General features: G+C 46.0%; 3 protein-coding genes and 2 non-coding genes across 5 annotated transcripts; 1 reads left to right on the top strand and 4 right to left on the bottom strand.

Moving 5' to 3' along the window:
* The first annotated feature begins 23,376 nt into the window (after positions 1–23,376).
* Positions 23,377–29,659, top strand: SERPINH1 (serpin family H member 1). The gene is made up of 5 exons (XM_027744664.2): positions 23,377–23,472; positions 26,060–26,667; positions 26,885–26,983; positions 27,357–27,589; positions 27,745–29,659. Exons 2-5 carry the CDS (start codon positions 26,085–26,087, stop codon positions 28,045–28,047), a joined length of 1,218 nt encoding a protein of 405 aa, XP_027600465.1. The 5' UTR covers positions 23,377–23,472; positions 26,060–26,084; the 3' UTR covers positions 28,048–29,659.
* Positions 29,660–31,017: 1,358 nt separating this feature from the next.
* On the bottom strand, positions 31,018–36,293 carry RPS3 (ribosomal protein S3). The gene is made up of 7 exons (XM_027744665.2): positions 36,204–36,293; positions 35,223–35,353; positions 34,929–35,022; positions 33,671–33,765; positions 32,868–33,055; positions 31,709–31,904; positions 31,018–31,089 (listed from the first exon to the last, which is right to left on the bottom strand). Exons 1-6 carry the CDS (start codon positions 36,231–36,233, stop codon positions 31,711–31,713), a joined length of 732 nt encoding a protein of 243 aa, XP_027600466.1. The 5' UTR covers positions 36,234–36,293; the 3' UTR covers positions 31,018–31,089; positions 31,709–31,710.
* On the bottom strand, positions 32,205–32,352 carry LOC114000383. Its single transcript, XR_003545197.1, has one exon. It is a non-coding gene; the product is annotated as a small nucleolar RNA SNORD15 (small nucleolar RNA).
* On the bottom strand, positions 33,347–33,493 carry LOC114000384. Its single transcript, XR_003545198.1, has one exon. It is a non-coding gene; the product is annotated as a small nucleolar RNA SNORD15 (small nucleolar RNA).
* Positions 36,294–52,378: 16,085 nt separating the features above from the next.
* Positions 52,379–140,827, bottom strand: FCHSD2 (FCH and double SH3 domains 2; the record flags this gene model as incomplete). The annotated part of the gene is made up of 19 exons (XM_027744666.2): positions 52,379–54,208; positions 55,870–55,952; positions 56,162–56,291; positions 57,996–58,216; positions 58,848–59,025; positions 59,153–59,236; positions 59,526–59,660; positions 63,667–63,828; positions 73,885–73,989; positions 75,067–75,183; positions 80,783–80,854; positions 81,859–81,954; positions 85,695–85,817; positions 100,727–100,855; positions 101,553–101,607; positions 103,519–103,652; positions 105,655–105,799; positions 107,042–107,118; positions 140,782–140,827. Coding segments are annotated over 19 exons (2,176 nt in total), but the record flags the coding sequence as incomplete, so codon positions are not given.
* Between the last annotated feature and the right edge of the window lie 2,721 nt (positions 140,828–143,548).

Below are 143,548 nucleotides of genomic sequence, written 5' to 3'. Positions count from 1 at the left end.
GGCATTTACAGGGACAATTCACGGAGCTATTTTGCTGTTATATCCTCTGCATTTCAACCTCTCTCTCACCTTTTTTTTCCCTCCCCAATCTGCCCCAACAAGCCTCTGCAAGGTCTCCACCCCTGCAGCAGGAGCAGGGTGAGTTTGTGAGCCCTGCAGAGCCCTTTGAGGGGGAATCTGTGGATGTTTGGTGTTACCCAGCAACTAGAAACGAAGATACTGTTTGTCCACCACGTCAGGAAACACGTTGGCTGTTTGCACAATCCCTGTGTTTGCCTTGCCTGTGGTGGTTTAACCAGCAGCCCCACAAGCCTTTCAGGAGACAAGGTGGATGGGGGTAAACAGGAGGAAAATCCCTGCCATGGATTGTTGGGGCAGGTAAATCAGGTCCCAGCCAACCCTCAGCCTTCCCTGATCGCCGCACTAAAGTCTTTCAGAAAATGGGATGGTTCAAACAGTCATAAAAATAATCAATGGATAAATAAATAAATAAATAGATAAATAAATAAAAGGGCTCATTTTGTCCTGGCACAGTCTGGAAGACAGAGAACTGCAAATAAAACACTTTGTGATGTGTCATCAGTCCAACATCAGCCCTGAGCGCATCAACACCCTTAGATCGAGGGGCTGGAAGTCATGACAAAGTCAACTGAGGAGACAAACATGCATTTATTTTTCTTTTTTTAACTTTTAGGAGAAATTATTTGGACAAAGTGATAAAGAGAAGCAGAAGTCCCCACTTGGTGTCTTTGTTGCAAACGAGGTGCTCCTTGGTGTGTAACTCCAGGCTGGGTCACATCCATAAAAGCAGAATGTGACCTGAGGTGTTTTGTCAGCTCTGTCACACGAGGTATCTCCTCTCCTTTCCTACAGAGGGACAGAGACTGGGTGTCAAGAGATGAGAAGGTCTGGAGGAGCCAGGAGGAGTCTTTGTGGTGCTGGTGATCCACTGGCAGGGTGAGGAATGTCTGTCTCCCTCGAGGTTTCTCAGGATGAAGAGCCCCCCGTGCCCTCCTTTCCCTCTGAAGGATGTTGTTTCCATCTGAAGGACATTTGTCTTATGCAAACAGCTTCTGGAGTGGCCCCACAGCCCTTCAAAGGGCTTGGCTGGAGAAATATGGTCTGATCAGTCTGTGCAGAACCCTCTGGATGGAGGTGAGGTGGGAAGTGGTGCAGGACCTGGTGCATTCCCATCCACAGCTGAGCTGCTGCCAAGTCCCATTCCTGCACCCCAAGCTTGTGACCTTTCATTTGCTGGCATTTTCCCCCCCATTCCATACACCACTGGAAGTAATGAAGCCATCCAGAACCTCCAGCTCTCAGCAGGAAGCTCAGGATAAATACAAGTCTGGGGAGAAAAAAAATAGGTGTAGTAAAAACATCCCATTTCGCCTCCCATGTCAACCCACATTACCAGAGGTCCTCAAGTTCTGAAGACATTCAGTTAGTGGAGCAGTAGAATAAAAATCTGGCTGTAAATCTGGGGTAGTGGCTCCCTCCCAGCCCAGCTGAGGGACAGGGAGCTGTCCCCCCATCCAGCTGTGCTCTGCAGCTGGCCTGGCTCCTGGAACATGTACACTGTGGCCAGTTGGGAGCAGAAACACATCTGGGGCCCTCCTGAGGGCTGGAGGGTCAGGAGATGCAGCCAGACCACTCCAAGCTGTTTATATACCCCATCTTATATGAAAAGAGATGAATTCAGATCACATTGCAGCTCTCCACTCCTGGAAGGGACCATCTCAGCACCACCAAGAATCCTTCTCCTCCCTCTTTGAAAGCCAGGAAAGCAGCACCCTCCTCACTTTGTGATGATTCTTGAAGGAAGGTAGTTTAAGGGAGGAAAATCCAGTCCTGAATATGTAATTTGTAGCAAATGAGATCATTTCAGGCCTGCAGCTCCTGTCTCAAAACATGCATTTAGCTGTAGGTGGGAATGTCTCTCCACCCACTGCCAGGCTGTGGTTACACAGGACAGGGGGGAAATGACCTCAAGCTGTGCCAGGGGAGGGTCAGGTTGGATATCAGGAAAAATTGCTTCACTGAAAGAGTGGTTAAGCATTGGAACAGGCTGGAAGTGTTCCAGAAAACGAGCAGCTGTGGCACTTCCCAACACGGTTCAGTGAGGATGGTGGGATCTGGGAGAATGTTGGACTTGATGATCTTGGGGGTCTTTTCCAACCTTAGTGATTCCATTATTCTAAATGTATTGGGAGAACTTCAGGACATGTAGCTAAAGCCATTCCTGAAGTAATGAGTCACAATTACTGTGTCTGACAGCATTTTCTAGATCCTAGAGAAGATCCACTTAACAAACAAACAAGGATGAAACAGCAAGGAAAGAAATATGTTTTTAAACGTGATGCAAGATTTCCCTGCTCCTGGGAGAAGGATCTTTACCAAAAATGCTTCTGATATCACCTGACCAGAAGAGTTGGAGAGGATGAGTCTGAAGGGCAAACCTTCCTTGCACCAAAATCACAGTTTTGCTGGAGGAGCTCCCATCCCATCCATCCTGGAAAGCAAATCCCAGCATTCTGCCGTGCAAACAGGGCTGCTTTGTTCCCTTCTGCTCCCTGCCCACCCTTTTCCCTTAACTCAAACATTAATCAGAGGCTTTTGGATGAGGCCTTTGTTCTGTGCCTGCACCTCACCAGGCACGGGAAGCTCTGGGCTCAGGGATCACATTCCTGGTGCCAGCAGGGGATGAGCTGTGTTGACAAAGCCCAGCATCGATCCAGCTCCCTCCAGGAGGACTTTCACCTGCTCCAGCCACCTTCACGTGGCTCTGGGGGTGATGTTTGTGTCTAAACACAGCCAGGCCACACACAGTCACACCTTTCCCAGGGCTTCCCTGCTCCAGGGAATATTAAACACCTCTGGTGATCTCTCTCCCTTTCTCCAGGCCGAGGGGAACCTGCCACATTCCTCTCAGAGATTCTTTGCAGGCAGCTGAAATAAAATCCCTTGCAAGCAGCTCTGCCCCAGCCCTGAGCTGGATCCCTGAACAAAGCCTCTCTTATTCAGGAGGCAAAGGGGAACATCAGTTTTCTGATCATCTCCATCCTGGAGTTTGCAGTTCAAAACCTCACTGTCTGAAGATTGTTGCATGAATCCCTTTTCCCCCTCTTTCTAATAAAGCAGCAGCACATTTTCTTCCTGTGACAATATAATTTCCTTCTACACGAGGCTGTTCCAGTGGATTATATTCATTTCATCTGTAAATTGCTTTTTGCTGGGTGAAATAACAGCATCTGCAGTCAGTTGGCCAAGCATCAGTAACCAAGCACAGACTAAAGTCAGAGTGGCATTTTGGGGCATATTTGGCCCCTGAGGGATTTAAGATCTTGGAAAGAGGAGTCCTCCTGGCAGAACACCACCCGTGCTGCCCAGAATTTGGGGGAGCACCTTCCAGTGCCATCGATTCCCAGGTTCATGGAATATGCTGAGTTGGGAGGCACCCACAAGGATCAGCGAGTCCAGCTCTGAAGTGGATGAGTCAAAGGGCAGAGCTGCCTGTGCTGCCCATCCTGCCCTGGAGCAGCTCAGGATCTGCCTGGCTGAGGAGAGCAAGGACTGTCCCCACCCTGTGGGCAGAGCAGGGCTGGGCAGAGCAGCACCAGAGCATCCCACATTCCTGGGATGGGAGCACGGGCTGCACCCCTGGCTGCAGGGACAGGCCAGTGGCTGGGGATGGGTTTTGCTGGCCTCAGAGATGGAAGGAATTTTGCCTTCATCCCCTGGACTGCAAAATCCACACTGGGATGCTTCGTGGCAGCCCCAGTGGGAAGGAGGCAGCAGCACCCACTCCAAGCAGCTCATCTGGAGATGCCATGGCTGGTAAGGCCCCCACAAAAATCCCTCCTTAAACCAGGATTGGGAAAGCCCCTCAAGTGTTCGTTTGGGCCCATTTCAGCTCAGCTCAGCACCTCATTCCTGGGCAGAGGGTGGATCCCAGGGCAGGAATGTGCTGCCATCCCAGAGGCTCTCGCAGCCCAGGCACCAGAGAACCTGTTGGTCCCGTCTCACTTCCAGCTTCCTGCTCAGCCAGCCAAGAGCTGATCCCAGGGGGAGGCATCTCAGCCAGCAGCCTCCTCACCTGCTGGAATCATGGGGAGAGCAGAGAATCGTTCAGCCTTTCCTCCTGGGACCACACCTGCCCTGGCTCCTGCTGGTTTCATCCTGAGTCTCCTCTCCTCTTCCTGGCCTCGGAGGCTTTTCCCTGCTCCGAATCTCTCTGAGGTTTCTGCTGCTGTAAACACACCTCTCCATCCTCTTGCTGCCTAAAAGTGGTTGCATTTTCCTGCCAGACACCTCAAACCCCACATGGGGTCAGCAACCACCCCAGAAATCATCACATCCTCCTACACCACGGTCCACATCCCCTCATTTCCAGCAGATGGGGAGCAAGGGAATCTCCACTCCTGGGGGCAGATTTCCCCTCCTGGTTTGCAGGACAGGTTGGAGAGGCCATGAGATATTTGCTTTGACCATGAGGTAACGTCTGGGGTGGAAAGGTGGAAGGGTGGAAAGCAACAAAGATGCTTCCAGGATTTCTGTTCCCGGGAGCAGCAGCCACCCCAAGCTGCGCTGGGCCCCAGAGCTGGAACAGGGAATGCAAATATTATCTTATATAGGGTCAGGAGCTGCTGGGCTTTTAAATGCTGAGCCCATCCAGAGAAAAAAGCCTCCTTGAATAGCTGGGATTCCTCCCACCAGCACAGGGATGAGAGGAATAATATTTGGGAGAGGAACACGCCCCAGTAAGAGTCTGTGTGCTGGGTGGGAAGCAGGGAGCAGCCGGATCTCCCGGCCACAGATGGTTCCCATCAAGATGATTTTTTCCTTGTTAATCCCAAAACAAGCTTGAGATGTATTTTTATTTCAGTGTTAAGTGAAGAAGAAAAGGAACTCTGACATGACCCCCTGTTTTCTGGCCTCATTCCCTGCTTGGCCCCTGCTCTGAGCAAGCACAGAAAATTGAGTTCATGTTAAAGACTGAGACCAGAAAATCCTGGGGTGGTTCTTCCAGCTCTTCTTGACCTGGAAATGTATCCCATTGGAGCTGTAAGTGGAGGTGAAGATGTAAAGGCAGGATGTGTGTTTGAAGCATCCTCTGGTGTGCTCTGGGCTGCTCATCAAGGGATGGATGATATTCCAGTGTCTGGGGGGTGTCACCAAGGGTGTCCATCACAGAGGACCTGCCTGTGCTGCCACTGCCACCTTTCAAGCCTGCTTTGAGCAGCAGGGATGAACTCCTGAGCTAATCCAGGCCTGAAGCCCCCACATGTGCTCAGCAGCACCTTGAGCTGAAAAAAACCACCCCAAAATGGTGATACAAACTGCATCAGTGGGAGGACTGGGAATGAATTGTACTCAAAAGACATCCCAAAAGCCCTGCTTTGTGGGATTGCCAGTCATTCCTGCATGGCCTCCCTGACACCTTGGATGCTGTGGTTCCCCAGACTTGCTGTGATGGAGCTACCAAGAGACAGCCCTTGGCACATCCCAGGACAGCTTTCCAAGGAGAGCCAGGGCTTAGGGATGTGACATCTCTCCACAATGATCAGCTTGGGGCCATCAGCTGGAGGCAAGGCCAGGAAATCCCATGATTAAGGTGTCTTTGCACCCCCAAGGAGCTCCTTTACCCCAGTGGGACCGGCCCCGACACATTTCAGGGAGATGTTCCCCATCCCAGGTTTCCCCATGGCCAGGGCTGTATCCGGTTCATGTCCATCCCACTGGAATGGTCTGGAATGTGTCCATCACCCTCCTCCTCCTCCAGGACCCACTCCAGGTTTCCCTGTGTTTAACCATCCTTTCAGCAGCATCCCTGCACCATTTTTCCTCCACTGGGGGTTTGGCAACTCTTTGTTTTAGAAATCCTCAGACTATTTTAGAGTGGGGGATGCTCTGGGCACATATGGTGGCCCTGCTAGAAGCCCCACGAGGTGGTGACCTGTCCTTGACAGCTCCGTGGGTCTCCTTAGGAGGAATTTTCTTTCAGATGGATCTCCCTGGGACATTTACACCCCCTGCATGAGGCTGGGCATCCCCCCCTCCTCTCTGGCAACTCCCTGGAGTGATTCAGGACGTGCAAACACTGACTCATCACAATCTCCCACAAGGGTTGAACTTCCCACACGCTCCAAGACGGGGTGGTGGGAGGAGGGAAACGCTCCATTTCACCTCCCCTGAGCCTCCAGGACACGTCAGAGGGGATTGCAGACACATCAGCAGGGTGGGGAAGCCAGGGCAGGCTGGGACAGCACAAGGATCTTCTCCCGGAGAGGGATGTCCAGAGATAAGGGGATCTGGTCTGGGAGGTGCTGCCCAGCACGGGAATGGATTGGGAGCTGCCCTTCTGGCTGAGGAGCAGGGCCAGGGACAAGCTTGGAAAGAAGGATTTGCAGAGGTGAGGGAGAGGATGGGTAAAGCCAGGGTGGGTTCCTTGTTTGGGGTTTGCAAAGGGGGGCAACACAGGGAAAAGTCAGGGAGCTTGGCTGCCCCAATCCTGGATGGCAGCACAGACATCAGGACAGGATTATTCCACACAGGCATCAAAAGAAGTGGTTTGTGCAGCAAACAGCACCTCTGCAAAGGCTGCCAAGCTCTGTGAGCACCCACTGCAAATCCTGCCGGAAAATCATGGAGGAACCAGAATTCCCTCCCCAGGGGTGAGGGGACAGCTCTGCTGGAGAGCTGGGATTTAAAGGGTCATCCACACATGTAACTGGTCATCCTAAGAAAGATCTTCCCTCGTGCCACTGCACATTGTCAGCTGTTCCCTTCCAGACCACAAACAGGCTTTGGGAAGCACTCCAGGTGTTCCACCCAGAAGATCCCATGGCTCAGGTGTCTTTGCATCCCCAAGGAGCTCTTTTTCCCCAGTGGGACCGGCCCTGACACATCTCAGGGAGATGTTCCCCATCCTGGGTTTCCCCATGGCCAAGGCCGTACCTGGTTCATGTCCATCCCACTGGGATGGTCTGGAAGTCCTGGGGTCAGGGAGCAGCTGCAGAGATGTGTCCATCACCCTCCTCCTCCTCCAGGACCCACTCCAGGTTTCCCTGTGTTTAACCATCCTTTCAGCAGCATCCCTGCACCATTTTTCTTCCACTAGGGGTTTAGTAACTCTTTGTTTTAGAAATCCTCAGACTGTTTTAGAGTGAGGGATGCTCTGGGCACGTGGTACAACTGAGTCAAACCCTGTGGCCATGGAGGTTTGATGCCATGTGGATTCTCTTGTGTCTCATAAAGGATTTGTTCTCACATTCCCAATGACTCCCCATGGGTTATTTAAAACTTCCCCCTTCCTGCCCAGTGCCACCAGTGCCTTCCCAAAGCCACTGCCCACCAAGAGTGCCTCAAATTGCCTCCAAAAACGAGCTGGGTGGGACAGAGTAGCAGAAAGTGAGGCCTCCTGAGCCTTGTCCTCCCTTCAGAGCAGAAGGGATGTGCAGTGCAGAGCCCAGGCCCAGTGCTGCCCATTAAAGATTACACTCCATCCAGAGCAGGAGGATTGTAGGGGTCAATCCCGTTTAAGCCTTTCTATTTAAAGGAATAAACTACCCAGGGAAAAGCAGCCTAAGATTAGAAACTCGCAGGATTTCCTCAAATTCCAGCCCTCAGCCAGGGGTTCAGCCTGGAGTGGGTGGTTTGTGATCCTCCCAGAGCACGAATGCTGCACCCCAGCAAAGTTCAGCCTGGGTTGTGCTGTGCAGCTCCAGCACAGGACCAAAAGCCATGCTCAGAGCTGGCTGTCTGGGAGAAGAGACCAACCCCCAGCTGGCAGCACCCTCCTGTCAGGTAGAAATGATTTGTTCAGTGAGGAAAACAAAGGATGAGACATCGCTGTCTGTAAATATGGAGGGAGTGTGGAGAGGGAAGGGGGGGGAAACAACACTGGAGAGAGAAAAATATGATCTTGATACAACTTTAGGCCTGGGTGATGTCTCTGAGCATCAGAAGGTCCCGTTGGTGGCAGTCAGGATCTCCTCTGCCTCCCAGAGTGGGGCCCTGAGGAATGCTCAGGAGCTCAAGGAGGAGCCCAGCAGTGTCTGGGGGAGGATCCGTCCCCTGGTGCCACTGAGGGCTGCACCCACTTCTCCAAATTCCTGTTGAGCCCTAAATGAAGGATAGAGAAATTTCTTTTGATGTCCAGCCCTTCCACTCTGGGATGGGGCAGCTCTCCCCAGGATTTGAGACTCCCCTCCTCTCCCAGACACAGATTTGGCAGCTGGGAGGGAGTGGGGACCTCGGGGGCCTCTCAGACACAGCTGCTGCCAGCTGGGCCAGGGACACCTCTGCTCCTGGGCTGGCCCTTCCCCTGGCACTCCTCCCTGCTGCCTCCTGAGCCAGGGACACCTCTGCTCCTGGGCTGGCCCTTCCCCTGGCACTCCTCCCTGCTGCCTCCTGAGGGGTGGCTGAAAGTCTCCAGGTGGAGAGAGGGGCTGGAGCTCTCCCACGGAGGGGATGGGGTGAGATGGAAATTCCTGCCAGGAATGAGTCACACTCCACGTGCTCCCTGTGCCTGGAAAAAGCAGCCAGTGGCCACTGCTCCCATCCTGCTGTGGTGCTGGGGGAGAAGGGCTCACCCATTCCTTCGGGATCACATTTTTTTCCGGCTCGCTTTTTGGGATTCTGGGATTGTTTTTGCCCCAGCATCGCACCAAAGTGCCCGCTGGTGTTTGCACTGTGGGAATGGGGGAAGGGAAGAGGGAAAGGGTGTGTTTGGGGGAGCCAGGCTGGGGTAGGAGTGACTCCAAGTGGGCACCCACGGGGAGCCTCAGCCCCTCCAGCCCCTGGTTCAGGGAGCAGGCTGGGGGTGGGCTATGCTGTGGGAAGCACTTCCAGCCTCCAGACATTTCTAACCTAAGCACAGAATTCATGGAATCACAGGATGGTTTGGGTTGGAAGGCATCTTAAAGCCCATCCAGTGCCACCCCCTGCCATGGGCAGGGACACCTTCCACCAGCCCAGGTTGCTCCAACCTGGCCCTGGACACTTCCAGGGATCCAGGGGCAGCCACAGCTTCTATGGGCAACCTGTGCCAGGGCCTCACCACCCTCCCAGGGGAGAATTTCATCCCAATATCTCATCCAAATCCACCCTCTTTTGGTTTATAACCACCACCCCTCATCCTGTCACTGCTCACCCTGGCAGGGAGTGCAGCAGTTGGGACACTGGTGTGGCAGAGATGTGCCCACCCCTCCCAGGGTGCTTTTCCCACACCAGTCATTCCAAACACACCAGTTCACCTTTTTTTTCCCCCACACGATGAACATCAGTGGAAAATGATTCCTTGGCTGAGTGTGCTGGGCTGGATCAGCTGCCTGGGGTGGCCTCAGCAAATCTCGTGGTCCCACAGCTCCAAATGTGCAGTGCCTGCCTCAGCCTTTCCATTTAGAGGACAGAGAGGGGACTGAGAGGCTGGAAATAAACTGTTGGAAAGCAAAAGGCAGAACAGGGGAAACAGGCTGGGGGAGCAGAGGGTGGGTAGCAGGGATGGATCCTGGCATGGAGTGGAGCTGATTGACCATCATTAACTGATTAGTGTTCTGTGCAGAGCTCAGGGAAGGGCTCTGCTGTCCACTGAGCTCTGGGCACCACAGAAGAGCACTGGGGTTCCTTTAATTTTTTTTTCCATTAAGGCAAAACCCCAGCGGGATTAGGACCTGCCTTCCAGGTTTGGGATCAGTGTTGGAGCGCTCGCTGGAAGTGTGGAACCATCTCCCTGCCCCTGCCTGGCCCATCCCTCCAGCCCCTCATCTCTGCACCCCGTGGCACAGGAGCCGAAATCCAGCTCTGGAATCAATCCCAGCTGTCTCCCAGCCAGGGAGCAGCTCTGCCTTTCCCTGGGCCAGCTGCCATGCCATGAGAGAGCAGAGCCTCCCTCCACGGCCAGAGCCGGAGCTGCTGCTCCCCGGGAAGGCAGCCTGGGGACGAGCTGTGCCAGGGAATAACATATGCCTGCAATTCCCCCTCCATTCAGCACATCCCCGCGGGAGGCAGCGTGACCTCGAGGAGGGCAGCGGGAGGCAGCTGGAGATGTGTGCACAGGCACTCAGAGGGCTGCTAAATCACCCCAGACAGGCTGGAAGGATCCTGACAGGTTCTAATTGCCCTGTCCTGGATATATATGGGATAAATGTGCTTGTTCCAGGGCTGTTAGAGCAGGTCTGAATGACTCTGCTGGGATTTTCCTGACTGCCAGCCATTGCAGAGTCAGGAGAGGAAAGGATCTGAGCAGGGACTGCTCCTGAGCTTTCATCCCAAGCATGAATGTTCCCTGTCAGATCTGTGGGGGATTTTCGGGTCCATCAGTGGGGTTTGCTGGCATTTGCAGCAGCACTGCTGGGGCTGTCAGCTCCAATCACCCAGGGCACAGCTCAGGGCACAGCTCAGGGCTGGCTGGCACTGGGAAATGTTTGGTCTCCATCCAGTTCAGATTGAGTTAATTAAAGAAAATAAAACACTTCCCCACAAGCCAAAGCCCCCCTCCTGGGTGCTGCTGGATGTGAGGCTGCACTTCTGGCTCAGTGGGACACCATGAGGGTGTCACTGCAAACCCCTCTGATGGCTCCAGCCTTTTGTTTTCCCAGTTGCCAGCACCCTGTAGGAAGCCAGCCAGCTCTTCCCATCCCTGCTAAAGGCATTGTTTGTTCCTTGGGTTGGGCTGTGCATCCTGGGACACCTGGATGTGCCCCAGAAGCAGAGCTGGCACCTCATGGCACCTCATGGCACAGTGATGAACACCTACAGCAAGGGAGGGCATCACATCCCCCTCCTCAGCACAGCCACTGATGAAGACACCTGGACCTTGAGTTTTCCACCCAAAAGGATCAACAATACAGAAGAGGGGAAAATTGTTGCACAGCAGATACTCCCAACACCCTCATCCTGACATCTGGGCTGACCCTGCATGTCCCCTCAGGCCCCTGGGACACAGGACATGGGTGGTTCTGTCCCCAGGGACCCGACACAAAGCCTCTGGGGGTTTGGTAACAGTCCAGCACCCGGGAAATTAGTGAAGTTCCCCTTCAGGGCCAGGTTGGATGGGGCTTGGAGCAACCTGGGCTAGTGGAAGGTGTCCCTGCCTGTGGCAGGGGGTGGGATTGGATGGGCTTTAAGGTCCCTTCCCAGCCAAACCAGCCTGTGACTTTATGGTTCCCTGATTTTCTGTGGCAGAGCTGCTCTCAGTCCCTCCTGTCCCTACAGTCCTTATGCCAGGATTCTCCCGTGGATCCATTCCCTGCATGGGAAAGAGGCAACAGGTTCAGACAGTCCCCGTGGCAGTTGGGATTTGGGCAGCCTGGGGAACCCTCTTCAGGAGAAAAGGATCCTGCAGGTGTCTCCAAGAGAAGGAGAAGGACTCCCCCTCCCTGCTTCCTGGCGGAATAGCATCCTTTAAACGGGAACCGGGAAAGGCGAAGGATATCCCGGCACCAATCCAGCGCTGTCACAATTTGGGGTCCTCATCACCAGGGAGGGTCGCTGGGGGGGTTTAGGGGGAGCCGGTGCTGCCAGAGGGGACATGGTGGGGCTGGGGGGGGGCCCTGTGGGGCTCTGCCCAGTGGGGGCACGGGCAGCCAGGGCTTGGGGGGACTCTGTGCATGGGGGGAGCCCTGCCCAGGGCCCGCTGGAATGGGAGCAGGGTCTAAATTAATCCTGCCCTGGGCTAATTTGATCCGTGTGCTCCCACCTCTCTGGAGCTGCTGGATCTCACCCAGCCCCGCTCTGTCCCTGCTATTTTTAAATCCATCTCTTCCCGCTGCCTCCCTCTTGCTCCGGTGCAGCCTTTTCCACGCCGACACTTTCAGCCCGGGAATGCTCCCAGACATCCTCGTTCTCCCAAGTGTCTCAGCACTGGGGGGCAGAGGGAGCTCACGGACAGCAGCGCTGGGCTCGGACTGGGCTCTGGGGGTTTCTGGCACTTTTTGGAGCCTGGGAAACTTGGCCACAGCCACACACAGCCGGGAGTGTATTCCCAGGGCAGGATTCAGGGCGTGGGATTGGAGCTGGGGCAGGAGAGAGGAGCCCTGGTGGCTGTCAGGGCTGGGGGAGCTTTTTCCCCCTGATCTTTCCCCCCCCCCCCCCAAGGACACTGATCCTGCTGCCCTGGGGGTGCCAGCAAGGCACACAATTCTCGATTTCTCTGGAGCACATGGTGCCAGGATACCCAGAGCTTCTGGATTTATCTTCCCTGACTCCACATCGGCCCTGTGGTGCCCAAATGGTTCCTGCAGGGCTTTTGGGGTGTCTCCCCATCCTTCTGCCAGTGACCCACCTGCCCTTTCAGAGTCCCTTCCCTGCAAGCCCCAGGGCACAACCTGCCCTCAGGAACAAACTTCCTGCCCTCAGGAACAAACTTCCTGCCCTCAAGAAAGCTCCAGACAGCAGCAAATTCCCGGATTTGTGGTGAATCAGTGACAGAGCCCAGAGTGGATTCATTCTGCATCCCACATTTGCCTCCAGCACATCCAGTTATTCTGTTAGCTGGGACTGGGGAGAAAAATCACAGTTAAATAGTTAATTCCTCAAGACTGGCATCGCCACAGAGGTTGAAGGTATTTCTGAACTTGGGGTGTGTTTGGAAAATGAAGACAAAAATGGGGGGAACCCAACTAAGTAGTTTGTTCTGATGCCTTTAATTTGTTTCCATTTTCTTTGTCTGAAAATTATATTTGGGGGCTACATTAGTGTTTCACTTAATGGTGAAACAATAAAAGAATAAGAAACAAAACATTTTCTTCCAATTAAATGTTGTGGATTTCTCTCTTGGATACAAAATTTCCCCCTCCTGACTTGATTTGTCCCAAATGAAAAATGAATTTGATCTCCTGGAGGGACCCTTGGGACAAAAACTCCAAAAGCTGTGCCTTTAAGGTCAGAGAGGGTTTGTGCCTCTTCTCCACCATCAACAGAGCACTGTTTCCAGCAGGGAATTCCTCCCACCATGGGCACCTAAGAAACACCTGATGCTTCATTTTGAAAGCCATGGGAGTTGTGGAAGGTCATCCCATGGCAGAGGAAAACCACATTCCAGCCTGGAGGTGGATTAGCAGCTGGACATCAAGCCTAGAAAGAGGGTCTATATGTGCTCTAACATGACACATGATCCCATGGGCTCCTCCCTGACCCAAAGAAGAAATCAGGCTGGTTTCCACAATGTCCAAATTCCAGTTTCCCCATGATTTTGTGCGTCCAGAACCCAGCTCTGCCATTAGAAACTGCAGGTAACAATAACCACAGGTTGATATTCCATATTCAACAGATAACTGAGGTGCTGTGGCCTTGGAAGTTTAGGATTGGAGTGTTCCCCTTTCACTAAACCCTCGATTTGTGTCCTGAACTTGATTTGTGTCCTGAAACCTTGATTTGTGTCCTGTGTCCTCTCTGCTGCTTCTCCACATTCAGGCAGCAAATGAGCTTGAAATAATTCCCAGCTGGATGGGGCTGAGCCAGATCCATGCAGGACAGGAGGAGGGTAGCTTTGATTCACACTGTGTCCTTCTATCCACAGCATCCCCTGGGTACCAAACCAGGAGTGATCCCAGGGGAATCCAGGTCCTGACGTCAGAGCTGACAGAGTCCGGAGAGCAAATGATTTCCCAGACTGAATCCAGGCTGGTTGTGCAGGGCTGGGAAACCTCCAGCATCCCCCTGAATGGAATCAGGAGGGAAACAACCTTCCCATTCATCCAACCCTCCTGCCCCACCTCTCCTCCACCGCCCAACCACCTCTACACGGAACAAGAGACCTTCTGTGCAAGCCCAAATTCTCCACCCGGGCCTCCTGCAGCGCTGGGAGCAGCCTCAGACCCGGGGGCTGTGCAGGAGATGTTTGATGATGTTTGATGTGCTGAGTGCTGGGCCAGGAGCAGGGGTTGGACAGGATTTTTTAAATCTAAACTCCAGCAGCTTTGCCTTTTCACCCTTCAAATGCCCCGGAGACCGACCCTGTTTTCCTGGATGAGGAAGTCTGATTTTCTAAGCCGCTTTGAGCTGGCGCAGGATTTCTGCTTTCCAGGATCATCCGTGGCTGAGGGAGGCAGGGATGCCCAGAGCCAGCACAGAGGAGGGTTTGTGCCTCTTCTCCACCATCTCCAGCAGGGAATTCCTCCCACCACGGGCACCTAATGCTTCATTTTGAAAGGCATCCCAAAGGTGCTGCCTTTGGGATATACCCAGAGAGGCAGCTCCTGCTGCAGGAAGCAAAGAGCTCCTTCCTGAGAGCAACATTTGGGAATCCATGTTGGAGAAGGGGTGTCCTCGTGGTCCCACCAGTGCAGAAACACAAAGGAAGAGCCTGTCCCCTGGTTTAGGCCAGACTGAGCAGGAGCAGGGAGAGAAGACAAGGATGCCCAGGGCTGCTCTGGGGCTGGGAGGGCCAGGTAGCAGCCTGGCTGGGAGATCCATCTCTGCTGGATGGGATTTGAGCTGGGATAATCCCAGGGGCTCTGCTCCATTTAGGACCAGCTGCACGGAGCAGCTCCACATCCAGGGGCCCTCGGCAGATGGTCCAGGGAGGGAGGAGCTGCCTCTGGGACTCTCTGGAAAGTCCTCAGCATCCTTTTGGAGAAGGAAAGCCCCAAAGGGCAGTGGGGCAGGATCCTGGCTCTGATTGTGCCCCAAACTTGTTTTCTGTGCCTCGGTTTCCCCAACTCCTAAATCAGGACAATCAGTCTTGGCCTAATCCAGAAAATCCTTGGACATGTGCAGCTGCAGATGTGATGTGATGAGTCAGATCCTCCCCTCTGTGACTCAGCTGGCAGATGTTGAGCCCTCCCTCTCCCCTGGAATAGCTGTGGATCTTCCCCTGCTCCAGGATCCATATTTTCTGTTCTTGCTGCCACAGAAATCTCCTGAGTGCCGGAATATTCCCACAACTGAACACTCCTGGGAGTTTCTAGATCCATTTGGGAAGAGCAGGAAAAACCTTTCCAGAATAAACACTTTTGTTACAATACAGGGTCACCACAGCATTTTCCTTGGCATATTGTAAATATTTATATGTATTTATGTCTATTTAATACATATGAATGTTTTAATATATTTACGTGTATTTCTAAAATATGAATATATTTTATAACTATCCATAAATGCTTGCAACAGCTTGATGTATTTGCTGTGCTTTCAGTGCAGAAAGCAGGAGCTGTGGCTCCTTCTGAAAGGGGAAATAGAGAAAAGTTCACAACATTCCTCCCTGCAAGTTATAGAAGAAGGAAAACTGACGACTTAAGAGTGGCTTTTGCCTCTAAAATTAACATAATTCTCCCTGACACACGAACATGGCTCTGCAACAGCAGCAGCACAACCCCTGGAGCTTGGGCAGGACAGAGACCTGACCCTGGAAAAGCCTTGAATGTGTGGATACAACCCTTTGGCAGCTGGAATTCCATGGCAGTGGCTCCTCCCGGGGCTCCCACGAGCGGCTGTTCCTCTGCAAGAGTGACCAGGGTTGCATCATGTGGGCTCCTTGAATATTCCAGAAATCCTGCCACCTCTCTCCTGCCAGGTTTTCGCTGGGAATCTCCACAGTAGCCAGGAAAGACGCACTGCAATTTTCTGCTGGCTATTTAACTATGATTTTCTTCCTATTTTAAGCAGGCAGGAGTATCCAGGCTAAGCAGCTTGGATGTGTGGGGACACAGGGAAAATGTCTCTTTTTCATAAGGGTCCTGCGGGGAGAACCAGGATTCTGGGATATGAGAAGCTTCAGACAGAGGGAAACACCTGGTTAAGTGCATTAAAAATCAAATGTGACACTGTGTGTCTGTCACACACTGAGAAACCACGTGAGAAGTGGCATTACAGTTGCACAAAGCACTAAAAAGCCTGGAAAGGCCAAATTAAGTTAATCTGGGTAACTTTAACTTGAGCTTAGTTTATGACACAGAGAGACCCTGTGGTCCCCTGGAAACCTGGGAAGGATGAAGCCCCTTCTCCTGCTTGGTTTTAAACTAAAAGAGGAGAGATTTAGACGAGATAGTGGGAAGAAATTATTTCCTCAGAGGATGGGGAGGCCCTGGCCCAGGTTGCCCAGAGAAGCTGTGGCTGCCCCATCCCTGGAAGTGTCCAAGGCCAGGTTGGAGCAACCTGGGCTAGTGGAAGGTGTCCCTGCCCATGGCAGGGAGTGAGACCTGGATGGTTTCAAGGTCCCTCCCATTCCGGGATTCTGGGACTCCTGTTATATCTCTCTGGGCAGCTTTTCTGCCGCCTCTGGAAGAGCAGGGAAGACGCAGAGGCTGCCGGGCCCCTTCCCGAGGATCCCTTCGCTTCCAGCTCCCCGGCACGTGGGCGAGCAGAACCCTTTGTTCCCGGTTGGCTCCCTGCCCGGAGCAGGGGGGGAGGGATGGCCGAGCCCAGCGTGTCTTTCCTGGGATTCATCCCTCCCCTCCTCCTTTCCTGCCTCAAAACTGCCGCACCAACCCCCCTGAGAGCCCCAGCCTTGTCCTGCCCTCAGCCCCCCCATCCCAGCGGCACCACCGGTGGGAGTTTTGGGGCCGGGCTCGGTGGGAGCTTCATTTCCAACGCCCGGGCGGCTCTGGGGGGCAGCGGGAGGATTTGGGGGCTGCCCGACTCGCGTTACCACGCGGCACAGGCTGAGCCCACCCCTGCCCGCCCCCGAGCAGCGCTGCGCTGGAAGGAGAAGATTGGCTGGCTGAGGATCCCTCTCCAAGCCACGGGCGGGTTTAGGGGCGTTTCTTTGCCCTAAACCGGCTCCAGAAGAAACGGTTTCCTTTTCCATCCCGCTTTCCTCAGAGGATGCTGCGGGGGGAGCACGTGGGGCTGAGCCTGCCCCGAGCTCCGACCACATGGAAAGGGGAGGCAGAGCTCCGACCCTTTGAGTTCCCACATGCTCCTGGAAAACAGGCAGCCGGGAAGAGACGAGGAAGAGCTTTAGGATCGCGGGGGATGCAAACTCGGCTGTTCAGGAGACACCAGAGATTCCCCATCCTAGCTCCATTCCGGGCGTGTCTGAGCAGATCCACCGCCCCGTTCCCGGGCTTCTCTGCTTCTGGTCTGTGATAAAGGATCAAAACCTGCAATTAGCACATTCCTGGTTCGAGGCTCTGTGCAGCGAGGAGGCTGAAGCTGCAGCCTCCCAAATCCCTGCTGCTCTCCCAGCCTGCCCTGGAGATGGCCCCGGAATCTGTGGGGCTGACGTGGCTGAGGAACAAACCACTTGCTTTTCCTTTGGGGTGGATCCAGACAAGTCCCAGCACCACGAGGCAGAAGGGAGGGAGGGGAGTGATTATCACCACTCCAAGGCAGGAAAAGATTGGAAAAGACCTCTGAGATCATAGAGTCCAACTATAACCTGACACTCCAGCCAGCCTGGAAAGGGTCTCCTGGAGTCCTGACTCCTCTTGGATTGCCATGACCCCAAAAATTAGTGTAGAAAGAGCCTTGTGTGTCATCCCAGCTCCCTGCCCAGGGATGGCAAACTCCTGCCACATCCCTAGGGACTCCATCTCCTCTCCCCATATCCTGGCTCCCAGGAAAGTCTGGGATACAGGGGCTTGCAATCTGACCTGCTCTCACCCTGCTGGACCTGAGGCTGCACAGATGCCATTTTTTCCATCCTAAAGCACCAGAGGAATTCCCTCCCCCCTCCCCTTGCCTCGATATGTTGGCTGGAAACCCTGTGGATTCTGAACTTTTCTCTGGGAGTATTAAACAGGGATTACAACCTGGGATCAAGGGAGTCTCTCTCCTCTGTTCCCTGTGAGAAAGCTGCAGCTGTGCCCCTCCAGCCTGTCCTTCCTTGGCGCATCATGGCACACCTGAGTGATGCCAGGGATGGGCACTTTGCCCCCCTCCCTGGAAATCAGATGTTTTTGCTCTTCCTTTTTCTCCTCTACCACTTCTGTAAGCTGCTCAGTGCTTTTCAGAGGATCCACAGGCTGAATTTGCACCTTTAGTGTGGATAAACCCAGGCTGTGACCTCCCAGAAAGCCAGGGGCTGGCATCCCCAGGGGCTGGCATCCCCAGGGGCTGGCATTCCCAGGGGCTGGCATCCCCAGGGGCTGGCATTCCCACGGGCTGGCATGCCAGGCTGGCACACAGGAGTTTGGCTCAGCACTGCTGCAGAGCAGACAGATCCAGGGAACACAGGCTTTCAGCTCCACTGCCACCCTTTGTGTGCTCAGACAAAGCTGGGCCTTCCCAGCTCCAGCCAAAGCAGGGCCTGGGCTGCAAAACACGGAGGGGGGAAAGGGCTGGGATTGCAGCCCTGCCAGCAAAGCCACTGCTCCGTGATTCCTCCAGACCTGAGGGCCACAGCAGGATGGTGCAGGGGGCAAATTAAAGTGCCAGCCCTGGGCTTGTGCCTGAGCTGAGCCAAGAAGCAGAATCTCCCCAGATCCTTGGAGTGTGTAAACCTGGAGAAGCAGGTCTGGATGGGGAACCCCTCACCCAGCACGGGCTTGGTTTGCCTGGAGGGGAGGACACAGTGTTGGAATGCTGCTGGGAACTCCCCTGAGGCTGGAATCAGCCTCCTGCTGCCACCCCTGGCTTCCATGGCTCCTCCCATGGATCTGGGATGGTAAGAGAGCAAGGGAGGGGATTCTGCCCCTCTGCTCTGCCCTCCTGAGACCCCACCTCGACTGCATCCAGCTCTGGGGTCCTCAGCACAGGAAAGATGTGGAGCTGTTGGAGTGAGTCCAGAGGAGGCCACGGAGATGGGATATTGGGATGAAATTCCTCCCTGGGAGGGTGGGGAGGCCCTGGCACAGGTTGCCCAGAGAAGCTGTGGCTGCCCCTGGATCCCTGGAAGTGTCCAAGGCCGGGTTGGAAGGGGCTTGGAGCAACCTGGGCTAGTGGGAGGTGTCCCTGCCCATGGCAGGGGTGGCACAGGATGAGCTTTAAGGTCCCTTCCAACCCAAACCATTCCATGACTCTGTGACCTCAGGCTGGATCCCCTACAGCTGCTTCCAGGCTCCATCCAGCCCCGTTTGCTCTGCTCTGGGGAGAGATCTGGCTGAGGAGCACAAGTTCCTCAGCAATTCCAGAGGAATCGGTGCCAGCTCTGCTCCTGGGGCTGCCCTGGGAATCTCTGAGGGTTGAAGTGATTCCAGAAGGTTTGAGCTGACCCCAGGAGGGTTTATTTAAGGCTGGGTCACCTCCCCTGCCCGTTCCTGCCCACGAGGTGAGGAAGGTGCCCAGCAGCTGCAGGGCAACATTCCCATCAGTGTGTCTCATCCTGAGACAACTCTGTCACTGGGACGGGGGACAGGAAGATTTGGGAATTCTTATCAGGGATTCTCCCAGGCTTGTTGCATCCTCTGCAGCCAGACCAGATGTGTTCCAGGGGGAGGCTGCAAGGAGGAGCAGCATCACCTTTGTGCCCACCATGATCTGTGCAGGTCCCAGGGGTTTCAGTGCTCCAGGACCTAATCCTGCCACATGCTGTGCTCCCTCCAGGAGATGTTGCACACTGGGATGGCTCCTCAGTTGCTCCTCTGTGCTGGCTCTGGGCATCCCTGCCTTCCCTCAGCCACGGATGATCCTGGAAAGCAGAAATCCTGCGCCAGCTCAAAGCAGCTTAGAAAATCAGACTTCCTCATCCAGGAAAACAGGGTCGGTCTCCGGGGCATTTGAAGGGTGAAAAGGCAAAGCTGCTGGAGTTTATATTTGAAAAGTCCTGTCCAAAGAACACTCAGGAAAAAAAAAAAAAAAAAAAAAGGAAAGAAAATGGTCTTTTAATAAATAATCAAGTGAATTAGTAAAACACTACTTTAACTAAGACAAGCCAAGCAACCAGGGCAGCACCAATCCGGGTGGGTCGTTTATCCCAGAGCTGGGTGTAAGACTCCCAGGATCAGCTGGATTTCACATCACCCCCATGCCAGGTGCTGCAACAACGGGATATGTAAATCTCCCTCTGTTTTTTTGGGGGAGAGTGTAGGATCAGACCCCTGTCGCAAAACCTTTGGGTGCTTTATCTAAAAGAGCAGTAAAAGTTAATTTAAAATGAGTAGATCCACGCTGCCCTAAAGCCCGAGGCTCCCCGGGGGGCAAAACCACGCTGGAAATAACTCCAGACAAAAGGAATCCGAGCCTTGCCCTGCGCGGAACTCGGAGGGAGGAGTTGGGCTGCACTTGGATTCGTGTCTTGGCAGCCGGGGCCGCTCGTTAGAGGAGCAGCGAAGACGGAAAACGGCACCTCCCAGCTCGGCTCCCCCTTCCCAGCCCTCTCCCCATCCCACCCCGGCTCCTACGTGGCACTGTGGGGGCTGGGAGCGCCTGCACAGCCCGATCCCGCTTGGAAATCCCTGGATAGCGGCAGGAATCTCCCCCGGATCCGCCACGATTCCCAGAGCTTTTGCCTCGGGGAAAAAAAAAAAAAAAGCTCGCTGTCAAGACGAAGCTGACATTTTGGTAGAATTGACTCGTTTTCTGCACGTTCACATCCTAGAGCAGATTTTTTTGGGGTTTTTTTGTGGCTCTTCCAGAGTTGTGTTGTCTGGGCAGTCAGAGACAGCAGGGATAGGTTGAAATATGCGCTTAAAAATCAGGCAAAAAAATTGAAATACACGCTTAAAAATCAGGCGGAAATGTGAGACACACACTCAGAAACCAGGTAAAAATTGGAAGTGTCTTCCTACCGGGCTGCCAGTCCCCAAACACAAGGAATGATTTTTAATTCTGCTCCGAATTCCTGTGACTGAGGCAAAGCCATTTCAAAGGCCTGAAGCACAGAGTGTCAGTGGGGTTTGGCGCTGGGAGGCACTGAGAGAGGTGAAGATTAAAAGTTTCAGGGCTTATTTTAAATTTCACTAGGAAGCAAAAAAAAAAAAAAAAGGGAAGTAATTACACGGAAGGGTTTGAAGGTGGAGCAATGCAGAGCTTGGCAGAGAAAACCAGCTGACAGTGGGAGTTTAAAGGAGCTTTTCTCATTTCTCAGCTGGCTGGTACAGATCAGGAATATTTCACCTCTGGTTTGATATCAGCAAATTGATTTATTTTTTTTTTTTACTATGGCAACGTGGTAATAAAGCCAAAATTGTGCTATTAAAACCCATTGGGGTTATTTATGCACACACAAAGCAAAGCCAGACGCTTCAAATGTACATTAGTGAACAAAAATGTGCTGTTTAAGGTATTTCAATGCTCCTTTTGCCACTGAATCCCTTCCTGAAGGGAGCTGATCTCTAAACATCATTGATGTGAGGACAGCAAGACCCTTTGGACTTACTGGCATTAAAGGTAGTTTAATATAGACCTGTTTAAATGCAAAATGCCTGGGGAAGATGTAGCTGGAAATGTGCTCTCTTCAGGTATTTTCCCACACACACAAATCACTGAAAAAAAGATTAAAAAAAAAAATTAAACCAATCCCCCAAAACTGGGAGCCTTCAGGCACCTGCAATGATGCTGAGCACCCAAAAACATCCCCCTGAGACCCTCTGGCACTATCCCCCTGTAACAGGTTTTGTGCAGGTGACACCTCATGGATCAGCTCCTGGGAATGGGTGGATGGGACAATATTTTTCCCAGCCAGAAGGAAAAACCCAGGGAGCAGAACAAACCTCCTGAGATCTGCCCCAGTTTTATCAAAGCCTCATTGCAAACCCCGGGAGAGAAATCATCCCAGAAACACCCGTTTTGTTTTGCTGTTGGGAGTTCTGGGGAGCTGGTCTGGGGGAGACTTTTGTCCAGGGAGGGCTCAAAGATCTCCCTTTGTTTGAGGTGTGGAATATTTATTCCTGTGGCATCACCTGGCTGGTTCAGACAGAAGAAAAATGTCATTTTTTGATGCCACCTTCTAGAATCAGTGGTCTGTGAAGAGGAGTGGAATGAGGTGAGTATTCCACACTAAGGGGCTTGCAGGACAACAACAGGAATATTCAAAGCCAGAAGACAAAATCAGATGCTGTTTTTCTACTAAAGAAACAACTTGTCTTTAGAGGGAAGAGGGAAAACTTGCAGGGCCAAAAACAGGGGCAAAAATGAAATTACAGGGGGCTTAGAAGGAAGGGGAGACATAAACATGCTAATGAAACCATCAATGAGGTGCTGAATGACTGGGGGGTACCTGGAATATCCCTGTATCCCAGCATGCCATGAAAACAATCCCATGCTGGTTTAAAACCTGGATGTGAGTTGTATTTAGTTCTTGTGACTCAGCGCAGAAACCTCTCCAGGGCACATATTTTGCAGCAAGAACTCTCAGCCACCTGGCACGGAGTGACAGGAGCATTTAACTCCTTCTACAGGCCTTTGGGGCTGGCAGTGTTGGCCTTTCTAAACTGCATTCACTTTGCCAGGCGTGAGGATTTTGCCACTGGGTTGCACCGTGATGAAGGGCAGAGCCCAGGAGAGCAGGGGGAAATTTGGGAATGTGGAAGGGGGGATTTGTAAGGAGTTCACAGCTCCATCAGGCCCAGCTGGTGGAGAAAAGGAGAGGTGAGTGTGAGTGCAGGTGGGGAGAGGGATGGAAAAGTAGCCTTTGAGGGATATAGGGATAGGAGGGAGCTCTCCAGGTGCCTCTCCTTTGGCCCTCAGGTCCCTGGGAAGCCAATGCAGGTTGTCTCCACAGAATAATTGAGTCCCAGAATGGTTTGGGCTGGGAAGGACTTTAATGATTATCCAGTCCCACCCCCTGCTGTGGGCAGGGACACCTTCCACTAACCCAGGTTGCTCCAGCCTGGCCTTGGACACTTCCAGGGATGGGGCAGCCACAGCTTCTCTGGGCAACCTGTGCCAGGGCCTCACCACCCTCATAGGTAAGAATTCCCTCCCAATATCCCATCTATCCCTGCCCTCTGGCAGTGGGAAGCCATTCCCTGTGTCCTGTCCCTCCAGCCCTTGTCCCAAGTCCCTCTCCAGCTCTCCTGGAACCCCTTTAGGCCCTGGAAGGGGCTCTCAGGTCTCCCTGGACCCTCTTCTCTCTCGGGTGTCACCAATGAGAGGGACACTTCAGAAGGCAGGATGTGGCTTGAGCCAGGGACAGATGTTAAACATTCAGTGCCTGTCACTGCTCTGCTCGTGGCTGAAGCCCTTTGCATCACCCCTGACTTCGTGGGTGATGACAACCCCAAAAAACTATTCAATATATCCCCACCTTCAGTGCCAGCAACGATGCAGCTGCAGGAGATGCCAGGGGGAGGGAAATAAGAGGGACCAGAGCCCCGTAAAAACGCAAGAGCACCGTTTTGGCAGGGAACAACTTCCCAAATCCCTGCTGCGGGGCCTGGACGGGGACGGGCAGGGGCAGAGCAGGGCCGGCGCATCCCCCCCATCCCTGCGGACCCCCCTTCGGCGGCCGCGGGGCCGGCGCTCCCTCGCCATTGGCGGCGGGTCGGGAGAGCCGGGACGGATCCTCCCCTTCCTCTCCCTCCCGAGCTTTTTTTGAGAGGGTTTAACCAACTTTCCAGAAGTTTCCTCCCGGCCCCTTATATACCCCCTCCGCCGGCCCGGGAGGTGCACAGGGGAGCCGAGAGAAACCGCGTCCCGACCCCAAAGGTAAGCGGGGGGGACCGGGGGACCCCGGGCTGGCAGGCGGGGATTGCAGCAGGATGGGGGGGGATTTTTGGGGTCCTGCATCCTCCTGGTTGGCCCCATCGGGGAAAAAAATCGGGAGGAGGGGGGGGGTATTGCATGGGAAAAGGGGGTGCATGGGAGAACGGGGTGCATGGGGGGTAGAGGTTGCACTGGGATGAAGGGGGGATAGTGGAGGGTACAGACTCTCCCGTGAGCTGGCTCGGGCTTTTTGAGAGATATAAAATATGTTATAAATTCCCCCCCCCCCCTCCCGTCACCTCCAGTTTGCCAGAGGTGCTTCCAGCGGAGCTGCACCCCTGGTTTGTGCAGCCGGGAGAAACTTTCAGGGCGTGGCAAAAGGGAAGAGGGGGATAAAGGGAAGCTTTAGTTCGGTGGGATGGTGCTGGAGGAGCGTCCAGCCCCTGCTCCTGCTCAGCCTGGGAGCCTGCGGGACCCTGGGCACCGGCCCAGCCTGGGAAGGAGCGCTCTGCCTGCAGCCTCTCCGCGGGACGGACTAAGCCTGGCCTTGGCCAAGTGTCACATCCCTGCGGTGACACGGGAACGGCCTTTCTTTGTGTGCCTTTGTCCTGCTCGCGGGGCAAACGGGGCGGGTGCCTCTGGCCGTTCATCCCGGGCGATGGCACCTCCCAGTCCTGCGGGACGGGGGGTGCCCACGGCGGTCCCTGGAATGCCACGGGAGGTCTCTGCGATGCCACGCTGGCACTGGGCGTCCCCCCGGGGCTGGGCTGTGCGAGCAGGAGAGAGGATGTCGCTGGCTGTGCATTCCCCAGATTCCCTCGGTTTTCACCCTGGGTTGTGAATTCCCCAATAATCTCCAAGAATGGGCAAAATCTCTCTTGTCTTGGCACCGCGGGGCCGCGTCACTGGGCACAGCCCAGAGCTCGGAGCCAAATTTGTCGCCCGTCTCTGAAGTAACGAAGCTTTTTTTTAAGCTGAGGATGGGCCGCCCTTTGCTCACAAGAGAACTACTCCGTGTATCTGTTTTCTTTCAGAATGAAAAAGGCAAACGTTGACCTCACTATGAAAGAGTTTCAAGGTATCTTTAGAAATCAAAGGGAAATAAAAAGCCGAAGGTTTTAGATGTGTTTGCACTTTCAAAGCGTGTCAGGGGCAGTTTGGAGCCTGTTGCACGACTCTTTGCCGGGATGGCTGTTCCCTGTAAGAGAGGGCTTGCTCCCAAGGGGATTTTAGGCTAGGAACCGCCTCCCTCTCCGAGGCCAAGTAATTCCCACTCTGGCAGAGGGTCCCCGGTGCAGCTGCGCACTCTGTGCCCGGGGCTGTGCTGCGTGTTTCCTTCCATGTGGAATCCCAGCGGGCCCTTCGCTTCCTGCTCTGGAGCCTTTAACCCTGGAGCTGCTCCTCTGCAGCCCTTCCCTGTGTCCCCACACCAGGAGCTGGCCGGGAGCAGGGTGGGAGGAGAGGAACACCAAGAAAAGAAACTTCACCGTAACCTTGGGCACGGCACAGCCTGTCCTCGCCCAAAAGCTGAAGGTGGTGGAATTTAAGCCCCGAGGAGCTGCCATCAGGAAGGTTTGCTGAAGCAGCAGGAGGGAGGGAAGGTATGGGGACACGTTATAGCCCTGCAGGCAGGTGGGATGAGCTCCAAAGAGCTTTCAGACATTTAGGGCTGGGCAGGCTACAGATTTAGCAAAGCTGGTGGCTCGGAGCCCTTGCTCATCCCCTACATTGGGATGAGATGCCTCTACTTGAGGCATGAACTCTGGTGTGGAAAATGAGGGTCCACCACCTCCCTCTGCCCTGGGACCTCCCTGGCAGGGCTGTACAGGCAAAACTAAAACCACCAGAGCTGAGCAGGCAATGTTGGATCTTCTCTAAGGAACTCCTCTGACTTGGCCTGGTGGAAGCTCATGTGCTCCATCTAGTGCCAAGGAAGCTGAGGACTTGGGGACCAGCTGGTCCAAGAGAGGACAGTCCCTGTCGCTGGTTGCAATACCCCTGGATCAAGGGGCAACTCTGCTGTGTGACCCCTGAGCGGCAGAAACATCCTGCTTCCAGCTTTCCCTGACCAGGGCAGAGATTTCCATGGGCAGGGACACCTCCCACTGTCCCAGGTTGCTCCAGCTTGGCCTTGGACACTTCCAAGGATGGCGCAGCCACAGCTTCTCTGGGCAACCAGTGCCAGGGCCTCCCCACCCTCCCAGCCAGGAATTCCTTCCCAACATCCCATCTAAACCTGCCTTCTTCCAGTTTAAAGCCATTCCCCCTTGTCCTATTGGAATCACCTCAGAAATACCTGTTGTTCCCATTCTCTGGCCCCTCTTTCAGTCCTTTAAGGTGCATGAATAGTAATACAGTCAAATTCCTTGGTAAGGAAGCTCCCATTCCAAATGCACAGGCTCGGAATAGCTGGTCTCCCGAGGATTCATCGTTGCACAGAGGAAATCCCACTGTGGACTTGGGATTGCTGCAGCCCAAGGGGAGCCTTGGTGCTGTGCCCGTCGCTGGACCCAGGGAGTGGGTTTCTCTGGGATCTCTGAGTGCTCCAGGCAGGGTTGGGACGGTGCTGACGGTGAGTTGTTCTTGCCAGGCAGGCGCTGGGAGCGGCTGGAGCCATGTGGATGGTGCTGGGGCTGGCCCTGTGCGGCCTGGCCGCGGCCGTGCCCTCGGAGGACAGGAAGCTGAGCGACAAGGCCACCACGCTGGCCGAGCGCAGCACCACGCTGGCCTTCAACCTCTACCACGCCATGGCCAAGGACAAGGACATGGAGAACATCCTGCTGTCCCCCGTGGTCGTGGCCTCCTCCCTGGGCCTCGTGTCCCTCGGGGGCAAGGCGGGCACGGCGTCGCAGGCCAAGGCGGTGCTGAGCGCGGACAAGCTGAACGACGAGTACGTGCACAGCGGGCTGTCCGAGCTCCTCAACGACGTCAGCAACAGCACCGCCCGCAACGTCACCTGGAAGATCGGGAGCCGCCTCTACGGCCCCGCCTCCATCAACTTCGCTGACGACTTTGTGAAGAACAGCAAGAAGCACTACAACTACGAGCACTCCAAGATCAACTTCCGCGACAAGAGGAGCGCCCTGAAGTCCATCAACGAGTGGGCGGCGCAGACCACGGATGGGAAACTGCCCGAGGTCACCAAGGACGTGGAGAAGACGGACGGGGCCCTCATTGTCAACGCCATGTTCTTCAAGCGTAAGTTCTGCCTTTGGGTCTTGGTACGAGAGGCCCAAAACCCACCCTGAGCCAACAAAGAGCCTTAGAAGAAGGGTTTGGGTTGGAAGGGGCCTTAAAGATCATCCAGCAGCCCAAAGGGAAGGTGGGCAAATCCTGGGTGCACTGGAGGCTCTTTGTCAGAGCATGAAATTACCCCCCATTCCCTTTTCTTACTGGATTTCTCTCTCTCCTGCAGCTCACTGGGATGAGAAGTTCCATCATAAGATGGTGGACAACCGTGGGTTCATGGTGACCCGTTCCTACACCGTGGGAGTGCCCATGATGCACCGCACAGGTGAGTGCAAACCTGCCCCACACCAAAACCCACCAGAGTTACACTCGTTGCTGCTCCGTTGCCCAGTTCTCCAACTGCTTCCAAGATTTTCTGGCCCCATGGGAATAAGTCAGAACAAAGCAGGATGTGTTTGTTCTGCAGATTCCATCTCCCTGTGAGCAGAGAATCCATGTTTACTATTGGCTGTGGGGAACAAATCCTGGCTCATCGCGCCAGTGAGAGTCACAGCCAACTCTAATAATGCTGGGCCAGTTCCCAAAATGGTCCAGACTCACTTCCCTTGCTGGTCAGGGAAAGTCCAGGGTGAACTCACAAGGTTTATGTAGCTTCGCCTCTGCTCCACATCTCACCATTTCCTCCTCCTGGTTTCCAGGTCTCTACAATTACTATGATGATGAGACAGAGAAGCTCCAGGTGGTGGAGATGCCCCTTGCTCACAAGCTCTCCAGCATGATCTTCATCATGCCAAACCACGTGGAGCCTCTGGAGAGGGTCGAGAAACTGCTGAACAAGGAGCAGCTGAAGACTTGGGCTGGCAAGATGAAGAAGAGATCAGTGGCCATCTCGCTGCCAAAAGTTGTCCTGGAAGTCAGCCATGACCTTCAGGTAAGGGGGGTCCTTAAGGAGAGCAGTTCTTTGGGATAGTGGGGAAGACAGCGGGACGGGTTGTCTGTGCCTGATCCTCCTCCCAGCAGCCGTGGCTGGGAAGGGTTGTGCCGCGTCACCTCCAGGAGGGTCGCTCAGCCCTCTTCTCTTCCTAGAAACACTTGGGTGGCCTGGGCCTGACAGAAGCCATTGACAAGACCAAGGCTGACCTGTCCAAGATCTCTGGCAAGAAGGACCTTTACCTGTCCAACGTGTTCCACGCGGCCGCCCTAGAGTGGGACACGGACGGGAACCCCTATGACGCCGACATCTACGGGCGTGAGGAGATGAGGAACCCCAAGCTGTTCTACGCCGACCACCCCTTCATCTTCATGATCAAGGACACTAAAACCAACTCCATCCTCTTCATCGGCCGGCTCGTGAGGCCCAAGGGTGACAAGATGCGCGATGAGTTGTAGCTGGTTGGTGGGTTTGGTGGGTTTTTTGTTTTCTCCCAGAGCTTTGGTTTGTGTGTTTTTAGTGGGCGATTTCGAACAAGGGGCAACACTCTTTTGTATCCTTCTCGAACCATGGGTGCTATTCAGACCAGGGTGCATTGTGATGAGGAACCAGCAGACACTTTACCTCACCCCCCCAAATCCTTGCTGCACAAACCCACCTCCGGAGAGGATCAGGGGAGCCTGGCACAAGAGGGTCACCGGCAGTGGAAGGGAACTGGCATCCTCAGGGAGATGTCCAGGTTGAAGCCCAGCTCCTCCCTGCACTAGTTAAGCCTCCTGCTGCGACCACCTTCCCTCCCAAACACTTCCGTGTCCCCGCCACTCGCTTTTCTCCTGCTTGGATGCCCCGTGGCACCGCTCCAGAGCTGCTCTGGTCGCTTTGCTGTTGTTTCTTGCTTCTCTCCTCTCTCCTCAGTGGTTTGCAGCAGAGCACCGAGGGCCAGTTGTGCAGTCCAGCCCCTCCAGGGCCCTGGGAGCAGAGCAGGGCTGGGACAGCTGGAGAAGGGAGGTTTCATGGAGTTGTGCCCTTCTGTCCTGCCTAACCCAGGCTGGGGGAGTGCTGGATGCTGCACCCACAGCGGGTCATCCTTGGGTAGGACACCAAAGCCAGTTTGGATCAACACTTCCTGGAGAGGCCCAAGGGCAGGTTGGACTCCTAGAAAATAAACCTGAGGTCCCTTCAATACTCCACCTCTCTGGGGATCACCCCTGGCATTGAACACCCTGTACAGGCCCAGAACTCCACATCTGTTGGTGCTCCTGCATCAGCAGGTAGGGCTGGGAGAGTTCCCACGGTGAGGGCGATCCCAGTTCGGAGCAGGGTTGAGCCAAAGCCCTCCGGGCTGGCTTTTCCTTGTTTAAACACAAAGCTTGAGAGCTGCTCTTGCCTGACTTCCCAAGGCTCCTCTGCTGCAGCTCCGTGGTGTTTTAGCTCCCTGTTTGCTGGCCTGGGTGAGGGCAGGCTCAACCCCAAACGTATTTATATTATATTTATGGCTGATAATTAGCCTAAAGTGTCACAGCCTGAGCCAGCCTAGACTTGGAGGCTATTCCTGACTTCTTTTTAAGGGATATTGTAATATCCCACCGGCATTCCAGGTAAGCCTGGCCATGACCTCACACACCTCACGTGGCAAATAAGATTATTGGAAGGAGGGAACTCAGTGCATCCCAAGGGCAGTGCCAGTTCTTTGGAAGCACCACGGACCGACCACATGGCTTTGCTTGATTTTTATTTCCCTGCTAATTTCCTTGCTGTCTTAGAAGCCCAGTACTGCATATTCCCAGCTTTCCCCACTGTGGTGGGAGGCAGGAGGCAATCCCAGGGATGCATCCAATGCCCAGGAAGCCTGGACACTTCCCGGTGAGTCAGCACTGACCCCACACGCTGCAGAAGGTTCTGGAGGATGGGGAGGGGGGGTAAGAGGGGTGGGCAAGGCAGGAACACACCGTGGGATGTTGGGAATTATTTGCATCGTGTGGATGCAGGTGTGTGAAGGCTTTTATTGTCTGGTCTTGTGCCACACAGTGACATAAATGTGTAATTTTGCAATAAAACTTTTTCAATGAATCTCTGGCAGTTTTAAAATAAACTTGGGGAGGTTCCTTGCCATACCTGGACAAAAATTACCCTCAATGCACAGCAAGAGGTGAATTCCCATGACAGGACAATCCTGAAGAAAGAACACTTCTAGCAGGTCACCTTTGCACTGCACTGGGAATTTTTTTTTGCTTCTGAAACCCCAAGTATCCAACATCTTTGGATCCAACATCCACCCTGGAATAGCAATACTGAAAAGAAACTAAAAGTTTCCCTGAGCTCATCTGACCCCCAGCTCACCTTCCAAGCAACTTTAAATCCTCAGGGATTTCTGTCCTAGGGAAAACATCACCTTGACCATTATGGGATAATTTCCAGCAGATTGGGGTGTTTAAGAATTTAGAGACAACATGCAAAGCTGTGTCACTCTTTATTGCTTCAGCTCTCCCAGCTTTCACACATTTCCTGCTCCTCCAAAGTGACAAAGCTCATCTGTGACCTTTAATATTTCCAGATTTTTTTTCCAAATTCAGGTTTTAAAAAAATCAATAATTAATGTTGGTATTACTTACTACTAAATATTTCAAGCTTTCCACTGAGAGGTGTGCAAAAAAAACCTGAGATGAGACTCACTCACACCCTGAGAAGACACATCTTGTTTCTGCCACACAGCCCAGTTCCTGACACCAGCAGAATTCCAGTTCCTAAGTTCCTGTAGAGAAACCTCCTGAAAATGGAAATCTGGCTGTGAAAGCAACAAAAGTTTGTGGTACAAGTTTTGTTAATGCAACAACCAGGCTCTGAATTCCTCAAAATCTAAACATACATCACCTCTTGTGATGGGTCCCTTCCCATTCCTGCCCCAGACTTCTACCAGATATTCCCATCTCAAATTACCTGACCCTAAAAGGAGCTGCATCTGTTCCTGGAAGGAATAGAAATGATCCTATAATGGGGAAGTCACATCCCAAACATCTTTCCAGTGACAGGGGCCATGGATACAGAGGTGATAAAAGCATTAAGTAGAATATAATAATAGTTCAACTGAAGCCAGAAAGGTACAAACTACAGCAATTCCCTTGGATATTCCTAAAAAAGCTCCCCCTTCTGGAAACCTTGGGTAAGGCACTGGAATGGAAGGGAAGAGCCCCCAGTACAGTACTCCAGTTCATGGAATGTTTGTGACTCATGACCCTCTAAACACCAATTGCTGCTCCAGCTCTGCCTAGAAATCAGCATTTTATCCCCACTTTGGATCAGGAGCTGGTGAAGTTCATCCCATAAGGAACAAGCTGGAAGAAATGCAACACAATTCCTTCCACACCAGAAGTGGGAGCAAAGTTTTCCTGGAGCGTATCTTGCACAAAAAGAAAAAGCACCTTCACAAACACTGTCTTTTGTGATTTTATTAAGAGATGTTTTCAGGACAGCCAAGCTTCTGGTTCCACATGGGACAAACCCTACAACAAAGAACAAAGCAGAGTGAGCTGGTGCCAAACTTCTCCATAACTATTGTCCTACCTCAAACATGGAACAAACAAACAGGCTCCAAGTTTCCACATTAAATGGAATTTCTCCCTTTCTGCACTTTGGCCAGTGATCCCACTTTTCCCACTGAGGCAGATCTTGCCAGTCAGATTCCTTAAACAGGATTTCAAACTGGGATTATTTCCTTACAAAACCAGCCTACACATTGTGCTTGATGGTTCCCAAGACTATCCCAAACTAGATCCCAGGGAAGGGGGGCTATTTGGGGGGTATAACACATCCAAGGCACCAAACCCTTCTCAAACATGTATGTCCCAAGTCACTCCAACTGAGACCCAAGATTCCCAAATCCATGCTGCACGGAACACGGAACAGGGCACTTGGACAGGGATATTCCCTTTCAGGTTCATCATCTCCTCCTCCCTGAAGCTGCTCTGCCACATGCCTTAAACCACATCCTCTTCATCCAGGGCACTGCTCAAACCCAACCCAGCCTGCCTTCCCAGAATCCCAGCTGCCTGACAGCAGTTTCTGGTGGCAGGGCACCTTTCCCACATGGATTCTCCCTCCCCCAGGCCTGCAGGCACTTACCCTCAGGCAGTGGGCACAGGCTGAGGCATGGCTGGCTGCTCTGGTTTGCCCCCTTTCTGCTCTGAGATGGGGGTGGTGGGCAGGATCTCCTCTTTGGGTTCCACGATGCTGACGTGGTCTGGCAGAGGCTTTTTGGGGCCAATCTTTCCACTTGGGTCCCAAGGCAACATAATCTTTACTTTGATTCCCAGTACTCCTGCAGAGAGGGACAGGACAAGACATTGACACGGAGGAGCACCAAGGTCAGAAAGTATCTCCTGCCAACACTGTAACACAGCCATGCTATAGCTTAAAAATCTTATTATTGGCAATTTACATCAGCAGTACTATGAGGAATTTAAACACAGGCAAGATCCAAAGTTATCCAACCCCTTGCCTTTCAGCTTGGAACTGCAGCTGTACCCCCAGCTCAGCCTCACCCTGGTTCTAAACTCTGTGCTCTTCCAGGGATAACTCAGCTCGTTTTCCCAGGCAATTCCACCGGGTTTTTTCCATCCCTTCTCAGACAAATGCCTCTAAATCATCCAATGAGCAGGACACCCTGGCCAAGGCAGCCTCAGCACAGCCCCACAGAACGTGGCACTGACAGGGCTGCAGTGACACAGGGTTGTCCCTTCTGACTCGTCATCGTATCATCACCGAAGGGAAGGTGGGAAACATTCCTGGCTGAGCTCCATCCCTACCCCAGGAATTCTGCAATTAAATACCCCAGAGCCAGTTAAGATGCACAAGCCATTTGTGTTTTACCATGGGGAAGAGCAAGAGGAGGCAGGTTTAGCTGGGAAGACTTGCCAGGCCACAGCTATGGGGGAGAACTGGCTGGCATTCGCCCTTTTTGCAGCATCCACTTTCTCTCTGCCCATCCCGAAGAACCAGGAAAGCCAGGATGCAAACTGCCAACAGCTCTTAATCCCAGTATTATAAGTGTTTAATTTATAAGTTGATTTCTTACCTACCTCAGAGGCCCCAGGGCTCAAGTGAGAGTATCTGGAAAATCTACGGCCACATTCTCAGCTGGAAACATTCAAACCCCACCACCAGAGAAGTGGATGCCCTGGGATGACCACCCGAAATTCCACTGGCTGCTGAAGGCCCCTTCATTGCCCATTCCCAAAAGCAGTTTGGGAAGGAAGCCCATGGAGCTGGCAGTGGCACTCACCCTGCCGGAGGAGGACGTGACGCACGGCTGTGTCCACGTAGTAGTTCACGGGGTCTCCACTGTGGATCATCAGGCCATCCACAAACTTCATGGACTTGGCCCTCTGCCCTCGGAGCTTCCCAGACACCACCACCTCACAGCCCTTGGCCCCGCTCTCCATGATGAAGCGCAGGACTCCGTAGCAGGCTCTGCAGGGACAGGGAACAGCCACGCCGTGAGCCCACTGCCCAGATCCACAGGGATCTGGGACCACAATTCCAAGCACTGCCCATCCCACTTCAACTTCTGCTTGTAAAAAGCCTTCTGAAGGCACAGCTCTGCAGCCAAAGCTCTGTCAGTGCTGGGCAAAGCAGCAAAAATCTCCACGCCATTTTAGTACCGTGAAGCCCAGCTCGAGTAAACTGTTGTGACTTCGTAAGACTGTGGGGACAGTGACACAGAAACGGCTCCATAGCTGAGGGTGGACAATCCACCCCGTCCCTTCTCAGACAAATGCCTCCAGATCATCCACTGGTGACAGGAGGCTCCTGCTGAAGGCCCTCATGCAGCGTCACAGAACGTGACCCCACAGAGGTACCTCAGGCAGAGCCACCCGCATCTGACTCGTCATCGGCTCATCACCGAAGGGAGCTGAGAGCAGGGCCACTGTCACCTGAGCCCCCGCCTCGCTCCTCCACAAAGGGATACATGCAAGCTTTAAGGCAGGCAGACAACCTGCAATCTCATCTACTCCAAGCCTGCAACTTTCATGCCAGAAAGAGGTAATTGCTACGAGAAGTAAGCGTGTAAGCTGCTGCACTCACCGTCGCACGGCCAGACCTCCCAGGAGCTTGTAGCGCAGGGACTCGGCCTGGGCGATGGCACACAGGCCTCTGGTGGCCACCTTCTCTGCATAGAGCTGCGGGGACAGAGAGCTCAGGGCAGGCTGCGGTTGAGGCACCACATCACAGAACCACAGCATGGCTTGGCTTGAGTTGGGAGGCACCTTAAAGACCCTTTCACTCCAACCCCTGCCATGGGCAGGGACACCTTCCACTAGCCCAGGTTGCTCCAAGCCCCGTCCAACCTGGCCTGGGACACTTCTACATTAACACAGGAGCTTCATTCTACTCCCTGCCCCATCCTCCACCCCAGGGCAGTCAGTCCTGCCACATTTCCAGACAGAAGCTTCACCCTGGGACACTCCACTCCCGGAATCCCTTGCTGTCTGTCTCCTACTCCTGGCAGGGCTGAGACACTCCATGGGAAGCCAGAAGACTATTCCAACATCCATGGTGCAGCGTTAAAGAGCTGCTGCTCCAAACAGCCCCAAAACAGAAGGGATCACTGGGTTTCCTTTGTTTAACACATCACCCAAGGAAGTCTGCTTAAGGATTAAAACCAAAGCCCTTTGATTCTGGAAAGCTGGGAGAGAGAGATGTATCAAATCCAAAATCTCAAAGAGACCAAGGTCTGACCAACGTGATGTGTGGGGAATAACAAATTCTCTATGTTTAAGCATTTGCTGGAGACAATCAGCAAACTTCCCTGTATAATGTGATCCAGCAACACTGGCCAAGCAGGAATACATGTGAGCACCACCCCAGAATACACATTTCCCCTCCCTCCCTAATTTGTTTTAGAGCAGCAGATTTATGGAATGAAATCACAGCATAGTTTGGGTTGCAAAGGACCTTTAAAGGACAACTAGTCCAACCCCTCTAAAATAAGCAGGGAATCATCTCAAACATTAAGAGAAATTACTTTCTATTTTTCAAAGATCCTTCTGCACAGTTTCTTTGTAAGGACAGAAGCATTATAATTTGATAAGGGTAACAGCAATGAAGAAATACACTACAGGTTTAGCCTTCTCACCTCAATATTGGGACAACACTCTCTACAAAATATTTACAGGTGCATTTACAAAGTTTTATCTGCATCCTCCTTGTTGGGAAAGCAGAGAAAAGCAGCTGAAGTGACAACATTAAAAATGCCCCAAGTTTTCTGAGTTAAACACCATCCTGTCCTTACAAATCCAACTGCAGGACCCCCTTCCTGCTGTTCCAACCCAGACAGTTTTACCTCAACGCTTCCCTCAGGGAATCCAAACCTCTTCTGCACCACCGCCGTCAGCTCCCGGATCCGGCGCCCCTTCTCCCCCAGGACATTCTGAGTCCTGGGAAAAAACAACGGCACAACTGAGAGAACTGTCCCCAGGTGAGCCTGGAACCAGCCCAAAGGGTTCCAGACCATCTCGGTTCAGTGAGCGAGCTACAGTGTTGCATCACTGAACATCACTTCAGGATCTTTTTCCTGTAGCAACATTTCCTACTTCAAGTTTCGGCCCCTGTGAGGCAGCAGCAGCAGCTCAGTTACCTGGTGGCAAGGATGATAATCTCAGTCCTGGTGGGAGTGACCCGGACTTCCACGCCAGAGTATCCATCCTCAGCCAGTTCCCTCGTCAGGAACTCGTTGAGCTCGGCTTTGAAGATCCCGTCAGCGACAAACTGAGACACAAACGGACAAAGTCAAGCTCTCTGCACCCCCAGGACCATCCTGCTGCCTGGCAGTGGATGGAACTTCAGAACTTATTCCTGAAGTTCCCAGGGATAATGCACTCCTAGAAGGGGTGGCTGGTATAGGTCAGAGGTGTCCCTGCCCATGGCAGGGGTGGAATGCGATGATCTTTAAGGTCCCTCCCAAACCAAACCATCCTGGGATTCCTGGAGAACAGCACAGGATCCTCTGACAGGCAGGGTGGGTATAACCCCGGGGTGAACTATCAGTGATCTGTTATATTCCATTCGCTGTTGATTCTCGTGGTCGTTTACATCGGGCTTAGAGCCCATTTAGCCCTGGCTTAGGGTACCCACCGGAGCCTGGCAGGGCGGGAGCACCAACCCTCTCCAAAGCCACCCTCCACGTTGGGACCGCAGCTCGCTGCTGCCCCGTGGCAGTGCTTTAATTCGTCCATAGATTAAGGAATTAGCGGGGCTACATCCCTTTCCCAGCCCCACAGGGACCCTCCTGACAGCCCAAAGCTCGCTCCCTCCCTCCCCAGGACAGGCCCCCCCGACCCACGGAACCACCAACCCCAAACTCTCCCCACTGAAAAGGGGAAAACAAGCAGGTCCGTGGTGTCCCAGCCCCATCCCGGGCCGTGTGGAAGCGCCCCCTCACACCCCGCCGCCATGTTCCCGCCGGGGCCGCCGCGGCGCATCCGCCGCCATCCCCGCGCATCCGCCGCCATCCTGCCGAACCCGCCGCCGTGCCCCCGCCCCGCCGGCCCCGCGAGCCTCCCCCGGCGCTGCGGCAGCGCCCTGAAAGGGTCGGGGCGGGCGCGGCGGACGCGCTCACCTTGCGCTTCTTGGAGATCTGCACCGCCATCTTGAGCCGGGCCCGGCCGAAAGGGGGGACCGCTCCCGCCCCCCGGGCTATATCCGCCCTCCGCCGCACACCATTGGTCGGCCACGGTCACGTGGGGAAGAGCGGAGGGTGATGGGAATTGTAGTCTTTGCCGCGCCGCCATGTTGGGGAGGTGCGCCCGCCCTGCCAGGTTCGGCTGAGCGCGTTAAACCGGGGTTAAACGGGGTCTAAACCCGGTGCGAACGGACACGAGAGTCAGCAGTGAATACATTATAATATAATATAATATAATATAATATAATATAATATAATATAATATAATATAATATAATATAATATAATATAATATAATATAATATAATATAATATAATATATAACAATATATTATATAATAATATATAATATAATATAATTAATATAATTAATATAATATAATATAATATATAATCACACATCACATAACATCACATAACATCATATATTATCACCCGGGTTTATACCCACTCTGCCCCGATCGTTGCTGTCAGAGGATGCTGTGCTGTTACCCAGGAATCACAGGATGCTTTGGGTTGGGAGGGACATTAAAGCTCATCCAGTCCCACCTCTGCCATGGGCAGGGACACCTCCCGCTGTCCCAGGTTGCTCCAACCTACCTTGGACACTTCCAGGGATCCAGGGGCAGCCACGGCTTCTCTGGGCAACCTGTGCCAGGGCCTCCCTGCCCTTACAGCCAAGAATTCCTACCCAATATCCCATCTAAACTCATCTTCTTTTAGTTTAAAGTCATTCCCCCTTCTCCTGTCCCAACAGATTTTTTTTATTGGTTTAGGGGTTTGGGGGGATTACATAAGTAATAATAATGATTGGAGTTGATGCATGGTAGGAAGTAGGGATTTAAACTGCATTTTATCACGGATGTTACAGTTTACAGTTGGACTTGATCTTAACAGTCTTTTCCAACATGAATGATTCCATGAAAATGCCCGAAACATTTTCGGGCATAAATGCGTTTGGGAAGAGGCAGCAAAGGAAGCCCTGCTCTTGCAAAGCTCCCAGGAGGGAGCCAGAAATATAAGGCGATAAGCCAGGGAATAAGGGCCAAAATATGTTGAAATGAGCTGCTTGGCTTTCTGGAAGGCTCCTCTTGGAAAGATGTGTACCCAGGCAAACAGAATCCCAGAATCACTGAGGCTGGAAAAGCCCTCCCAGCCCATGGATCCACCCTGTGCCCGATGCCCACCTTGTCCCCCAGCCCAGAGCACTGAGTGCCACGGCCAGGCTTTCCTTGGGCACCTCCAGGGATGGGGACTCCACCACCTCCCTGGGCAGCCCCTTCCAGTGTTTAGCAACACCTTCCATGAAGAAATTCCTCCTCATGTCCAACCTGAGCCTCCCCTGGCACAGCTGGAGGCTATGACCATGCAGGGAATACCAGTATGACCAGTATGACCAGTACAACGCACACACACACCCCAGCACAGCCCGTGGGGAGCAGTGGGGGCATCAGCCAGAGGATCCCGCTCTTCTCTTTTCCAGGAAAAAGCTTGGTTTGCCACTAGATGTCAGTGGAGACGGCTTCCAGGGCGGGAAAAGCTTCGTGTTTCTCCTCTCTCTCTCTCTCTCCTCCCTCTTCCCCAGGGATTCATTTGTCCAGGATTTGAAGGATGGCAGAGCAGCCCACGGCCCACTTTGCAAAGACAGGGAGGACCTGTGTCCCCTCACCAAACACCTTTCTCTCACTTCCAATGCGTCCAAACATCCTGCTCGTCCCTCAACCAGCTCCCTCTGCTCTCCCTGTCCTGCCCAAGCGTGGCTGTCCCACACAGAACCTCTCCCACCCTCTCCAGGGAGAAGGGACACCACAGGACCCCCGTCCCTCGTCCCTGCTCCAGCTGTGCCTGCTGTCCTCTGCTCCCACTCTCTTCCCTCTCTCCTGGGCTGCCAGAACACACTGACACACTCCTTCTGTCTCCCTGCTCCCCAAGGCATTATCTATGGAGTCCATGTCTCAACAGACACTTCCTCTTGGCCAAAATTAGGAACTACACCTCCATCCATCTCTTCCCAGTCTTCAGGGACTAAGGCTGTGGCCAAGCTGAAGCCAGGTGGACCATGGGTGGATTTGAGGGGCAGTGATGTCCCAGGACTCAGCCTGGGCATTCCATGAGCTCCTGGCACTGTCCTCCACCAACACCCCTGGACACAGTGACACAAAGCCAGCTCGTGTCCAGGTGGCAGAGGAGGAGCTGGTCCCTTCCTGGTGCTGTGGGAACCACCATCAACACTTGATCCAGGCCTGGGTCTGCCACAGATTGGCCTGGGTGTGACACCCTGATCTCTGTCCCCTCCCTGCTCCCAGATCCGACCCCTCAGAGGGACATACGGAGCTTCACCCTCTGGAAGGGCTGTTGGGCTGCAGGAGCTGTGGCAGAGCTGCAGATGCCCAGGATTTACAGCAGGAAAAGGGCTTATGGGAAGATCCTAAAGTCAATGGGTCAGAGATGTCCCTCAACCATCCCTAATCCCTGGGGATGGAGCAGAGCACCAACAAACAACATTTCTCCACTGGACACAGTGTGTGAGTGCACATATGGCCTTCTCCCAGCACATTCCCAAGATGAACAGGAGAAATCTGAGGAGAGCTTTCCTTTCCCCCCTTCCAGCATGCTGCACTATCCTATTTTCCCTGGCAGCAAAGAGGCTTAGAGGAGCTTCCCTCTCTCCACCCTCACCCCTGCCCCTTCCTTCCCCCTCTCTGGCCCATCCTGCTGTTTCTGGAGCCCGGCTGTCAACCAGCTCCCAGAAAGGATCCAACACAAACACAGACATATTTTGGAGGGGGTTATTTAAAGTCCTGCTCGTTTTCCTGCTCCAGCCTGTGAGCACCAAGGAGAGGGCAGCAAATTGTGGCAGGGAAAGAAGATGGGGCCAGGCAGGAATATGGCACTCAAAAGCCCACAAAGGTGTCCAGTGATCCACCTGGGGATCCCACTGTCCCAGCACTGTGCCACGTTGAGGGGACACCTGACTCCTCACCCCAGGGGAACACCAGAATAACAGATTTGGGAGAAATGTCCGGCAGCTGGGGATGTCTCTGTGCAGGGATTTGAGCCCAAGATCCTATTAACCAGGCTCTCAAATAATTTTCAAGGAAAGACCCTCCCAGCGTGCACAAACCCCACTCTGCTGCTCTCCAAGTGGGGACCACACCACTTGCAGAGCAAACAGCATCATCTCTTTTATTTTTTAGGCTGAGTTTACCCAGGAGAAGCTCAACCAATGTATTTCTGGATCACGGGAAGACAGGGAAAGGCACAACATGAGGGACGAGCCCGGCCCTGTCGTGTGTCGCCTTGTCCATGCCCTAGTAAGGACAAACTATGTGTTGTGTCAGCATTTGAGGGCCAGCATGGAGGAGCAGGGCCAGGCTCAGGCCCCTGGGACAAAGCAGGGCCTTGGTGATCTTCAGCACCAGGGGAATGTCCCCTCTCCCCCCAGACAAGGCCCAGTCGAGCCAGAGGGATCCAAGCCCTGGCCTTCCCAGCCGGGAACGTTTCGGTCCCTTCCACAAATAGCAAGGTGAGATTCCTCCCTCCTACATCCATCCCCTGCCCCAGGCAGCCAGGGAGGCTCCCAGGGACATGCAGGGATGCTCCCAGGTGCTGTTTGCAGCCAAACGGGGATAAATTCTGGGCTGGTTGGAGGTGTCCCTGCTCGTGGCAGGGGGCGTGGATTAGATGACCCTCAAAGGTCTCTTCCAACCCAAACCATTCCGTGACTCTGTGATTTCATCCCTGCTCCACCTCTGCTGGAATCGAGGCTGGCAACATTCCAGAAAAGCTGTGATGTGCCTGCACCCCTCTCCTTGGAGAGCTCAAATCTTCTCCAGCTGCTCCCAGTGGCTTCCCAGCCCCAGCGAGGCCTGGATGTGCAGCAGGCCTGGGAACATCCCTGGCAGGCACGAGTGACACTCGGGTGTCCGGGACAGGGCAGGGGAAGGGCTGGGCCACCCTCAGGAACTGCAGCCCCGCTGTCCCACATCTCCCAGGGTTGTGTGGAGCCAGCCTGGGAGGGCAGAGGCTGCCTGGCCACAGGGACAGGAGCTCCCTTTGTCTCTTTGCCCAGGGGGACGGAAGAAACCTCTGGGGTCCCCAGAGCATCGCCCCTGACGGGCCTCATGGCTCCCTCATTCTCTGGGAGAACCCTGGGATGAACTGGGGTAGTCAGGAACGTGCCAGTGATCCCAGCTCTGCTGCACAACCTCACTCCACTGCCCAGGACTTGGAATTTGTCTCCATAGGCTGCCGTAAGGATACAGCCACCAGCTCCAGCTCCAGTCATGACCCTCTGCCTGGAGGGCACAGAATGGGCACCCCTGACATCCCACCTGCCCCCAGCTGGCATTAAAACCTCCGCTGCATCCCCCACTCTGGCATCTCGGATCTCCCCTTGGAGTTCACAGCCACAGCCGGGCACAAAAGCAGGGATGCACAGGAGGGATGTTCCCCTGGGCATGGCCCTTGGCAGCAGCAGGGAACCCCCTGTGCCCCCAGGGAGGGCCCCTTGCAGGTGCCAGGGGGTTAGTGACAGGTTTCCTCGCTGTGGGGGATGCCAGCTTGGAGCAGGTCTGGGAATCGGGAGCTGTCCTGCCTCCCCCCAGCTCCATTCACAGCCCAGACAGCGACATGCTTTATGGCCCTGAAGGCCATTGCACAGGCTCAATTAAGCCTGAATCCCAGGGTTTTCTCCCCAGGAACCTGGCTCCTGTTCAGAGCAGGCAGGAGGGGCTGGCAGCCCTTCACACTGATGGGGCCAGGGCAGCCAGCGGCTTTCCCAGCTGGATTTTGGGATGCCCAGTGCTTTCTGTGGGCATGGGGAGCAACTGTCCTGCTCGGGGAAGTCTCCAGCTGCCTTTGCTGCTGCTGCTTTCACAGGGAAAAATAAGGGAGGTTCTGCAGGCACCAAGGACTGGCTGGATCTGCACAGGAAGGATTAGGGAACGGCCTTGGGGGCATCAAAAATGCCCCTGGACAAAGGGGTACAGGGGGAAGCACAGGGTCTCCCCATTCCCACTGTGCCCAGCAGGGGAGCATTTTTCCTGGGATCTGTGTGGAGCAGGAGATGCAGCTGGCGCCAAAGGAGAGGTTGGCTGCTCCAAAGGATCTGTCTGGATATAAATCTAAGGCCTGAGGCTGAGAGATGGTCTCTAACAGGGCTTGGGACCAGCTGATCCCCACAGGATGGGCTCCCACAATCCCCTAGGGTTGGGGCAGAGGCTCCTGGACCTGTGGGCTGAGGACCAGTTTGGGGCTCACCAGATCCCAGTCACCTGCAGGCCTGAGGAATGGCAAAGAGAAGCTATGGGAGACCCACGTGGTCTCTGCAAGGAGAGAACTGCCTCCAGCACCAAGAAATCCAGTGGTCACCACTGCAGGAATAACCAAACCACATAAAGGAGGAATAAAAATGCATCATTCCCCTGAAGAAGAGTAATCTGAGCACAAACAATCCAAAATGCTTGTTTCCATCAGTTCTGCTCAGCCAGGATGAGATCCGGGGGACAGGACAGGGCACGAGACCCAACCTTGTGCCTGCAGGATGCTGATGTCGCCACATGGCCTCTGAGGGCTCCCAAAACTGGGTCACCACCATGCTCAGAGGGACGGGCTGCCTGTCCCACGTGCCCAAGAGCTGAACCCTCACCCAAAGCTCCTGCTGGCACACCAGGAAACAAGACCAAGGTCAATCCTCCAAGTTAAGTCCATGTTCCACCACCTTTCTGTGCAGGGGCCAGTGGCCCAGAGAAGAAAACCACCCAAATCCCCTTCCCTACAAGCAGCAATTCCACCAGAGGCACCGCAGAGCTAATGAGCTTTCCCAGAGAGAAGCTGTGGAAAATGAAACCCGGGGCAGAGATGGACAAGAAGAGATGGTTTGCATTAAATGAATGGTAGGTAGTCCAAGCAGAGGAGTGATGGATTGCAAGCTGTAAAGCATTTGTAAAGTCTGACTCAGGCAGGATTTTTACAGCAAGAGCCCCAATATTTACAGTTTATTGCTGCAGTTGGAGCAGCTGCTGTTGTACAAACCCCCCTCACTGAGTTACTCACCACTCTCTGGCAGCTCTGGAAAACTTCCTGAGAAATCATGGAGGCCAAGCCCTGTCCAGTGAGTTCCTTCCCACGTGGAGCAGCCCGAGGAAGTGGTGGGAGATGGAGTGGGAACGTGGCCTGGAGGAGCAGGAGTCAGGGCCACATTTACAGGCCCTTTGTAAACATTTCACACTCAGGAGGATTTACTGTTTCTTGGCTTGGCAAGAACACGGGGGACTGAGTCCTGCAAACCTTCCAGCAGCAGGGGAAGGTGCCTTTCCAGGCACAGATGGCTTTCAGCTGCCCCAATCCCACCTCCTTCCCAGGAGCAGGATTGAAACTGGGGCAGCAACAGCTCTGTGCTAGGGAAAGGTGTGTGTGAATCTCTGGGAGGAGAATTCCTCCCTGGGAGAACACAGTTAAAGCCTGAAAATCAACATCTCTGGGCAAAGTAGAAGCTCTGCACTGGATATTCTCTGGATTTAATCCAGGGATTGCAGCACTCACTGAAGCCCCAGCCAAACTCCATTGTAATCCCAGTTACCTCCATTCCATCTGATAAATTGTTGGCAGCGGTTCAGTGGCTGCTCAACGAACGGGTCCATCACTCCAACACTTCCCTTTGGGCATCTGCCCAGTAAACAAGATTTTGCTTCGCTGCCTGGATTCACTTAAAGGCCTTTAAGCACATTAGTAAATAATTTATACTTCCTTTAAAAACAGGAAATGAAATAAGGGCGCTGGCTGTGCCATTTAGCTGGGAATTGTCGGGCTCGTTATTATTTAATGAACCGAGTGGCTGCTCACAGAGGTCGTTCCAGCAGCTCACACCCTGTCCCTGTGGCTCTGGGAGAGGGATGGAAATTGAAACCTTAATGGGCATTTCCAGGAGAGCACTTTGCCCTGATGGTGTCACCTGAAACTCAGCATCTTAAGCAAGTGATTCTTAATCAGCTTTTAAGGAAAAAAAAACAGAGGGCAGGAGGAGGCTGCTCTGGCCCTTACACCACATTTTGTGATGATTTATGGGTGCACTGGGATAAGGCTGGGGGCAAAAGCCACTCCCTGCTCTTCCACATACTCCCTGGAATGACAGTTCATGGTGGAACTGCTCCCATGGCACAGGAGGACGGGACAGGACAAGGGGGAATAGCTTCCTACTGCCAGAGGGAAGAGATAAATGGGATATTAGGAAGGAATTCCTGGCTGGGAGGGTGGGGAGGCCCTGGCACATGTTGCCCAGAGAAGCTGTGGCTTCCCCATCCCTGCAGAAGAGCTTTTCCTCCACCCATCAAACGTTCCCGAGGGATCCAGAGGCCCAGACATCACAGTGGGATCTCTGGGTGTTGGACACATCTCTGGTGGACACACAGGGCTCTGCCCTGCCTCAGAGTTGTTCTCCACACCTCCCTGGGCACGTGGCCATCCCTACAATGGAACTGTCACCTGTTTTCCTGTGGAAAGGGGACAGGGAGGGAAGGGCACAGCCGGAGCTACGGTGGCTCAGTGGAGGAGAGGACTTCGGAGCCTTGTCTTGTTCCCCACACCACATGCACCTGGGAACAACCAGCTCATCCCGTGTTATTCCCCAACAGGAGTCATGCTCCCGTTATTCCCAACCCCCAGCAGCCACACGGTGTCACACAGCCCCCTGTCTCTACTGTTCTCCACCCAAAGCCGCGAAGGGATCAGGAAGAGGAAGGGAAACAGCGCAGGGTTATAAACACCCCTTTCAGATTCCTTCCCCCAGCCGTGCTTCTGGGAAACGCCAGCTCTGACAGGAAAATCCAGGACAGCCTCTGGCATCCCACGCTGGCTGGGATGTCACGAGCATGGTCACAAGCCCTGCCCAGAGCCAGGCCCAGTGTGTGGCACCGGCGGGCACGGGGTGTCTGTGCCAACCGCTCCCGCTGTTCCCTGAATCCCACTGCTCCCACCGGCATTGGGAGCACGAACAGCAGGTTTGGAGTGCTTTAACCTGCCTCTTGTCTCCCTCTTTTTAGGGTAGAGCAGCTGGCACAGCTCTGCAGAGCTGCTTCTCCGAGGAGTGCAGGATCCAGAAGGTTCCTTCACCCTCCTTGGTGGCAGTGAGGGAACCCCGGATCACACTGTGCTGGTGCTGTGGGTGTTCCAGTCATCCCCTCCCTCACCTGCTGCAGCCTCCATGGGGAGCCCAGCTCAGCCAGCAGCTCCTCCAGCAGCTCCCAGGGCAGGGCTGTGCATCAGGACCATGTTGCTCTCACACCTGGAACATCCTTATTTTCACACTCCCGTGGCACGCTGACAAAGCTCTGGATAAAACCACAGCCGGAGTGTAATGAGGCCATCAAACACCACACACTGAGGCTGGTGACACCAAACACCACACACTGAGGCTGGTGACACCAAACACCACGCACTGAGGCTGGTGACACTAAGTTGGCCACACTCAAACAATTTAACCACCAGTTTGGTCCCCGTGAATGTGGATCCCCCATGCTCAGCACTGTCCCCGTCACTGGGGCAGCACCTGCCAGAGAATAGGAGATCTGTCATGCTGCAGAGTGATGGAGGTTGTTGGGTTTCTGTGGGATTTGGAGGATGGAGGATTTTCCCTCCTCAGGGGGATGAGAGAGGAGCAGTGCCCATCCCAGCCTGGCTGCGACAGGGCGGATGAAAGCAAGACCGATGGTGGAAGATTCCAGGTGGGGAGGGAGAATGCACAAGGCTGGAAAGGGACAGAAAATCAGCAGCACTTGCCATATTTCTGAGATGCTGCACTTCTCCTGGAGCTGTGGGTGACACCTCCAGAACAGCTGAAGAGCACTGGAGGCAAGAACTGGTGAGGGATCTGCTGAGCTGCAACGCTGGGCTCAGCTCTCAATGCCCAAACCTTTGATCCCAGAGCTGAGCTCCCAAAATTTCAGCTGGGCCACCTCCCTGTTTGGGCAAAGGGAAGCAAACCCACTTTGCTGTTGGTCCCTGAGCAGCCTGGGATAACCAGCTCCCTGCTTTCCCCCTGCTCCCAGCACTTCTCCACCCCCGAGACACAGCGGGAACACAGCAGGGATAAACCGGCTGCTGGTCCCAGCACAAGGTTATTTTCTAGCACATTAAGCAGAGTCTTCAGCTTGCAAGAGACCCATGAAGAGCGAGAAGACACCTGACCAGACTGCAAAAGCAGAGCTGCAAACTTAACACCTTTTTTTTTTGTCCCTTATCTTTTAAAAATAGCTTCAGAGAGGGGGGGAGCTCGGGGCAGCCTGAGCAGCACGAGTGGTGTTTGCAGTTTCAGCAGAAATATCCCATGGCCACCATCCATAAAGCTCTGCTTTTCATCTCAAATGAAACCTTCAAGCTGCTTCTGCTTTGCAGAGGCTAATGAAGAAATGAAAAGTCTTTACCAAGCTTGTTTTTTTCTGTGGCAATAACACCCCTCGCATCCCAGAAAAATCTCCATCTACGTCTGGCCAGGACTTCAAATCAATAAATTGTCTCCTCACCCTCGGATTAGCTCAGTCAGGTGTTTTCCAAAGCAGCAGCAGCTCCCTGCTGTGCACTGAGCAGCTCTGCCAGCTGAATTAACACGAGATCCCTCGTTATCCCACAGGAATCCCACTCCAGCATCCCTGGTAATAATTTGCACTGACCTCAACAATACTTTGTGGCAGTCTGGGAATGGGGAATGCTGAGGGTTTCCTTTCCAAGAATATTTACTGCCTGGAATTATTCTCCTCCCAGCCAGGGATGTGGGCTCACTGGATCTCAGGGAAAGGTTCTTCCCCCAGAGGGTGGTGGGACACTGAACAGGCTCCCCAGAGCAGTGGGCACTTCCAAACCTGCCAGAGCTCCAGGAGCGTTTGGACAACGCTCTTGGGAACAGGGTGGGATTTTGGGGTGTCCTGTGCAGGGCCAGGGGTTGGACTCAATGATCCTTGTGGGATATTCTCTGATTCTGTGAAACGTGGTGTTTCTGTTTGGCTCAGGAATCTTAACCCCTCCAAAATCCCTGTTTATTAAATTTAATATTTGGGTTCGTATTTGGAATTAAATTTGGTGGGGGGAAAAAAAACAAAACAGGAAAAAAAAAAAAAGCCCCAAACCCCCTCACTTTTTTCTCTGGAAAAATAAATTTTAAAAAAACCCAAATTTTTTGGCAAAACTAGAAGCAGATACTGTGAATCCTGGATGCTGGGACCCAAAAGAGGGTTCCAGTGGTGGGGAAGCCCAAGGAGGCATCAGGGCGTTCCTGGCTCTGTCTCCATGCTGTTCATGGACTGCCAGCTCCACTTGGGCAGTCTGCAGGTCTGCAGTTGAGATATTCCTTGATCCTGGTGGGAATTATTATCTTCCCTGAAAGAGGAGTCTCCGAGGGGACTCGAGGGTTTGGGAGCCTCAGATCTGTGGGGAGACACCCCCTTCCAGCAGGGTTTGGGAGAACCCTCTCCCAGTGTCCAGGCAGTTTTGCCAAACCACCATTCCCTGAGGAAATCTGCTCCATTAGAAAAAACCACAACATTTTGGTTTCCCTTCCTGCCGCTTCCCAGGGGTTCCTTCCTGCCTCAGCCTCAGCTCTGCTGCCCCAAGATCCTTTCCCTGAAGTTCCTGGGAAATCTAAGCACTCCCCGCTTCCCTCTCTCTTCTAAAGCTCTGCCAAAAGGAGCTTCCCTCTGCAGGGTCCTGTCCCATGGTTTGTCATCTCCCACCATCACACGTGGCCTTCAGTGACAGCCCCTCTTTGTCACTTTTGCAGCCTTTCCTCCTTTTTAAGGAGCAGCAATAATTTCTGCCATCTAATTCCCAAGAAAAATGCCAGTTCTTCTGTTTTAAAACCCAGGGAGCATGAACAGAAGCCCACACTGTGCGGTGGATCAGAGCTCACTTCCCAGAAACCAAGATGCTCTCATGAGGGAGGACGTGGGATTAATAATGGACCATCCCTTTATTTGAATCCTTATTTTAAACGATCAGCGTCTCACGTCTCTTCAAGCAAGTTTATTCCAGGAGTTAATCTGAGGTTGTTGCTGTTTTCCATCCACACTTGACTCCTCCATCCCTTCCCTCTGCTAAGGAAGAAGGAGGCCCCAGTCTCAGGGAAATTAATTAGTGCAGTAATTTGCCCGGGACACGGAGGTGAAGCTGAATTCGTCCCACTCTGCAGGACTCAGCTGAGTAAAAAAGACAAATAGCTGTGCTGTGGGATTTCAAAAAGCTGCTGTCAGCATTCCCAAAGCAGCCAGACCTGGAAATTCATTCGTCTTTCAATAAACAATGGGAAAAGGAGAGGCAATTACAGTAGACAAAACTAATTACAGCAGAGCTGGAGCACGGCTCGCAGCAATGAATCTGCATTCAAGGAGAAAAATCTAACCCTAAACCACTCCACCAAAAAAAAAGGGGGAAATATGGGAGTGGAATGAAGGCAATTGCAAAACAGAAATCCTGAAACCACTTCAGCACAGCACAGATTGGCCTAAAAGATCACCCTTCTGCTGCCAGTGCTCTGCCAACAGGACACAGGAGGATTTGTGCAGTGGGGACCCAGAATGAGCTCCCAGCTCCTGGATCCAGTGTTTCAATGGAACCATCTCCTCTCCAGGTGGCCCAGTTCATGTTCACCTCACTAAGGCCACAGCCACAGCCAGTTTTGAGTTGCTGGGAAATGCTCCTCCTTTAGCCCAGCCTCTTCCTTCCCAGCATCTTCATTTTGCCTCTGGCCACACTGCAAATCCAGAATGCCATAAAAAATCTTCTCCAGCAGGAAAATCCCCCAGGCTGGATCACAGTTGTATATTCCCTGAGCCATTCTCAGCTGTGTTTTGGGAATCCTGGCCTCAACAGCCCCAGCACCACAATCCTTCCCAGAAAACCCTCATGAGAGGACCTGGAAGCTTCTCCACCTGCAGGAATCCACATTCCCAGTGTGTTTTGGGTGGGATGGATTAAGCTGCTTGGAAGAACTGGGAGGAGCTGGTGGAACCATGTGTGGAGCTCAACTTGCAGACCCGAGGCTGAACAGCTTCTCCTTCCATAATAAAGCTCTACAAAGCCAAGCTTATCCCTGGCTCCTCACTGCAAATCCAGGCTTATCCCTGTCTCCTGTTCCTCACAGCCATCCCAGCCTGACCCAGGAGAACACTCCAGGGATATTCACACAGTGGCAGGATTTTGGGTGGAATGATGCAAGTGCCTTCTGTAAAGCCCATTTAATGCCTGGGAAGGGGCAGGTTCTGTGGGAGGCAAAGCCTGATCCCCAGAGCTGGATGGAGCACTGGGCCCCGTTCCTGCTCCGTGGCCCCTTTGGATACCGGCTGTGAAATCCAGGAGACAGCAAAGGGGCTTTAAACAAAGCAGTGGAAGCACCACAGCTTGACACACTCCAGACAGGCCAATGGGCTGGAAAACTCACTGCAGCGGGAAAACCTGGAACGGGAAGAGCAGGAGGAATGGGATTGGGCTGCCAATGGACTTGGCAGACCCCACGTGCCTCGTTCCCTGGTGCTGTGGGCTGGATTTGGGATTTGAAAGCCCCCACGAGCCATTCCCAACGTACAGAGCTGCCATTTGTTGTTTGTTGCTATTGGCATGTTATTTCTTCTATTTAGCACGTGTTTTATTCCAAAGTGTTTCTGGGAACAGTAACAAGGCCATGGCTCAGTGTTGCTTTTCCAGGGACCCTTAAGGAGGTTCGGACTGAAGCCTCAATTCTGGAATCCCATTTTGGAGTCTCCGTGACAACCCCGGCCTAAGGTGCAGTTCCACACAGAGGTTCTGTGTGTCATAGAATCATTTGGGTTGGAAAAGCCCTCCAAGAGTGAGTCCAAGCATTCCCCAGCACTGCCAAGGCCACCACTAACCCCTGTCCCCAAGTGCCACATCCACAGGGTTGTTAAACCCCTCCAGGGATGGGGACTGGGCAGCTTCTTCCAATGTCTGACCACCCCTTCCACGAAGAATTTTTCCCCAATATCCAACCTACACCTCACCTGGGGCAACCTGAGGATTCCCCCTGTCCTGGGGATTCTCTTCCACCATTCCCTAAGTTTTCAGCCCGGAGAAGGCTCAGCGGGGGTCTCATCAATCCTTGGGGGATTATCCAAGAGGCAAAGCTGGGCTCTTCCCAGCACTCCCCTGTGCCAGGAGCAGAGAAGATGCACTTGCACTTCATCAGCCCCATTTCCCCCTCCCCTCCACGCTGGGGATGTTCCTCCCATGTCACACACGTGTAACTCCCGTGTCCACCTCTGGAAAACAATCCCAGGCATTTTCCTGCCTGCTCCATTCCGGCCCCGCTCTCACTGCAGTGCTTTCATCCCTTGGATGGAATGACCTGCAATGCAGAGGCTGCACTGATCCTTCTGCCAGATCTGGAATCCTCAGTCCCCCTGGGGACTGCCTGGAGTAGGAAACCACTTGGCACAGCAAGCACGTCGGCATTTCCCTGCCTGCATTTTTATTGTCTCCTTCGCTGCATCCCCTGACTCCTGTTAAGTTTTCTCTCCTTTTATCCCTTTCTCCAGCCTCTCCCTGTGCCCTAAACTCTCAATATCCCTGAGCTTGGAGAGAGCTGGCCAGGTGTAGGACAGAAGGGAGCAGCACATTTACTCCCATTGCTCCCAGCAATCTTTTGTGGGGCAACGGAGCTGCAAATGGGAAAAATACAGGGAGACAGAACTCTTCCCACAGCAGCAGCATCTCCCCTCCTTCCTGGGAGGCTCAGGAAAGACTGACTGAGGTGGATTTCCTGCTGCTCCTGCCCCTGCCATGCTGAGATTTGCAGGTTATTAATTTCAGGGAGCTTGCTGGAAAAGCAGACAGGGAAAAAGTGTCGGCTGTGGAACAGTCAGGCTTGCAAGGAGCAAAAGATGCTTTATTTAGAGAAGAGGTTGGGGGTTTGTTTTTCCTTTTTAATTACTATTACCAGTGAGAGAACCTTGTGCTATATGGGAAAGAGAACCCCAAAAAAAACCCAGCACAGTTTGTAGTAAAGGGACATTATGATATTTACCCCCATCTCTTCTGCCCAATCCCAGTCCCATTATCCTTTCCGAAAATCACACAATCCCAGACTGCTTTGGCTTGGAAGGGACCTTAAAATCATCCAGTGCCACCCCCTGCCATGGGCAGGGACACCTTCCACTAGCCCAGGTTGCTCCAACCTGGCCTTGGACACTTCCAGGGATCCAGGGGCAGCCACAGCTTCTCTGGGCAACCTGTGCCAGGGCCTCCCCACCCTCCCAGCCAGGAATTCCTTCCCAATATCCCATCTATATCTACATTTAAAGCCAAAATCTGGGAACCAGAGCCATGAGAGAAACCTCCAGCTCTAACAGGTTGTGCTGCCAACTTCCAGGGATAAACATTTCAGCCTAAGTTCCCCAGATTCCTCCTCTTTAACGATCCCAAGCAGAAAACAGAACCTTTGGAGCGTTTGGTTTTCCTCAGCACCTCTTTTTGCCTCTAAGTGGTCACTCTGTGCTGCCCAAACCGTGTCCAACTTCCAGGGAAATGGCAGCAATGGGAGCTGGAGCTGGGAAAACACTTCAGGGGAAAAGAGGTTTTCGGGGATAACAGGTTAATGGCTGGAATGTTGTGATTACAGAATTCTCTGTTTTGGGACAGCACAGCTTTTGGGGAAGGGGAAGGAGAAAAAAGCAGAGGCCTGTTAAAAATGGAGGGAAGGAAAAGTGGCTCTGCTGGTGGATTTGAGGAGTAACATCATTCCTAAGGATAGTGATGGTGAAAAGAAGCCCAAGCTGAGAGATGCAGGAAGAAAAGGAGGGATGCCACGAGCAAGAAGCTGAAAGGAAAGGAGAGAGTGGTCAAAGCAGCAAGGCAGGACAAGAATTTGTGGAGGAGCACCATGAATGCACATAAAAAGCAGGAGAAGATGGGAATTCTCAAAGGAAGAGGCTGCAGGAGCTCAGGGGAAAAAAAAAAGAAAGCTTGTGTGAAGAGTAGAAGATTAAAGATCCAACCCCATCCTGCACGAATGTCTGGCTGGGCTCAGTCAGGGAAAAGAGTCTTAGCTCCAAAACCAGGGAGGGAATTGGCACATGGAGCTCATGGATAAGCAATATTTGGGAAAGCAGGATCAGCCCAGCACGGAGCTGCTCACCACAGGTGGCTTCCAAGGAAGGAAAATCCCCCACGGAAGGGATCCTAATCCACAGAGCCATCCTAAAGCTGCAGAGGCTTGGGATGCACTGGGAATACTCCCGGCACAATTAGGCAAATCGAGGCCATTAAGGGACAATCACACTGAAGGGCTGTTATCAATCACTCTCCCTGCTTTCTTTACCCAATTACCCTAATTGCATCAAGGCTATTAAGCAATTATTTTGATAACAGCAGCTTTGTTCTGGCTCTTCGTTTCTGGCACCGTTTTGTTCCTCTTAGATACCACCTTAAAACCAGGTTTAACGCTGGCTTTAAGCAGGTGCACAAGTGTTTTCCCGAGCAGAAAACTCAAATCTCGGTGTAAAAACCCAAACCACAAAAAGCCCACTTCACAAAACAGTCGAGTTTTATCCCCAGCCCTCAGGTTCTCCCTCAATCCCACCCAAGAAAACGTCGAGTTTTATCCCCATCCTTCAGCTTGTCCCTCAATCCCCCCCCCAAATCTCCACAGCACCCAGGATTTAGTTCCACTTTTTTATTATTCAACTTTTTATACATAATAAATACAAACTTTTTACAGCCAATATAAAGAAAGCAACTGATGCTTTCAGTGTACTGACACTGTACACGATGCGATGGCCGATACATGCCCTGTATGAAGAAATCATAGTTAAAAAGGAGGCATCTTTCTGCATCTTTTTACAGCTTTTCTTCTTTTTTTTTTTTTTTTACTTTTTTTTTTGTAGCTTTTTTCACTTTTGTATTTTAAATAAAATTAGCAGCTCTTACAGAAAATATTTTAAAATACAACTAAAGAGACTTTTAAATAAAACTTTCTGAATTTTTTTTTCCCAAAGTCCGGGTATGAAGGACACAGAAAAAACTGGCCAAAGGAATTAAAAATGAAGGTTTATGGCAACACTTGGTTTTCTTCTGCGTTGTGAAGATCTCAAAATATTTGCAGTTAAATCTTCTTTTTTAAAAACTTTTCTTTTTTAAACTTAAGAATAAGTTTGATAAACACATAAAAAGACCTCGAACAGATCAACAGGACAAGAGGTGCAAAAGAAAGGAAAAAATATGGAAAAAAAGACTTCATTGGACAGTCCCTGATTTCAGAACTGATCCATGAGTTGTTGTCTTCAAACAGCCCCACTCTTGGTTAAGGATCCCACTGGGAAAGGAGACTGGAAAGCACAGATGTCTCAGAGACCCAGCTTGGGTTGGGATTTACAGGTATGTGCAAAGTTTATGAAAGAATCTCCTAAGATGAGTTGTTTTTTGTGGTTTTTTTTCTTTTTTATTTTTGTAAATGCAGCCTCAAAAAATAGCCCTTGTTAGTAAACTAAAGGTAGAAAACTCACTGGCTTTGAACAAAAACCCATGAAGACACAAGAGAACCCACAGAAACAGCTCAAAACCCAACCTGGGGATGCCTCTGATCCTCCCTCTGATGGAGATTGCTGACAATAATTCAGCCAGGACCCAAAAAAACCCCTGTTCTCAGCCAGTTTTTCCCTCTCCACCTCCTACCTCAGAACCCTTTTCTTTCAAAGCACAGCAAAAGCAAAGCTCCCTCTTTCAGAGATCTCCAGTGGGAAATTTGCAACTCTTCTCCTCTCTGCTTCTCTCCTGAGAGGAACTGGAGAGCAGATCTTGGGCACCAAGGTGGTGTGAAGGCATCACAGGGAGCTCCAGGCTCCCTGGCTTTGGCTGGTTGATGGGATTCACTGGGAAAACACTACAGGACCATCCAATGCAACAACTAAATGCATGTAAATACTCTTAAAATGGAACCTCTAACTCAAGCCAGGTGGTTGGATGACAAAGATATCTGCTAACGTTGGATAATTAAGCACACAGCAATAACTGGGGTAGGAATGACCCAAACACTTTAAAAAAAAAAAACAAAAAACAACAACAAACCCAAATCCCCAAAATCTGCTAAGAAAACAAAAAATAAAGCAGCTCGATTTGCAGATCTAGACAAAACCTCACTTACTTTTCTGGTTTATGCTACGGAACAAGATGTTGCTACTGATTCAGCACCTCCAGAGTAGATCCTCTGGGACTAAAAAGTCCTGTGTAAATAGGAATCCAAGGAGCAGAAGGGTCCAGCTGATGATTCCTGACGAGGGGAACGAACCCCCCCTGTGGTCTTTTGCTCCTCCAGGAGCTTCTTTTCCTGTTTCTTCCTTTCTGCAGGGGGGTGAAAGAGGAGCCAGCCTCTCCTTTTGACTTGTCTTCCCGTTCCCTTTTTTCATTCCGCGGGATCTGATTTAACACCTGATCAGACAATCCAATGCTACTGGAAGGATCCACAATGTTCAGCACATTCCTATGGCAACAGTAATATACTGTACTAATGCACGGGAGCAAAGGGTGCTATGACTAAGCTGCAGGAAGGAGGCTCATTCCTCAGTCTCCTTGGGAAAAAACGGAGCATCTTCAGCCAGGAGGAAAAGCCTGCTCCGAGGCAAATCCTCTGCTGGGCTTGCTTTGTGCTAAGAGAGGCCAAAACCGATGGAGAGAAACCAAAAAAACAAACAAAAAAAGGCACAAAAATCTTCACGGCCGCGGGAAGGGATCCGCCAAAATCCAACCCTCCCGGTGTCCCACTCTATTCCAAAGTCTTCTTCATGCAAAGGTGCCTAAAAATGGGAGAGGGACCAAATGCTGGGTTTGGTCTTGATTGTAGCCCTCCTGCTCAGCCCCCCCGGTCACACCAGGGTGATCTCCACGTCCTCGATCTTCTCCGGGGGCCGGCGGTGGTGCTGGGTGGGGGGTGGAGGAGCTGCTCGCACCTGGAACGGCCAAAACCAGCCCGTGACCGCCACGGAACGGGCAAATCCCAGCAGAAAACCAGCAAATCCCAGCAGAGAACCAGCAAATCCCAGCTCTGGCACAGACTAAACGCCACTTTGGGGCTCGTCCCTCAAGCTGACGTGAACAGACAGGGAGGAGGAACCACAGCTGGATTCAGCTCCAATGTCCCCAGGGAAGCCACCACAGTTGATTTTCCCCTGCCCATTCTTCCTGCACCCATGGATAACCCAGGGCGGGAAACTGGAAAACACCTTGGAATTTACACCAAATGCTGAATCTGATGGTGCTTTTCCCTGGAATTTCTGTGGGGTGGGAGCTGCCCGAACGCTTTGTTGCCTCTAAGGGACTTACATTTCGTCCATCACTGACCTCGAGACACACCCCTGAAATCTGGGGTTAGTCTCACACTCTGCCACTTCCATCCAGTTCTTTTTGCTCACCTTTAGTGCTACCAGGGTTTTCAGGATGGGATTTCGGAATACAGAGTGACTTGCTATGGGAAATAATGAACTGTGGGGCAATTCCATCCCAAACTGCCCAGTACTGGATATCCTGGATATCTTTAACAGAAATCCTTTGGATCAAGGCATGACACTGCAGTAGTATCTCAAAAAGGCAATAAATTGCAAGGAACCCATGAGGAAAATATAAATCTACAAAGGCTGGATCAGTGAGTTTTACAAGGAAATCGATGTGAAATCAATATTTAAGCCCTGAATGATGCAGTGCTGCCTCTGCCTCCTGTGTGTCCATGGCCAAGGCTAATTCACTGCAATATCCATTGGAATATTCAGAATACATTCTTGGAATATCCAAAAATGCTCTTTTTTTCTGCAACCTCATGAAGGTCAGGAAAAGACAAATGTTCTGATTTGGTTCAGGACTTTGAAACCCTCCAGGTAAATCCCAGGAGAGGTATTTTGCCACGTTCTAAGTGATTAAATTCTTCCTTTCCTTCTCTGGCAAAATTACTTTTTCCTAAGCAGCAAAGACAACACAAAATACACTGATCTGATCATCAAGAATTTTGAATCCAAACCCCTCAAATCAAAGGGGTTGGAAATAAATATAACTCTAAATCCAAGTAATGCCAGGACAGTGCAGCAAACTGCTGGAAAGCAGGAATTGTACAAAACACAGGATTAAACTCCTCTGGCATTTATTCCTCACCTCTTTTTCCAGCTCTGCTGAGGGGTTTTTACATGTGGCAAGACCAGAAATCGCCTCCCAATGCCCCAAGTTTATCAAGTAACACCTATTTTATATCAAGTAACGCCTATATTTTATTTTATTTTATTTTATTTTATTTTATATCATTACGGCTGGAATTTCCTCCCCGGTGAGAATTCCTGATTCCAAGCCTCACATGGACACAGAGGTGGGACACGGGAGGGCAGGATAAGGAAGGACAGGCCTGGATGAGCCTCAAGGACATCTCTGAACACAACGACAGAGGGAACAGACCTTTCCTTGTGCTCCTCCGGGACGCTACTGGTTTATAGGGATTCACTGGATTTCCAGGACACAGGGAGCCAATCCCCAGGTGCTGCCCCACCCCCCTGGATTTGGATGTTCCCACCCCAATTCCCACTCGGTAATCCCAATAAACCCCCCCCCCCAGGATCGGGGTTTCACTCACAGGTCGCAGTTTTCCGTAGGAAGTTTCGGCGGGAATCCGCGGCGGTTGGGAGAACCCGGGGCACTCGGATCCGAAGCTGTTTTCTGAGGGAATAAAACCAACCCCTCAGCACAAAGAGGCCCCTCAGCCTGGCTGAATTCACTTCATGAAGCTCCTAAGCCCTTGGAAGGGCTGATTTTGCGACTTCACGTGGAAAAAACGCTCCTTTTTTTCCCCCCCTCCACCGAAACAGGAACATCCCAAATGAAGCTCTGGCTGAAGTGGTTGTTTTTCCATCCCCCAAAATTCTTACCATTAGTTGATGGAGACCTCGGGAAGAACTGGGAGCCTCTCTTATCTGGGCTGGGATAGGGACTGGTGGGAGGTTGGTCGTACAACGGGAGCGGTGGGAGGATGTTGTTGGGCTTCGGAGTTGGAGAAACCTGTGGGGAAAAACATCCAAGGGGCTACAAAAACCCTTCCCCTGGGAATTTCTTAGGCACATCCCAGTTTTCTGAGCCATCACCGTGCCAACAGCTTCCCTCCAGAGGAAATGTGTGGGAAGGAAAGCCAAGATATGTAACAGTGACCCAATTTTTTTAAAAATCATAGGTTGCCACCCAGCAGGAATTTCCAGCCTCTCCCAGGTAATTCCGAGGGATTTCTGAAGGTTATTGGAAATAAAAAGGTTGTGTGGCCACAGATCCACAAGAAAGTGTTGGGATCGTGGGCTTTATCCCCTCTCAGCTGCACAAATTTAATTTAAATATTCCTTTTCACAGTCTCAAAGCAAAGAATAAAAACACTGGAGAAACAGGGAACATGGAAGTCCAGTTTCTACCTCCACAATTCCATGTGGGAATGTGTGTGATTTTCTAATAGAAGGATTACAGAACTCCACTGAAATGGGACGTTTTGGCAAAATTTCGTGTATTCCAATACTTGGGAGGATCCTGCCCCTCAAAGCTGAGAGGACACAGAAGAAATTTAAGTATAAACCCAAAAAAATGGGGCTGAAAGAGCCTGAAATTCTCTTTTTGTGCCAGGCTATGTTTGACATCACAGGCTCTGCCAGAAATCAAGGACTGGGAATTTCCTCCTTTAGTTCCCTTCCCTTCTATCCAAGTATTTCCCTTCAGTCACAAATCTGCTCTATTTCCCAAAATACATCCCTTGAGAAATATTAGGCTGGGGAAGAAACTCAAATATAAGCACTCAGGGCTTGGGGCTTCTTAAACTGGTTCAGACTTTTTTTCTCTAATTCCTTCTGATCTTTTTTTCTTAAATTCCATCTAATTCTTGTTTTCTTAAATTGCTTAATTTTTTTTCCTTAAGCTAGTTCTGTGGGTTTTTTCCTTCAATTGGTTCTGCGTTTTTTTTTCTCAAATTGGTTCTGATTTTTGTTATTAAATTGGCTCTTTTTTTCTCAAATTCCTTCTGATTTTTTTTATTCTTAAATTGCTTCTAATTCTTGTTTTCTTAATTGCTGGATTTTTTTTCCTTACAGTGATTCTGACTTTTTTTCTTACATTGCTTGATTTTTTTTCTCTTAACTTGCTTCTGATTTTTTCTCTTAAATCACTTCTGATTTTTTTCCTCTTAAATTGCCGAATTTTTTTCCTCAAATTGGTTCTGATTTTTTCCTTAAATTGTTTCTAATTCTTGTTTTCTTAAATGGCTTGATTTTTTTTCTTAAATTGGTTCTGATTTTTTCCTCTTAAGTAGCTTCTGATTTAAGGTGCTTCTGATTTTCTTTTTCTCTAAACTAGTTCTGGTTTTTTTTCCCTCAAATTGGTTTTGACTGTTTTTCTTAAATTGATTTTGACTTTTTTTCTCTAAACTGTTTTTTTTCTCAAAGCGGTTTTGATTGTTTTTCTTAAATTGGTTCTGATTTTTTTTTCTTAACCTGGTTCTTTTTTTCCTCAAATTGCTTCTGATTTTTTTCCTAAAATTGCTTCTCTTTTTTTTTTAAATTGCTTCTGATTTTTTCCTAAAATTGCTTCTATTTTTTTTCTTAAATTGCTTCTAATTTTTTTCCTAAAATTGCTTCTATTTTTTTTCTTAAATCGGTTGATTTTTCCCATTTTTTTTCCCAAAGAACTGGCAGATCTTTCCAACCTTTCCAACTCCCCCAACCAACAACCCACCTGAATATCCCCAATCCAGGGGGTCTCCCCGTTTTCCGAGGCCGTCAGTTCCTCCACCAGCACCGACGGGAACACCCCGACTCTGCCGTTGAACTCCCCTTCCCAAAATCCATCGTCATCCTGGTTTTCCTTGTTCAGGATGCGGATAATGGCTCCCTCTGGGAAGGACAGCTCGTCATCCGTCTGCCCCTCGTAGTCATAAAGTGCTTTTACAAAACAGACTGAAGGTGGAAAGGGGAAAAAAAAAAACCAAACAGAGTCATTGGAATAAGCCACGAAAAAACCAGGAATTAAACACAGATTTTTAGAGCTGGAATTGAAGGTTTGGAAGTGCTTTTCCAGCCTGAAAGATTATATTGTTGCTGAGACAAATTATTCTGTGTTTCCTTAATTTTAATTCCCGTTAAGCTCAATCTGTGAGGTGAATTATGGAGATCTGACATGAGGGAATTCCTGAGCTGTGCTCACATCCAGGAGGTTGTGGCCAGGTGGGATCAGTCTTTTCTCCCAGGAAATCACTTACAGGACAAAAGGGAAGGGCCTCAAATTGCCCCAGGGCAGGTTCAGGTTGGACATCAGGGAAAATGAATTCCCTGCCCATTGGAATGGGCTGACCTGGGGAGTGTGTGGGGGGGTCACCATCCCTGGAAGTGTTCAAAACATGAGAAATACCATATAGTTTTGTGGGAATTGTGGGATTTGGTCACAGGTTGGCCCTGATGATCTTGGAGGTCTTTTCCAGCCTTAGTGATCCCATGATTCTATGGAATCTGAGGAACTCTCCCAGACTGGATATACAGAATATTTTCCAGAAGCAGCTTAACACACTGTTTATTTTTCACTGGTATTTACCACTGGAGTCTCCATTGAGGCTTCCTGAGACTAAATCCACCTCCGTGGAGTTGTTGGAGGTGTGGGATCGACTGTCCAGCGCCGCCAGGGACTGGAGCATGCTCAGGAGGCTGCTGGAAGTTGGGAATTGCAGGTACTTCTCCGGGACATATCCCACCTGACCCGCCTTATTCCGTGCCTGCAAACCAACCACAGAAGAGATCCTCTGCTTGTGCACAATCCTCTGGAAAGAATCCCAGTATTTCCTCCCATTCCAAGTTTCATTTCTGATGGAATTCATGCAAACAATCCCAGGAAAGTGATACCTTTACCCAGTCTTCCATGTCTCCATCCTCAATGACCTCCAACACCTCGTGCTCCTCTATGGTCAATTCATCCGGTTGGGAAGCCTGAAGGGAGAACAGGAAGGTTGGAAAAGTGGCTTCAGGAGCAGCGGAAAGAACATTTTCACCTTGATTTTTATTTTAAAAAATGGTTTTTAAAACACTGGGAAGTTTTCTGATGGAGATACTTTAAAAAATCCAAATGAGGTGTCTCTTTATTACCACTCACAAGAGCCTTTTTCCCCTCAAGGAGAGATGGAATCCCCCTGAATCCCACCTTGTGAGCTCCCACATTTCTTAGTGGTCTGTGATACAATTTTTCTAACCAAGTAAAAAACAATAATCAATCACTGACCTTATAGGAATAAACAACTTTGCAGGTGAGGGGGTAATTTCTGAGGGTGCCCGAAGGACTGGAACTGCTGTCATCAAACACGTCCATGCTGTCCTCAAACTCTTCCCCTTCCTCCTTTTCTGCATCAGCATTGATCTGTTCCAACAAATTGCATTTGTTAATGCCATTAAATTCCAGCTGAGAGGTATCAGTGAGAAAAGAACAATCAAATCCAGTTGATTGCTATTTTTCAGTGAGTTTTTTTCCACTCACGGAAAGTGGACAAACCCCAACGATATAATATTCAATATATGATCCTTAAATAAGATCAGAAGAGTCACCACAGAATCCCAGGATGGTTTGGGTTGGGAGGGACCTTAAAATCATCCAGTTCCACCTCCTGCAGTGGGCAGGGACACCTTCCACTATCCCAGGTTGCTCCAAACTGGCCTTGGACACTCCCAGAGAATTTATGCCACTAAAAGCTTCCTGTACCTGTGACCACGAGTTATAAAATAAATCTGCAGTGGCAATATTTCAAGTTGAAAAAAAAAACAAGCCCCAAAATCAGCACATTCTGCACAACAGATGTGCTGCAGTTTATTGAAAATAATAATAAAAAAAAAAATCCTTAGAGGAAAAAAACTTGCTATGAAAGTTTAAATAAAACCTGAAAAATGCTGGAAAAATACAAGTTTCTATGAATGTAATTTGGGCAAGGCTGCCATGAGCTGTGCTTTGGCCTCGTGCCTGGGCTGGGTTTTGAATAAACACTTTATCTCATGTGAAAATGATGAATTATCCTGTGAAAATAGTCCTTGGAATGAAAGGCAGCACTGTTCTGCATTTGCCATCTTCCCTTTATTTATTCCTTTTCACGGGAGGGGTGAATTTGGTCCTCCCTGGGAAAAGTGGAAGGCTGAGAAATCAACAGAAAGTTAAGCTGAGCTCAAAAAATCCCTGTGCAGCCTCCCTAAACCAGCCCTCTGCGACACCTTTGCTCTTCTAAGCCTGGACTAGAAGGGCACAAAGATCCATCATTTCTGGACTTCATGAATTTTTATTAAATTTCCTGACTAAATCCTTGCAATTCCACTAATTTCCACTCAAGTGCAGTTTGCCTCCATTGCTCCTTCAGTGTTTTCATGGACATTGGGATAACCAAAAATTCCTTGTCCTACATGTGGGTAACGCTTGGATTTATTCCCAACCAACTATAAACTGTGGCAAATGGAAGGTTTTCCCTCCTGTCTCTGCCTTTGGCTGTGCCTGGGCTGTGTCCCAGCTGCCATCCAGCTGCCATCCATAGGGAACATCATGGAAATTAGTGGATCATGTCTGGAAAGGCTCGTTTGTGCCACACCTGCTCCTGGTTTTCTAACACGAGGAGGGAAAACGGGGTTTAATTTTAACTGTGTGGCTGCTCTGACTTCCTTTTCCATAAAATCCCTCGGGAAGTAGGCAAGGAGAGGGAAAACGGGGACACAGAAAACCGAGGGGTTGGTTTGATAAAGCTCATCCTTCTGCAGGGCCTGGGATGAAAAACTGTGTTGGGAAGGAATAAATACGTGAGAAATCAAGGAATAAATATATGAGACAAAGGTGTGGAACAGGCAGCAAAGCCAGGAATAAATCTAGGTGAGGTGATGAGAAAAATGAGAAAAAAGGTATGGAAATAAATATATAAATATATATATGTGTGTATATATAAAAAACCATCTTGTTTTGTTTCATATATACCCATGTCCTGCTTCAGGTCCCAGCAAACGGAGCACAAAGCCCATGGTGACATTATTCCCTCATTATTATTTGTTGGGGGGCATGCTGTAAAAAACATGGAAAAAACCCCAATCTTCCTTGCCAGGATTCTGCATTTCATCCTTCTATCCTGATGGATATCAGGATAGATATATTCTCTCTATATATAGATATATTCTATATATTCTATATATATTCTATCCTGATGGATATCAGGATAGATATATTCTATATATATTATATATATATTCTATATATATATATATTCTATATATTCTACATATATTCTATCCTAATGGATATCAGGATAGAATATCCTGATGGGATATTAATTCCTTCAGCTCCTTACTGGAGCAGATGAAATAAAGGCACCGGTGCTGCTCCCTGTTTTTTAGCTCTTGAAAAGGAAATATATGGAGAGCTTTGCTGCCCAAATGATGCCATGAAAAGCAGGGGCATAATTTGGGACATCAAACACTGCCCGCTCCTCGGGGGTGAAGTGAAAGTGCTGCAGTAATTCCTCTAATAATGACAAGCAGCGTAATTTTGGGAGCAGTTCTAAGAATTCCAGCTCTGGGCTGTCCCTGTCCAGCCTGCCAAGGTCAACAGAGTGGTTTTTTTTTTTTAATCCAGGAGGTGTAATCCATGGAAGTGTAAAAAGGGAAAATAAGCCTCAGAGCTGAACCTCCCACGCTGTGGCAGGACCAGCACGGGCTTGGATCCAACTGCTGCCATGTCCCAGAAGACAGGGAATAAGGAGTTGGGAGCAACCCAACAGGCACAACTGGAAGTTAAAGGAGATGAAGAACAAGAAAAAAGGGAATAAAACACTGTTTAACACAGCTCTGGAACTAATCCTCATCTATGGTGGCTGGAAAGGATCTGAGGTGAAACTCAGCACTTTCCACACATGCAATTCCTTTGGGATTTGGGAAGGCTGAAGCTTGGATGTGCACACTACAACCTGACTTTCTGACTGTACTAATCCCAGGAATAAAGCCTGTGGAGACAGACAGTGATCACAACCTTCCCTGCAAAGCACCATCACGAGCTGTGTGAAACCTCTGAAAAGAAAATCCCAGAATCCCAAAGAACAGATCTGGGAAGCATTTGCAGAAACATCCTAACATCCTGAAGTAAGCAAAGAGTGGATTTGGGAAGTGTTGGCTGAGATTCCATTCTGTGCTCGCTCACTTCTTTGAACTAAAGCTGCCACAGAGGAGAACACCTGGACATCCAAATAATCCCTTCCTTCCAAGGGTTTGCCTCCACCACCAAGGAAACATATGGAGAAACATGGGAATGAGGGAAGAGCATGGAGAAATGTGGGAATGAGGGAAGAGCATGGAAAAACATGGGAATGAGGGAAGAGCATGGAGAAATATGGGAATGAGGGAAGAGCATGGAGAAATGTGGGAATAAGGGAAGAGTATGGAAAAACATGGGAATGAGGGAAGAGCATGGAGAAGCATGGGAATGAGGGAAGAGCACGGAGAAACGTGGGAATGAGGGAAGAGCATGGAGAAATATGGGAATGAAGGAAGAGCACGGAGAAATGTGGGAATGAGGGAAGAGCACAGAAAAACATGGGAACAAGGGAAGAGTACGGAGAAACGTGGGATGAGGGAAGAGTAGGGAGAAATGTGGGAATGAGGGAAGAGCACAGAGAAACACTGAATGAGGGAAAAGCATGGAGAAATGTGGGAATGAGGGAAGAGCAGGAGAAACATGGGAATGAGGGAAGAACATGGAGAAATGTGGGAATGAGGGAAGAGCACGGAGAAACATGGGAATGAGGAAAAAGCATGGAAAAATGTGGGAATGAGGGAAAAGCATGGAGAAATGTGGTAATGAGAGAAGAGTAAAAAGAAATGTGAGAATGAGGGACAAGCATGGAGAAACACAGGAATGAGGGAAGATCATGGAGAAACGTGGGAATGAGGGAAGAGCACAAAAAAACATGGGAATGAGGGAAGAGCACGGAAAAACATGGGAATGAGGGAAGAGCATGGAGAAATGTGGGAATGAGGGAAGAACACGGAGATACATGGGAATGAGCACAAGCAGTCCCAGCTTCTCTGGGCAACCTGGGCCAGGGCCTCCCCACCCTCACAACCAGGAATTTCTTCCCCATATCCCATCTCACCCTGTGCTTTGTCCATGTGAATCCACTCCCTGTGTCCTGTCCCTCCATCCCTTGTTCCCAGTCCCTCTCCAGCTCTCCTGGAGCCCCTTTAGGCCCTGCAAGGGGCTCTCAGCTCTCCCTAGAGCCTTCCCTTCTCCAGGTGATCCCCCCCAGCTCTCCCAGCCTGGCTCCAGCCCTCAGAGCGTCTCTGGTGCCTCTCTGGCCTCTTTCCTTCCCACGCAAAGTCCGGAGTTGCCGCTGGAGAAGTTCCCCACGTACCAGGTGCGCGGGGCCGTTGCTGGGGGCCGAGGGCAGGCCGGCCCAGCGCTCGCTCTCCAGCTCCTCCATCACCTGGTTCATGGCGCTCCTGAGCCACGTGTCCACCGACACCCCGATCTGCTTGAGCAGCTCCAGCCGGGCCTCGGCCTTCAGCTTCACGATCTGAGGGCACAAACACACCTGTCCTAGTTAGAACAGCTGGGACCAGTTCATCGCTGGGTGGGTGTAACCCAGAACTGTGTATTCTATAGCCTTCCGTGCCATTTCCCAGAAACTGTTATCAATAGACCATTTACACCATCTGCACATAGAGCCTGACTCCTCAGGCTATAAACTGGGTGTTAAGAGCCTGCAAGATAGGAGGATGCTCCTGTCCTCACACCCTTTGTGAAACTCCCCACCCTGAGGGAGGTACTGGGCATTCCTGCCTGAACTGGAGGATATATAATCTTGGGGTCTTGGGACTTTTTTTAACCACTAGTGGGATCCAGAGGAAGACTGCAGATCACCGCTCTCGACCAGACTGCACCAGCACTCTCACCAACAGGTTTTCCTCTCTCCTTTTCCTTTGGACTCAGGGGGCCCAAAGAACACCACTCTGTTCATGCCCCAGGGTGCTGGGTTATACATTTGGGTTTTGTGGGTTAAAACCAATTGTCTGTCTGTATAATCGTACTTATTGTATTATTTTACTAAATTGTTATTCTCACTTATAATCTCTCTTCTGAGTTGGGTTCATTTCCCCTGCCGGTTTACCTTTAAACCAGCACAACGCCCAAACACAGCCAGGTCAGAGCCTAGACTCAGGGAATGGTTTTTCTAGGGATGTAAAAGCTCCGGGCCCGGCTGGTTCCACAGGTTGGGGTTTTTAAAAGAACATCTTGGAGGTTACATTTCCGTATTCACACACTCAAGCGGATTTTTGAAGGATTTTTGAAGTGCAACAACCCAGAGTTTCTAACATTAAATTAAATTGATTACATTAATTCAAATACTCCAGTGTGCAGCCCCTGTGAGCTGGTGACTAAAACATCAATAAACCCGATGTGATACCAACACACACAAACCCACCAACTCTTTTCCATCAGCACTCGCCAGAGATCCCAGGAAACTTCTTTTGTTATGGAAACAAAGGATGTTAATAAGTCCGAAATTAAATAAATATCCCGCTCCAACAAACAGTTTCGTGGGTTTTGTCTTCAGAACAGCACGAAAAGGGGGGTTTTCTGACAGCTGGGCTCACTTCAGCATCCTGGGCACAGACCCATGGCAAAGCACCACTCTGATCCAAATTATCCATCAGCCTGAACAGAAGCAATGGGAAGAGCAGCATGAAGAAATTCAAAATTTCAAGAAATTCCGAATTTCAAAGAACTGGAGGAGAAACCCAGGAATAAATCTGAGCATATTTATGTCCAGTGCAGCTCTATCATCACCCTCCCGCTGCACTTGCTCAGCAGAGCAACAAAAATCAAGTGATTTCCCAAAATTCCTTCAGTGAGTCACTGCTGGAGGAAACAACTGACACAGCCTGGAATTTTTCCTGCATTTCCTTTCACAGCACTGGCCATTTTTAGCAAAGTTTCATGTCCTTTCTCTCCCTTCCAGTCCCTTCCACGGGGATCAGAAGCCCCTTCCTTCAGCATCACTGCCTGTCCTGACACACCAACTTGTCAGCAGCATTGGGAATACAAGCAAAACCAGGAAAAACAGATGGATCCAGGCAAAAATTAGAGGGAAATTCCCTTTTCAGTAGTGGTTGAAGCACAGCAGACTATGAAAAAATACGTGTACAGTGAATTAAAATGTCAGTTGGTGTCACAATCTTACACAAAATCCTTACTATATATATAAAAATTCATGTTGAGCTGAGATGATCCTGGTATTTTCCTTGGTTTTGATCCTGGTATTTTCCTTGGTTTTCACATGTTGCTGTTACAGAATCAGAGAATCATCTCTTTCTACTGAGAAGTCAGAAAATAAATGACTCTAACTATTGTTAAGCTGAACCCCCAAACACGGCTCCATTTTCACTTTAAAACTCTTTGATTCTAAACCTGATTCAAACAATCAAAGCACTTCTGAGAGACATTCTTTTTAATTCTGCTCAGAAAAAATGTGATTTTTTAAAAATTAGGTAAGCTAGAAGAGTAAGATTTATCATGTCAAATATATCCTCCTGCTGCCTAAAATAAACAAGATGCTCCAAGATCCTTGACTGTGCCTTTAATTCAATTAATTTTAATTTACTCAGCAAGTCCAATGGAGTTCCCCCTTCTCTGTTTACACCCAGTAGTTTTAATAGTCAACAAATATTTGTTCCAAACCACAAATGTTTGGAGATTCATTCCACTGCAGACAAACCATAAAAGTTTACAAGCATTAGGTCAGGCCTGCACTTGAAAGCTATTTATGAGCTGAGATTATATTTTTACCTAAATAATTAGACCAGATTTAACAGCTTCCTACCTAGATGAAAAATCAAAATAAAAATACCAGTTATTAGTCTAAAACTTTGCTCTGCTTCTCACACAGGGACATATTTAAACCTGGCTTAGTGTGGCCTTGGCAGTGCTGGGTTGGACTCGATCCTGGAGGGCTTTTCCAACCCCAAGGGCTCTGGGATTCAGATTTTCAGTGGCAAACTGGTACTACTCCATCCCTGGAAGTGTCCAAGGCCAGGATGGACAAGGCTTGGAACAACCTGGGATAGTGGGAGGTGTCCCAGCCCATGGAAGGGTGTGGAACTGGATGAGCTTTAAGGTCTCTCCCAGTCCAAACCAGTCTGGGATTCCATGATCCCGCTTTCTGACAAATCCCAGGTCTGGATTACACTGCAAACCCACACCAATGAACACCCTTAAAAAAAGCCTCAACCCACTCCCAAAGCCCTGCTCCCTCAAAAAGATCCTCTATTTCTATTTTATCCCTTCAATCTCTGCTTTTCCCTCCTGCTGGAACGGACTCCCCTGGCCACACGTGCTGTCCCTCCTGCCCCAGAGCCCTCCCCTGACACTCAGAGACCTGAAAAGATTTAAAATCACTCTTTTTCCCAGCAATTCCAAGCATTCCAGGAAGGCAGCTGAGTTTCCAAAGCCCAGGAATGCCAGAATCCAGCCCTGGCTCCCAGCTCTGGGTGCTGCCCAACGTTCATTGTTATTAAACCTCCCTGCAGGACCAACATTTCCCTCTTTCCCAGTGAAACTGCCAATTCCCAATCCCCAATTATTATTTCATAATTAAACGCCGGGATGTCTTCACCCTGATTTTAAACCACGAGCCACCCACAAAATTTACCCTTCTGGGGGGTTCCTGCTTCTCTGAGCTGGTTTTTTGCCCTTTGCTGGTGGGAGGTTTGGAGAAGATGAAAGGGGAAAAAAAAAACCAACAACAACCCCAAAGTTTTCAAAAATATAAACACTGTTATCTGTCCCTCACATACCTTTCGTTGCTCTCCATGGAAGAAGGAATAATTTTGTTTATTTACTGTTCCAGCCTTAATTAAGCAAAGGTTTGAGACCCACAGCTTAGACAAGATGAAGATAAACAACTGCTCTGGAAGCAAAATGAAACCCAGCAAGAAAATCTTCCAGAGCTGTTTGTTCCCTGTTCCCAGGAAAAAACCCAAGTGGTTCTTTTCCATCCCCCAAACACATAGTTTTCAAAGCCTTTTAAAAAGTGTTGGAGTCAAAAGCAAACCCAAAAATCCAGCAAAGCTGATCTAAAGTCACCCCAAATTTTGGTTTAGGATTGTTAAAACCAGTTTTAGATACATTTTCTGGAGAACAGAGTTGCTTTATTTGATCTTTTTATTTGATTTCCAGGGTGCAGAACAACCCCAGTGCCCTGCCCAGGGTTGTTTTTTTTTTTCCTCCTGAAGAATTCAGAATTATTTATTTTACACTTCATGAGCTTGTTCAGATAATTAATTAGGATTATAAGTGAACCTAAACCATCTTCTGTGAGAAATATTTTATTCCACTGGTATATATTTCTATATAAATTTTTTTTTATATTTATATATAATATATTTAGTCCATGTTTTCCTAGTGGCAGGAAGAACATCACAAAATCAGAGAATCTTGGGATCATTTAGGTTGGGATCATGGACTGCCACAACTAAACCCAAGTGGTTGGACACTCATCTGGCAAATTGTTTTAGCCAAGAAGGAAGAAACATGGAAAGGTTTTGGCAAAACATTCTGGGAAGACATTATTTTTATTTTTGTCCCTATTTAGGAACATTTTTAGTTGAAATTTTTAGGCCAATACCTGAATAGCTATTAAAATGAAATAATTCTCTTCTTGAAAAGTAATGTAGCATTTCAATTTTGGAATTATTTGCTCGGTGGTAGATAAATGTGACTACGAGTCACTTTTATTTAAAAACAATTCAAATTCCAATTTGGAATGCCACGAATTCCTCCAACCCCAAAGTGAGTCTTATTCCACACAATTCAGAGTCCACTGCTATTCAAATAGGGATGGATGAGGAGTTTAATCCACAAAATTCAACTTTCACTGCCTTGGTGGTGTTTGGGATGGAAAGCCAGCGATGCCAAAACCACCCCAACCAAAAAAAAAATAAAACATAAAAATAAATCCTATCCAACAGACTCACCCAAAATGTGGATCCTGGGGAATGAACTAACAAATGACATTTTCCAACACAACACTGAGTGGGTTTTTTAAGTGGGAGGACGGGCAGGAGGCTCGTGCAGATATTCCAGTGAGTTCATTTATATGCTAAATATCCTGCATGGAGTGAAATCAGAGGAGGCAAAGAGGAAATGAAACCCTGACACAGATAAGAGTGAATTCCAAGGTTAAGAAAACAGAGGGGAAGCTGTTCCTGGAGAAGAGTCCAACCGCAGGGACTGGCAGATGGATTTTTCCCAAGCTCAGGCAAATAAAACATTAAAAATCCCTAAAAAGGGAAAGCAGTTGGTGGGGAAGGAGATGGAGAATAGTTGGGAGCAGTGTTGGATTTGTAGGGTTTAGGAAGTGGAAGGAGACAGAATAGATGGGAGCAGTGTTGGATTTGTAGGGTTTAGGAAGTGGAAGGAGATGGAGAAGAGATGGGAGCAGTGTTGGATTTGTAGGGTTTAGGAAGTGATTCCCAGGCTACTGGTAATGGGCTGAATGGAAATCATCCCAAATCTGTAAATAGAAAAAGCAATGTATATAAAATGTATGATGTAAACTCTTATTAGCACATTTCTCTGCGGTCCTGGGAATAAACAGTGTTTCTGAATATAGTGAAAAAAGTTGTGGCTGTTCATCAACAAAAACATCAGGGAGATTTAAGCAGAGGTTGGACTAGAGACCCCCTCAAAGCCCAGCACCTGAATGACTGTGAAATAAATTACACTGCATTTGAACCCCAGGTTCATGGAACTGAGCTGGATTTTCAGTGGGATTCACCTTTCAAAAAAGAACTGAATGAAAACAAACCCAAAATCTATAAAACAAGCCAATCAATATATTTGTACCCCAGTCTAACTCCTGATCCTTTACCAAAAGGAGTCCATTGCCTCAAGCCCAACCTGCCCTTGGACACTCCCAGGGATGGGGCAGCCACAGCTTCTCTGGGCAACCTGTGCCAAGGCCTCTCCACCCTTCCAGCCAGGAATTCCTTCCCAATATCCCACCTAAACCTCCTCTCTCTCAATTTAAAACCACTCTCCCTTGTCCCATTAGTGTCTGCTGAGCAAAAAGTCACTCTCCTTTCCTGAAGGTCCTTCCCAACCCACCCCATTCCGTGATTCTGTGCTCCCATTTCATTTCTTTTCCTGAAGTACACGGAATTTGCTTTTCTCCCCCTGTTTGTGAGCAGGGGGTGACTCCATCCCTGCAGGTGAATGTTTCAGTGCAGAGCACACACAGCAAAGGCAGGATGAGATGGAACCACGTCTGCTGGAGATGCAGCAGCACCACAGGCAGGGTGTGATTCATAACCCAGAGCCTCAGCCAGCCCAGGAGCTCAGCCAGCAACACAACTGTCAGCACAGCCCAGCAATAAATATCCCAAATATAAGGCAGAGGGAGAAAACAGCCCTCCAAGCACCGCTAAAAATGGCCCTTTTGCCTCTGAACTAATCAAACCCAGCAAACAGCACCTTGATGAGTCTTAACCAAGCCTAATCTGTTCCAAACACTCTCCTGGGACTTGTAGATGAACAACTGATGAGACAAAACATAATGAAGTGCAAACAGGATTAATTGCTGTGGAGGCCCCAAGACCTTTCCTGAGCAAAGGGAGAGCAAATGGGAAACCTCCCACCTTCCTGGAGAAAGGAAAGGAACATTCCAGAAAGCTTCACCTTGTGTTTTCCCTATTTCCACAGCACAGATCAGTGGAGACAGGACATTTTTGTCCCCAGCAGCTGAAAAATAAAGGGATCCAGGCTGTGGAGGAATGGAAAGTTCGATTCCTTCCTTCCTGCTGCCACAAAAATCAAAGGTTAAAACACCCAAGTTCTGGTTCAGTTACCTGAGCTGGATGAGTGAGTGCAAAGGAGCTGCAAGAATGGTTGATTTTCCCAAATTATCAGTTTTTCCAAATTCAATTTCAGTATCAATTCTAAATTTTCTTCACTGATTTCCTTTCCAAATGATGCTTGAATTGTGCTGCCTTCAATCTGAACAAGCACCTTCTGCTCTCAGTGCTCGTCTTTATCCAAGCCCACAGCAGTGCTGGAGTTTCTCTAGGTCTAAACTCTCCTAATTAATATCAGTTTTACTGCTCTGTCAGTGCCAGAGGTATTATCAGTCATAATCTCACATTATTCCAACATCTCTAAAAACAAGCCAGCAAGACAATAAAACAAACCTTCAACAAACCCCAAACTGTCTGTTTTTCAGAAGGAAATGTGTGCTCTGGTTCTCAGTCCCAGTCACATCTGCCCTGTACCAACTGCACAGGAACACTCTGCTGGAAGTCCTCATTTTCCCCAAACTTTAACCAAGGAGTTTGCTCCACTGAGACATCACGAGGAAAAATACCTCCTTATCCCAGGGAGACAAAAATCAGGGATAACCCACTGAGGTTTTATGTTCAGGCACCTTTTAAGACAAAAAACTTGGGTTTCTGTAACATCTCTTGATCCTGATCCACTTTTACTTGATTCCTTTGCTTTGCTTCCAAATTTCGCCATCACAAACTAAACCTAACACATTTACACCAGTAAATCCATGAGTTATAAGTATGCTACAGATCCTGAGTTATTCCCAGGGGTTGGATTTCAGTGGATTCAGGGTCTCCAAGGAAGAGGAAAATGAGATGAGCACATCTGTGCCCAAAAACACCCTGGGGAAAGCCCATAAATTCTCCCCAAAAGGTCCTGGCTCAGCTCATCCTGAACCTGCTCTGTCTTCTGGAACCAGAGAGATCTGTCAAGGATATAAAATTCCTCAGGGAAAAACAAGTGGAAATGTCTAGTGATGACCAACACAGCTTTGCCAGAAGAAAGGCAGAATTTAATCTCAACATGCTCGTGAATTTATCTTCCCCTTCAGGAATGATGAGGAAAGAAAAGGAGGAAGAGAGTGGATTTGCAAAGGAAAAAACACCAAGGAGTGGAGCAAGAAACCAAAATAGAACAGGCAGGTTACCCCAGACATCAAAATTCCCATAAAAATAATAAGCATTTAAAGAGAAGAATACAAAAAAAATACCAAAAAAGGAAGATGGGAGAACACCTCTGGGATGAAATAACACTCAGCAAGTGTTTTCCAAGCACTAATGGAACGCACAGATCCTTTAAAAACAAAATAATGACTCTTCCCAAGAGCAGCAGCAGCACCAAGTCCTGCAGGTGGTTAAGGTTTGATGTGAGAAGGTGAGAAGGAACTGGAGAGTGTTCCAGGGGGAATTCCCCTGGGCTGTCCCAGGGTGTGTGGGTTTTACCCCCAAGGAGTAAAACACCTTCCAAAATGTGACCCAGAAAACACTTCTGGCCTTGGCTGGGGGACTTGTTTTCCCCCCCCTCGATTTATTTCCTGAATTAGAAACATCAACCTGGAACAAAACCTGTGTAATCTCTCTTATTCCACTTTCCCAATCCTCTTTTTCTGAGGAACAGGAAGTGTGGGAAAATTTGTCTCCTCCTTAATTCCAATAACTGGCTGTTGACTCCTGCCACCCATCCAGAAACCTTCCAGCCCTCCTCATGATCCTGAAATCCACCTTTTGGAGGCACTGAGGTAAATCAGGGTCTCTTTGCTCTGCTTTACTCACCAGCTGCAGCTCCTTGACCCAAATGTCGTGCAGCAGGACAGGGAAAGGACAATTCCCCACCCTCCCTACACCCCAAATACCCAACGGGAACTTCTCCCACAAATATCATTCCCCTCCCCAACCCTCAGCAATTCCAACTTCATCAGCTGCACTTAAACACGCAGCAATGGCTGGTTTTACAGGCTGGAAAGAATCATCACTGCATTCCCAAAGAAAAGGTTTTAAAGCAAAGCTTAGTTTCTTCTTCTCTGGGATTTTATATGTGTAAAAATCTCTTGTCTAATCACTGGTCTTGAACTCAGGCTTAGAGAGGTGGGGACTAACAGGGGCTGGGGCTTAAAGAGAAAGCCATTCCTAAGTGGAAGTAAAAAAAAAGCTCCCCGAATTCACTTACTGGCTTATCTTAAAAAAATAAACAATTTTATACTATAAATTACACAGGTGGCAATACAGAAAAGTCCCACAAAGTGGGACCTGCCATCCCAAAAACTCAGGGATAACTTCAGGACTTTAAAATATGCAGCAGAAAATCTGGATCAGAGGAGAGAGAAGTCAGTAAAAATCCCCCCCAGACACCGAGTCCCAGACTCAGTCACTTGGCATTTGCCCTGAATTCTGCTGTGAAACAGAACTGTTAAATGTAAATCAATCAATCAATCAATCAATATATAAATAAAACAGAATATGTTAAAAATGAGGAAGGTAAGGAATGGTTTTCAACACACTGGAAAACGAGGAAAATACAGTATTTGGCTGTATGAGCTGTAACACATCTCTGGGAGAAAATAATTCATGTTTATTTATATAAAACTTCTGCTTCTTGGCACTTTCCTTCCACCCTCTGGCACTTCAGTTCCAGACTGATTTCATTTGGACCTTTCATAATATTTTGATGGGAGAACCTTCTCCTGGGCAACTTCTAATCCTGATTTTATTTCTTGCTGCTGCTGCTCTTATCTTGCATTCTTGTGCTCCCTGCCCTTGCATATTTAATCATTAACTATAATAATCATTATATATATATTTATATATACACACACACACAGAGAATGAAGTATTTCAGAGCCTGTTGGAAACAATTTACTCAAAATAGGTTTTTAAACCACTTTTTGTTGGGTTTAGGTTTTTAGTTCAGCATATTTAAAAAGGGAGCTTAGTGTTTCTCCCACCAGGAGGAGGAATAATTTCCCCCTCTATTTTCCAACCTCTTCAACTGTAAATCACATTCCTAATTACCTCAGGTACTCTGAGGTATGAGAAGCACTTCACTGAAACAATTAGGTTTGCTCTACAGTTTTAATTAAGCAACCCACTCATCCAAAAAGCAACAGATTAGTTCCTGGTGCCTGAAATAAGAGTTTTCGAATCACTGGCCATGAAAACAGTTCACCTGCACTAACCCAGCACTGGCAGCCAAGTAGGGAGCTGGTTTATCTTTTCTCCTGAGTGTTTCCAAATCCCCAGCGAGCCTCATAAACCTCTTTAACGTTTTCAAAACACCCCCCAGGAAAGCAGAAAAGAGATACAAGGATTATTTCTGATGTTTTCCCGTCAACATTCTGAATTGTTCTATCAAAACCCAACTACAGCAGAAGCACACCAGAAGAAAACACATCAAGACAGAGACATGACTATCACCTCTGCCGGTATTAATTCCTCCGAGCAGAGGAAAACTTGCAGACTCCAGGTTGTTTTTCCTCTTGCTTAAGATAAAGCCCCTAAATATAGAGCTCCTTGACCTTTGCACGAGAGTGGTAAACGCAGCAAGTGCAATCACTCATCCTCAGGAGGTGTTTTGAACATCCCTCTCCTGCTCTGGAGCCTGTCATCGAGTTCATTCCACGCTTTGACAAGGATGAAACGACGGAAAAAAACCGGCATCTTAAAAGTCCCTGATTTCTGACGCTTCAATTTACAGTCCCACCACCAAAACTAGAAGAGCTGGGACACAAATCTCTCCCAGAGAATTCCCTGCTCACCTCAGCCTTGCGGATGCTCTCTCTGGCTTCGTCTATTTTCTGCTCCAGTTCCGCTCGGCTCTGCTCGGACATCACGGGCCCGTGGCATTCCAGCTCCTCCAGGGTCTGCCAGGAACAGGGAAACACCTGGAGTCAACACCAGCAAAACGCTCCCAGGATAAATATTTATGATGGTTATTATTTACTAGGATAAATATTCCCAACAATTACTGTTCAATTATAGGCAATGGTCCATCACTGGGAAAAAAAAAAGGTGATGGACAAGGGAAAACAGCACCTGAGAGCACAGAATTTCACATGGACATTCCACTTAGGGGAAGGCTTCCAGATCTTCACCAAAACATCAGACTGTGGTAGGAACCGACTCATCTATAGGTTGGTAATTCCATATTTGAAAGGGATATGTTGCTGCATATTTATGTCAGGAATGCAGAATCCCAGAGTTTGGGTTGGGAGGGACCCTTAAGGATCATCCTGTTCCAACTCCCTCCCATGGGCAGGGACACCTTCCACTAGACCAAGTGTCATAACATTTTTTAGAGATGTCAGAGCATTTTGGACGTTGTTTTTCTGCAGCTGATGCTCCACTCGGGATGGGAACTGTAGGAATGTTTGGGAAACGAGGCAGAGTATGGTGACAACACAACACACTCCTCCCTGGCTGCCTTTCGGAGGAAAAGCAAAGAACTTTTGTCCTTTTTCTCACTCTAAAACACACCTTTCAAAATATCTGATGCTCCAGTTAGGCTGCCAAACACAGCCCCGGGTTCTTCTAAGCCAAATAGGTAGAAATAGATTCATCAATACACGATTTTATTCCTTCAGATTAGATTTAAAGTGCACACTACTCATGGATTTTCCCGGTGCTGAAAAGACTTGTGATCCCCAAATGAACATGGGTAATAAATACATGAGAGAGTGGAGGTAGGAGAACCCCAGGGAGATAAGAGAACCCCTGAAAGTTTAATTTGAGCAGGAGGAGGGTCGGCACTTGCAGTAAAAAGCAGCAGCTCTGATTTCAGGTTCCCATGGGAAAAACAAAACACAACGACAAAGCCTGAGGAGCTGCAAACCAAGAAAGGCTGGGATGAAAATGGCAGGGAGGGGGGACAGGACAGAAATAATCCCTCGTGCCCCTCCTTCATGCCCCAAATCCCTGTGTACAGAGTGTCCCCCACCTACCCTCTGGCTGTGGACGATGTTTTTGTGCTCCCTGGCCACCCTGGTGGCCCATTTCCGAGCCTCCTTGTTCAGACTGTGCTCCTCAGTCGTTCCAGTTTCCGATTCCAGTTGTCGACTCTGGAACAGAAAACAAGGGAATGAGTCCTGACACAGCCCCAGGGGGAAGCTCTGTGGGGAAAATGGTGTTTCCATACAGGATAACTTTATGTTAATCAGTCTTGTTTCATATGAAACAAGGAGGACACGAGCAAAACAACTCTACTGGATTTTGGGATGGGACCAGGCCGTGGAAAATGCAAATCAAAGTTCCCAGGAATTCACAAGAGTTTCAGGAGCATCAGTGTGACACTGGACACAACCACAGCTCTACTGCAATGACAGACAGCCACAGTGAATCCAACTGAAATACAGGCACAGCCATCCACCAAATCCAAGAGATAAAGAATAAATATCCAAGGATTCATCTGATTTCTGAGGTAAAAATCGTTACAGGAAGCAAAGATCACAGAATGGTTTGGGTTGGAAGGGACCTTAAAGCTCATCCAGTCCCATCCCTGCCATGGGCAGGGACACCTCCCAGTATCCCAGGTTGCTCCAACCTGACCTTGGACACTTCCAGGGATCCAGGGGCAGCCACAGCTTCTCTGGAAAACCTGTGCCAGGGCCTGCCCACCCTCCCAGGGAAGGATTTGTTCCTAAAGATGAAAGGTTCACTGTGATCCCACGGGCCATTTAGGCTCGTTCTTAGTAATTCTCCCCCTGAAGAAATTCCAGGTGAAGGAAGATGAGTAGTTCTCTCCTGTCTACAGATGGAACAGAACCTGTCTGGAAGTCTGAAGATTTCTCAGTATGTAATGACTGAAATAATTCCCAATCTGTCATTTCCATAACTGCACTACCCAGTGCATTTATCACAGAATCATTTGGGTTGGAAAAGCCCTCCAAGATCATTGAGTCCAACCTGTCCCCAGCACTGCCAAGACCACCACTAACCCATGGCCCCGAGTGCCACATCCACATGGATTTTAAATCCCTCCAGGGATGGGGACTCCACCACATCAAAGGAGGGGTTAAGGGGAGGCAGCACCCCCTTGTTGATCACAGTGACCAAAAAAACCACCCCAGAGGCTTTTCCAACCCGTTGGAAGATGTCCAAATATTTGATGTCAAAGCCAGAAACAACCATTCCCATGGAGTTCACCCACTGGAGTGGGACAGAACCACAAAACTCATGTTTGTGGTAGTTTTCGAAGTAGAAGGAGTTGTTGGACAAGGTGTAGGGCAGCCCAGAAGAGGAGGAGGGTTACAAGCATGTGGGCGGCTCTGGAATGAACAGGTAGGAAGGTGAAGCTGCAGGTGAAGATCTCTTCACCCATCCCCTCAATTTAATTACTAAGTTTGCTTTTACCTGCTTTTATTGAGGTGGATTTACAGAATCCCATTCCTTCATTACTGACCTCTTTAATTACCTCTGTTAAGTTACTCCACCAAGTCAGTGCAAAACTTGAACAGGACAAACACATGGATTTATTCACATCCCATCCCTGAGATAACACTGGATTTCAGTTTATTCCCAGGTTATTGTACAGCTTCTCCCACAGCTTCCACCTGACTCTCAACAGCCCCAATCCTGAGCAGAATCCTATAAACCTCATAAAACATCTCATCAGGAATTTCCAAAGTTCCCATTCATCCTGCTCCTACTCAGCAGCTCATTTTCTTCTCCTAAGCTGGACAAGCCAGTGGAAATGCCCAGTCTGGATACCTGGCTGAGAACAGTTTCAAACCCCTCAGGACCTGGAATGCTCCCTGAATCCAAGGCTGGGAGGGACTTGACTTCACCTGACCTGTACAAGAAGCTGCTGCCACTTCAGGAGGCTGTGGAGGAACCTGGAAGCAGAGGAGCACTGGGAGGTGGCTGGCATGGAAAAGCAGGATGGATTCAAGGATAATCTGGGAAGTCTGAACCCTCAGGGCAAGGGAGACATCAAACAAGGAATGAAAACCCAGCTGGCATTTAAATAGGTGAGAACAAAGGAGCTAAACCAGGTTTATCCTCCAGACATCAAAACCGAAGGGAAGAAGGTGGGGAACTGAAGAATCTGCTCCTGACCTGATTTACTAAATTAAGCTCGTGCTTAAGTGTTTTCAGGACTGGAACTCGGTAGTGGCAACATGGTCAGTGCCTCAATTTAACCTCTTCCAAAAAAGAGGGAAACCAAACCCACTCTCCATGGCCAAGGAATGAGGGAAGAGCCAAAAGCTCCCCCAGCTAAACATAGCTGGACATTCTGCTGCTCCCTCCGGGCTTGGATTACACTGAAAACAGTGTTTAGTGCTAAAAATTCAATCAGGAACCCAAGAGAAAGGGCTGGATGGCTCCAGGCAGCTCAAAAGCTGAGAGGCAGCAATGCTGTTGCTTAAATTAACACACGAATTCAGTCTGCAAACACGTGTCCCTCCTCCAGTTTGGTCTGGAATGTTGTTGCAGGTGCAGAAGTTGCAAACCCAGCCTGTGCTTTTATTTGTCAGTTATATCTGGACATGTGCTGTCTTAAAAGTGGAAAAAAAAAAAACCTTGGTTTTCGAGCCTCAACGTTCTTTATTTTTTTTTCTCGATTTTTGAGGCTGAAACCTAAAAAAAACCCAGATAAAAATCACTTCGAGAGAGGCAAAAAGCAGGAAAAGATTTCTTGCATGCAAAGGGCCAACATAAAACAGGCATAAAAATCAGGCATTTCCTTTAAAGAGGTGAAAACAAGAGGTTTTCATGCCAGGGCTGCAAAGCAACACTTTTGGGAGGAGGGAGGAACACACATGACATTTTTCACACAATTCACAGCTAAACTAAGCAGTTTTAGCAAAATCATGAGCCAAGTTTAGGGCTTGTTTTAGTCTCTTATTGTAGAACTAATTGCATTTAATTTAGCCCAGAGTGAGCTCGGCCTGACTCACATTTTAGGTAATTTCTTTCCCTGAATGGCTGAATTTCTCCTCAGCAAAAATTCCTAATAATTTACAGATTGATAAAATTAAATAGTAACTTTATTTTTAATATATATTTAGCTTCAAAAAGGTTATACTTAAAGCCAGCCTGTTCTGGTATTAAAAGATTGATAAAACGATACAACAACTTATTGTTCGTATATATTTTGCTTCAAAAAGGTTAAACTTATAACCAATCTGTTCTAGTATTGAAAGATTAATAATATTAAATAATAACTTATTTTTAAAATAGATTTAGCTTCAAAAAAGTTACTTTTAAAACCAGTGTATTCTGGTATAAAAAGACTGGTAAAATTAAATAATATCTTTATTTTTTAATACATTTAGCCTCAGAAAAGTTATCCTTTAACCCAGTCTGTTCTGGTATTAAAGAGATCACTCTAAACACAGAAATACAGGCCCTTTTTAAAGTATATTTATGTAATTTATACAAAATTGCCTCACAGAAGCAGCTGAGCAATTCAATATATATTTTGTGTATGACAGTGAGGGGAAATTCATCCTTTTTCTCACAATCCACCCAAAAACTGCCAAATAATGAGGGGGGAGAACTGCAAAACTTTCCCCTCATCTTCCTGAGGTGTTTTTGTGCAAATTACAGTGGGAAAAAGATTGTTTTCGTGATACAAATCGGTTGGGCCCCAGCTTTTCCTCACGCGCTCCAAGAAAACCTCGGGATCTGGAACATCCAGGGGAAACCAGGGACGAAAAACAGGAAAAAGGCCTCAAAAACAGAGCATCAGCTTTTTGGGGCCGTTCCCCTCCCGCTCCAGGGACACGTTTTATGTCATTTTTTTGGCTCATTTTCTCTCCTGGATGAAGGAAAAAGCAGCTTTTCCAAGCAGGAAACGGAGAAAAGCTGCTGAATTTCCTTTCTCTTTTGCCCTGTTCTTATCTGTGAGCGTGAGGACGGCACGTTTTCCACACCCTGCATTTCCAGGGAATTAATAAATATCCCTTTCCTTCATGGGGGATGTTGGATGATTAAACTGTCCCTGAATTGAGGATCCAGGGAAGGCCAAGTTGTGCTGGTTGACTTTTCTTGAGAGGCTGAAAAGATTCCAAAAGACTCTTCCCTGTTTTCCACTTTGCTGTTGATAAACCCAGTTTGGGGATTCATTTCTTGACAGGATTAAAACTTATGAAGAAGAAGAAGAAAAACTGTTCAAATTCAAGCTCCAACCAATTTTTTAATAATGGAAAAGAGCTGATTGATGTCAAATATTTTTGGGTTTCTCTCTGTGGGCACTCAAAAGGGTACATTTCACCCACTGTTAATGGGATGTTGGAGATCAAAAATCACGAAAATTGATGGAAAACTGTTTCATAGCTTCTTTTCTTAGGAACAGACTTTTGGAGGCTCTGTTGGGATCATTTTGAAAGCAAACTGAGCTGTGGGTGCTGCACCAGACCCAAGGGTTGCACAGAAATCTATTTTCCATCACTTTTTGGAACTGCTCTTCTCTTACAAAGCAAAAGTTTGGGATAGACCCTGACAAACTAGAATTTACAGCAGAATTCCACATAATTTCCAACATTCTTCCTGCCTACAATACTCAAAATTTCATTCCAGTAACACTGTAATGCTCCAAACTTTGCCCTCAGTCGTGGTGGGTCAGGGATTCAGCCTGAAGAGAGCCCATAAAACTTGGAAAAGGTTAATAGTAAACATTTAATGAGATGTATTCATCACTCTGCTTTGCATTTCTTTCAGTCTTCGGTGTGAAATTTTTTATTTTGTCTTTCTTGCAGCCTTTGGTGTGAAAATTATCATGCACAACCCACAGGAACTAAAAGCCAACTGATCAGCTCTGCAGATTATCTGCAAACACGTGGCAAAAGAATGCTTGATAATTGTTCTGCAATTAAATGCTGATTCAACAGAAAATTAAATAAAATCCGACCAATTTCTGACCAAGTCAAAAGCCTGAACAAGAGCCTTCAACCCCTTGTACTTGTTGATTAAAAATTGGGAATGTGCAACCTGTCAGCTGAGCATAATTAGACGGATCAGAAAGAAGTTTAATTTAATTATTTTGGGGAAACTGGCAGCTGGAAGCTCCAAAGGCTGCAGTGCACTGAGGAAATGCAGGAATTCTCCAGCCTAGGTGGGTTGAGCAGGTGCAGAAGTCACTGGATGTGAGGGACAGGGACAGTTTTAGACCTGGACTGAAGCTCCAGCAGCACACGAGTCCCTTGTGAGCCTACACAAGTCAAGGAATCCTGTCATTTTTCATGTTGAAGAGTTTAACAGGAGGGAATTACAGCCCTGTTGGACATAGGGATAACCCTCTGGAAAAGGAAGAGAATTAAATTAGTATCAGGGCTGCATTTCATCAGTGCATCCTAATAAGCTCCACTTGTCAGAGCAGCTCCCCCCTCACAGTGGAGCAGGAACCAATTACACCCAGCACTGTCTGGAGCTGTGAAATTTTAATTCATGCCCCCAAAAGCTCAGAATATCAATTACAAGTGCTGTGCAAACTCGGGAGTGTGAGGCTGCTCCCCGTATTTAAACACCTTTAAATTGATTTTTCCTTCTCACTGCGAACGAAGCTTCCCCCCCCTTTTCTATATCTATTTTATTAATTTAATTTATATTTATTTTATGGTTTGATAACACATATTCCGCATTCTGTTGCCACCTCCACGTGGGTGTAAATTCAGCATATCCCAAGCCACATGCACATGGATAAGGACACAAAGGTACCTCTGCTATGGTCATTCTCATAGCACTGACAGGTGAGGGCTCAATCTCCACCAGCTGAACTGCATTAAAACTCTGGATGCACAGATCCCACGGGGACGAAAACACAGCAGCAAAGGTTAGAAAGGCTGGGAAAGACACTCATTGTATTAAGAACAACCTCAAAGTTTATCAGGGAATACGTAGAGTTGGAAGGGATCATCGAGTCCAACTCCTGGCCCCAAAAATCACACCACGGTGCCCCAATTTTTTTATGGGAATATGGACTCTATGCAAAGGAGCTGGAAGGAAAATCAGAATCACACTTTCTTACGAGGGAAATACAAAGGAAACTGTGCCAGAGAAGTTGGTGTGACCGGAAAAATCCCTTTTATGCAGCTGCTAAGAGAGGTCTCAAATTAAATCACCTAAAGTTCAGATCACTGCTGTCCAAATCGGTTCACTAATGAATTCAAGCAAGAAAAAGCTGCACAAGGTTATACTTTTTTTAAAGATCCAGACTTCTTTTAAACTGCTATTTCTTAAAATAACATTAGCAATGTTGCTGGGACATCGACAATCCCCTTTAATCAAGGGGCTGTTTGGAAATGTGTTTAAATATCCCAATTCACCCAATTTTGATGTCATTGCTTTGGAAGCAACACATACACCAAGAGAATATTTTTGGAGGTTATTTTTGGAATGCAGTGTTTCACCAGTATTCTTTTTGAGTTAATAACTCCTTCTGTGTATCTCTAAGCATTCCTTGAATAATTCAGGTGTGCAGGGACACTTGACTTGGATACAATATGAATATGATGAGAACCTCCCCAGCAGGGATAAAAAGGCGACAAAATTTAGTAAGAATTAGAGCAAAATTTAGTAAGAATTAGGTTGAAAGCAGAGAAACACAGGGCTGTTAGTCACAAAAAGCCAAAAAACATTCTGCTTTTCTGTGGCTGACCCTGAGCCTGTTGGATGCTTTCACCACCAAAAATCCAGCAGGAGGTTAAACCAGTCTGGGATATCAGCGAGTCATGTTCTCTCCCACATTTCTAGATAAAATATATCAAAACCAGAGGAATTCTGAAGGTTCTTACAGTGTCACTGTCACTCGGCTGGAACTGGAAAGGCTGAGGTTTGTGGAACACGGAATTCTCCTGCAGGAACAGCTGGAGGTTGTAATCCCGCACCACCTGAGGGAATAAAAACAGGCCTTTGACACTCCTCATTTTGTCAGTTGAAAAACATCTACAGAGCAAAACCAGCCCTTCAAACAGAGCTAATTGTGCAGCAGAACTCCGAAGGAAATTCAGAACCTCGTTCAGAGGACAAGTACCTAAAATACAACTTTAACCTACAAAACGAGGGAAAAAAGCCAACTCTGGAGAAGACACAATGTGGCGTCACTGCCATCAGTATTTCTCCCTCCTCTTCCTGGATAATTTCTTGTGTAATGTTCTTTCTTAGGCTGAAATGTGTTAATTTTACAGAAATTATCAGTTGTGGGAGCTGAAAAGACTATTTGGAGTAATGCACATAAAATCAGTTGCAAACTTCATCTCTCTCTATTAAATTGCTTTCAGAGGAAACTCTCCAAGCCTGTGTTTTGTAAAGCAAAACCACTTCAGCTCCTAAATTTGTTTAATGACACGTTTCAGAAACCATGACACATGTCCCTAAACAAACCTCTCATGTCACAATTTACAGAGATTCACAAAGAAACGCTCAGTGATTGCAGCAAGAAAAAATAGTAGCACTGCTTGAAAGACTCTCCCAGAGCATTCACTGCTTCAATGGGTGGAAATGAATATACAGCAGCACAAAATTATAAATATCTATTACCAAAGTGAGGGTACAAAGTGGATAATAAAGATGGTATTTATCCAGAAATAGCAGCTTTGTGCATGACCTGGGTGGACAATGGGAAATACAGCTTGTCCTCTAATGCAGCGAAGTGTTGCTGAAATACTGAGCTGTAAAAAATTAATCTTCAGTTAAAGAAAGTAAATAGTCCTCCAGGGCCAATAATACACGCAAAAAAGTACATAATTACTGCTCCAGTTTGAGCAGTTGAACACGAACACATTCAGAGGGGAGGAAGACAGACAGGGATCTGCACCAGGAATCCCCAGAAACAGAAATGCAGGAAATACTGAAGAAGGGAACATCTGCAGCTTCAGATGATGCTCAGCACTGATCATAAATATATTTTAATTTAAACAGCTATTCCATTAAATAGTCCTTTTAGAGCCATGTGAACACTGACCAGAGCACACAACTCTGTGCCATGACTAATATATGGAATTATTTTAACTTCAATTAGGAAAAAAAACCCCCAAAATGTAGTTACTGAGGGCGTGAAAACCTACACAGATATTTTAATGCCCTCAATTTTCACCACAGACCTCAGACTTCCAAGCAACTCAGTTCTTCAAAGAGGAAAACCCATCTTTACAACAGCAATCCTGAGGGATTTTCCCTCAAAGCCACAAGAAATGAGAACAATTGTTATCAGAAGAGGAAAATGTGCAAGCCCAGCAAATTACATGGTGCATTTTGCACAATATATTTGACAACTGATAAAAAGAAACTTAAAAGACTCCAAAGCAACACACTGTTCTTTGGGATTAAACTGCAACTTTCCCAAATAGATTTTTCTGTTGTTCAGAAATTAAATCAATGCAATGTCCTCAGACAGGGTGGGTTTTTTTTAAGTCAATGTCAAAACAGACCTGAAATCAAATATATCTCATGTGAAGAAAAGGCACAGTCAGAGATGTGCACGAGGGAAATGATCTGCCCTCTGACCAGAAAACTCCCAGAAACGGGATTCAAAACAGCAACTGGAATTTTGGAAAATGCTCCAAGGGAAAAATCAGATGTGCAAGAAAAAGAAATGCAAGAAGTAAGAGACTTGAATAAGACTGTTCAAGTGAAAAGGGAGTTAAATTTCATTTTCATAGAATCCCAGGATGGTTTGGGTTGGAAGGAACCTTAAAGCCCATGCAGTTCCACCCTCTGCCATGGGCAGGGACACCTTCCACCAGCCCAGGTTGCTCCAACCTGGCCTTGGACACTTCCAGGGATGGGGCAGCCACAGCTTCTCTGGGCAACCTGTGCCAGGGCCTCCCCACCCTCCCAGGGAACAATTCCTTCCCAATATCCCACTTAAACTTCCCCTCTTTAATCTCAGTGTCTCCATTCCAGCAGCAGAGGTAACATTTCCAGCACATTTCCCCCGGGAATGACACAGGCCACACTAACCCGGCACAGTAAAACCCCCAAAGCTCCAACAAATGATGCTGTAACTATGAAAAATCTGCATTTTGGACAGAAAATCTGGTTTTGAGGCCTTTCCCTCCTCAACCTGCATTCCATGAGGTGACAGCCAGTCCCTAAGCCCAGCCCAAGGAGCCATCCCTGGCTCCCTGATATCCAAGGAGGCACTTCTGGGAAGAAAAACTTGTCTCACTCTAAAGCAAATACAACTGAATTCCATCCTGAAGGACGGTTCAGATGGAACAGCCCTAAGGATTTCTCCCAAAGACCTGAAGTGTCTGTTCCAGGCAGAGCTTGGGATCTTGTGAAAACTAACCAGGAACACGTGAAGTGTCCAAAATGCCCAGCAAACATTTCAAACCCTCGCTGTGAGGACAGGCTGGGCTTTATCCCAAATGGCCAAGCTGCAAATTTATTCCACGTTTAACACTCGAGCTGCTTTTGAAACCCACGGGTGGGTTTTGGTTGAGTTTCTCCTCTGGGTTCACCTCTCACTTTGGAGCTGGTTATTTTAACGTGAACTCGTGCTGCAAAGAAAGGAGAAGCAAAACCCAGGGAAAAATCTCCCAGTGAATGTATTCAGAGCGAGGCCCAGGTTTTCAGGAGCAATGGAACTCCAGTTTTCCTTCTCTGCATTCCTGAACCACGAGGAGAGAAGCGAATTGGTGCTGAGGAGCCTGTTCAGACCTGCCACTGGGATTCACATTTTTCTTCCTTCTCCAGGCACTGAAGGAAAGCAGGAACACAAATGTTGCCTCAAACACAGTGTGTGATGTTGGTACTGTGGAAAACAAGCCAGACCTGGAGGCTCCTGGCCTTGCAAAGCCTGGCTTACACAAGCTCAGCACGCACAAATATCCCAGGAAGGGATTCCTAAGCAAAGGAGCTGTCAGGATGTGGCAGTTTAGCTGGATCCAAGTCCCAGCCAGACAGCACTCCAAGGATTTTGAACACAAAGGATGTGATACAACACTGAGAAATTAATTATGAATATGCAGACATGATACAGTATAAAATATTATATTAAATATTAGACAAAACCACAGAAACTATGGATTTAGTTAAAAGATGCCAAGTCTGTATTTTCAGGGAACACATTTGAACCCTGAATGAGGCTCCCCCAAGGTAAATCATAGCAACTCTTTTTACAACAGGAGATAAAATGGTATTTTGATTATTTTTACAGCTGCTGCCAAGTAAATTCAGAGCCAATTTTTCACGCCCTCCCTTTCTGTCTATGAAGGGGTGAGATCACTTGTTTGCAGGTGAGTAAGGAATGTGTTAAATATGTTTTTACTCCACAGGTCTCTGTGTAAACGAGCTGTTTCTGTGCAGGTAAGGTAATAAATAAATAAATAAATAAAGGAATATTATGACTCTACCAAAGCAGCTCCTCTGAGCTCAATGGCAATTATTATTATTATTATTATTATTATTATTATTATTATTATTATTATTATTATTTTCTTTTTAGCCCAGTAGATGAATTATTTAAGCATCAAAATTATCCTGCCTGGTGTCTTTTAACTTAACAGCACTCAGGAGAAACCAAAACTAATAACCCTTGGCACGATTTTGGAAGCAAATCTTAAGCCTGGCAACTTTCATAAACTGTAAGGGTTTGGGTACAAAGGATCACTGAGTTCAAACTTACCCTGCTGGAAGTCTCCAGTAAAAACTGGAATGTGTTTTGTACAGCTTGGCACGTCTCTAGTTCAGTCCTGCTGAATGCCATTAAATAATCCTTAAGGTGATCATATATATTTCCATCAAGGGCCTGTGTGAGGGAAAGAATGGAGGAAAATTGAGAAAAGCAGGAAATGCTGGATATCTGATTTATTAATATTCATCTTTAGACTTTTCAGATGCTCAGACTGGTTTTTTTAATACATGTACAGGTGTATTTCTCCTGAGCTCAGCAGTGACAGCAAAGTTCAAACTCTGTTGTAACCAGAGGTATAAAAATCACATCACACAGAGGAGGTTACAGGTTTAATGCAAGTTTTGTGTTAAACCTGACTTTGAGGTGACTGATGCCATTTAAATATTCAACTCTGCACATATTTAGAAACGTATTATATAGATTTTGCAATGGATCATACTTGGCAGATATCCACTTACACAGTGTATTCATGGCAATGGTGAAAAGGCCATTTCAACAGACTCAATGATGTGTTTCCACAGAAAATTGCCTTTGGTTATTTAAATCCTTTTCAAAAGTCAAGGAGGGGAAAAAGGGTTAAATTTTGCAAGACTTAAGGAATAATTTGTGCCCCAGCAAAATCAAGCCCACTGTTTAAAACAAGGGGAACAGACACAATGAATCAGACACAATAAATCAGACACAATAAATCAGACACAAATCCTGGAAGTGTCCAAGGCCAGGCTGGACGGGGCTTGGAGAAACCTGGGATAGTGGGAGGTGTCCCTGCCCACAGCTGGGGGTGGAATGAGAGGAGCTTTAAGGTCCCTCCCAACCCAACCCATTCCATGGTTCCTTGGAATCATTCAGAATTTGGGAAGAACAGAAGAGATTTTTCCTCTGCAGAGAAGTTTTCCCCACTGCCAGCAGAAATTAAAACTCAGCCCAGCCAAACTTTGGTATCCAAAATCCTCTTTATATTATTTCCCTCATCCTCCACCACCAAGGAATTCTCAGCACAGGGGGATTGTTTCCTTACAGACACTAAACCTGCCTCAGATTTCCTCGTGCAAAAAACCCACGGCCAACAGGAATCCAGGAGAGGCTGTCACCCAAACCAGCAGCAAACTGGGAATTCCTTTCACCCTCACACTGGAGCTGGTTCCCTCAGCCACATCAAAGGCCAGGCTTGAGGAATCACCAGCCAGGGAAGCTCCTGGAGGCTCTCTGAAAAAAAAGAAGAGCCACCAAAAGGCTGGGAGAGAGCTATGGGATAAGAGCTCCAGGCTCTTAGGAGGGATGACAGCTCCACTAAATACTCCGTCAACCGGAATTTTTCCAAAAATTCTTATTAGAAGACTGATGGGATAATAGCTGGGATGTTCGACTGATGAAAAACTCGGGAAATTCCCAACAGCAAATCCACAGAAAACCAAGAGCAATGCACAAACACAGGTTCAGCTTGTCTGTCCTGGGGTGGGCACAGCTTTCCTGGAATTCATCCTTTAGGAGACACATCACCAGGACAGCACCAGGATTTTAACACTCCCTGTGCTTTCATCCCCGCAGGGATGAGCCCTGGAGTTCCCACCCCATTCCAAGGACATTCATTCCCACATCAAACACAGGCAGTGCCAATGCACTTGTGCTGACAGGGAATACAAATGATGGATAAAATTGCCAAGGCTGGGAGAATCCCAGCCTGAAACTCCCCCAGAATGGAACTGCAGACTTTGAGCTGTTCCTAAAGCTTTCCAGCTCAACCTCTGCTAAAAAATGTAAATAAATGATTGAAACTTGGCACAGCAATTCCAAGTGCTCTGTGTTTGCAGAGCAGCTGCCATTTCTGCTGTAAATCAGGATTTCGGAGCTCTTGGAAACATTCTGTATATCCAGTCTGGGAGATTTCCTCAGATTTCACAGAATCACAGGATCATTAGGCTTGGAAAAGACTTCCAAGGTCATCAAGGCCAAGCTTTGACCAAATCCCACCATATCCCAAAGCCAGGGCTGGTGACTCCCCCCCCTCCCTGCTCAGCCCATTCCAATGCTCAATCAGCTTTTCAGGGAAGAAGTTTTCCCTCATGTCCAACCTGAGCCTCCCCTGGGGCAATTTGAGGCTGTTTCCTCTCGTCCTGTCACTGTTCTCCCGGGAGAAAAGGCCGATCCCACCTGGCCACAACTTCCTGTCAGGGACTGACCTGGATCTGAGCACAGCTCAGGAATTATTTTGTATCAAATATTATTTTGTACCTCACAGAGCGAGATTAACGTCAACTAAAATTAAGGGAAAAACCAAAAGAATTTCACTCAGCGAGAACAGGATCTTTTAGGCTGGAAAAGAACTTTCAAATCATCAATTCCAACTAGAAAACTGTGTATTTAATTCCTATTTTTTCTCAGCTCATTCTAACCACACTGGTTTGGGGATTTTTTTTCCTTTTCCACCTTCAGCCTGTTGTGTAAAAGCACTTTCTGATCTCTCCCCTCCCTTCATGTCAACCCCAGATGCTCTTTTTATGTTAAATTCCCCGAGGAGGGGTTCATGTCATCGAATTTAAGTCTGGCCTTTGACTCTCCTGGTGCTTTTTAGAGGCAAAGGAGAGGAGCTGGTGCTTCTGGGGTGGGATTGCTGCCTTTCCAAGACAGGTGGTTAAAACAGATCAGCTGCAAGGCAGGATGCCAGGGGCCTGTTCCTCTTCACTGACCCTGAACAGACCCCCAAAAACTAGCTCAGAAAATTGCTCAGACAGAGCTGGGGGAGATGAATCCCATCCCCACACGTGGTTATTCCCAATTATCCCCTACTGAGCACCAGGAATTAATTCACCTCCGGCCGCACTTTGTGTTCTGAGGAATATAAAAAAAAAAAGAAATAATAATTTGATTATTCCCCCCACTCCTCTCACAATGACCAAGCTCTGAGAGGCCAAAAAAAAAACCCAATGTGATAAGGAGATATAAAAAAAGATATATAAGGCAGGACATCAAGGAAAATTGTGACAAAACATTAAGGGAGCACCCAAACCTGTCAGTGTGTGATCCTGAGTTACAGCCCTGCTCCTTTCATTCATTAAAAGAGGTTTCAATGTGATAAAGCTCTTAAATACTGATGAGAACTGAAGTTATTAAAGTCAGTGCAGCATCACACAGGCACAGGTAAAGCCAGGCCTAAACAAGCAGCTCCCAGGCCTAAAAAACTCCTCAAGGCACAGGGAATGTGATGTCCCACCAGCCCTGGGGTTTGAGGGCTGGCTGGTTCCCCATTTCCAACCATCATGGATTTAATCCAGTTTATAAAACAGATTTAATCCATTCTGTAAAATTATCACATCAAGCTGGAGGTGGGAATATTAAAACAAAAGCTTTGACTTGCTTGTATGATCTCAATGAACATGCCCATGGGATTTTATCATTTCAACCTCATTTACTTCCCAACTCTCTGACCCAAAGCACTGAACAGCCCAGGTTTGGACAGGAAAAAAAAGTCTTTCCTAAAATCCCTCATCACACAACTTGAAGGAGAAACTATGGGGGTGAAAAAAAAACAAACAATTCCATAAAGCCAACAGCCATTATTCCTCCACAATGGCTTTTGTTCCCTCTTTGCCTCTCAGGAGAGCACTAAATCACTTCCTGAACTATCACGATCCCACTGAAAAACCTGTCTTTTTTGTCAACTTCAAAAGGAAATCAAGGGTTTCTTTTTAAAAAAAAAAACAAAAACAAATCTGGCATCAAAGCCAAGATAATACAAAGTTAAGTGGCACAGAATGACAATTTGCAAGGAGAAAAAAAAAGTCAATGTTTTTTAAGAAATCATTTCTTTACAGTGGAACTGTCACATTAAAGGGGTGAAATTCCTTCCCCCCCCCCCAAGTCCGAGCTTGAGAAGATAAGGCTGAAATTGGAGCTGAGAAGAAGCTGTCAACAAATAAAACCAAATTAAAGTGTATTTTTATACACAAAATAACAAAAAAATACAAGTGTATTTTTATACACGACCAAATTAAAGTGTATTTTTGTAAGAAATCCTATATCTTAAATCTATAAAATTATATATGCAGGGGATGGGACAAAAACATTCTGATTTCAACATCCAAGTCTCACTTAGAACTTTACACAGGAAGAAAATTTCAGTCCCAGTTCAGACCATCATTTTCAGGAGGATTTTCTTCTTATTTCAAGGGATGATATTGAACATTTTGGGAAGTTGGATGTGTTGGCTTTAATCATTCTACACTTTATAAAAATTCCCTCAAAAGCAAGGATGGAAATGAAATTATTTGAGCTATTTTTAGGACATTTGGTTGCCTTTGGGATGTTGTTACTCAACTAAGATGCAGAAGAGACCCCGCGTTGAATGTTTTATATTCTTAATTCCAGGTCTCTTCACTAAAACATTGACAGGTCTCAGCCACACTCCACTTCAAAATTACAATTTCAATGTCTTGGAGAAGACAGAGAACAAGATAAACTGTGTATTTTTTTATTTTAAAAGCAACCAGCAAGACAAAATGGCAAATATTTGTCCCCCAAACAAAGCAGAGCAGAGTTGGACGAAGCCACCAAGGTGAGTTTTCCCTTTTCTCCCATTTGTTTCTGAAATAATCCTGGTATTCTATTCATGCTTGTCTTGCACAAAAACTGTTAAAAGCAGTGTTGAATAATAATAATTTCTAATGAATAATTTTCTAGTTTAAACTCAGCTGTTCAAACTCATCCTCTCCGTAGCCACCGGGCACCAAACCCAGCACTAAGGTAAAAAAAAAAAAACAATTAAAGCCACACTTGTGAAGCCATGTGGGTTTCACTGACTAATTAATATCAGTCTCATCTGAATCATCACTGCCCAGGAATAATTGGGTCTTTTCAAACACAGGCAGCTCTATTTTTATGTGTTTTTAAACTGGAATCCCACGTTTGTGATAAACCAACCACCAGACTGGGGCTGGAATGAGATGATCTTTAAGGTCCCTTCCAACCCAACCCATTCTGTGGATCTTTGAAATTAGGTTTGCGTTTAGAAACATCGAATTTTTTAATCAGATGATGCAACCCAACACTTCATGTGGCTCATTTTGCCTGTGCTGAGCATCAAACCCCTGGACAAATGCTCGGGAAGCTGCCACTGCTTTTCAGGAAACCATGGAGTGATGTGGAAGGCCAGGAATTTCCTTAATGGGTGGAGGGAACACAACAAAATTAGGGCTGATCCTGCAGCCTGAAACCCAAGAGATAAGGGGAAAGAAATGAAGTGAACAAAAATCATTGTGTTTGTGGAGTGATAACTTTTCTGTGGAGTCAATGGGATTGAATCCCAGCAATGGGATATACTTTCCTGTGTAGGAATCAAAGCAAAACCCCCAAATTAAAAGGGAGATCTGTATCAGAGATTCCACCCTCTCTCTGTTTTATTACACCCCCTATTTTGTATTTATATTAAAATAATTGATACACATTAACATATTTATATTAAAAATTAAAATTAAATTCTTACACCGCCCTGTTTTTATTTGCATTAGAAACCCTGTTTTATCCATCCCTGATCTGTTCTGCCCTGCAAACCACCTGCAACCCATTAATTTCCATCCCTTATTTTCTGTAACACACTCCCAACTTTTCCTCACTTCACAACCCAACAATAGGAATTCCAGAACAAACACACTGAGTGAAGCTTTCGGAGTGTTTGTGTTTAAAACTCGTGCCTAAAATCCACTAAATAAACTGGGAGATCCCACAAGTCTGGGAATTTTCAGTCGAGTGGTTTTGGTCAATGAGGCTCCACCAAGTGCTTTAATTTTTACATGCAGAGGAGATAAAATGAATATAAAAAGGAAAGGCTGGGGTATGGAGAATTATAGATAAATTATCAGGAATTCTGACTATTTAGGCCTCAGTTTTCATCCTTCTGGGGCTGGAGAGGTGAAGAACAGAAGCCTCTTTCTGTATTTTAGCCAACAAGAGCAACAAATCTCCTTTTATGTGACAGTATTTTAAACCTGCTCTGAAACTCCAAGGTCATGAAGCCAACAACTGGGATCAGCTGGACTTGCCAGCTCAGCAGGATCCAGGTCTGGGACACGTCACAGCGTTTCCAAGGACTTCCCAAGGACGTGAGGACAGGAAGGAAGGGCAGGAAAACCCATCCTTTTCAGTTAGCAGTTACATTCCACAGTGATTTTCCTTTAAAAATGCTGATTCCTGGGAGGAATTTCTCCAGGGCATCCATTTCTCCCCCATACAGAAAAAAAGCTTCTTATTTTCCCTTCGCAGCTCTTCCATCTCCCTATGCTTTGTCCCCGCTCAAATCCTTCCTTCTCCAGCAGCATAAAAGGAATTCAGGGCTGGATTTGTCTGGATCTAAATTCCCAACAAAGCCAAGATCAAAGCCCCAGCAGCATCCCTGAACAATCTGCCTGGAGCAAGAGCTCCAGAGAGTTTCTCATTCCCTGCAATCCCGGAGGAACAACTGCACAGTGTCTGCTCCCATCGGGGATTTGAAGGCTGAGGGCTCCCTCCAAACTGACATGGAGCTGCTGCCCATCCTGCCTTTTGCAGGAATAATCCTGGTTTTTCTACCAAGCCAAATGTGGCAGGAGGGAAAGCTGCTAAGGATAGATGAGGATAAAAACCAACCCCCTTCTCTGGAGCAAAAAGTTCGTGCTGGACTCACTCAGCCTCCCAGGAGAAAGGACCATCTAAGTTTTAGCTCCAGGTTGGAAATCAGAGGTAGAACAGCCACAGTTTGCACCCAAAGCAAAGCAGGGAGAAGCCAAGGCCATAAAATGATCCGTATCCCAGGATAATCTCACACAGCCAAAGCTGCCTGTATTGCTAAGTCTGGTTTAAGGAGAGCCAGATCCAACTTATTCTGGAAGTATCACTAGTTCTGTCTGGGAACATCTGAAACCCAGTGGGATCCATCCAAGTTTAGAGTCCTGAGCACAGGAAGGACGTGGACCTGCCACAGCAGATCCAGAGGAGGCCACGAAGGTGCCAAGAGGTTCTGAATGAAGAAGGTTTTAAGAGGCCCTACAAAAAAGATCCTCAGACTAAATATAAGTCAGACTAAAATATAAGGACCGAGCCCAATTGAACTATTTTTAGGGATTTTTGTAATTCACACACAGGAGTAACATGTTCTTAAAAGGAAACCAGCTCAGAGTGACTTCAATAATTATAGAATCACCAAACAATGCAGGAAGTTATCCCCAAGAATAAAGGGAAAAGCATCACAGGGGCGATGACAAAGGTAGAGCAGCAGGGAAGATTAATCCAGGCTTCCCAAATTCCACCTGGGAATTCCACGTGCCAAGTGGTCCATTCTCATTTATTCCCAGGGGAATAACACTCCCAACTTATGCCCCCACTCCTTCTAAGCACCAGTGGGTGAAGACAGAGATAATCTGAGTCTGAAGTCCGGAATTAAAAATACTGTGAAAGGTTTTTTTCCCTTTTAAACAGATTCCCCCTAACCCCATCCCAAAGCCTGGCAAAGAATCCCCATTCCAAGCAGTTTTCCTCACCAAGGATTGACGGGGTGGTGCCATTTCCTCTAACAGCTGAGAGGATTTTATAAATCATTTTATTATTTGATAGGAGACAGTGAGGGTTAAAGTTAAGCTTCTTTTCCAATTCATTCAACCCTGTGGGATTAATGTTCAAACCTTTCAAAACCCACTTAATTTCACAACATTAATGGTCAGATGTTGAAATCACACAGGAAGAGGTGTCCCAAGAATCTGGGATTTCCTGGCTACAAGGCTGCCTTTAATTCTTAGTCTTTGCTATTAAATTAAGACTTTCAGCAGAGTTAATTCGCTGAAGGCCCTTTTAAACCTGAAATGGAGCTTTTAGACCCAAGTAAAGAAGGGTCTGTGCTCACTGTGAACACTGAGACACAGAATTCAGCGATTTGTACCTAAAATAGATCATAAAATATGTGTCATAATGTCACATGTTTCCAGTTGCAGCTTTTCACCCCCCCCACCTGCCTCCCAAACAAAACCAGACCAGGTGCTTCCTGAGCTTGGTTCTTTCTCCTCCCGAGCTCCAGAGCAGCTCCAAGGCTCCTTTCTGGCAGAAGGAATATTTTGGGAACTGTTCTCATTGTGTTACAGCTTTGAAACGAGATGGCAAAGTTTCATTTCCTGTTCAGAATGAGCAGTTTTATGACGGCTGACAAAAATCTCCCGAAGCCCCAAACCCTCAACGGTTTCTACATCAAATGTTTCAAAAGAAAAAAAAGTTTTAAAGTTTGCTGTTCCCTTCCTCAATTTGATTTCTCCCGGATTCCTGCTAAGCACCTCCTCCCCCATCTTAACCCTTACACCGCCTTCCCGGTGCCCTCTTCCTAACAGGGATTTGGAATGAGTTTTTTTTGGCTTTCCAGTCATTTTCCTTGTTCTGCTGCCTTGCATTCAGCTTAAATCCCTGATTGCTCTCCTCCTCTGCTCTACCCTCGTGAGACCCCCCTGCAGAGCTGCTCCAGCCCTGGGAACAACAGCACAAAGACCTGGAGCTGCTGGAGAGAGTCCAGAGGAGGCCCCGGAGATGCTGCCAGGGCTGGAGCCCCTCTGCTCTGGAGCCAGGCTGGGAGAGCTGGGGGGGTTCACCTGGAGAAGGGAAGGCTCCAGGGAGAGCTTAGAGCTCCTTGCAGGGCCTAAAGGGGCTCCAGGAGAGCTGGAGAGGGACTGGGGACAAGGGATAGAGGGACAGGACACAGGGAATGGCTTCCTACTGCCAGAGGGCAGGGACAGGTGGGATACTGGGAAGGAATTCCTGGCTGTGAGGGTGGGGAGACCCTGGCACAGGTTGCCCAGAGAAGCTGTGGCTGTCCCATCCCTGGAAGTGTCCAAGGCCAGGTTGGAGCAACCTGGGCTAGTGGAAGGTGTCCCTGCCCATGGAAGTGGATGATCTTTAAGGCCCTTTCCAACCCAACCCATTCTATGATTCTGTGATTATTTATCTTTATTCCTTCCCACGTCATTCCCACTCCCTGCACCACCAACACCAGCCTCCCATTAACTTCCCCACATAAATCCATCCAGGACTTTTTCTGTGTAACCACCTATCCAGGAAATACCTTTCTCGAGCATCTGTAAAATCACACCATGTTTTCTTCAGAACCAATCCTTTTCTAAAGTTATTTCTCTGAAAACACCAAAGGAACACTCCCTGCAAAGTCAGCAGCATTAGCAAGAAATACCTTATTTTACCAGGAAAAATGATCATTGTTTTAAGATAATTAAGTTGCCCTGAGTTATAGATTAGAAGTATCCAAGGCCAGATTGGATTTGGAGCAACCTGGGATAGTAGAAGGTGTCGGGGGGGGACTGGATCATCCTTAAGGTCCTTCCCACCCAAACCATTCCATGATGCTCTGACATATATACACCAGGGATAGTGGTGGCAATCCCACTTATTAAGGCCAATAAACCTCCCCTGCCTGTGGTTTTGCCCCCAGAAGTTGTTTTATTTCCAGGGAAAGCCACTTGTCACCTCCCTACAAATATTTACTCCCAGCCAGCCAGAAAGCAAATGCTCCCAATTGGAATTAGCACATATTCCATGGACTTTGAAGGAGCTCAAACAGAGCTCGGGGATCAACTGGGAATGGGAGAAATGAGCATTTAAGGAAAAGCCTGAATGAGAGACCCCAAACTGTGTGTTAACGATTCCCTCATTTCCGGGGCTGCACAATCCCGGTCCAAGCAGGGCCTTAGTAAAGGAATTCATTTCCCCAAGGTCTGACATGCAGGGAATTCCCTGGAAGGGAAAACAATGTGGGATCAGCTGTTGGGAAACCTTCAGTGAGCATCCTGTGGAACACTGGGATCGTGAGTTGGGCAAGGCCTCCCTCTCTTCACTGTTCCTCCATTCTGGAACACTCAGATCATGAGATGGGCAAGTGTCTCCCTTCCCACCTCCTTCATTCCCAAGAATAACACAAGGAAGCCACTCACACTCCTTAACTGACTGCAAAGGAAAGCTCCTGTGCCCATGTGATCCTGGAGATGATGCCATCCATGGGTGGCTCAGCTGGAATTACAAAATGCTTGTGGCTCACAGCTGACAAGAGCGGGAAGTGAAACAACAGTTCTTTCACTTACACCAGTCCCCTCCACGTTTTCAAGGGAGAATTACAGGATCTTAAAAGAACAGTCAGCACTGGATTAATAAAAGAGATTTATGGAAGCTCCAGTGACTTCCAAATTATTTTGTCCTGCTGCCATTTTTTTGCTGAGGGACAGAATTTCCATTTAAATTTCCACTTCTGTCAAAAGGAATTCCCTGGGTGCTTCTAAATCATCCCAGAAAGCCTAAAACAAAAACGTGGACATAAATCGATTTATAACAGTGATAATATTGGTTCTGCTCGTTCTGGAGGCTACAGAAATGTTCACCCATGGAAATGGTGCTCTTTTATTTATACAGGATACAGCATTCCTGGGATAACATTCCTGAGGCTTTCACCTCATTGACTTACTTCTCACTTCAAATAGAGCCACCAGTGGAAAGAGCCTCCCTCACATCCTATTAATTTCAGGGAGTAAAACAAATTATTAACTGAAAGCCACCCAAAATGTTGAGTCATTTTTATAATTACTGCCAGTTTTAGTCAAATCTTATTTGTGCAATTCATGCTGGGAGCCTGAATTTACATTTGTTTTAAATGCTCATGGACAAATGTTCAGGAAAAGTGCTGGATGACTGTGCTGAAAACACAGATATCAACTGAGCTTCACAAAAACTCCTTAACAAAGGAAAAACAGGGCTCATCAAAACATGAAGGTTCTGGCACTGCTGGGTCATTGCAGTTACTCCAGTTAACAGCAGGAAAAAAAACCCAGAAACCAGGGAATTCCAAGGAGAATCTTTCTAGCAGAAAATGTTATTTTAAGGAATGATAGAATAATTGAGGTTGAAAGGGAGATACTGGTCCAACCTCTGCTCAGAGTTGGGACAAATAGTTCAGGTTGCTCAAAGCTGTGTCCAGTTAAGCTCTGACCATCTCCAAGGTATCAGGGAATCCTGGAATATGCTGAGTTGGAAGGGACCCATGAGGATCATCAATCCTCCCTGAGACACTGCCTGTGTCTGACCACCTTCATGGCAAAGCCTTGTCCTTATATCTAACCAGGGTTTCTTATATTTAACCAGGACTTCTTATATTTTATCAGGAAGGATCTCTTATATCTAACCAGGATTTCTTACATTTAACCAGGATTTCTTATATTTTATCAGGAAGGATTTCTTATATCTAACCAGGGTTTCTTATATCTAACCAGGATTTCTTATATTTAACCAGGATTTCTTATATTTTATCAGGAAGGATTTATAATATTTTATCAGGAAGGATTTCTTATATCTAACCAGGGTTTCTTATATTTAACCAGGACTTCTTATATTTTATCAGGAAGGATCTCTTATATCTAACCAGGATTTCTTACATTTAACCAGGATTTCTTATATTTTATCAGGAAGGATTTCTTATATCTAACCAGGGTTTCTTATATCTAACCAGGATTTCTTATATTTAACCAGGATTTCTTATATTTTATCAGGAAGGATTTATAATATTTTATCAGGAAGGATTTCTTATATCTAACCAGGGTTTCTTATATTTAACCAGGAGTTCTTATATTTTATCAGGAAGGATTTCTTATATCTAACCAGGGTTTCTTATATCTAACCAGGATTTCTTATATTTAACCAGGATTTCTTATATTTTATCAGGAAGGATTTATAATATTTTATCAGGAAGGATTTCTTATATCTAACCAGGGTTTCTTATATCTAACCAGGATTTCTTATATCTAACCAGGATTTCTTATATTTTATCAGGAAGGATTTCTTATATCTGACCAGGATTTCTGATATCTAACCAGGATTTCTTATATCTAACCAGGATTTCTTATATTTAACCAGGATTTCTTATATTTTATCGGGAAGGATTTCTTATATCTAACCAGGATTTCTTATATCTAACCAGGATTTCTTATATCTGACCAGGATTTCTTATATCTAACCAGGATTTCTTATATCTGACCAGGATTTCTTATATCTAACCAGGAAGGATTTCTTCTATTTAATAACCAGGAAGTTTCAACTTCTCCACCTCCTTTTGCCACCACATCCCACAAACCCCAAAGCCTGGCTCAGCCTCCTCCAGCTTGTGAGGGTGGGCAACGGCTGCCCCATCCCTGGGAGTGTCCAAGCCTCCATCAGAATCCTTAAAAACAGGCAAGGATGTGGAAAGGCCACAATTCCCCTGGAATTTTACACCCCGACCTGTGGAACCAAGAGAGCAATGGTGGAACTTGTGCCACCCACGTGTGAGCAAAGAGCTGCTGCAGGGAAATGATGTAACACTGAGTTTCTATTTCAACCTGCCCTGTCATCACTCTCGGATCAAAAACAAGAGCCAAATTATACAATTGCACTTCCTCGTGTCGAGCAAGCTGGAAAGTACAGAAAAAAGCAGCAAAGGTGACTGAGACAATACAAAAAACCCCTCATGAAACCACAATGACAAAGCACACCAGCTCTTGACACTGTTCTTCCAAGGCAGCCCTCAAGGACCACATGAGGCAGGAGGTGAAAGAACGGGTTTAAAAAAAGCAGAATTATTATTTTAGAAACACCTGCTGCTACTGCTTTATGGAAAATTTGTGTCAGCAGGTAGAAAAAATTAACAGTTCCCCAACTCTGGCACAGGCTATCCCATCCCTGGAAGTGTTCAAGGCCAGGTTGGAGCAACCTGGGCTACTGGAAGGTGTCTCTACCCACGGCAGGGTTTTGGAACTGGATGATCTTTAAGGTCCCTCCCAATCCGAACCATTCTGGGATTCCATAAAATTAAGATCACACAGGTTTGCCAATAGTTTGCTGGGGTTTCTTTTTTGTTTTTTTGGGGGCTTTTTTGTTTTTTTTTCCTGTTTTAAATTTTGTAACGATATGATTATCCCCTACAATATCATTCAGGATGGTGAAGGAGTTTTTTAGCTCCAAAGCTGACTGTGTGTTTGGCACGGAGCTCCACGAATTACTCAGCTCCACAAAGTCCTTTTCACACCCCAAGGCAGATTTTTCTTTAAGAGATTTCAACTTTGAAACACGAGCATTCAGATTTTGAAAACTTATCAGAGAAACAACATAAAATACTTCATTAAGACATTTTTACACTGTGTCAAAGATTTTGGCAGAGTCCTGAGCTCCTGACTCGTGTGCACCCACCTGCCATGAGCTGTCCCTCCTGTCACCTACAAAAGGGTACAGTTTGAAACCTCAGTTTTGGTTCCTTCTTTTTTTTCTCTCTTTACATAATCTCAGAACTATTTCAAGTGTCCAGGACACCTGGTTTGTTTTGGTTGGTTTTTTTTTTCCCCACATCAACGTTTCCTCATTCTGAGCTGCTTTAGAAAGTCATTCCTTAAGGTGGTTCGTGAGAGGAACTCACGGTGGTGTAATTGGAAAAATTAGGACAGAACTGGTAAAACAGTAATTACCAATAGGATAACTGTAATTATAGGTAAAACAGGATAGAAACAATTCTCAGTTCTGTTAAAAATGCTGGAAGCATTTTGTGTTTTCTTCCCAGGCATCCCTGTTTGATTTGAGATGGCTTTTGTGCTTACAAACACGGCAGAGCAAATCACTCTTTCTTTTCTGCACAAAAAATAAAGCAGCATATCCTAAAGTCCTGAAAATCAGCAGGAGCTGTGTGTCACCAGGAATCCTGCCAGTGAAAATGGCCATTTGTGCCCGTTACAGAAAATGAAACAAGGCCACAGCGTGGGTCTGTGATTTATTTGTCCCAGGAGCAGCATTCCAGAGCCGGATCCAAGGAACAAACCCGGCAGCAGCTTCCTCTTGGGAGCAACCCAAGGTGTCCCCAGCCCAACAACACTTCTGCAAATACCTCGTGCCACCCTAAACCAACACTGTCACTGCAAAACATCCCCAGCCCTCCTTGCTTTTAATGCTTGAACCAACTTTTATTGGATTTTAGTGCTTACAAGCCACGTTTGTCCAGCCGAGGGATGTCAAACACTACCTGTCTGTGTTAATCCAGCTGGCACAGGATGCCAGAACCAACCTCTGCCCTTCCAAAAGCACAAAAACCTTCGAGACAAATCACCCAAACTGCCACCTCTGACCAAGCGTCACCAAGTGCCAGTGGGCAGGGGTCAGATGGGATATTTTCACATCAATATATTGATATTTTCCCCCCCCAGAGGATGCAAAGGGAGGCTGATAATGCAGTGATTTGTTGTAATTTCAAATGCAAACAACAGACTTTTCAGCTGCCAGCTCTGATTGCACCACTTGGAAGGAGTTTTTAAAGGGCAAATTATTAAAGTTGGAAAATGTCAGTGTGTGAAATGCAACTCCACAAAGTGGGAATGAGCTGATTTTACCATTTCTCTGTAACCCTCTTCATTCTGAGAGACGGGAATAACGTGCATTTAAACAATTGTGGGATGAGATTTAAAAAAAAAAACCACACAGTGAGCAATCAGATTTGAACTTTTTAAGTGTGTCGTTTCCTATGACTTCAAGTGGCTGCTCTTGGCTTGACTTGGCCAAACGCCACAGGAATGTTCATCTGCTCTTCCCTAAAATCAAGCGGGAAACCAGGATATTTAATAATTTTAGTTCATTAATCCCACCCTAAAATGTTCTGAGGAGACACAAACATAGGGTTAGGGGATAAAATAATCCCCAGCCCAACAGGAAAACACAGGTCTTACTTTACCAAATTCCTTTATCCAAGTGAGTTTTATCCACATGAGGGTGTTTTGTTTTTTTAATTCCTTTATCCAAGTGAGTTTTTCAGAAAACAAAGGGATTAAAAAATCAAGTTGACAGCTTTGTTTTGGGGGTTTAAATGGTACCAATACTGGACATTATTTCAGTCTCTACCTTCCCTCTCCTTGGAAAAGTCAACATGGCTGCTGCAAACCAAGCCAGGATTTTGTCCTTTGCTTCCCAGATTTTCCCATTCCCAGCTCCCATGCCCGAATTCCCTTCCTTACCTTCATAATGTTCACTAAGTCTGTTTGATAGTAACGATCTTGGTGTGCATTGGCAGCTGCCAAAGTGAGGAGATAATCATTCCTGGCATGGATGGCCTTGGAATTACACTCGGATCGACGGGCTTTTAACTGCACCAGGAAAGGGAAATGAGAAGACAGGTAGAGGTGAGAAGTTAAACGACAAAACACGTCCATATAAATTAATTAACTGTATGTATTTGTATTAACATAATAAAAATTCGAGGGGATTAACAGCTGCACAGTTTTCTTTATACCATTTATATCATATCACATTATATATTATATGTATAATATAGATATATAAAGGGATTAACAGCTGCACAGTTTTCTTTATATCATTTATATCACATCACATTATATATTATATATATATAATATAGATATATAAAGGGATTAACAGCCTGCACAGTTTTCTTTATACCATTTATATCATATCACATTATATATTATATATGTAATATAGATATATAAAGGGATTAATAGCTGCACAGTTTTCTTTATACCATTTAAATCACACCACATTATATATTATATTATATGTATAATATAGATATATAGAAAGGGATTTCTGATGTATTTTCCCCTCATGCAACTGCAAGTATGGGCCTCAAAGAACAGTTTTAACTCTAATTAGAAAAAAAAATTAATTGCAAATCCAATCATATATTTGTGCTCTGCCCAAAACGTGCTCTTAGCTCATCTCTTATTCCACCAATTTCCCTTCCAAAATATCCATAATTCAAGATAATTTGGCGCATTTGTCTCATAAAATCAGCAGCAAAACACAAGTTTTTCTTCTACTCACCTTCACACTTGCCTTCTGCAAGCTTATTCTTGACTGGAAAAGACTAAGTTTGGACCTGGAAGAAGAATTAAAAGAAGGAATTATTGCCTTGGACCATTCCTCCCAAGTACAGGAAATACAGGTCGCTGCATTGTGCTGCAAAATTTTAATTGAAATAACTTTTTATTACCCGAATTTTTATTTGTGTGGGTCTGAACAAAGCTTAAAGATGAAGGAAAACCTAAGAAAATATGCTGAGCTATTCACTGCACATTCTGGAATATCTTGCACAGATTTGGGAACCAAATTTCAATCCATCCCAAAAGGGAAATTGGGTGGTGGCTGCAACTGGAGTCACTGGGGGGGTTGATGGATTTGGAGGCAGTTCTGCAGACACAAAGGGCTTCAATTTGAACCATGAAAGGAATATTAATGCAAAATCAACAGCAATTATATTCCAGGAAGCTGGAAGAGTGTCCATGTCCAAACGTGGATTTTTGAAAGCAGAATTGGTCTGATTTTTATATCTGAATCCATAAAGCATAAATTAGAGAAGGACTTTTTCTGCTGTTTCAAGGAGGGTGGTTTAAAAAGCAAATAAGAAAACAAAATCAAGTAAATAGGTCTGTTAATCCAAATAACACTCCAGAATGAATCCATTCCAAAATTCCCAAGCTCGGGTTTTTTGGTTGGTTGGTGTTCCTTTACTTTCTTCAGGTATTACAGGGAATTTTATTGAGGTTCTTTTCATCAACCAACCCTCAGAAAGACAGAAAAAAATCTCCAAATTGCATTCCCTGAGAGCAATTCTGAATAACTTCTAAAAATACAAATTTTTTAAAAAATTATAACAAGGGTGAGGCCAAATTCCAAATTGAAAACATGTGGGAGTTGCTTTCCTGGAAATAAGGAAATCAACCTCTTTAGGTTGATTTCAAGGAACAGAAAAACCTCAAAAATTGAGCTTGAAAATAAAACTAATGTCCTGTTTTCCCCCCTTCCAAATGGGCTGATCCCAAATCTGAGATGTGTGGAGAGAAAATGAAACCTGGACACTTTAACATCACAAAAAGTGTCACTGACACAGTGTCCTTAAAAATGTGGAATTAGAGGAGTTAGTTTAACTCCATTCCTAAAGAAACCAACCCAAAGTTCTAATTTCATATCAGGGAGTGCTTAAATGGCTACAAAAATGTGTGTGTGTGTATATATATATATATATTTCTTATATATATGTTTATATATATTCTTTTAATATATTTTATATATATTCTTTTATATATTTTATATACATAAAATAATATTATAGACAATATACATATCATATAATATAGTATACATATATAATAGGTTATATTTTATATAATCTATTATATATTCTATCATAAATATCAATAATTATACATAATACATTATTATATTAGATATAATCTACACTATAATATATATAGTATATTGTAGGACATACAGATGATTATATATAGTATTATAATAATATAGAGAAATATGTAAAAGAATCCATATAAAATCTATGAAAGAATATATAAAAAAATCTATAAAAGAATATATTAAAAATCTATGAAAGAATAAAAAAAAACCTATAAAAGAATATATAAAAATCTATGAAAGAATATATAAAAAATCTATAAAAGAATATATAAATCTATAAAGGAATATATATAAAATCTATAAAAGAACATATATAAATATATAAAAGAACATATATAAATATATGAAAGAATATATATAATATATCTCTATAAAATTATTATACACAAATGATTTATACTGAATATAATAAATGATCTATAATTACAGATAAACATCTCTTTGTGAAAAGAAAACAAGCCCTATTTTTGCCTGTATTTACTCTGGAAAAAAACCTGGCAGGAAGCTCATTGAAAAGCAAATTTCAAGTGTAAAAACTAATGGAACTGGGCTTTTTAAACCTGCAATTATTTCTACATATGTTATTAGAAAAACATACTTGGCCTCAATATCAGCTTTGTCCCGCACGGTCTGAGCCATCTGTTCAGTCTCAAAATATTTCTTTTTGCCTTTAGCTAAATCTTTCACTGTCTCCTGGAGTTCAGTTTGGATCCTTGTCAGCTGCTCCACGCACTGAAAAAAAGCAGCCAGGAGAGAGAAATTCCATTTTTTTGCCGTCCAAATAACACCATCGTCCTTATTTTACTACTTTTCAGGATTAAAACAGTTTCCAAGTCAATTATTCCCCTCTTTTCAAGCTGATCAGAACATAAACCCACTTTCTTCCTTTCTTTCTGCTGCTGTTTCAAGTGTTCAAAATCAGTGATAACCCACGAATTCAAGCTCTGAAAGCTCTGGATGAGGTAATTACTTGAAATAATTGGGATACAACTGGGAAAAATCCAAAGGCAACCTGCTGGAGGTGATAAAAAAAACCCTGATTAATCTTTCCTACTATAAAATTTCAAACATGAGAGAAAAGCTGCCACATAAAACACAATGGCAAGGATTATTAATTTTATAGTGTAATTAATTTTAGAGTATTATTACATTATTTTTATATTATTATATATATTATTTGAAGAGCTCTTTTTTTAAAAGTAAGGATGCTGAGAGCTTTCCAACAAGTCAGGTTGTCCTCTTAGTGAACACCCCCCCAAACAGCTAATCTTCTTCATTACACTAATTATTAATGCACGGAATTGTTAATGCATAAAATTATTAATCCATGTAATTATTAATTCATTAATCCTTTGTGTGCACAATTGAGAATTGAAGGGTAGAAAAATCTGTGTATATTGTTCAGCTGACAGAGACCTAAGAGCCTGTGAGAAGGGGGTTTTGCCACATCAGTGGGTATCTGGATCCCTGAAGTCTCCTGGTGGCATCAAAAATTAAAATATCAAATAACCCCAGCTGTTAAAATCGTTTAAGAAGAGTAAAACAATCTGGCTTTTGCATCCCTGGGGAATAAAAAAACTGTCAGGAGACTGGATGTCATTTTAGTGTAACCTCACAAGTGTTTTACTGACTCGGAATATTAATTTGGAAAAGCTTTTGTCTGGATGGAGATCAGGGTAATTATTAATTATTTAATTATTTATTATTAATTATTATTAATTAATAATTACCAATTGTTTAATTAATTATTAATCTGTCCATTATTTATCTGTTTGGAAATTCAAAGCAAAAGCTGAATTGTATAAAAAATAAACTGTGGAGGGAAATTAATGCCACCAAGTGAATAGTTATTCCATGTTGTAGGGAAATTGTGGAATACTTTGAACCAGAACTTGTTCTGCTGATTCAAAAGTGCAGGAAAAAAGGAACTTCTATGATTTATATAAATTTAAAGGTCCCACTTTTACTGCTGACTCAGAAACACTGAACTAACAGCACCTGCAGAAGAATAAAATAAGATTATTTACCCAGTTAAGACGCTATGAAATTGCTCCAGCATTGTTTGGAAAACTTCACAGGAAAATAAAATTCCACAGGACAAGGAAACAACGTTAATAAAGTTAATAAAGTTAATTTTTCCTCAAAAAAACCCTTCCAGGGATGGGGCAGCCACAGTTCTCTGGGCAATCGAGGCCTCCCCACCCTCAGAAACGGCTTTGAAATGCAACAAGCAATTAAATGAATATTCAGCTTATTTGAACACTGTTTCCTCTGCAGGGATGAACAGTTTAATTGGAATATTTCCTTGGGATCCCCCAACAGGAGGTGGCTGTGCAATCCCCACACCTTTCAGATTGCTCAAGTCGTTCCTTCAGGTTTGAGACACATCTTTGCTTAAAATCAGAATTTATCCTGACAAAACCCACTCAGAATTGCCACTGCAAACTCAATTTAATATAAGTTCCACAGCACAACGTGAGATTTACAGAGATTTATTTGACCAACATTTAAAAATGTCTCACATTTTTAAAACCCTCGTTTTCCAAGTAGTTTTAACTCAGGATACTTAAAATTAACTCTTTTTGATCCCTCTCCAACAAGCTGGATATTTACTTTTACAAGAGACTGAGAAGCACATACATTATTTTAGGATTTAAAACACTAAAAGATTTCCCATAACCATTTTTCTCAAATAAAAATGACACCATTTCAAGGATTTCTTGAGCACAAATACCTTTTTCAGCTGCTGTTCCTTGAAGCACCGGACGCTCCTGGCTGGCTCTGAAATTAAGTTTTTATAGTTCTCACAGATATTGAGCCGGGACTGGGCCACCTGCATGGTGCCTTCCAAAAGGGATTTCCACACGGAATACATGCTCCTGGAATAATGGAACACAGACAGAACGTGGGAAGGAAGAAAGGGAGCTCAGGGAGGAAAATACGGATTCACGGGATCTCCCGAGCTGGAAGGACCCACAAGGGTCACCAAGTCTTGGGTTGGTTTACACAACAGCAGCATTTTGCTTTAAAAACTAAATACGAGCACAATCCTTTATGCTGCTCTAGCAAATATCTTCACTTTTCACAAGAAATTTAACTGAATTTGCCCCAAAAATAAAATGTTTCCCTCCTGTTCCGCTTTCATGATTCCACTTCTTGCCAAACATTTCTGGTTGAATCTGTTGCTTCCACGGGACAGACCCTACAGAACCCAGATGCTGGTGATGTTGGTAAGATCATGGAATTTGTGATTTTGGACACCTGGCCATCAGGGCCCCAATAATCCACCACAAAAGCTCGGGAGGATGTGGAGGTGGAAGGAGGTGATGGGAGCTCCTCTGGAGTTGGCAGAAGGAAGGATTCCTGGAGCCTCCAGAGCTCCCAGATAGGGAGGGAGGGGTTTGGAGAAGATCTCTGGGCGCCGTGGGTGGACCTGGAAAGGTGGGTGGGTGTTATGGGAGCGTTTCATGTACTCTTTAAACTCATAATTCAGTTTATTTCTCCTCAGACGCGCGAGCGGTGTGAGGCTGCCGAAAGGCCCAAACACAAATCTCTCAACGATTTCTCCCTGGTTGAACTTAAAACTTGTCAGAATACAAAGAAGACATTAAAATAAAGCATCTGCAAACCTCTCCCACATCTTTAGGAGGTGCTACTCCAAGGCTTTCAGCACCTGAGTCACGGCTGGTTTCCACCTCTCATGGGAACCAGAGGAAGTTTTGTAAACAACCATCTCTTGCTTTGCCCTCCTGTTAAATGTGATTTTTACAACCAATCTCCTAAATTTAAACCTGTTCCTGCCTTTTCCTCTGAAGAAATCCACATTTATTCCCCTAACCTTAAAGTTATTTGCTAAAATCTATATTCAGGCACAAGCACTGACACCCGAACAGATGCACAATTACAACGTTGTTGTCCTTTCGTGCTGTTTTGTTTCTCCCATCTTCCTAAACATTCAAGTCATACAAGCATTTATTTCAGCCTGATCTCAGGATTTCAATGGAAAACAAAGCAATGCTCTGCTAAAAAGGGGAAAAAAAATCATTTTAACTCCAGACAAGAGGTGGTTCATTGTTAAGTAAAATAATGCCACAAATTGGGATATCCAACTGGTAAATTACCTATAATCACTTCGTTCATCAGCTTTTATCCCAAGCCAGTCCTTCTTTAAGTACTGACTGGCCAGCTTCTGGATGCTCTGTTAAAAGAAGGAGAAAAAAAAAAAGGTAAAAATCTGAAATAATTAAAATACCATTTTCGCTCTCGTGTCAGACAAATGAAAACGTGACATCTGAGGAAGCCATCAATCCACAGCTCCAGTAAAAACAAGGGCAGGATCAGAGGCAGGAATATTGCAAGGCAAAGGGCTCGATTTGTACCAGCTAAAAGAATCCCAATTTTTATTTTACCAGGGGTTCTCAGAAGCGATGAAATCTCCTTATCTTTGATGAGCCCCAGCTCAAATTCCCAGCTTGGATCATCCCAGGCTGTTGCTCACGGGATCAGCCCGTTCCTCAGAGGATTCCAGGAGACAAGAGGCTGACAAATGCACTTCATCTTTAATTATTAATGTTAATTGTGCCCTTCAGTCTCTGCCTTTCACTCCATGGGGCCTCAGAAAACCAATAACAACCTTTTTGTGTTCAAGGTCACAAAGCAGCGAAATTTAACCTGTAACCACACAGGGAGGGGAAACTGCTGGCACAGGCTCCTAATCCCATTTACTCCTTGGAATTGGGTCCCTTCAGTGGGAAAATGTGATGTACATCGTGGAATTCCTGGAATTCAGCAATGGGTTTACAGACACTGAGCAGGATTCCCGACTGTTGGGTCACCACAACTCCATGGAATGCTCCAGGCTCGGGGCAGAGCGGCTGGAAAACTGGGAAAGGACAGCCTCAAGTTGTGCCAGGGGAGGTTTAGGGTTGGATATCTGGGAAAAGTCTTTCCCCAAAGAGTCCAGCTCCAGCTGCTCTGAACTGCTCTGGGAACCCAACTTTGGTGTTAAAGATGGGTTTTACCCTAACAGGACCAATTGCTGTTACTTCCCATTCCAAGTTTCCACATCTTCCCAAGTTACCTTCCCCGATTTCCACTGCTCTTTTCCCTCAGTTAAGGGTCATTTTCAAGTTCCATCTCCTCATGGAACCTGAAATATCTGAACATATTGGTCACACAGTCAGCAATTCTTTTTCACAGTTAAATCTACGCCTGTCACTACAATTTCTCATGTTTCCTTTTCTTTTTTGGCCATTTTTCCAAAAAGATGCACAAATTGCATTAGGCAGCTGTTAAAAAAAAAAAAAACAGATAAAAGGAAAAATAACATTTCCTTTAACTCTGGCAGAGCAATTTGTGCTGAGACTCAGAGCTTTATTAGATACCTCCACCTGCTGCTATTTTCATGTTTCCATCCCTTCTGCATTTGACTCCACTGCCTCAAGATGCTGAACAACATCCACAAACACCAAAAAAAGCTCATTGGCAGCTGAGGACAAGCTGTGCCAAAATTAAAGATGCAGAAAAAAAAAAGGCAGAAGAGAGATAAATAAAGCTATTTTTGCTCCTTGCTTCCATGAAGGTGCACAATGATCACGTTTAACAGGCTTGAGATAAGGGGATTTAAACGCAAAATTGAATTTGTGGAGAGGCAGGAACATCAGTCCATGCAGAATGTTCCCCTGGAGTCTCCACAGAGACCTCTGAGCAGCTGAAGGGGCTCCCAAAGAGCTGGAGAGGGACTGGGGACAAGGGATGGAGGGACAGGACACAGGGAATGGCTCCCACTGCCAGAGGGTAGGGTTAGATGGGATATTGGGAAGGAATTCCTGGCTGGGAGGGTGGGGAGGCCCTGGAATGGATTTCCCAGAGAAGCTGTGGTTGCCCCATCCCTGGAAGTGTCCAAGGCAAGGTTGGAACAACCTGAGACAGTGGAAGGTGTCCGTGCCCATGGCAGGGGGTGGCACTGGATGAATTTTAAGGTCCCTCCCCACCCACAGTATCACTGCGCTGAAAACCCATAAAAATATGCCACATTTCTGGGCATTCCAACTGTTTGCAAACCTGCCCAGCAGATGGAGGGATGGGACATGGAATCGTGTCCCTCAATCACCCAAGGAATCCACAGATCCAATGAAATTCTGCTGAACTCAGACCATGGAAAACCAGCCCAGTTTCACTCCAGTTCCAGTCTCCCAGAGCTGCAGCTCCCACTTGCTGTTCCCTATTGCCAGACCTTCCCCCCAGTCTGTGGCTTGGGGTTTTCTAATAAAGCCAGCTGGACAGATATTGGGGCAGGAAACAAAAAAAAATATTTGCTGTAACCCTAACAAAAAACAATTCCTGATAGAAAAGAAACATGTCCCAGACGAAAAGATCAGTCAGAGATAATAGACAGCTTTTCAAAAGACATATTAATGCCTTTCAAAGCAGCCCTAAGGCTTTTATCTGTAATAATTCTGAGGTGCTGATGACAACCAGGTCCCCCTAAACCTATTATTAATTGCAGAAATCCTGACAGGCACTGGCTGATGCAACCCTGAGTTTCGGGATTATCACCCAGACAAATTCAGTGCTCCGTCTCATTTTGGTGTTTTCAATCTCTTGCATCACTTTGATCCCTTCCCTTTCTCCCAAGCAGCTTTCTGCCATGATTTTGTTTTCTAAAGGGGATTACTTTGTTTTCCAAGTCCTCTTCTGGCAGGCAAACACCCCACAAGGGTTTAATATCTCTCTCTTGACTTGATTTCTCTGGGAGGAATGAGGTTGTTCCTGATTAAACTGATGCCATGGAAGTGCAGACACCAGTTGTACCATTCAACACTTGCAAATTAAGGCTCTCCACGAGCAGCAAGGAAAAGTAATAGTTTTATTATATATCAATTCTTATTTATGTTATATATATATATTTATATCTATTATTTACATTGCTTATGTAAAACAGAGCTTTGCTTTGGTTTACTTTCACTTTTTTTGGTTTTTACTTCCCTGATGGTCTCAGTTGCTTCTCTGAAATCAGTCAGATCTGACCTGACTTCAGCAAGCTCAGGGAGCCTGACTCACTCAAACACAGACCCAAAATTCAGCAGACAACTTTATGGATCCCATGGATGTTTTTTCCTCACAAGAAGAGTAACTTGGAACAGACTTTGTGCTTTTTTGCCAACCTCTTCTCAGCATTTTGACAGGCAGAAGGGAGCAGAAAACCCGAGTGGTGAGAGGACTCCAGCTCCGGAATACACTTCAGTCTCAGGATTAAACTCTGAGATAGTTATGATTATTTCAAGTCATCTTTTATTCACTAGAGCTGGATTGACTAAAATGTCATGATTTAATGGGAATGAGCCCTGCTCAGCAGGGGCTCCAGGCAGGGATCCCACAGGATGTGACGTGGTCCCATTTCCATGACAAGCTGTGGACAAAACACAATTATTTTGCTCAGAGGGTTTCAGGCAACAACACCGGGACTAAAGAGCTGCTGCAGCACAAATGGAAAGGCAAACAACCCACACAACAGCAGCACAGGGACTTCTCCAGCGGGTCCTGGTGCTTTCCAAAAGGATCAAAACGATTCCAGGACTGTTTATCTGCACTGCTTTTACCAGGGTTCAATGAGAGCTGAGCAGGTTTCCCTGGTCCTGCAGCATCAATTGGAAAACTCCCCAGAAACATGTGGAAATCCCCTGTAAAGCTGCACTGCTAATCATGCTGCTTCTCCTTCCTGGACATGGGATATTCCTTCCTATCACGAGATGATTCCACTTCCAGAAAATCTGGAATTTCATTCTTTCATTCACTACTTCTTCCCAAGCTGTGCCATCCCCCTTTTTTCCCCCTGATACTTAAAGCATGACAAGAAAACAAAGTGGAAAGCTGAAAAAAATAATTTACAGCAGTTAAATATCACCTTAGTTGTCCAAATTCATTAAATGTCAAAGCCCTTCTCATTAATTTAAGTTAGAACTGCTCCTTCACCGGCAGCATCTTAATTCTCTCCAGAACAACTTGCTCCTGGAGTTTGGTATTTCTTTCTACATTTAGTCCTTAAAGGGGATTTAAAAAATAAAATAAATCCCCAATATCTGCTTGTTCCACTGGTGGAAACATCTGAAATATCCTACAGAAAGGAAAGGCCAAAGGAACAACAGTCCAGGAACAATCCTAACCAAAGCTTTTCCTTGGGAAAGCTCATGGAGTGTTATCCCAATGCCCAACTCTTTTTAATGTCCATAATATCACTTATTACTATATAAATATTTTTAGCAGGATGTTAGACAGCAGAGAAACATAATTTACAAGTGTTTTTAGTGCTCAATGCAAACATTTGCCTCAGCATCCGAACCGAAATGTCTCAGTTTTAATTTTTTAACCTGGAAAAGCAAAAAGAGAAGCCAAAAAATGACACCAAACTGGTGTTAAGTGGTTTGTCTTAACACTTTTTCATTTATTGTTGCTTTTCTAGGAATTTAAACTAACCTGAAGAAGACAGAACTTAACTCTTCCTCCCTCAGCCCTCCTTTCAAAATTACAGATTTTAAATTGCTACACTAAAGACTTGCCGCCACTTGGACACATTCCAGGTTATTTTTCAGGCCTTTTGCTGAATTACTCGTTCAAAAATGTCTATGTTGATGTTCTTACTGAACTGCTCGGGGATTATTTCGATGTGTGTTTTAGGCAGCTTGAAGTTTTAGGGTCTCTCTTCTTGTGGGCACAGCGATTTTTAGCTCTACAACCTCTGAATATGCCAAGAAAAAATACATTTCCCAGCTTTCCAAGGCACCAAGGGAAGAAGTCTGAGCAAAATCACCCTGTCTTTGAGTGGGAAATGTGGAAAACTGCTGAAGATTGGTTTTAGTCTTCAAAATACAAGTAGTTCCATGTTTAAACCACAACTCATGAGGTTCAACTAAATTAAAAGAGGGTCAATTTAGATTAAATACGTTTTTTAGGATGAAGGTGGTAAAACACTGGCACAGGTTGCCCAGAGAAGCTGTGGCTGCCCCATCCCTGGAAGTGTCCAAGGCTAGGTTGGAGCAAGCTGGGCTAGTGGGAGGTGTCCCTGCCCATGGCATTCGGTGGGACTAGATAGGTTTTAAGGTTTCTTCCAACCCAAACCATTCCATAACATTCTCTGATAACTGGGAAGCCAGAAGGTACAAAACACCATTTGGAAAGATCCCTTTCCTCTAAGCTTTGAGGCACAGACCATCTAAAACTGGTATTAAAAGACTGAGGAGAACCAAGTCACGACTAAACCCCCAGTTTTCTCAATTTCCAAGTCTGATTTCGAGCCCTAAATTAAAGTCAAGCCTTTCAGCACCTTCCCCAGTGCCAAACACCGCCCAAATCCCACACTGGGGAGGTGGTGGCAAACAAGAAGCTCTACCATTCACACTCCAAAGAGGAACTACCAGACCCTCCAGTCAGACCTGCTGGGAAACAAAGGCCACAAAACCCAAAATCCTTCCTCTGTCTCGAACCAACTGTCTGCACAAACCTTCTCCGAGCAAACACTGCTAGTAGGGAAGGAGGAGGTGGGAGACACCCACCACCTCCTCACCAGCATCTTCTCACCCATTAGGACCAGAAAAAAAGAAGTGTAGCTTCTCAAATTCTCATTTTGCCCATAACTGTCCCCATGAGTTGAGTTTTGCTGAGTGAACCCAGTACATCCCACTTTTGTGTAGCATTAAATCCCACCTTTCCTGGAATTCACACCTTGGGGGGGCTGAGGAAACCAGGGCAGAAATATCACCTTCAAAAGCATCTGTTGGTTGGAGAACTGTCCAACCACTGCTGCACAGAATGGGAGGATCAGGACAGGATCTCACAGGCAAAGTGTGAACCACGGATTAAAAATCCACGTGAACTAATCCACTGGCCTTGGGGAAGAATTTGTAAGAGAAAAACCTTTCTGTGGAACAGTTTGGAAGAGAAAAACCTGTCTGTGAACAATCTGGAAGAGAAAAACCTTTCTGTGGAAGAATCTGGAAGAGAAAAGCCATTCTGTGGAAGAATCTGGAAGAGAAAAACCTTTCTGTGGAAGAATCTGGAAGAGAAAACACTTGACGTGGAAAAATTTGGAAGAGAAAAACCTTTCTGTGAAAGAATTTGGAAGAGAAAAAACTTTTTATGGAAGGATTAAAAATCCATGTGAACTCATCCACTGGCCTTGTGGAAGAATTTGGAAGAGAAAAACCTTCCTGTGGAACAATTTGGAAGTGAAAAAACCTGTCTGTGGAAGAATCTGGAAGAGAAAAACCTTTCTGTGGAAGAATAAAAACCCTTGACATGGAAAAATTTGGAAGAGAAAAACCTTTCTGTGAAAGAATTTGAAGAGAAAAATCTTTCTATGGAAGGATTAAAAATCCATGTGAACTAATCCACTGGCCTTGGGGAAGAATTTGGAAGAGCAAAACCTTTCTGTGGAACAATTTGGAAGAGAAAAACCTTTGTAAACCTTTCAGTGCACCAGGCAAAGACCTTCACATGAAGCACTTTCTACCCCACCAGAGGAACCACTTTCTGAGTCAAGACACTTGTTAAATGAAGTCACAAAAAGGTTCAAGTAGCTTTGTACCCTCCCAAATTTGATGACTCATTTGATAACCCATCAACACAGCTCTCCTGCCCTCCATAGCTTCAACCTGCTATTCTTTTCCTTCTAAAAAGGGAAATGTTTTCTTTACTCACAAAAAAAAAAAAAAAAAAAAAAAAAAGAGAGAGAGAGAGGAGAAAAAAAGATGTATTTATAATCTAACCAAAGCCTTTTTGGAGGAGACTCGTTAAGCCACATCACTGGCTTATCCTGACTCTTAAGCCTGGTTTGTGAAGGAACCTGAAATTCAAAACTTCTGCTTTCAAACTAGTGTGGAATAGGAGTTCAAAAGGGCTTTTGAAGTGATCTAATGGTTGAGTCAATCCTGAAGTGATTTTCAGGGAAGTGAAAAGATGCTCAGTTCATGCAGATGTCCAGAAAAATTAAGAAATAGAACTGGACAAAAATGAAAACACTGGGATGCTAAAAATGCGGCAAATAGGCCAGACTGGGCCAGATTAAAATATGACATTACAAAATGTACGTATTTTCATATAGAATTACATGAAAGTGCAGAAAGATATGAGAACAATGTAAATTTAAAAGACAGGTCGGAAATTATCTGAAAATATGATGTTAAAATGATGTACTGCATCAGTCATCCACAAAGCCAGATTAAACCATAATAAAAACAAGCCCTTCAAAATTACAGGTCCACAGAGCCTGCAGGAAAAGGGATTTTAAGAAAACTTGAAAAACACATCTAATATCAAAATTAGGGTGTTAACTGAGAAAGTTCAGTGAAGGAAAATTCCACAGGCCAATTTTACTGCCACTTGAGCATGAGGTTCTAAAACACAAATTCTGGTGAATTCTAGTGAAACATAGAACAAAAGGGAGGTTTGGATTGCATATTAGGGACAATTTCTTCATGGAAAGGGTTGTTAAACATTGGAATGGGCTGGCCAGGGAGGTGGGGGAGTCCCCATCCCTGGAGGTGTCCAAGGAAGGACTGGAGGTGGCACTCGGTGCTCTGGGTTGGTGGACAAGGTGGGGATGGGGCACAGGGTGGACTCGATGATCTCTGAAGTCTTTTCCAACCTCAAAGACCCTGCAATTTCATTACTTATTTCTCTAAATTCAGAAGCAAATCGAAGCCAAGAGGCTTCACCACCAATAGCAGCAACAGCACCTCAGCCACCAAAGTGCCTCACGAAGCCGCCCAGCTCCTCCTGGATTGGGAAGGCTGGGGCAGTTTCTACAAAACTGCAGATAAATAATCCCATCCCGGCCCAAGAGATGAAGTTTCCACCCTAAAGCTCCTGTTTGCCACCCTAGAGGCCCTGTTTTCCCTCGGGAAAGCCCCTCTCACCACAGGTGAACCGTCCCTCGGGAACTTGCGGCACAGCGAATTCCACAGGCTTTGGCAAAAGGATTTCTGAGCAATCAGGAATAGCGAGGAATACGCAATTCGGGAGTTACTGATGAGCTGGGATGCAGAAATATAGACGTGGCATCTCTTTAACTCAGGTTAGTTGAGTTTAAGGTAACAAATTAAGACTCTGTGTACACTCCCTGTAACCTCAACAGCTCTGCTTTAAATCACCCTGAGCTGGTTCAAAGAGCACCGAAGTGTTAAAAGAGCTCAAAGAGGATCAGAGAGGAAAGTCTGACTAAAACTGGGCCTGAGAAGTGACCCCTCTGTCTCGTTTCAGACACTAAAACTGTATTTAAGCCCACTAATTCAGGCCCAGAGCCTGGGACTGCTCATCCTCACTGGGGGGACTTTGCACTGACTTATATTAATAAATCATAACATGTGTAGGGGCTTTTTTTTTTAAATAATGCCATTCAGGAGGGTTCATTTTTTAAATATTCAGCATTTGGAAAAACACCCTTCTGAATTTGTTTTCCCAAACCACTGAAGCTGCTCCGTGTTATTCCCTGGAAGCATCCTCCAGGTCAGCATTTCCTATTCTGTGGGAACTTCTTAATTAAAGGTTCACATGATTCCAAAGCCCTGGTGCTTTATGGAGCACAAAGCTGGGTGCTTTTCCACCCTAAAACAGCTGGCAGATCACTAAGAAATTGGTTGTGCTTCACTTCCTATTCATTGATCAGTTTATAACAATGGGACTGTTCCTGCTCTGAAGTTTATCACAGTTCTAAAATTAATTCTGCATCTGGTAATTAGTTCCAGAGCTCGTGATATCTTCAGAATATGGAACTGGCAATTAAGGCAGTTTTTGGCATTAGTTGAATTGTGAGGAAAACAGGAAAATCTGCCTGAAAACACGATGCCATCTTTTGAATGAACTGGGTATGTTTTGGTATTTGGGCTGTCTGGTAAAGTTTACACGACCAAATCATTATCACTATTCAGAAATCTCTATTTTTTAATTAAATAATTTTAAACATTAATATTTCTTGTCAATTCTGCTCAACACTAACCCCTAAAATCTACTTTTAGCCCTGTTGAAATCTTAATCCCTCTAACAGAACACGATGATAATAAAGCTTGTGTACAGAGAATCTGTTTCTACAGCTTTATATTTATAATTTATGTAGTTTGGGACTCATCAGCAGAGTACCTTGTCCTCTAATATCTCAGAAAACACATATTTGCATGGAAAAGAGACTCCCAAATGCTGCAGTCACACAGTGCAAATGCCACTGGTCCCCCCACCCCACAAGGAGGGATTTAACCTATTAAATGCCATTTTCCACAAGAAACTTTTCCTTGATGCCAGAGCCCTTTTAGGTTTGGGGAGTATTTCACACGTTCTCACCAGAAGACAAAGAGCCCTAAAGAACTGCAATTTTCTAAAAGCCAAATGAAGCTGATTCACCTTGGCTGGACAACTGTCAGCTGAACAAACAACCCAAGCGCTCCCTGGAAATCAGAAAGAAAAAAGCAACACCAGCCAAGGAGTTTTGGCATCATGATCCAGTTATGGAAAAACAAAGGCTTGGACTTCCTAAATAAAACAGCTGGATTGATCAGCCAGATGAGAATTTGGGGTCAGCAGACACCAGAGACACTTTTCTTCTGCAGGTTTGCAACTTGCTGCAGGAAAAAGGACTGATGAACTCATCCAGCAGCGGAGAAAAAGAAGAATAAATAATTTTTAAAAAATAAGTTTCTGGATAAGGGCAATCCCATTTCGGTGTTTTTTTGAGTAATACACATAAAAACTGGTGGGGTCGTGTCCTGCAGGGAAATATGGCAGCAATTGGTAAGCTCAAGAATTTCAGGAGAAACGTGGCCATGGAAAGGTTTTTTTCCAGTCTCTTGACAGCTGATCATCAAGTCGATGTGAGCTGATAATCAGAATCACGGGCCTTTAAGAATGAAACAAAACCTCACCTTCCACCTACACAGGCAAGAGATTTTGGAAGAAATTCCCACCAAGAATAAATTCCCAGTATTGTTTCCTTCCCACAGCTCCAAACTCCAGCCTTTATTAAGCATCAGTCAGAGCAACAACCACTGATGACTCGGGACAGCTCAAATTTCTGCCATTTTTCAACAGCAACAGAAGTGTCTTTGATCTTCCTGCTAAGTTGAGCTGAAAAATGACGTTCCCAAGGATCTTCAGCCCATGTTCTACTACTCCAGTTCAAGTCTCGCTGCCAAGGCAGCATCAGAGTTCAAAGCATGAGAAATCACCTGTTTGCCTGGAATTGTCAGTGTTCCTTCCCCAGTACCACAGAGCTGAGCCAAGATTTCCCAAGGCTAAATGCAAAATTGGGTTTTATCCTCCTGGGATGAATGTAAACATCAAGCTCAGCAGGCCCAGCTTGCTGCTCCTCCCGTGCTGATGGTGACAAGGAGGGACAGCAGCTTCTCCTGGCACGGCAGCAGCTGGCCTGGAGGGGCAGTGGGGCTGTGCTCATCATCCCCTGTCCCTTGGCATGGAATTATTTAGGCTGGAAAAACCTTTTAAGATCATTGAGTCCAACTGCTCCCCCAGCACTGCCAAGGCCACCACTGAGCCATGTCCCCGAGTGCCACATCCACATGGATTTTAAATCCTCCAGGGACAGGGACTCCACCTCTGCCCTGGGCAGCTGTGCCAGGGCTGGGCAACCCTTTCCAGGAAGGAATTTTCCCCAATATCCAGCCTGACCATCCCCTGGCACAGCTGGAGGCCATTTCCTCTCCTCCTGTCCCTTGTTCCCTGGGAGCAGAGCCCGACTTCCCCCCAGCTCCCCCCTCCTGTCAAGGAGCTGCAGAGCCAGAAGGTCCCCCCTGAGCCTCCTTTCCTCCAGGCTGAGCCCCCCCAGCTCCCTCAGCTGCTCCTGCTGCTCCAGCCCCTTCCCAGTTCCATTCCCTTCCCTGCACACGCTCCAGCCCCTCCATGTCCTTCTTGTGAGGAGCCCAAACATTTCCCAGGGCTGGAGGTGCCTCAGCAGTGCCAGCACAGGGGATGGGCACTGCCCTGGTGGAGCCATTAAAACAAATCCATTTTAGGTCCCTGAAAATCCTAAAAATCTTTGGGTATTTTTTCTCCCCAAGTACACAATGCCCACTTTCTGTGGAGCCACAAAACTTTGCTGTGAGAAGCTCCCAGGTGAACGTTCCACATCAGAACTGCTGTAAATAATTAAACCAGGTCTCAGGGGGATCACTGATCCCAGCATTCCACAAGAAAGGCGGCCCCAAAGCTCACACCCAGCTTTTCCAAAGCAGCAGTGTTTTTTAGGGATCGCTGCTTTTATAATTCCCTCGTTTTCCCCTATAAAACTTCCCACCTTCCCGAGACTTCAAATGAACCCTGAGTGGGAGCAGAATGGAATTTCACAACAACATTCCCTCGTGCAAAGCACATTCCTGAAAATCTGTCCTCCTATATCCTATAGGAAAAACTTTTTGGGATGACATCCACATTCCTGCAGCTGCTCTTTAAAAGTATTTCCAGGGCTTTACCGTGGTTTTGTTCTGCCCTTTATAAATCAAACAGCAGCAGAGACAAAATATAAGAAAACACAGACATACAAATGATACCAAATTTTAAGTAAAATATTACTAATCTTAAAGTCTCTTTACTGCTGTTTTATGGGGTAAATTTGCTGTTTCAAGGTACTATTTTTTAAAAAGAAATCTCTGTTTTACACAGGAAGAGCTGGCAGCAATTCTGCTGAGATGGTAAAGGTTGTGTTCACGTTCAAACATCTGGAGCCAAAAAGCCCTTCCACAACCCAGGACACAGGTGCCAAAGCAGGGAAAAACAGTCTATTAGAAAGCAATTTTTCTCTGAAGTTATAAGACAAGCCAACTCTATAAACAGCTGCCAAGAACATCCGAGTGCAACTCAGTTGGACTTTGTTCATATGAAAAAAAAAAAAAAAAAAAAAAAAAAAGAGGAAAAAATTTCCTTCCTGTTCGTTTAAGAAAGAATTTAAAAGGAACAGCTCAGAAAAAAAAAACCCAAAAAAAATCAGCAAGGTAATCTCTGCTCAGAAGAAGTGGTACAGAAAATCGAGTGGTGAAAAGCAGCCAGAGGAGAAGGAAAAGAAAAAAAGATTGTCTTTGGGTGCTTAAAATATGGATTTATTTAGGCTCAAGTTTTGCTAAGTATAGGTCCATCCACAGGAGCTATATATACACACACATATATATATATTTATATAAAAACTCATGGATTTGGTATAATCAGACAAGCAGAAGAAGAGAGAGAAGCAAGTGCCCAGTGCTGGGGGAAAGGAACCATCTGCTCTCTGAGTCAGGGACACAACAGGGAAGGAGCTGGGTTGGCAGCTCCGGATTGAGAAGCATATGGTCCATGTCCTCCTAACTGGGCATCTTCTGCCTTTCCTCAGCTGGTGGCAGAACCTGAGAAGCCCTTGTGAAGTCTGTGTTGAGCTCTGTCCTGAGTTAAAACTAAAATTAAGCCATGGAGAGGCGCAGAGTTCCTGGCTTTGGGGGATTCCAAAGGCAGGAGAAGTGACAAAACCCTCTGTGATCTTTTGGGATCGGTGTATTCGGGAATTTTCTCTGCTTTCTCAATGGCTCGTGGGTTAATTTTTCATCAGAGATGTGCAGTGTCCTCCTGTTTTCTTCTGATATTTAGATAGAAGGGTTTTTAAGGTTCTGCCACAAACTCAGGAAGGTGAGGAAATGCCCAGTTAAAAGCAAAGAGACCACATGCTTCCCAATTCCCGAGTCTGCTTCCGGATCAAGTCAAAAAAACAGGAGAAAAAAACCCCCACAAGACTGAAATCCTACAAACTATGATTGTTTGGATGGAATTTCTTCGGGCTCTTCTTCTTAAAAATGCAAAGTTAATCTTTTTATTTGTGTACAAACTATTAGTTACAAGACAAGCTCCTGAGCCCGAAGGTTATTCATTTATTGGTAAAATAAATCAGAGATGCCTGAAACGACCACAAATGGAAGATTTCAAAGTAGAAATAGTATTATCCAAAGAGTTCTATTAAGCAAAGTGTGAGCAAGGAGCTCTGGGAGAATTTAAGCGTGAAGGTTGGAAGCTTTTAGGAAAAAATTAAATTTAACATTTTTTGTTGCAAGAGACTGTGCAATGAAGCTCCCCCAAAGAAAGGAGTCCTTGGAAAAAGAGATGAGTTTGATGGCAAAAAGGGAATAAAGAATAAAGGAGGGAAAAATGAATCCACACTGTAATTCTGGGAACTGTGCAGCTCTTCAGAACTGAATTCAAAGCAATACAAAAGCAAATCAGGGGCTAAATCTTTAATAACAGCCTTGCAATAACTGGGATAAGCCAAAGAAACAGTTCTTAAATGTGGCCATCAAAATGCCTCCCAGTTTCTGTGTGTGTGTATATATATATATTTACACACATATAAACAGATATATCTAAATATATATTTAGATACATATATTTACATTTTCCCATTAAATATTAGTTATTTTAAATGCTGTATTATATTAAGTACTATATTTAATGAAAAAAAATTCCATTATGAATTGTATACATAAAATCGTAGAAGTGAATATTCTATAATTCTATGATAAATTTAATAACAAATTGAATAAATTTAATTATATGTTTCATAATAACTATAACACTAAATAAACTTAATAATAAGTATAATAATAACTTTAACAATAAATCTAAGAATAAATAAATTTAATAAATCTAAGAATAAATAAATAACTTTAATAATAAATCTAAGAATAAATAAATTTAATAAATCAAATGATAAATCTAATAATAAATAATAAAGAAGAAATAATAAATAATAAAAAGTCGCCAAGTTACAAGGAAATTCAACCGAAAAGAATTTAACAATGACAAGATTTGCAAGAAAAAAATTCCTGTTTGTTTCCTGCTTCCCAAAGGCTTTTCTGTCCTGAAGCTCAGAGAGATCTGAGCAAACTCTTCTATTTAGGCAGCAAGACAAAGCATTAATTAATAGATGACAAAGTCATCTGCTCCTGGATTCCCTTCAAAGGAAAATCATCTCTAACCTCGATATTCAGAGCGAGCCCTGAAAGGTTAAACAAAACCCTCCTCAGCCCAAACGCTCCCAACCCTTAAGACAGCGAGCTATAAATTATTAAGTAGCTTGTCTAATTGCTTCATGATGGCATCCAAAGATTCCAGCCCTCCCTGCCCCCAGCCCGGGACGCAATTCCAGCTGGATGCACTTTGAGCACAGCCCATTATTCAGCCGAGTCCTCTCTACTGTTCCAGCGAGGTACCAGAGGTCAGGCTCCTAACGGGAAAACAAAGAGGGAGATTCCCAGCCCCACACAACATCCTAAACCTCGCAGCTCCAGCAGCAAGCTGACAGCCGGAAAACCTAGGAAACCCCAGCCAGAAAGGATGGAGAAAGGAATGGGACTGCACTCGGCTTTAAACCCTCCGAGTGAAGGCATAGCTGCAGAACTGCTCCTGTAAATCAGAGACTTGGGATGGCATTTAGGGAACTCTTCCCTCAGAGGGAGAAAGTGTAAAACGGGAAATCAATTCCCAGTTATTATGGGAGAGAGAGGGGAAAAAAAAAGGAAAAAAACAGCACGAGATTAAAAAAACATGTGCACTTCATCAGCAAACCCAGATTTTCCTGTTCACTAATTTGTTGGTTTTTAAACACAGTTGAGGCAAAGAAAACACATCTTTGATGGCTCAGTGTTTACAAACTACTGCAGGGGTTGCAAATCAAATAAAATCACTCTTTTTTAAACTGGGTAAGTAACACCATTATCATGTTATCAAATGCAGAAACGAATCATCCGTTCCCACTCTGTGCAAATTTTAAACTGCTGAAGTAGGAAGTCTTGGCTCTAAACTTAATTTACAGATGTTCAATATTTACTCTTCCCTGCCAACCATCTCTCACTGTAATGAAATTCCTTTTCATTCCAGCAAACTGCCTGATTTTAATGTTCTCCCTCAGCAAAAGATCCACAGTAGATCTTCGGGGCTTGTTTTAAACCTGAGGGACGGATCAACCAGTCCTTCCATGCAGTTTCCAGAGCAAATTCCACAAGAATTCCAACACCTGCAGAGCTGATGCTCTGGACACGTAAGTCACCCATAAATAGTAACATACAACGTTCATCAGGAGCATTCCCAAGGGATTGCTGACTGAGGGAAATACAGGAGCAGCTCTGGATCCATTTAATCCATGGGATATGTACACCAGGGACGAGAGAGAAGCCAAACAAGGTAGGAAAATGAAACTCCCGTCCTTTCATCAACTGCCACCAACCGGCAAATCAAGAATTCCAAGGAACTGCTGAGCACTGAGGGCTCAGAAACCAGTTAAAACAATAATGTTCTAATGTTTAACGAACCTCTTACTTTTAATTGCTCCTGGAAAGAAAAACACAGGGAAGAATAAAACCACGTCCCTCTGATTCACAATTTACTTGGCCAAAATTTGGCCAGCTGTTTTTTAACACGGGCAAAAGATCGTGGCAGTAAAAGATCCAAGTATGAAAGTAAAATGGGCAACATGGAAACCTAACTTAGGTGTTATTTATGGCCAAAAAAAAAAACCACTCCACCCTCTGGAAGGGTTTGTTTTGCTTTCTCACAATCAAAACTCAGCCTTGGCACACGGAGACGCTCTCGGGGCAAAGGTTGATGTGCAATAAAAACGTGGCACTGGGAGTTTGTCCTTCCCACACTTTGGCTACCAAAAGCCCCAAACCTACACGAAAAAACAAATATCCTCTTTAAAAGCAGAAATTCAAGCGAGCTTTTTACTGCACCTTCAGTCCCGGGGGTACAAGGGATGAAGAATTAAAAGTAGTCAAATCTGGGAATGGTGAAGCAGTTTAATCGTGGGGCTGAAGGCTTTGCAGGGGTGGTGTCCTCAGCATCCTTCCCCCCCTCCTCTCCTTCCCCCCCTCCCCGAACCCCATTGTTCCCCGAATTGTTTGCCGTAGGTGAAATGGACCATTAGAAAACATTAGCCAGCACTTAATTTATCATTTATCCGAGGATGAATGCAAATCATTTGGAGGTTTGGGGCTGGGTTTCCCCCCCCCTCCCCTTCCCACACCCCTAATTCATATTCATGAGGATAATTTCACAAAGGCAGTTATAAAACTACGGCAGAGGCAGCCTGAAAATATAGTTGGGCCAGGGCAGAAAGAGGAAATTCTCTCCCCACCCCGAGCCGGGGTGGAGTGTTGAAGGGGGGGGGGTTTCAAACATTTGCTGAACGATGGGGGTTTACAATATTTTAATCGAGTTATTCATGACACGAAAATAACCCTGTGGCAAAGCAGATAACGTGATACAAAAGCTAAGTTCATTTGTTCTGGACAGGTGGCCAGTCTGCAGCTCCGTGCCGGCATCCAAAGCCCGCCCACAATAGCCCTAAAGACGATTATGCAAATGCTCCCCATTCCCTGCTATTTTCCCAGGAATGGGGAGAAGGGCTCCATGTGGAAGAAGCAATTGTTTCCCACTCATGTGGAAAACAAACCCAAGAGAGAAAGAAGGGAGGGAATGTGAACGGGAGATAGCGACACATTCCCTGGCCAGGCTGGGAAGCGCCCGGGATGATCGGGAAGGTGCCGCGATTTCCAGGCGGGAGCGCGGATATCCCAGGGGTCACACCCGCACCTCAGGGCCCGGGAAAGGGATTCTTCGACCTGCCTTTTCCCTCGTATTCCTCCATCCAGGGACAAAGCGGCTGAAAGACGGCAACTCTCAGCTGGGATACAGCGCTGGAAAGGGATGGTATGGGATAGGATGGGATGGGATGGGATGCTCGGACAGGAGGAGACGGATTTTGCCTAGATTTTTTCCCAATCCTATATCTTGGCCACAGAGTAATTAAAAAAAACCAAACCAACATGAAATCTAAGTCAATGGATTTGCTCCACTTCAGTCCTCCAGTGATTATTAATTTAAAGAGATTTTACTAAAACACACAACATTAACAAAATAATAAAGGGATTTCAATCTTATTCTTAAAAACTACTGGAATGTTTCTTACACTTCAAGCACAGCTCTTCAAAACCCATCCCATTTCCACATCAAAAGCTTCTCACCTCTCCCAAATATCAGTTTTCCACCTAAGTGCTCACGTACATAATTCATCTCTCCTGCTGCTGTCCCACTGAAATCCAGGATTCAAAAAAGACTGGGAATGAACAGGCAAATGAACATGAGCCAACTGAAAAATAAAAATCTTCCTTCTTTCCCCCAAAAAAGACATGGCAATCAGAGCTAGAGGAAGCCTCAAAGTCTGTGAGGATAACGTAGAAGAGCAGTGTAAAGGATAATCTGTATTTTTTAATTTAAAGACCAAAACTTCCTCCATTTCCCAGGTTTTCTCCCTATTCCAGCCCTAGAATCTGGACTAGTAAAGATAAAAATTTCTATAGGAAGTAGCTTTTAATTCTGTTTACTTTTCAAAGTATAGCTTTTCAGAACTTATTCATTTCTGCTTCTTTATGCTTTGCCTCAACACCACCTAAGCCTTGAGCCGGGTTTCCAAAGGCCACATGCTTTGCCTTCCCAGGTGCTGGAAGTCTGGTTCCAGTTCTGATCACCACCTCCTCTCCCCTGAGATCCTGACAACTGAAAGCCTTCGCCCTGAACTTCCACTCAAAACAATCCCTTGGGCAGTTTCAAGCGATTTAATCAAATCCTCCTTCCATATTATTGGTATTTTTCCTCCTTCCACAGAATTTACAAATTCCATGTGGAGTGCAGGCCCTTGCTCACGTGTTCATCACATGTACACAGCCCTTATCACACCTCCTGTCTGGCTGGAATTACTTTGACACCCAGAATTCCTGTTCTTCCTTTTTCCTCTGCATTTCCAACAACTCCACCGTCCTCTCTCCCTCTTTCCTGCAGAAAGCTCCTCTGGGATCAGCCTGTTGGCTTCTGGGCATTCTGTAGATCCAAATATCTTTCAACTCCCTCTTGTGTGTGTTTGCTTGTTCTCAATTATCACTTGTCTTTCAGCACCGACAGCTTGGATTCCAGAGCTCCACTTCACACTTCCCTTACCTTGGGATACAACTGATTCCCTGTTTCTCCCCACACACTCTCTGAGCGTTCCTGTCCCACCCAGGCATTTCTGTATTTTCATTTTCAACACCAACTATCTGGGCCATCTCTTGAATCTCTTTTTTTCCTTCCCCCCCCTGCAAGTTCCAACCCTTTCCAGCTCGGCAGCTCGTCATTCTTCACCCACCTCCACTCCTTTGTCTTGGCCTCGTAAGCCAAAACTTGATCAGCCATTCCTATAATCTCATTTTTTATGCTGTTCCACAGCTCTTCACCATTCACTTCGGACAAAATTCCACCCCCCAACTCCTTTGTTTGCTTTCCTGTATCTGGCTCTTTCCATCTGTGCTTGTTGTAGATCTTCATCCTTGACACTTTTTTGGTTGCTCTGGGCCCTGCTGGTGCCAACACTCACTGGAGGGAATTCTGTGGGAGAGGAAGCCTTGGACAGCCTCGGGAACATACCCTGATTTACTGCAAACTCCCTCTGGAGTTCCAACTCCTGTCCACTGTCAGGTGCAATTCACTGAGTCTTTGGAGGATGGGGATTATCCTACAACTGAACTTTTAGACTTGCTCAGGAAAATAATCAGGTAAAACAGCTAAAATAATACACACATTTCCCATTTTAATTAAGGCATGCCCTGCAGGTCATGGCATTAATTTTGGCATATAAAAATACCTCTAGCAGCTTAATATATGATTGTACATAATTGGATTTTACTAAAAGTTCTGCTCTCCCGTTAAGGAGATTTTATATACTAATTATTGTTGGTCTTTTGTTCCAGGTATACAAAAAAATATGTTGACAGAAGGCCAAAAAGCATTTAGAATTTAAATAAGTGGACAGAGACAATGATGTTTCCTAAAGAGGGAACAAATCCAGGTTTAATAGAGTCCAACCCTCAGTCTTCTGACCTTTTTTCCTATCCAAAATTCCCATAACCATGACCAGAAATCACATCACATGAGTTGCTGCTTCCCTTCTTTGGCACAGAAAACCCATATGATTATTTAGCATATAATTAACATATGTTTGTCAATTCCTTGTTTCACTGCAGGCCCAATATTTTCTGTACAGCTGCAGAGATGGTGCCACCACTCATTATTCCAAGGTTTCTCCTGCAAACCAAAGGTGTCCTGGTAAATAAAGATTTTTGGACTCATTACAAGGTGAGTCATGTTTGAGTTTCCAGTTGTCACAGGTAACTGAGTTATTAATTGTTAAAATATTTTTGCTCTTTGCCTGCTATTCAGAGTCGAGGAGAGAAAAAAAATCTTTGCCACAAGTCCCAGGGAGAAGAGGGAAAAGAAATTCATTGTAAATAATCAGCTGCTCCTGGGAGACAGAGACACTGCACTGTGCCAAGTCAAATTAATCCCAGACACAAAGATGTGACTAAAGCTTTAAAACTGAGATCAAGCAGGAAAATTAAACAGATCACTTAGAAAAAAAATAAAACTAACTCCATTCAGGACTGTATTTTACCCACTGTGTCTAAAAATCCGAGTTTTTGCAGAGGGAAATGCTTTTCACTGGAATTCCTGGAGCCAAAAACGAGTGAGTGCTGACACAGAGCCTGCAGAATGCAGATGGGCTTTCCCAAGTCTTGTTTTAAGCAGATGCACCAAAATTCTGCTGAGAAAAGCCAACAAAATCTGGTTCTAAAAGATCTGAAACAGAATCAGAAGCGAAGTGAACTGCATTCATATTGAAATCAGCACCAAGAAATAAAAGATTTTAAAAGAACAACTTTTCTTTAGCCCAAATTTGCAGTCTGGTCTCATCTCTCCACTCCAACCTTTCTTTATCAGGTTTTTCATTTTGACTCCTTTATAGAAAACTTGTGGGTTTGAACACAGGACGTCAAGCTCGGCTCTGACAGGACTTAATTAACTTCCCCAGGGCCTGGTCATCAGAAAACATTTAGATATTGTTGCAAATTTACATAGTGCTGGACAAACACAGAAGGAAACAGATTTCCTACCTGGAAGCAACACAAATAAAGCCACCAATAGCCAGGATAACCAGAGTATGGTGTAACCTGGCAGCTGCAGGAATTCACTGTCACTGAGGGCAAAATAGGCAAGAGATTGAGAGAAGTGAACTAAAAATCAGAGTTTATACACAAGGGCTCGGTGCTTCAGAGCTTCACAAACAAGGACTTTAACAAATGGGACAGAAAAACACTTGTGTAGAAGGAAAAGCACAGGAATCTGTATCAAGTATTACCCTAAATATTGAAAGGAAGTTTTTGTTCAACTCATTTCTGTTGCTCTATAAGGGATGTCAGTACTTTTGACAACTGAGAAAGGCATTCTGGCAATAATAAAGCAGCAAAAATGAGTGAAAACGTATGTGAAACGTGAAAAAATCATCACTGAGAAAGACGAGATCTCACTCTTTACCAAATCAGAGCCTAATTTGTTTGGACAAGAGAGACAAAAAGATAGATTTAGATATTAAAAGCCAATACAGTGCTGGTTAAAGGCAGGGAAGATCTACCCACACAGCAGGACTGTACACTTAAATACAGCAAAAGAGGATTCACTGAAATCATTTACTCCCTCCCTGAGATATTCAATATATGGGCAAGAAAAGCCAGGGATGACCAAAACTGAATCGCCTATGGCAAAGCTTTTAGAAAAATCAAGAATCGGAAAAACAAAGACACCAAGGAAATACCCACATAAACCACCTCAGCAGCATCAGATGAGCGATTTAATGAGCCCACACACTAGTAGGGATGATAAAAAAATGATTTAAAGGAGGGGCAATTCGTGGGACTAAATTGCTTCTCACCTTTCAACGCCACCCTAAAACCCTGCAGGATTTTTCTTCATCAAAGTTTGGATCCCATTCTTTTGCTTTCTCTGAAATTCGATCACGGCTCATCCTCAGATTATGAAAAACCCAGGCACAAGGTCACCTTGGCACTGTAGCTGCTCTGTGTAGTTTCATTTTTATTAGTATTTGGGAGTTTATCTGCACATGCAAGCAAATACATCTTGCAGACACTCTGAAAGGCAGCAGTGGCAGCTCTTCATTTTGTTTGTCATTCCCGACTCCCACAGCAGTGAAATTTCTGGGCACCTTGCCATATTATATTTAATTAAAAGCCACCCTGCTTTTGATTCTTTAGTAACTTGGTTACCAGCTCCATCGACCACTTAGGCAGGGAAAGGAATTTAATATAAAACTGCTTTTCTGTTGTGTTTACAGTGGAAGTGCAGTTTGCTTTAAAAACACAGAGAAGTAAAACAGAGGAAAAGTTGAGACAGAAGATCAATGGAGCTTATTAATGCTGTGTAAATGCTATTTATTTTAGTTTATAATTTGGCAAGCCAAACTCCTTTCTTCAGGAAAGAGGCAGTTCTCCCAGAGTACCTCAATAATTATTTAGTATTAAAATACTAAATAACAGCACCTTGATAATCTGTCAATTCCTGTGCTGAAGCCTGATATCAAAAACAAGGAACAAGAGGATCTTTGATTTAAAGGGCATCTCCTGGAGTCCTCAAAGAGGGCTGATTAAACACATCCAGTACAAGTACACTGGTGGAAGGTGTTTCTTGGATAACAAAGGCTGGCTGGGAATGCACCAGTTCTTTTCATTTCAAGGTTGGGGTTGCTCTTTTTTTTAAATGGTAGAAAAACATCCCAGTAGCCTCCAGTCATGGTTTTAAACCCCTGACATCATATCGAAAGTGATGATTTGCCTCTCTGATAACCTGAGTGCAGCAGGATTTCTAACCCACAAAACCACCTGTAAAAGACTCAAATGCAGCAGCCAAAGCAACTCGTGATGATTTTCCCCTGAAACTGGTAATGCAAAGTGAATTTTAACAGCACAAATCTGAGAAAAATAAAGAGAACCAACACAGGTGATACTCCAAGAAGAGCTGGGGCTGTGTGTTCAATCCTAACTCCAAATAAATGAAATCCAGGCAATATTACATTACAGGGTTGGGGACAACACACCACCAGCAGCTCAGATGTTCTCCTGTCTTTACTGCAAAACGCTTTTTAAAAGTGCTGAACGCTTGCAATTTAAACTTTAAATACTATCAGAAAGATCATAAAACATCCAAAAATCCACAGAACGTATCAGAAAACCAGAATAACAGCAGGGCCTGTTCCTGCACCCCCCAGTGCTGAACACACACTGATACCATCAGGCCACACTCGTGCTCACACCAGGTCTAAATTCCAGCAGTGCTTCCTCAGCATTTCCTAATCCTGCCATGAATCAGCGAACATTTCACGCTCCTGAGCCTGGATAAACCGGGAGAATAATCAGGGAGAAACTCTGTCAAACACGACAGTAGAAAGCAGCTGAAGGAGTAAATCTGTTTATTCCTGTTACACGCAACACTGGGAGGCTTGGAGCTGCTGGAATTTTACAGCTTGCTTAGTGTAGATGGTTTTCGGGGAGAAAATATCACTGTTCAGTGTAAAGTCGCTTTTGCAAAGCAGGGAGTATTTTATTTTTAGCTATAGTCTGCAACTCAAATTTAGCTACATTTAATCTCTCAGCTTGGAAGTCGAGCCTCACTTCAGCTCCGTGGCTTATAAAAAGAACACAAATTTTAGGAACTGAAAAAGAATTCGGAAGGTCGTTCTCAACATTTCTCCCTTCCAAGCTCTTCGCCTCATTTCTTAATGCAGGAGACACATGGGGGGTAAACCCAAACAGAAGATGTAGATAAGTCATGTGAACTTGCAAAAACATATAATAAGAGGGTTGGTTTTTTTTTTTAAGAATCAAGAGCTCAGTTTACTCACACAGAGCAAAGAATGGGCTCATCAGCCCCAAAATTCACTTGTCCCTGTCAATTTTCACCAAATATTCTTATGTGCATATTTACAGCATGTTTTCAAAACCAAAGGCCTAAAAGCACATACACTGACCCCAAAGTTCACTTTTCCCTGTCAATTTACACCAAATATTGTTATGTGCTTATTTACAGCATGTTTTCAAAACCAAAGGCCTAAAAGCACCTACATTGACCCCAAAGTTCATTTTTCCCTCAATTTACACCAAATATTGTTATGTGTTTATTTACAGCATGTTTTCAAAACCAAAGGCCTAAAAACGTCTACACTGACCCCAAAGTTCACTTTTCCCCCCTCAACTTCCACCAAATAGTCTTCTGTGCATATTTACAGCACGCTTTCAAAACCAAAGGCCTAAAAACAACCACATTGACCCAAAAGTTCACTTTTCCCCTTTCCATTTTCACCAAATACTGTTGTGTTGATTTACAGCAGGTTTTCAAGACCAGGAGGTCTAAAAATGAGCTCATCAATCCTGAAAAGTTCACTTTTACCCTCTCAATTTTCACCAAATATTCTGATGTGCATGTTTACGGCATGTTTTCAACACCAAGGGCCTACAAATGGGCCCATCAACCCCAAAGTTCACTTTTCCCCCTCAAGTTTCACCAGCTATTGTTATGCATTTATTTACAGTACACTTGCAAAACCAAAGGACTAAAAACAAGGACGCTGACCCCAAAGTTTGCTTCCCCCCCCTCTATTTTCACCACGTATTGTTATTTGAATATTTGTAGCACGTTTTCAAAACCAAAGGCCTAAAAGCACGTACATTGACCCCAAAGTTCATTCTTCCCTGTCAATTTACACCAAATATCGTTATGTGTTTATTTACAGCATGTTTTCAAAACCAAAGGCCTAAAAACATCTACACTGCCCCCAAAGTTCACTTCCCCCCCTCAAACTTTCACCAAATATTGTTATGCATTTATTTACAGTATGTTTTCAAAATCAAAGGCCTAAAAACAAGGACACTGACCCCAAAGTTTGCTTCCCCCTCTATTTTCACCACGTATTGTTATGTGAATATTTGTAGCATGTTTTCAAAACCAAGGGCCTAAAAATGGGCCCATCGACCCCAAAGTTCATTTTTCCCTCCTCAAGTTTCAACAAATATTGTTATGTATTTATTTACAGTATGTTTTCAAAACCGAAGGTCTAAAAATGGGCTCATCGACCCCTGAGTTCATTATTGCCCCCTCAAGTTCCACCAGATTCTCTTATGTGAATATTTACAGCATGTTTTTTCAAAAACCAAAGGCCTAAAAATGGACTCAACAGCACCGAAGTTCACTCTTCCCCCTTCAATTTTCACCAGATATTTTTGTGCGCATATTCCAAAACCAAAGCCCTAAAAATGGGTGCGTTGACCCAAAAGTTCGCTTCCCCCCCCCCAGTTTTTACATAATTCAAAAATGTTAGCATCATTACACCTGGTAACAGTTGTCTTTTTGTAGACTTCTCTTAAAAATGTAGAGAAGATTTGTTGTATCCAGAAGACACTTTTATGAACACGCAGAAAAAATAATCCCACTCACAAATCTCACCCCAACCCACATTTACTTGAGGGTGTTCGCAGAGATTCTTTGCTCTATTTTAAGTAACCATAAATTATCAAGAAAATAAAACCAGAAACCCAGCACCAGACAGAAAATATCTTTCAAGACACTGCTATAAATACGAGAAAACCCGTGTGATAGGAAAAATGCAAATTTTTAGCTGGCCTGTTTGGACAGACAATCAAAAAGCAAACACAGATGTACTCGGCAGCCTGGACAGGAATAAATTCAGGAGCTCACAGATTTCACATCTCAAAAAAAAATGTGACCAGCGCTTGCTATTTTTATTTTTTTTTAAATTACCTCTTTATGACTTGTGAAGGTAAAAAAAAAAAGCTTTGAGCCACATTTGGACACGATCAGAGCTAAGAAAACCAGTGCTGGGATTTTTTTTTTTTTTTTTTTTTTTTTTTTTTTTTTTTTTTTTTTCAGAAATCTGTAGGCTTCCTCCTACTCAATTAGTTTCTGTTTGCAAGCAGTATGAAATATGCTTTTATTCTTGTTAAAAAGATGACAAACTACCTTTTAAACCGCAAAGATCAGTGTATTGAGCATACTGCTCAGGAAATGAGCAGCAGTCTCTCTCATGAGCAGTTTCTGCCCAGCAAAAAATACAGAATAATACTGAAAAGTAAGAGAGGGCTAGCAGGAATAACTAGAAAATCTCAACACAATTTTGGTGACTGAAAAGAATGTTTTACATGTCTACATTAAAATGCAAATTAACATTATGAATTGTTCCTGCACTATACTTACAATGGATTTTCGGTTAATAATGTCACTAATTTACTCATCAAATCACATTTTAAAATGTTTCCTCAATAGAACAGAGGTTCATTCATTGTTAAATCTATAGAAATCTCCCAGTGTAAAGCTTATAGCATAGCCTAATTTGATTTTTCATGGAAAAAACCTGAAAAATTATTATCCACTTCCTCAAGTACACTGGTGTTGCTGATACAATTGATAAACACCACTGAAATAAGATGCAACACTTTCACAGTGGGGTTTAATTTTTATTTCAGTAAACAAGTGGAGCCCATCATCTGTATGGATTAGATACAGGCCGATATATCCATATATTGGTTTATTTTCCAGAATCCAGCTGGACAACATTCTCCCTCATCTAGAGCACAAAGCTGTTCAGATATTGTTAGTTATTCCTTCCAAAACAACGTGTAAGAGAATGACCCAGGTGAGATGAGGCTTCACTGCCACCCAGACCAAAAAATATAACAATAAACCTTTGAGGCAATGGCTGTCATTTGGTGGACTACCAGAAATAACCTCCCAGCATCTAAAAGCTGATGTGAAACTGCTTTTCTGTTCGTGTTGTGCAACATTTCCTTTACATATGGGAAAATCTCTTTGATTTTAAATGAAATCTTATATATTGCTGCACATCTGCAGCTCCAGAGCCTGCAGTGAACACGAAGAACAAGACTTATTTCCCCAAAACGTGCGAGAAAACATCCTGCCCGTTTCCTCCTATATTTACTGAAGGAGTGAGCCATAGATAGAGCTGCCTGCTTCGCTGGATCACATCCTTCTTTCCTTTCTCCCTCCCTTTTTTGGGAACGTAGGCAGGACTAGCTGGTAAAAGGCCTTTATCTGTGTGAACAAGTCAACTTGTGTGTGTAGGGTCTGACACTGAATAATCATTTGTGGCAGATTCGACTTAAAACATTCTCTGTTGGGATTTTCTTCTTCGAGCTGTCAACACATCCTGGTTTATCCAGGTCTGAAAGCAAAACTTCCAAGGTTGGAAAGAGGAAGAAGGGAGTATAGTTTCTAGAACACATCTACTGAACCTTTAAAATAATCCTCTAAGACAAACAGCTTCAGCGGCCAAGAAGCTCTGCCCAGTTTACATTATATCCATCTAATAAATTCCCAAATGTCAGGCATGAAAACTGGATCCCTGGGATCAGAATGGAAAAGGATTCCATCTAGAATGGAAAGGATGACAGGCTGCTCCTGCAAAACTACATTCGAGCACTTTTACGATGTACACACAAATTATGTATTTTAATTTTAATTACTGAACAGTGAATAAAATGAGCTTTACCCTTTTTTTTAAAAAAAACATTTAATGAGTGGAGACCTTTTCAATAGTAAAATTAAGGTAACATGATCTGAGAAATGTGAAAAGGAAGAATAACTTCTCAGAAATGTCACTACTTAAAATACAGAGTCACACATAACCCCAACCACTGTAGTTACTGTGCAGAAGGTGCAATCACACATTTATTTTTTTTAAAAGTCCTGCAGAGGAAAGGAGTAAAAACTCTCACAAATTCCCTCTGTGTGCCCAACATTTGAAAACCAGCTGAACTGCGTGAACTGCAGAAAATGTAATCAGCTGAATTAACCAACTGAACTAAGCAAAGAATGAAATCCTACACACCTTTTTTACTGTGAGGATTATTTTTTTAAACCACAGTTTTCTTTTTAATTACATCTCAGTACCATTCTCAGGCAAGGCAGTGATTGCTGGTTTTCCCTAATTTCAGTTGTAACAGAGAAGGTGCTTATTAGGTAAAGAAGCAGAGTTATGCCGGAATACAAAATTTTTTTTGAAGTAATGGCTCCAGAAAAAATGCAGATCTAGAGAAAGTGCAAACAGAAGGCAAAATAAAGTTGAGACAAATGGATTTTGAGTTGTTTATGGTCTGCCAGAATATCTGAGGAAGGGATGATGGGTGATGCTCATCGGCCAAATATTTGCCTTCTTACCTAAAAGCTCTGGGGAGTTAAAAATAACCAAACAAACAGCACCCAACACACATCCAGAGCCATCTCCAGCAGTGTTTGCCAACCAGGATGTACTTCCCTCACTCCCAAGGAACTGGTACCATCCCAAAAGCTGGAAGCAAGGGCAGGAGAAGAACAAGGCACAGCCATTCCCAGGGAACTGGGAAAGCAGAGCCAAGGAGGTGGTTCAGGCAGGATCTGGGCTGTCAAACAGCCATGAGAATGAAAACACATTCTTCCCAAGGGATGCGGCTTGGGAATCAACAGACTCCAAGATTTTCCAAGCTTAAAAGGAACGAGGACCTCACCAACCTCACTGAACTCCAGTTAGCCCAGGAGGTTGGAAGAGGTGACCTCCAGGAATCTCTTCCACCCAAAGAACTCTGAGATGAATACGAGATGCATATGAGGGATGGAAAACTAGGAAATAAAAGTCTTCCTCTTGGATACCCAGGACAAGACGTAAGAAAAGACACACATGAAAAAGGAACCCCAAAAAGATGCGGAAACGACTCCGTATCGGTGGCTCGGAGTTATGACTCAGCTACTCCAAGTTTCCACTGGGTTTATTTTTAAAGCCTTGAGTTGTGACTTTCCTGCCCCCTTAAATCACGGGGAGGAGAAAAGCAGTTCTTGGGAAGGACAGCTGTTTGGATTCAATGTGTCAGAGAAGAGATGAAACGCTGAAATAGTCCAAAAAAATTCCCAACACGCACACAAACTACAGCAGGGATAACTCCTGGATAACTCCACAGGCTGAGAGATCCTGATTTCACTGGAACTGAAAGGCCAAGCAAAAAGGAGCAGCTCCAAAGAAGAAAGCTTTTCATCTGAAGGCAGAACCACTTCCAAGGATCCGAATTCCAGGCGGTGGATGCTTGGGAGCGCAGTAATCGGAAAGAAAAATAAGGGCTAAAAGCAGCCTAAGAGAAAGTGGCTTGCATCAGTTCAGCAAAACATGGAGTTTCTTCATGAAGGGCTTTCTTTGTAGGAACAGCATAAATCTAAGCTTAGCAACCCCTTTATAAGGAACTCGATGTTTTCACTGAAAATAGAAGCTGACAGTCCTCCTCTGTTCTAAGGGAAATATTATTTTAACCGAAAGAATTCCATAAAAAGTGGAGCAGATAGCTTGGCATTTTTAAAAGGCTGCCTTTAAAAATTCTTTTTCAATGGACTTAATATTGCAGTACAGGACATTTTAATTTTTCTTTTAACAGAGCAGCCAGTGAGACAAGACCTAAATCAGATATCTGACTTTTTTTTCCCCCTTGCTCTAAGTGCTGCCATGTGTTTCTTGGAGATGAAAAAGTACACGAAGGACTGAATGCAAAATCTCCATAAAAAGAGAAGGTCAACGATAATATTGTTGGGAATGTCGCTCATGGACCCCCAGCCTTTGTTCCATGGAAAGTATATTATATTAAATGTTAAAGGGACATTTAATATTGGGAATTCTAAAGAGCTTATTGTTTGGGGGGAAAAAGGGGAACGTGCACCACGAGCTTGAAGTGTGACAAGTGCAGAATGGTACCAATAATCCCATTATAACACCTGATTTGTCAAACTTGTCTCTACAAGTTATTGTAAAATCCACAATAGTGTTCCCAACCGTTTATGAGATGGAGCAGATCCCTCTTTGTGGCCTTCACGGCCACTGATTTCCATGCTTTGTTGGGAAGAATGGCCTGAATAGCTACAGAGCCCTCCACTTCATTTTCTTCCCCCCCTCATGGGTATCCTGGTGCTGTGAACGGGGAATAGAATCCAAAGGTAGCACCAGGCAGGTGTTTCCTTTCTGGAGCCAGTGAGTTGTGGTGATTATGCCCCATCAGGGCTCAAAGGACAGAGCCAGGACATCAATATGTATGATCTGATGTCGGGCAGGGACCGGGAAGGGGATGGATCCTCTCCCAAAACACAGAAAAATCCATCCTGCTGAGATTTCAGGCAAACTAACAGAACAGTCCAGGCTCCAGGTGTGTCTGAAATCACAGGTATCCACACATTCCACACCAAATAGATGAGATTTTTCAGGAACAGGGCAAGGAACAAAAAATCTTGCAGTGGTTACTCGTTAAACACTTCTTCGTAACTCAGGCTGAAACACAGGTTTTCCTCTCTCAGTGAATCCAAAACAATAATTCAGAGGACACCAGCAATTATCCAAAAGAAATATCCTAACTTGAGTCATAGAATCACGGAACGGTTTGAGTTGGAAGGGACTTTAAAGCTTGTCCAGTTCCACCCCCTGCCATGGGCAGGGACACCTTCCCCTAGCCCAGGTTGCTCCAGCCTGGCCTGGGACATTTGCAGGGATGGGGCAGCCACAGCTTCTCTGGGAAATCCAGTCCAGGGCCTCCCCACCCTCCCAGGGAAGAATTCCTTCCCAATATCCCATCTCTCCCTGCCCTCTGGCAGTGGGAAGCCATTCCCTGTATCCTGTCCCTCCAGGCCCTTGTCCCAAGTCCCTGTCCAGCTCTCCTGGAGCCCCTTTAGGCACTGGAAAAAAAAAATAGGTAAAATTGAAAAAAATAGAAAAAAGAAAGGAAAAATCAGGAAAAAATTCAAAAAATGGGGGAAAGAGGAAAAAAAACAGAAAAAGGAAAAAATAGGGAAAAAATAAAAAGAAAATTAAAAAACCTAATAGAAGTAACTATTAAGAAGCTGCCTGTTGGGTTTTCAGGGCAGGCACCTCAAGGATTTTTCCTGAGGTTCCACAGAGGGAAGACCTGGACCACACCTGGACACCTTTTCCCCTCTGAGCCTGTTGCCAGGCTGTGTTTGCCAAGCTGCAGCTCTTCAGCCACATGGGATTTCAGAATCCACCCAGGGGACTGTTTTCCATGCTGAGGGTTCTACTTCCAGCACCATTCCCAAGTCTCCCAGTTGTTCCTGTTCCAAGTGCCCCCCGTCCTCCTGCTCTCGTGGTTAACGCAGCAATAAATCGGTGTATTTGCAAGAGTTTAGTCTGGTTTCTGTCCTATCAGAGACTTATATTTGGCTAAAATTCCCCCAATTTCGCTAATCCCTAATTAGGGAAATACTATCACCTTTCCAGTCTCCACAGGATAAAGACAAATCAATTAATGAAAGAAAAATGAGCCACGGCACCAGGGAATAAGACACGGTGGGGGGGGGGGGGAATCTCTTATTTTAACCCTTACAATTTTAATCCACTGCAAAATTGCTAAAAAGGCCACTGGGTGTGAAGTGAAACATCCTGTCAGAATGTGGGTAAAAGAAATAATCAGCTTCTATTTTTGATTTTTAACACTAGAAAACCAGTATATTCAGGCACTGCAGCCCATAAATGTTGGTTAGATCCATTAAATAAATTATATGTTATATGTATTCATGAAATAAGCGCTTTATAGACGAAGTGTATACACACACACGTTATCTAGATACAAAAATTGCTGTAGGAATGTTGCAATTTTATAGAAAATATCCAGGTACAGATTTCGATGGGTGGAAATAAGTGGGTTTTTCAAGGCTGGTGAGGCAAATGGGTGAAGGTGATCATGTTACATCTGCTTAAATCCACCTTTCCCCTCGTTCCCCCTCTGCTCTGACCCTCTGCCATCACTTTAATCTTATTTTCAGGCTCTTCCTGATCATTGCCATCACTGTACTTCAGTCCCAGCACCCACACAGGGAATGTGGGGGATGGAAACTCCCCTCCCTTTTCTTTTCTCCCCATTTTAAAACGTTTTAAATGTATTAAGTTTCTCGCTGCCACAGCAATCAACACCGAGGCCACTCTCTCTGATCCCAGATAAGATAATTGCTTTTCCTGAGCACCCACATCTCCTCAGTGCTAATTTAACCTCCAGAAAACACAGAGAGGAGGAAAAAAAAATCCTAACAATTATTGCCTTTTTTAAAAAACCCAAACAGAAACTTCTACAGGAGCCTCATTTCAAAGGCAGCAGCTCATGGAATGGACTTTCACACCTTTTTTCGTGCCTTTAGTTGAAGTTCTACAGTTAAAAACTCATTAACATGCATGGAAATGAGGAGGTTATTTGTAAATTCCAAGGGATTGATTGCCTGGAATCACGTTTTACTCCGAAACAATGGTAATGAAACATCAAGCAAAGATGACAAGGAAGGTCATCCGTGTGTTCCCAGCACTCAACACCAAGAGGAAAAGACTGGTCTCTTCAATAAAAAATATAAAATAATAATATGTACAGCGCAGATGGAATTATGATCTCAAAAAAAAAAATCCCCCAAACCCAACATTTTCCTTATTAACACGCTGGGTAAACCAGTTTTTTTGGTAGGTAGCAGCAAAAGCACACCTTCAATAAGCTGTTCTTTCACCCAAACAAGGATTCTCAGCCTCTGATTCCAGCTCATTAATCACAGTGAACAGCTCATAATAACAATATAAAATTGCAATTTAAATGCTATTACCAGGCATGCTGTTAGTGGGAAAGGAGAGCTCTTGGTTGGGAGTATTAAGGTGAGCCTTTAATTGTGTATTAAATAATGCAGCACTGAAAATACAAGTGGAAGAGCCAAGCCCAACTGATCCAGAAAAGTGCAGAGCTGCAGGCCCAGGGATACACTGGATACTCCTCCCATTTATTCCAGCCTCAAAAATCCAGGAAAGAACCCACTGGGGGGACAGACAATAAGCAAAAAAAACCCTTGGGTGACAACAGGTACAACAAGGTGAAAAACACTCTGTAAAAGGAACTCCTCCACCGACCAAACAAGACACAGGGAAATTTAAACACAGGTCCTGTAATTCCTCCCATCCATTCACAGCACTTCCCATGTAATTAGGGGGAAGTTCTAAACACTGACCTGGTGTTTCCCTCGCCTTTGGACAGGTTCTCCTGCTCCCAACAAAAGCCCTCTGTGTTTGGGAACTTGGCACCCACGTGCAGGGCACCAAGACACAATTTTGTTGGAAAAAACAGCAAAGCTTGCAGTTCTGGGAAACTTATTTTCCCTGTCTGCCCCTTCCACTCCTTTTAACCTGCCAAAACCAAGAATATTCTGAATTCCTGAAGGCATTTGGCTAGAATCTGTGAAAAGGTTTGGCTGAGAATTTCCAGCTCCCTTTATCTCTGGTTTTAAAGGAATATCCCATTATCGACAAAAGCGACTTCCCAATTCTTTTGAGCCCAACTTGTCTCCCCAAAAAAAGGCTTCACGGGCAGTTTTATTACCACCACCTCCAGAACAGAAAAATCCTTTTAGAGGCCCTGGAAGAACCATCCCACATTGTCCTGGAGCTCCTCAGCAATCCAAGGAAGCGATCCCACAAGCCTTCATTCATCCCAGTAGCCATTCAGTGGCTCTCAAACGATGCAGCTGCATTGCTGGAAAGCTGGGGGGGGGGGTTTAAATCCAAGGAGCTGAAAGCCTCACTTGTTAAGCCTGAGCCTTCCAAAGCTGAGAACATAATTATTTTTCCAACTTATCACGACTATTCCCTAAATGCAGCGACTGTTGTGTCTCTGCATGTAAAAGACATTCCCGGTGTCTCACTGAGACGTGAATTAAAAGTGAATTTAAATTCTCTCCATCACTACAAAGAACACCCAATACCTGCCTTGGAGCCTGGTTTCAGGAGGCAGGTATTGATCCTGTCACTGAAAAATCCCTATATTTCATCAAATCAAGTTCACCTGCCGATGGAATGGATATATTCCAACGTAAATCCATGTCCAAAGAAAAACCGGAGCGTCAATAACTTACAGAACGTCGTCAGCGAGTGGATTAAATTCAGCACAAATTTACTTGGATTTACAAAGTGTTTTCAGCCGAGTTCAGGGTAGAAAAACCAGCCCTAAAAACCTGCCCGTGGCAGACACAGAAATCCTCTTTTCCTGCCAGAAAATCCAGCCCCCAGAACGCATTTACTCTGTTATTTTGTGGGTGATGCAGCACTAAAAGGGTTTTTTAACATGATATCCTAAAACTCCCCTTAGACCCAGCCCAGTGCCAGGCTGTGCTCCCCCATTTCCCTCCTGCCACTGCCCCAACACCAATTCCACCATCAGGCACATCTCCACTTGTATTTATTGGATATTGAGCCCCCGTGAGCTCAGATTTTATTCCACCTTTAATCTATTCGAAAATAAATTAATGTCTGTTTAATCTTCAGCTCCAAGAGCCTTTCCTGTAAATTAAACAGGCGGCTGCCCCTTGTTAGATGCTTTTTAATTTTGGAACCAGAGAGGAAAAAAAATCAATCCTGCCTCTTTTCTCCCCAACAAATCAAAATTCATTCCACTCCCTATCACGAGCAGGAGGCCAAATCTGCTTTTATTTCAGCTGAGTGAGAAGCTGCTCCCACTGAGGAATGTGAATGTAAATTTATTTTGGAGCCAGTGTGCCAGAACACATTTCCTCTCCCTCTAATTGACCTGATTTTACTTTTTTACTCAGGTTTCACACTGAATTCTGAGAAAACATCACCAAGAGTTGACTGACTTTGTAACAACTGGGGAAAAAAAAAATGTTAAAAATGTCTTCTGGGTCCAAGAATTTTGAGTCAAACTGCCCATGGAACCCCAGAATGGGCCCAAGCCCTGCACAGACCAATCTGATTAGGAACTTCAGTATTTTCACAGGAACTAACTTACGGAAAAAATAAATTAAAACGCTGTGGAAATTTGCTGATGAACAAATTACCCCAACAGAAAAACAACACAACCATTAAAATGCTTCCAGAACCTACCTGTGCATATTCCTTCTCGATTGCAGCTCTTTTCTGACTGAAGGCTCTGAAAGAGGGGGGGGGGGAAAAAAAATCCATTAATACCTAAACCAACCCACCACAAATTCAATTTCCTTCAATTATTTTCTCCAAGCTACACAAGAAACTACCAAGCTTCAGGCTATGCCGTGAGCAAAAGGAAAATCTAATTATATTTAAATTAGTTACACAGTAATTCTGGTGGCACATCAATTAAATAAAAATAAAAATCCTCAGGAACATCCTCTAATAAGGAATTCTGGACAGGCTCTTTCTCCTCCATCTCACCATGAGGAATATCCACATTCTGATGGGTGTTACAGGCTCACTTTTCCCAACAGGATGTGAAACAAAAATCTAAAAGCATCGTGATTGTTTAAAATTCTTCCCAGAAGATCTGGCCACATTCCAGCTCCAAGGATTAAACTTCCCAAATCCCCCCCCCTCCCCGTGTAGCTCAGTGGGTACCAAGGGCTGTGACTGATCCATGGAACACCTCAATATGAATAATAAATTATTAAATAATAATAAAAATTACTATTTTGTAAAGTATTCCAAGTATTCCACCTAATATTATAAAACAGTTTCTTTTAGGATCTCCTGTTCCAAAGCCCAGCTTAGGAAACACCCAGAACCCAAAATATCCTTTTAAAAGAGCCTGGTTTTTGAGCAAAATGATAAAGAACTACACAAATAACTACAAGGAACAACGGAAATGTGCCATCAGTGTTGAAAAGGTGAAAGAAAACAAGCTGCTGTCTTTGGAACCTAAATCTGGGAACTCCTTCTTCTCCAATTCCCAGGTAACTGCAGTTGAAAACGCGGAATCAGAGGTAAATTTTCAGGATATTCAGTTTACACCCAAGCTGGATATGAAATGTGTATTTTACCTGAGGTCTTCCCCCACCTCTGAACCAAATTCCACTTAAACTGATGGCATAACAATGCTGGAAGCCTGAGATATCCCTAAAAACCTTCTCCAGGAAAAGTTTTACACCAGGGAACTAAAACAAAATCAGAATCAGATTTACTCCCAAAACTGCCTGAAATCTTGGACTTGGATCGACCACAAGCTCCGGCACGAAGAGAATGGATTTTACAGCAGCACCTCCTTCAATCAGAAATATTTCACATTTTAAATTTTTGTATTTTAAGTAGGGGGTTTGCAGAACAGGTGGGCAAGACAGCACATAATTCAATTTACAGTATACCTAAATTGTGTTGGATCTGTGTTGTGATGAATGAACAAAATGGTTAAGCGCAGGGAATACAAAGCTGGTTTTATCCTAGGGACAGTTCATCCAGGAATTCTTCTACAACAACTATAAATATATCACAAAACAGGACAAAAATCACAGCCTGGAGTAGCCAAATTTCCCAGGAGAAAACTCTTTTGAGCAGGGGAAAAGAAAAGGCTGACTAATAAATGCATCAGGGAGCAAATTCCATGTGTGTATATCTTGATTTATCGTGCAAAGCTGGGATGTTCTTTACTGTCATTCAAGATGGAATTTCAAATCTATTCATCTCATGAAACAATTGGGTTTATAAGGCAATAAAATGTTCTCTAACTGTTACGATTTTAAGACTGTATTTAAATCACCCAGGTCAATTTAATACAACAGGTGCTCTGAAATACTGAGGGATCTTTTTCTATTTTCCTTGTAAATCAGCATAACAATGTGAAGGAGGAGTCAGGTCAGTGGACAATGAGACTTCAAGGAGTTTTCCAACAGAGAAACAGGAGAAACTAGTGCCTGGATGTCTTGGGCTGGCCATCCTTCGTGAAAAATCAATATATTAACATTAAAATATACGTTAGTCATTTATAAAACGGTGTTATATTTGTCCAGTTGTACAAATCTCAAGATGAAAGTCACACCTTGCACAGTAAAACCAGTTAAACCCAGTGACACCCTGAAAATCAGAAAGGGAATTAGGTGCTGTATGAAAATTTAACTCCATGTAGAGCTATGTAAAAATGGAAACAGACACCCCGTGGCCAGGGCTCTTGAATAAAAGAAGGGGTTAAATTTGCATCAGTGAATGTATTTCCATTTAAAGCCGAGAAATTCAACAAGGCTGGAATCACATTTGGAACAAGGTCATGATAAAGGTCCAAAAAACCAACGGATTAACTGGCAAATTGGTCCAACTCACCCAGCACGAGCAGTTGGGGTTAATAAATTTCTTTGGTTATGAACTTTCAGATCAATTGTTTGGCAGATTTTAATGCCACTTGAAAACCCTTCCGATTTCCACGACCACGCAAAGCACCAGGAAAAGTACAAATGAGTATCTGAAACGTCCAAAAAGAAGGCTGGACTAAAGGAACACACCTTTTTCTGACCTTGACCTGAGAGCCCCCAAGCCCTGTCTAACAAAAGCACAGCTAAAACAACGTGCTCAGCTTTACAAAGCCTGGATTTCCCAGCTCAGCACAACTGGGAGCAGCAGAGTTGACCCTTTCAGTGCCTGGGAGGTGATGAAAGGAGCAGGGGAAAATTAATATTCACACACTGCACGGGGATGGTGACTCCCCAAAAGGCTTTTTAAAATCCTTTTCATAGAGGCTACTGAATCAAAACATCATTTTCTCTTCGTTTCATAATCAAAACAGCATTTTCTCTTTGCTTCATGAACTGTCAGCAAGTGAAAGCCACGTCAGGTGATGCAGAGCCAGGGAGCAGATCCGTAAAGCCCTGATACAATGAGAAAAGGAATGGAAAAAAAAAAACCAAAAAAGGTA

This window comes from Pipra filicauda, unplaced genomic scaffold (assembly GCF_003945595.2).
Source record: "Pipra filicauda isolate LSUMZ 115617 unplaced genomic scaffold, ASM394559v2 scaffold131_size2509542_pilon, whole genome shotgun sequence".
Classification (NCBI taxonomy): domain Eukaryota; kingdom Metazoa; phylum Chordata; class Aves; order Passeriformes; family Pipridae; genus Pipra; species Pipra filicauda.
This window is presented reverse-complemented; position numbering and strand designations above follow the sequence as displayed.

Bases quoted from the DNA above. Each gene is read 5' to 3' on its own strand.
- RPS3 (XM_027744665.2), bottom strand. From the start codon at position 36,233: ATGGCGGTGCAGATCTCCAAGAAGCGCAAG. The intron at 35,354-36,203 runs GTGAGCGCGTCC...TTTGTGTCTCAG, and splicing joins AGATCTCCAAGAAGCGCAAG to TTTGTCGCTGACGGGATCTT. The intron at 33,056-33,670 runs GTGAGTGCAGCA...CTGTCCCTGCAG, and splicing joins GGAGGTCTGGCCGTGCGACG to AGCCTGCTACGGAGTCCTGC.
- SERPINH1 (XM_027744664.2), top strand. From the start codon at position 26,085: ATGTGGATGGTGCTGGGGCTGGCCCTGTGCGGCCTGGCCGCGGCCGTG. The intron at 26,668-26,884 runs GTAAGTTCTGCC...TCTCTCCTGCAG, and splicing joins CAACGCCATGTTCTTCAAGC to CTCACTGGGATGAGAAGTTC. The intron at 27,590-27,744 runs GTAAGGGGGGTC...TTCTCTTCCTAG, and splicing joins AAGTCAGCCATGACCTTCAG to AAACACTTGGGTGGCCTGGG.